This window comes from Micromys minutus, assembly GCF_963924665.1.
Source record: "Micromys minutus genome assembly, chromosome: 1".
Classification (NCBI taxonomy): Eukaryota; Metazoa; Chordata; class Mammalia; order Rodentia; family Muridae; genus Micromys; species Micromys minutus.
This window is the reverse complement of record NC_137969.1, coordinates 28218083-28355046: the sequence shown is the minus strand read 5'-3', so window position 1 is coordinate 28355046 and position 136964 is coordinate 28218083. Positions and strand designations below refer to the sequence as shown.

The 136964-nt window shown below is 46.5% G+C and overlaps 4 protein-coding genes across 6 annotated transcripts; 3 read left to right on the top strand and 1 right to left on the bottom strand.

Annotated features, from left to right (window-relative positions):
* Positions 1–3939: 3939 nt before the first annotated feature.
* Positions 3940–4593, top strand: LOC308438284 (sodium/potassium-transporting ATPase subunit beta-1-interacting protein 1-like). Its single transcript, XM_080939639.1, has one exon. It carries the CDS (start codon positions 4065–4067, stop codon positions 4398–4400), a length of 336 nt encoding a protein of 111 aa, XP_080795765.1. The 5' UTR covers positions 3940–4064; the 3' UTR covers positions 4401–4593.
* A 16842-nt stretch (positions 4594–21435) lies between these two features.
* RNF185 (ring finger protein 185) lies at positions 21436–51835 on the top strand. 2 transcript variants are annotated; one of them, XM_080918585.1, is made up of 7 exons: positions 21436–21550; positions 39668–39886; positions 41390–41408; positions 43702–43814; positions 45131–45185; positions 47822–47939; positions 49778–51835. In XM_080918585.1, the coding sequence occupies exons 2-7, from the start codon at positions 39711–39713 to the stop codon at positions 49873–49875; spliced, it is 579 nt and encodes a 192-aa protein (XP_080774711.1). In that variant the 5' UTR covers positions 21436–21550; positions 39668–39710; the 3' UTR covers positions 49876–51835. The 2 variants fall into 2 exon arrangements, with proteins under 2 accessions (XP_080774711.1, XP_080774712.1); XM_080918586.1 differs by lacking the exons at positions 21436–21550; positions 41390–41408 and having other exon boundaries at positions 39693–39886.
* A 7714-nt stretch (positions 51836–59549) lies between these two features.
* Positions 59550–121629, top strand: LIMK2 (LIM domain kinase 2). 2 transcript variants are annotated; one of them, XM_080920793.1, is made up of 16 exons: positions 59550–59644; positions 73758–73857; positions 104208–104343; positions 105747–105856; positions 106360–106548; positions 108326–108431; positions 108775–108971; positions 111700–111886; positions 112929–113015; positions 114527–114658; positions 114866–114922; positions 116232–116297; positions 117141–117315; positions 117833–117888; positions 118514–118671; positions 120708–121629. In XM_080920793.1, exons 1-16 carry the CDS (start codon positions 59629–59631, stop codon positions 120850–120852), a joined length of 1917 nt encoding a protein of 638 aa, XP_080776919.1. In that variant the 5' UTR covers positions 59550–59628; the 3' UTR covers positions 120853–121629. The 2 variants fall into 2 exon arrangements, with proteins under 2 accessions (XP_080776919.1, XP_080776918.1); XM_080920792.1 differs by lacking the exons at positions 59550–59644; positions 73758–73857 and adding an exon at positions 93006–93363.
* A 1651-nt stretch (positions 121630–123280) lies between these two features.
* PIK3IP1 (phosphoinositide-3-kinase interacting protein 1) lies at positions 123281–133783 on the bottom strand. The gene is made up of 6 exons (XM_080914898.1): positions 133572–133783; positions 132623–132739; positions 132429–132548; positions 131197–131400; positions 131027–131105; positions 123281–124861 (listed from the first exon to the last, which is right to left on the bottom strand). The coding sequence occupies exons 1-6, from the start codon at positions 133639–133641 to the stop codon at positions 124657–124659; spliced, it is 795 nt and encodes a 264-aa protein (XP_080771024.1). The 5' UTR covers positions 133642–133783; the 3' UTR covers positions 123281–124656.
* Positions 133784–136964: the final 3181 nt, after the last annotated feature.

The window sequence follows — 136964 nt, the reverse complement described above, 5'->3', positions numbered from 1 at the left end:
GAGATTTTTATGGAGCTGTTCCTTTGAAGGATTCTCAGAACCTTTTTATGTCTTGATCTGGAGACAGACCTGGCAAACCAGGAAGTCTCCCATGGTTGAGAGCTGCTTAGGTGATCTTTCAAGTTAGCCCCTAGGTCAGATAAGAAATTTTGATATTCAGAAACTGGTTGCTAAAGATGTCTTTTGTGTAACAATAAAAAGAGCTTCAAGGAGGCTGCCCAGGGTTCTGTCCTTCAGAGGCTGATTGCCCTGATGCTGAGAGGCCTAAATTCATCCTGTAGTGGCTCCCTATCCAATCAATTTCCAATCAATCATCTATGTAACCTACCAACACGGACAGGGTTGACTTATCTCTGCCAATGGGAAGCTGAAGAATGCCTCTTTCAGGTTCAAGACATTGAACACCTGTCTCTCTGGACAAATAAAACTCACGGGAGTGTTTGGGTTTGGGACACTCTTATTTACTTACTTCAGATCTTAGACAGCTCTATAACCAGAGGTCCCAGATGTTTTTTCACAGGCAGGAAAAGTGTATTCCAGTGTACCAGTATCTGGCAGGGTACCAGACAAGATGCCTATCTCTCTGAGCCTGTCAATATGAACTGCAATCCTCTTTTTAGCTTCTGGGGTCATTGAGTATTGTTTAATCTAATCAGGAGTAGCTGAACAATTATAGGAACTTGGTGCTGGGCCAGTCCCAGAAAGTTGATTCCTGCCTATACCCCCCAGGAATCTTTATTGTAAATCTGAAAGACAGTCCAACTGTATCTTTTGATTGGGTGCAGGACTTTCAGCTAGAAGATATTCTTCTGACAGAGGGCAAGACACCAAAATTTTTCTGGATGTCTATAAATCTAACTGCATCTCACCATCAGAAAAGATGACACAGCTTTCAGCTTACACAAAAGGTCTCATTTCAATAATGGGTAAGGGCCATCATGCATGTCCAAGAATGAGTGCGTCTCCTTTCCTAGTTCTATGGAATAGGTTAATGGTCTAGGAGTAGTAGGCCATTTTTCCTGTTGCTCCTTAGACAATCATTTCATCAGTCATTTTTTCTAGGGCTTCTTAAGGACTGAATATATTGGCCCCAATGTCTAATAAGAAGTTAATTTCTTCATTCCCAATGTTAAGTTTTGCCCTAGGCTCCTGAAGCCCTGTCAGTTTTCTAACCATGGTACTTGTGGATCCCTTTTTCTGAGTAGGACACTCATTTTCCCAATGTCCTTTCTCCCTGCAGTAGGCACAATGCTCTTTCTCTAATGGTGGCCTGCTTGTCTCCTGGCCTCCTTGCCACCTGCAGTGCTGGATTGGTTTATTATCCGGGTTTTCTCACAGGGCCACTACTATGACTTTTGTGTGTCTCTTATCCTGGCTCTCAATAGGTCTTCTGTTGTCAAACACCTTTCAGCCACCACCCACCACCAACTGGGACCTATTCATACAATCAATACTTCTAAAGTTTGTAAATTCTTTCTAATATCTGGGGCCAATTGAGTGGCGAAGGCAATGTTGAGTACCACCTGTTCTCTGTTGTTTCTGAGTCTATGGGTATATGGGTCTATGGGTATATAAGTACAGGAAGCTTCTGGAAGTCATTCTAAGAACCAGCATAATGGATGTTCTGAGGATCCCTGTATGACCTCACTTGGCTTTGATAAGTTTGTGGGCTTCCATGCTGCTGCTTAGAGACCATGAAGGAAATCCTGAGGTAGGTATAGAGCACTTCCTTTCTTTGACTGGTGTTAGGATCTCAGTGAGGTTATGGATGGAAACATGCCCTCAGTGCTATAAGCATTACCAGCCACCAATTCCCTATCAGGACCCAGGACAGCTTTCTTAGCTTCCAACTGTATTAAGGCTGATGTAAGCAGTAGGTCAGTGCTGTTGACTGGCAATCATTCCAGGTGGGCTGGTGGGTATAGGAAACACTCTCTAGGAGAGAGACATGTGCCTGCAATTTCCCAAAGAAAGGGGGTTTCTGGGATTTCCTGTTGTACGTATACCATAAATAGGCATGGGGGCTTCTCACTTAGATCTTTCAGCTCAAAAGGAGCAAGTCTAGGGGCTTTCCAGAGCAGTTCCAGAAGGTCAGCAACTGCTGGGGTCTGGGTCAAGTTTGGGGAGTCCAGGGAATCAGGAATTGAGATATCTGTTGAATTCTGATAGGAGACATAATTGGAACCCCTGCAGGTGTGCAGGAGACACATAAACTTAGGGGCGAGGTAGGGGTATATTTTAGGAAAGAAAAAGAGAAAAGGATCTCCGGGACTGAGGCCTGAAATGGGGGTCATCTTCATCCAGGAACATTGGGTGGAGATAATTATTCTTCCTCTGTGTCGCTAAATAGAATTTTTGTTGCTTTTTCCCCTTTGGGCTTTGCTACCAGAATCTTGATACCAGCGTTAAAAGAAGTCCTGAGCCATGAAGGAGTGTGTTGAAGGAGACTAGCCAAACATTTATGTAGAGAACTAATCAGGGTGGCCAGGATTTCCTGTGACCCTCATTCATACTGCTTGGGCTACTTTATGTACCTGCACATAGCTAGCTATTCAACCACAAAAGAGGGCCACTATAACTTACAGAAGGTACAGAGACATTCTTTTAAAAGCATACTACTTAGAGTCTGGGGTCATCTCTGATTGCACACTCCTTAGAAGGAAGTTGTCTACACCACCGAGGTCTGAGGCTGCTGACTATGCTGAGACCTGGACATTGGTCAAACTGGAGAGTCGTGAAAGGATCTCAGTAGGACCTTCAAATGTTTAGGTGTAGAATCTTAAAGTCAGAGTTCAGAATTTATGTTAAGCTACCAGTGACTGCCTGGAGAGAAACACTTCTCACAGTACAGCCTCAGATACATTTTACAGGGAGCTTTTAAAGACAATACATAAATAAATAAATAAATAAATAAATAAATAAATAAATAAATAAAACAAAAATAAGAAAACAAAACAAACAAAAAGCCCAAAACAAAACCACACACAGAAAGGGAAAAAAACCACATCCTTGCTGGCAGCTGCAAAGTGGAGTAAAGCAATCCAGCAGTTTAACAGAAGCCAAAATAATGCAGTTAGCTAGGGCATTCTGACCCTGAGCTTCTAATACAGGGTTGGGTATTGTACTAGCCCATTTTGTGTCAACTTAATACAAGCTGAAGTTATCATAGAGAAAGGAGCCTCAGTTGAGGAAATGCCTCCATGAGATCCAGCTGTAAGGCATTTTTCTCAACTAGTGATCAAGGTGAGAGGACCCAGCCCATTGTGGGTAGTGCCATCCCTGGGCTGGTAGCCCTGAGTTCTATAAGAAACAAGCTAAGCAAACCATGGGAAGCAAGCCAGTAAGTAACATCTCTCCATGGCCTCTGCATCAGCTTCTGCTTCCTGACCTGCTTGAGTTCCAATCCTAACTTCCTTTGATAAACAGCGATGTGGAAGTGTAAACTGAATAAATCCTTTCCTCCCCAACTTGCTTCTTGGTCATGATGTTTTGTGCAGGAATAGAAACCCTGACTAAGACAAATTAGTACCAGCATAGTGGGGTGTTCCTGTGGCAACCTGACCATGTTTTGGGGAGGACTGTGGAAGGACTTTGGAACCTTGAACTAGAAGAGCCATTGGGATGTTAAGAGCTCTGTGGGATGTTCTGTAGGAGCTTGGAAGATAATGTTAAGAACAGTGCAAACGATGGAGGCCTGGCTTGTGAAATTTCAGAGGGAAGATTAAAGACTCTTATCAGGGCCACTGTTGTTTTGATTATGAAGATTCTGTGGCTTTAGATAGCTGGGGCTGAAGAATCAGCTGTGATTAACAAGATACCAGAACTACTAAAGCAAAACCTTTGCATTACTGGGACTATTGATGCTGGTCAGCTAGAGCTAAGAAATGAGTGGTGATTAAGAAAAGACCAGCATTGTCATCCTGGGCATCTTTGGTACCGTGCAGTATCGGTCCCGGTATCTCATCTTGTACGCAGCCTGGCTGGTACTCTGGGTTGGCTGGAATGCCTTCATCATCTGCTTCTACCTGGAAGTTGGACAGCTGTCCCAGGACCGGGACTTCATCATGACCTTCAACACATCCCTGCATCGCTCGTGGTGGATGGAGAACGGCCCAGGCTGCCTGGTGACTCCTGTTCTGAACTCCCGCTTGACCCTGGAGGACCACCATGTCATCTCGGTCACTGGCTGCCTGCTTGATTATCCTTACATAGAAGCCCTCAGTAGTGCCCTGCAGATCTTCCTAGCTCTGTTCGGCTTCGTGTTTGCCTGTTATGTGAGCAAAGTGTTCCTGGAAGAGGAGGACAGCTTTGACTTCATCGGTGGCTTTGACTCCTATGGATACCAGGCGCCTCAGAAGACATCGCATTTACAGCTGCAGCCTCTGTACACGTCCGGGTAGCTTTTGTCTCGCACCCACCACGTACCCTGGACCACTGGAGCCCGAAGCAGCGCTGTCCGGAGGCTCGGATCAGGGTGGGCAGGAGCGCCCCCTGGCAGCGGTTAGGCTAACTACAGCTTGTGCAGCCTCCTGGATCTGCAGCCCCTGGAATAAATGCGGACTCAGACTTGAACTTGGACCTGACCCTAGCTCTAGCCGGACTTCAGGGTTGGGGCAGGACGGGACGGGGGAGGGGGAGGGGGAATTGCTGGGTTTGTATTTTTTTTAATCTCAGCTTTGTTATGTGCCGGGGTCTTCCTCTTTCTTCAGCTCTACTCCTTATCTAGTATCTTGCCCTCAGTCCAAACAGCAAGACAGACGGATTCACCCCATCCCCCCTCTCATTCGCCTGCCCTGGGGAAAGATACTGTGAACTAGAAGCAGGAGTCCTGGGTTCCAGCTACAGCACCATCACTGACATTCTGTGTGACATCGGGCAGAGTCTTTGCTCTCTCCGGGGCTTAGTTTCCCCCACTGCAAATAAGTAAAATAATCTCTTAGCAGATGTTGCTTCCAGCCCTCTCGTTTGACGTTAAGTTCCCCGGGCTACGCGGCAGATATGGAAACTAAGGCCCAGAGATGTGTGGTGACTTGCTTGAAGCCACACAGTAAGGTTTTAACAGAGGCAGGCTTTGAATCCTGTATACTCTAGTTGGAGACTCTCCAGTTCAGTATCTGGCCTCTGGGCTGGGTTTACAAGCCCCGCTTCTAGCTTGGGCATTCCCACACACTCGCATATCACCACCCCTACACGCCAGCTCCACTCTTAAAGCAATAGACCAGTTCGTTCTCTTGGGAACCAGACAAACAGAGCCTAAAGCCTTGAGTTCAGCCTGACCCACAGGAAGCCTTTGTAGACTCAGCCCACTCATTTTCAGCAAACTTCTAAACCTCATCCTCCAAGAAAGCAGGACCAGTTCTTCTCTGTCAGGTCCCTAAGCCTGAGTCCCTATCCCATGATCCCCCACCACGCAATCCCAGTAACCCTCGATTCTTCCACACACCCATTGTGGTCTCCGAGGGGAAGAAGATGGCGGTCAGAAGCAAGCCTGGGGATACAAAGGGGCAGAATGAGGATGGGTGACTATGGTCAGGAGACCCAGAACCCCACCTTTCCTGAAGTCGAGCAGAGAGGAGGGCTTTTCTTCATCTTCCTCCGTGGAGGCCCTGAAAACCCTGTGTCCTCAGTAGTGCTTGGTGAGTTATGTGCAGAGAGAACAGACATCAGTGCCTCCGACATGTGAAGCAGAAGTAATAGCAAGGGCAGCTAAGAAGCGAAGGACCTAGCATGGAGCTTGCGCAGTGGAGACACTTGACGTCGCACTGTGGTGAACACGTCGCTCTCCAGGCTTTCCTGAGCTAGCCCGGCAAGCCCCACTTCACTACTCCTTCCAGTGTGCCACACAGAACAGCCAGGCCCAGGATTTGGCCATCCCAGGTCCACGGATGGTGAGCCTAATCAGAGGGGAACACGTTTCTTTTAGACCAGGCTACCTCTCGCCACTAGGCCACCTCCCACCAGCAACACACTTCTCCCATCCCTTCCCACATCTTTCTCCTCAAGGGTTTAGCCACGGATGCTTCAAAGCCTTTTGGTTTTACAAGCTTGGTCTTGCAGCGGGGGTCTGGGTTTGCTTCTCAACGAGATCTTGTGGGCTGAGACCTCCCTGGTATCCATGCAGGTTGGTTGATTAAAAAAGAAAAAAAAAAAAAAAGAAAAGACCAGCATCATTTAGGTGAAATCTCCTGGGAAATGTTTTCTGAGAGCACAAAGAAACTGTGTTCCAGAGATAGCCAAGGTTATACCTCGTGCTGTGCCTGGAGTTGGTACTATGTAAGAGTCACCCAGTTGGCACTCAGTTTGAAGGTATGAAGGGGTCATGAAGAACAGATGAGGCTCAGCACTGTGAGAGGCCATGGAAGGCCAATGGTGAAGGTGCAGCCTCAGTTGCAATTAATGCCCCAGGACTGAAGGGGGCATGCAAAAGAGTTGAGGCTTGGCACCATGAAGAGAGCCTATGAAAGGCTACTGGTAAAGTCTAGTTGCAGCAGAAGACTGCAGTGTTTTAGAGATGCCAGTACCATGAGATGACCACCGAGAACAGCAGCAGCAGTGGAGAATAAGCAGCTGGAGGCTAGAAGACAAGGTGTATGCTACAAAGGGCAGAACTGGAGAAGTGACCCAAGCCCTTGGAGGAGCCCAGTAGTTCATGAGTGGATCCCAAACATTGGATGGTTAGAGTTTGATTTTGCTTTTGATTGTGACTGTTCCCTGATATTTTTCCCTCTTGAAGGAAGAAGTAGAGCCCACAGTTAAGAGACTTTGAATTGAAAAAAGACTTTGAGTTTTAAAAGAGAATGGATATTTTAAAGGGATTGAAATTGTAATATGTATAATTTTGTAAAGATTGTGGGACTCTTAAGGTTATCTAGATCTTGGGGATAAGAAAGTAAGGGTTGAGGCTTAATAGTGATGTGTTTGTGTATCAAGTTGACAAGGGGTCAATTGTACTGGCTGGTTTTGTGTCAACTTGACGCAAACTGGAATTATCACAGAGAAAGAAGCTTCAACTGAAGAAATGCCTTCATGAAATCCAGTTGTAAGGCATTTTCTCAACTAGTGATCAAGGGGGGGAGAACCCAGCCCATTGTGGGTGGTGCCATCCCTGGGCTGGTAGACCTAAGTTCTATAAGAAACAAGCTAAGCAAACCAGAGGAAGCAAGCCAGTAAGTAACATCTCTCCATGGCCTCTGCATCAGCTCCTGCTTCCTGACCTGCTTGAGCTCTAGTCCTGACCTCCTTTGATGATAAACAGCAATGTGGAAGTGTAAACTGAATAAACCCTTTCCTCCTCAACTTGCTTCTTGGTCATGATTTTTTGTGTAGGAATAGAAATCCTGACTTAGACAGATACTTTCCCTTGGAACTTTTCAAGGTGAAAGTAGAAAAAGGAGTTGTGGGTCTGTTTTAGGCTAAACCAAAGATGGCTCCAGTTGAGACAAGATGGAAGAAACTTTTATCCCACCAGTTAATGCCTTAGTGTGATGAAGCAGACATTGATATGCCTGTCCATATAACTGTATCTTAGTGTTATTTTATTTTTAGTGTGTGTGTGTATGAGAGAGAGAGAGAGAGAGAAAAAGAGAGAGAGAGAGAGAGAGAGAGAGAGAGAGAGAGAGGAGCCTTCTGAGTCCAAAAGAGGATATCTGACTCCTTGGAGCTGAAGTTGCAGGTAGTTTTGAGTCACCTGATGTGGGTGCTGGGAATCTTACTCTGATCATCTGCAAGAACAAGATGCACACTTAATCATCAAGTTATCTGTCCAGCACTACCTGATATATTTTTGAAGCTGAAATTATTCCAAATTTTACAGTTCTAATTCCTGGTGAAGTTTTAATAAAAAGAACAAGATTAAATGAACAATACTATTTCCTCGATGTTACGGTTTCAGGAATCTAATTATTGCTTCCCAGGGAAGATCATAAGAACAACCAATTTTCCAACAAAAGGCAAGGCGAATTTTTTTTTCAAGACAAGATCTCTCTAAATAGCCCTGGCTGTTCTAGGACTCATACTATAGACCAGACTGGCCTCCTATTCACAGAGATCTGCTTGCCTCTGACTCCCAAATGCTGACTCCCATTAAAGGCATACACCACTATGCCCAGCAAGAACATGATTTCTTGAGTAAGAGCTTAGTGGTAGGGCGCTTGCTTATCATGTGCTAGACCCTCGGTTCCATCCATAATGTCAAATGTTTTCATATGCATGTGTGCACGCACGTGTGCGCGTGCGCGCGCGCGCGCGCGTGTGCACACACACACACACACACACACACACACACACACACAGTTGAATTTTTTCCTTCAGTCTGCACTACAGAGTAGCAGAGGAGGATAAAACTCAAGCTGATTTGGACTGCAAAAATAGCTCAGTGGCTAAGAGCATTGGCTGCTTTTCCAGAGGACCTATGTTCAATTCCCAGCACCCACATGATGACTCACAACCATCTGTAACTCCAGTTTCATGGAAGAGAGCGATCCACAACAAGTTCCCACTTTAACCACTGCCCACTGCCAAATAAAGCTTCTCTGACTAAGGTTGAAGGCTGTACTGGTGTGGGCATTCACCAGAAAAGACTGCTCAGACATGGGTTTCAAACATAGAAAGTCTTCATTAGCCAGCCAGCTACCACACTGGGTGTTCCAGATCTAGAATCATAAGCACATTCTAGGATCATAAGCATAAAAACTGTGACCTGGGTTGGCATCCTTCAACTAAAAAGAACAGTTAGCCGAAAGCAGAACTATAGACGTCAAAAAGCAAGGTTAGTACACTTAGAGACTTTCCCAGAACTAGATTGGCTTTGACAGACTAGGTCTTTGTTTTCATTTTGGCAGGTGGTGCTGTCTACTTGCTGAGTTTTACAGCCTGAATGGTACTTCTATCATGGAGTCATAGAGTAAGGTCTGGGACCCTGTTACATTCTACACTTAGTCTTAGTGAATGAATCAATTAATGGATTCATTCTGATTTAGTTTAAGATGCAGGGCCTCACTGTTAATCCGATCAGAATGAGAATTAAAGTCCCAGCCAGTGCTGATAGCAGAGTAGTTAAGACAGACCAAGAGAACAGAGACTGGTATATCAGTTATCTGAGTTATAGATTTGTCTCTTTTTATTTTTGAGGTTTTGTTTTTCCTGCCATGGCAAGATTATTTATTTCTATTTACTCCTGATCGATTAGCAATATAAAGAAGAGGTTTTCCCCAAAAGCTACACATAGTTTCCTTAATCTCGTGAGAAGTAAGTGTAAGCATCTCCAGTTTTCTAAAATCATTTCTGCAAAGGAATCTAACTGTTGCTTCAATGCTTCTAGGTCCTGATCAACCTGTTTACTTAGTTTGGAAAGCATAGAAGGGGCCTATTTATGGGCTGGAGAGGTGGCTCAGTGGTTAAGAACACTGAGTGCTCTTCCAGAGATCCTGAGTTCAATTCCCAGCAACCACATGATAGCTCAGAGCCATCTGTAGTGAGATCTGATGCCCTCTTCTGGTGTGTCTGAAGACAGCTGCTACTCACATCAAATAAATAAATCTTTAAAAAGAAGAAGGAGGAGGAGGAGAAGAAGAAGAGGAAAAAGAAAAAGAAGAAGTGGCACATTTAGTCAGACCATTGGTACATGCCCACCAAGAAGTTTCAGTGGCCCAATAATGTTGTTGTCAGATGAATTAACCCATAAAGCAGAACAGCAGATGTCAGAATAAAGAGAAGTACCTATGGCTAAAGGTTTGGGGTTTTTTGTTTGTTTGTTTGGTTGGTTGGTTGGTTTGATTTGATTTTTTGTTGTTGTTTTTTTATTATTATTGAATGGGTTTTAGTGCCTTATAAGCTTTCTAACTTTAGTTTGGGATGCCCACAGTGCAAATAAATGTTGTCAGTCAATGGTTGACAGTGGTTAGTTGCTATCCCTATGTGGTAGTTCGGGGGTCAGATGTCTAAGCATAACCAGCACTGTTTGCTGATTTCTGGCTGGGAATGGTTAAAACTCTCTTCCCAAGATCCCTTCCTGTGGCCTGGAATCTGTTTATCCAGGTTTTTCCTATTTCCCAAAGGCTAAAATCTTTTTAGCTTTTGTTTTGTTTTGTTTTAAGACGGGGTTTCTCTGTGCACCCCAGGCTGTCCTGGAACTCACTCTGTAGATCTAAAGATCATCAGCCTCTGCCTCTCGAGTTGCTGAGATTAAAGGAGTGCATCACCACCACCCAGCAATTAACATCTGAGGAGGGCAGAATCTTTTTTAAAGGAAAATTTCAGGAAACCTCAATTTTTAAAAGAAACCCCCTTGTTTCTGGACCTAGGAGCCCCAGCTGCATGGCATAGAATTGTCAACTCTATATTTTATATCAAAAGATAAATTCCCATATCTTTCTTTTTTCCATACAACCAGACACTGGAAGTGAACATCAGCCAGTACAGGTCAAGATGAAATACGGGTTGCTGGTCTATAGTCCCAGTAGCTAAGACCTTCCCTGTCTCTATCTGCTTCCTCGGTGTGTGTATCTGCTTCCTCGGTATCCAGGACGGATGCTGTGGGGTTGGGCTATGGCTCTGTATTCATACCCATAGTGAAAACACATCTCAGGAGGAGGTGGGGGCAGGGAGTGGAAGGGCATGGAGACCCAGTGAAACCTTCATTCCAACAGGTTCCTAGTCCAGAGACAGTTCATTTGGCAGCAGCGTCGGTGGCTTTTATTTTCTCAGATTGGTGTGGTAGACTCACGGTGGAATGCCGGTTACCTCACCGCTGTAGGAATGGAGAGAATCACGTGTAGGACCCTGTCTAGGTCAGTTTCAGCATCCCTTTGACTAGTCACTTGACACAGATGGACTCGAACAAGGGGAAACTGGCGGTGGTCTCAGAGGTTGGCTGGGTCTCTCAAATAGTTTGGGTAGCCTGTGTGGAGAACTAGATGGCTCTCTTAGTGACTTGAGAAAGAAATGCTTAGAGAGTTCTGCCAACTGTGGTCTCTGAGCCTGAGAAGCACTGGGGGGGTCTTCCAAACAATATTTCATGGTGGGGGGCAGTAAATCCCTCCCTAGATGGAGTGCAGCAGGCTGAGGCAAAGCAAAGGAAGGAGGTCTATCCATCTATTGCTGGTCTCTAATGGTTTGGGTTTTTTGTTGGTGTTGTTTTAAAGACTTAAAGTACACTGTAGCTGTCTTCAGACACACCAGAAGAGGGCATCAGATCTTATTACAGATGGCTGTGAGCCACCAATTGGTTGCTGGGATTTGAACTCAGGACCACTGAGATATCTCTCCAGCCCCATTGTTGTTGTTTTAATGTCCTGTTGTTGTTTTTTAACCTGCCCAGAACTCTTAGTTCCATCTGCACAATGAATTTTTCAATCTATGTTTAAAGTTTTAGCTATTAACTGAGAAGTTTTGGCTACAAAAATGAGGCCTTTGTCTGACCCCAATGCTAGGAGGAGGCCAAATCAGGGGATTAGTTCCCAGAGGAGGCTCTTAGCTGCTATTTGAACAGTTTTAGTCTGGATGGGGAATGCTTCTACTTACCCTAAAAAAAGACATATATATGCATGCTAGTAAGTGCTTTTATCCTTCCCAATGGACGGGATCATAGTAAAGTCAGTTTTTCCAGAGTTTGCCAGGGTGTTGGTCTCTCATTAGGACCCCTTCCAGGGTAAGGAATCTCTATTTTGGATTCATTTGAGCACAACCTGGCATCTGGCTGAGAAATTTCTCCTGCTAGGTTGTCCAGTCTAGGTACAACACGTCTTGTTTTGAACAACTCAAAAGGTTTTGTAGACCACAGCTGAGGAGCCCGGTGAAGATTAGTTACCAGGGACCTGCCGGTTGTTTCTGGGAGAATGATCATTCCTCTGTCTTCCAGCAGCCTGTGAGGTTGAACTGCCCATTTCTGCTTTACCATGGAGTCTCAGGCAGCACTGGGTCACAGTATCAATAGTCTTAGGGCCCTTTGTCAGGTCGCCAGGTCAGCAGCCCCACAGTGAAGAACAGCTATTTGTAGGGGAACCAAATACCCTCCAGAAGGGCCAAGATTTTTTTTTAATGTGCCTTCTCCCAGTGGTGAGAACCCCCCTTTCTCTATAGATCACACCGTGGACATGCCTGGTAGCAAAGAATCCTGGCTGACGATCTGTGTCTGTGGTAGTGGACTTTCCACTTCCCTGTCTGAGAGCCTGGGTCAGGTCAGTCATGTCTGCTCTCTAGGCCGAGGTACCCAGCTTGGTCCCAGATAATTTCCATTAAAGTAACTACTGCAGCTCCCCTGTTTTGTCTTTCACCACCTGACAGTTGTGGGTGAGCATCTGTATCATCAGGCAAGATGCTAGCCTAATTGATACAGCCTAATTGATGTAGACTGTGGGTTTCTTAAACCAGACTCGAGGGTCAGCCAGGATCAGGGAACAGCACAGTCATTAGACAGCCAGCACTTTGGAGAAGGAGGGCCTCAACCATGTTGTAGGTGCTGTGAGTATTGTTTCTCTGTGCAGTCCTGATTGTCCTGTAATTCATTATGTAGACCTGGCTGACCTTGAACTCAGAGATCTGCTTGTCTCTGCCTCCTAAATGCTGAGATTAAAGGTGTGCACCGCCACTGTCTGTTGGGTATAAGATCCTGACCCAGAGTTCGGGGCTAGCCTGGTCTCAAAAAAAAAAAAAAAAAAGAAAAGAAAAAAAAAAGGCAAAACTGGGTTGTTACCAATGGGAGACTGAAAAACACATCTTTTAGGCCCAAGACAGTGAACACCTATTTCTTTAGAAGACTCAGACTCATGAAAATCAGAGGTCCTAGGCAGGAGAGGCATATTCCAGGATGACTGACTACGTGGGCACCAGGGTGCCTATCTCTTTAAATAGGCGACCCGGATTACAATTTCCCCTTCTGCTTCATGGGTCACTGGGTAGTGTTTAATCCGGATGGAGATAGCTGAACTGGTTAGTTGAACAACCAGTTGAACAGTCCTGGGAGGTTGCTTGATTTCTTCTGACAGAGGGCGAGACACCCAACTTTTCCTTGTCTGTAAGTCTGATTTTGTCTCACCATCAGAGAAGACGATGGTGGTTTTCAATCCTTGCAAAGGGCCTTGACTCCATTGGTTCTCTGTTGTTAACACCCTTTGAGCTACCTCCAGCAACTGGCACCTACTTACACTTTTACATTTTTAAACTTTTCTTTTTTCCAAAATTTGGGGCCTGCTGAGTGACATCTTTTTAGCAGTTGTCTTAAATTCTTTTAAAAAGGAACTAGTGAGCCAAGCAGTTGTGGCTCAGGCCTTTAACCCCGGCAACCAGGAGGCAGAGGCAGATAGATCTCTGAGTTCTAGACCAACCTGGTCTGCAGAGAGAGTTCCAGGACAGCCAGGGCTACACAGAGAAACCTTGTCTTGAAAAACCAAAAGAAAAAGAAAAGGAGGGTGGGAGGGAGAAGGACCTATAGAAAATGGTTTAACGTCTCCTTGGTCATTGTTGGACAGAGAAATCCAGTGGCTCAGCAGTTAAGAGCACTGGCTGCTTTTCCAGAGGACCAGAGTTCAATTCTCAGCAACCACATGGTGGCTCACAACCATCTGTAATGGATACAATGCTCTCTTCTGGTGTGTCTGGAGACAGTGTACTTATATACGTTAAATAAATATATTTTTTAAAAAATTTGTTCTATAGAGGCTGTGTTGCTCAGCAGTGATTCCCCTGCCTGGCTCATGTTTGTTTGTTTGTTTTTTCCTTTTCAGAGAATGGTAGGAGTTTTTCATTTTCCAGTTACATACATCACTGACTGATAAGGAGATATAAAGATTTATGAATGGAGTGGAGCTCTCCTTTTTCCTTTGGGCTCAGTCCAGAGGATGGGCTCCCCTTCCTGCTTACCTGGAGGAGTCAGCCCCCTCCCTGTGTGCATTCTGCTTAGATGGCCTTAGATAAGAAGCCTGGCCCCTTCCTTTCTCCACGCAGGAACCAACCCTGACTATGAGCAGGAGTCAAGCAACAGAAAAAGTCAGTCCTCCTGATCCTAGAGTGGAACAGGTAGAGATCTTGGGGGGTATCTCTGGGTGATCTGGCAGAGTCAAAGGATTAGGGTTCCCAACAGGAGGTGGCACAGGTCTTAAGCTGGGTAGAGGGAGGAAAGAAACACAGACACAGATACACACAGACACACACAGACTCACACACACACAGAGACACACACAGACTCACACACACAGAAACACAGACACAGACACACACAGACACACACAGACACAGACACACACAGACTCACACACACAGACACACACACACACAGACACTCACACACACAGACACACACACACACACACACACACACACACACACACACACACACACACACAGGTGGCTACCATACATCCATATACCTGAATAGATTGAGGGATCAGTGACATCTCATATGGGCCCCAACACTGGATCAGCAGCCACATCTAACACCTCCTATGTGTCCAGACAGAAGGCACCTTAACCAGACCAGGTGACTTTCTAATTTGTTTTCTTTTGGGCTGGAGGTGTCAGACCCACCCCCATCTGAAGTGTTAGGCAGCAATTGATCACTTGAGCATTGAGGACCTGGAATATCTCAGGTTGCACACCCCCTAGGAGTCCCTTGACCACCACATTCTTCCTCACTCCATTGGGCTCTGAGACCCCTGGTGGCTTGGGGTCTGGTCTCTGGGATCTTAGTGGGACCTCCATAACTGTTGTGGGGTAGTCACCAAAGAAGGGGGTTAAGCCAATAGAAAGTCTTTATTAGCCAGCCAGCAGCTACACTGAGTGTTTTTGGGATCTAGTGCAGCACCAAGCCTTCCTCATGGTGAGCTTTTAAACACAAAAGCTGTGTCCTGGTTTGACCTACTTCAGTTAACAGGAGCAGAACTGCAGAAGACAAAGAACAAAGTACTTGTGGAGACTTTCACAATGGACTCTGATCGATCAGGTCTTTGTTTTCATTTTTGGCAGGTGGTTCTGTCTATGTGCTGAGTTTTACAGCTTGAATGACACTTCCATCATGAAGTCAGTTGTGCTAATGTCTGGGGCCCTGTTACAGTATGGGCATGAACACACACACACACACACACACACACACACACACACACACACACGGAAGAAAGGGAGGAGAGAGAGAGAGAACAATTTAATTACATATCCATTTAGCAAAACAATAACAGTAGATGATCCCAGAGAGCTTTGGACTTTCCTAGCTAAAGGCTTTCAACCAGTTTCACAGTGCGAGGCATGTGTTCCTGTTGCAAAGCATTCGTATTTAAGAATTTTCCCAGAACTATGGACTTCGATGGTTAGAACCATGGTTCTCAAGCTTCCTAATGCTGAAAGCCCCTTAATGTGGCTCCTTATGTTGTAATGACCCCCACCAATAAAATTATTTCTGTCCTCCCTCTCAGCTGTAATTTTGCTGTTATAGATTGTCATGTAAATGGTGGTGCTTTCCTATAATCTTAGATGACCCCAGTGAAAAGGGTCATTCAACTCTGGGACAGATCGTGACCCACAGGTTGAAAACAACAGGACTTTGCCCGGCTTTGGCAGACGGTGCTGCCTCCATGTTGTGTTTCATGAATGGTACTTCCTGTCGCCGGCGGTGCTAAGGTCAACCTGTGGGTGCCTGGGAATTCCAGGCTAACGTTTTACTTGAGCCTGCATTCGAGTCTATGGCATTTCAGTTTGCGGCATTTTCCATCTACATTTCCCACTCACTCTCCACTGAGGCCCAACCACCAGCAATCCCTTTAGTAAGCACCTGTTGAATGAACTGAAGATGCTATTAGGAAAACTACCCGGGTGCCAAATAAGGCTACAGTCCTGACGTATGCCACGTGAGACAGTGTTTATCATTGTCCATACGTAAATTCTGTTATTATTCCCAGCACCATTCATTAAAGCCATTCTACTGCATTCCTCGGCCCAGGATGCAACCTTGAACTGTGCACATCTTGTGGTCATGATCCTTTAGTCTCTGTTAGTCCCTGGTTTTTCTGCACTTGAATTGTGTACTGGTTGGTTGTGTGTTAACTTGACACAAGCTGGAGTTATCACAGAGAAAGGAGCCTCAGTTGAGGAAATGCCTCCATGAGCTCCAGCTGTAAGACATTTTCTCAACTAGTGATCAAGGGGGGAGGGCCCAGCCCATTGTGGGTGGTGTCATCCCTGGGCTGGTAGACCTGGGTTCTATAAGAAAGCAGGCTGAGCAAGCGATGGGAAGCAAGCCAGTAAGTAACATCCCTCCATGTCCTCTGCATTAGCTCCTGCCTCCTGACCTGCTTGAGTTCCAGTCCTGACTTCCTTTGGTGATGAACAGCAATGTGGAAGTGTAAGCTGAATAAACCCTTTCTTCCCCAACTTGCTTCTTGGTCATGATTTTGTGCAGGAATAGAAACCCTGACCAAGACAGATTTTGCAGTAGTTGATCCAACGCTTTCTCCTGAGATTTTGCCATGCGCTTTGTTTTTAGGGGCGAGGGTGGCACTGGTGATGGTGGTGCTGAGGATGAGACTTGGAACTTCAGGAACGCTAAGCAAAAGCTCTGTCACTTAATGACACAGTAGCCACTCAGATGTAACATGTGCCCTGTTCAGTGTATCTTATTGGGAGGTATGTGATCTCTACTTGACCTATTGAGGAGATGTTGACATTGGTTGCCTTGATTAATGTGTTCTTCTGAACCAAGAAGTTATAACAATACCAGTGTTTGCATTGTGGTGACTAACTGGTGAGAGACACATCTGTGTAAGCATCCTGTTTACTTTCCCCACTCCTGCCCCTCCCAATCCTATTTACTACTTGACATTCTTCTCCTTGTTTATTCTTTTCTTCTTTCTTGCATAAGCTTTTTGTTTTTGTATGTATGAGTATTTTGTCTGCAAGTATGTCTATGTACCAAGTGCATGCATGGTGCCCATAGAGGCCAGAAGAGGGCATCAGATCCCTTGGAACTGGAGTTACACATGGTTGTAAGCTACCATGTGGCTGAGAGTTGAACTGAGGGCCTGCGGAAGAGCTGTCAGTGCTCTCAACCATTGAGCCAGCTTTTGAGGCAGTGTCTGTAGCCCAACTGGCCTTCACCTCATCTTTCTCTTGCTTCAGCCTCCCAAGTCCTGGGATTATAGCCACCATGGGCAGTTTTTACTCCTCTCACTTTTGTTTGTATATGTCTGTGTATGTGTGTGTTTGTGTGTGTGTGTGTGTGTGTGTGTGTGACTGTATGATTGTGTGGGTATTTGTGTGTGTGATTGTGTGTCTGGGTATATGTGTCTGTGTGATTGTGTGTAATTGTGTGTGATTGTATGTGTGTGTGTGATTGTGTGTGTGAGAGATTACTCGTGTGTATGTATATGAACATGTGGGTGTGGTTGCACATGCACTAGCACATACGTTCATACAGGTAGAGGTTAAACTCAGGTTTCTTCAGAGGAGTCATCTACATTATTATTATTAGTAGTAGTAGTTTTTCAAGATTGTTTCTCTGTGTAGCCCTGGCTGTCCTGGAACTTGCTCTGTAGACCTGCTGAGGAGCACAGCATCGAGGAAAGAAGGGAGTATCCTGAAGCAGAAGAGCACTCCTGTTCTCCCAGAATAGAGTTCAATTTCCAACACTCACATGGCAACTCACAACCATGTGTAATCCAGGTCCAGGAGATATGATGCCATCTTCTGGCCTCCACAGGTACTACATGTAAGTGGTACACAGCTAAGTATGCAGGCAAATGCCCATATGTATATAATAATTCTTGTTGTCATTTTGGATTTTTTTCTTTGAAACAAGGTTTCTCTGTGTAGCCCTGGCTGTCCTGGAACTCCATCTGTAGAACAACTAGCCTCGAACTCAGTGATCTGCCTGCCTCTGCCTATATGAGTGATGAGATTAAAGGTGTCCCACAGCTTAGCATAAAATAAAATTTAAGAGGTATCGAGGAGGGAGGGTTGGTTGTAGAGAGGAGGGGGGAGGCAAGAAGAGAGAGAGGAAGAGATAAAGATAGAGAGAGAATGAGAATATGAACTACATTAAGCTAGCAGCATAGTCCTTTGCCAAAACACAGTCAGGAATGTATGTGGGGGTAGGAACAGATTTGTCTCTGCACAAAATAATGGCCACCATTGTTCATATTGTTGTGGGATTAGATCCAACATAACTCAGATACCAAGTCAGTGCAGATAACAAAAATGTATTGCAATCAAGCTGCTACTGACCCATCAGGGCCACAGAACAGACTTGGGAGCTGAACTTCAACCTTGAAGGAAAGTTGTACAGCATAACTAAAGGCTCAAACCATAAAGTGATGGGAAGCAGAGTGGGCTGGAGCATTGTCCAAATCATAGTTTGACATAAGGAGTTGAGCAAGAGAGCTTCCAACAATCAGGATAGGAGTTGGTTCCTGGGCCTGGAAACATGAACTTAGTTTGACCTTGCCAGCAAGATGAAGATCATTTTTTGAGATGGCTGGACTCAGACAACTGTCTCCTAACAGAAGCTGTTCTGCTGTTGGAAAGTCTCCTGGCACCTAGCACCTGGGACCTTGAACTTAGTTTCCCTGTTATTAAATGGAGTCTGAAAACAAAATGGCGGTACTTAGGACAAGTTTCTTTTGCTTGCCCCTAATATTATGTGCTAAGAATCTGGATGGATGGCAACATGCAAGAGAGGCCCAGGGGAGAAAGGCTATAGACAAAGGGACACCTCTCTCTAGGCTGTTACTATGACGTCACACAAGGTGTTTCGTGGAGAAAAAGTGATGTTATGGCGGCAGCTGGGATGACTTGTCCTGACTCCGCCTGGTTAACTGTACAGGGATCAAGGGATCCTACAACAATGTAACAGAAGATAATAATAATAGCAACAACAGAAGAGACATCAAGATTAACATGGAAATGAAGCCAGTTTGTAGAGAAAGACCCAAAGCCCTTCCTTCCTGTGGGCATACACCTGTATGGTGGATACTTTTTAGGTTCTCTGTTCAACTTAATAGCCCACTTACATTCTTGGGAGTGTTTATTTTTCCTTTTCTTAAAAAGGAAGATAAATATTTCATCTTATGTGTGTGGGTGTTTTGCCTAGAAGCATGTATACGCACATGTTCATGCAGCACTCAGGAAGGCCAGAAGAGGACGCCAGATCCCAAGAAACTGGATTAGGGAAGGTTGTGACCCACTATGTGGCTCCTTGGGATCAAACTTGGGTCCTCTGGTCCAGTCTTAACAACTGAGCCATCTCTCCAGCCCGTTTTTCCTATTCTTTTTCTTCCTTCCTTCCTTCCTTCCTACCCCACCTCCTCTCTCTCTCTCTCTCTCTCTCTCTCTCTCTCTCTCTCTCTCTCTCTCTCTCTCTCTCTTTTTGAGACTGGGCTTTTCTGTGTAGCCCTGGCTTGCCTGAACTTGCTCTGTAGACTAGGCTGGCCTCGAACTCACAGAGATCTGCCTGCCTCTACTGCCTGAGTACTGGGATCAAAGGCATAAGTTGCAGCCACTGCCCCCTGGCCTTTTCCATCTCTTGATAAATTGTCCGATTCTATTCCGTGCCCAATTTTAAAGATGTGGCATATTTTCCATCACCTGGTAGCTGTTGAAGTTTTCAACTAGCCTTTATTGCTTTTATCAAACTCTAATAAAGTTATCCTTGAGCTTCCTTTGAGTCCCTTCTAAATTCTTGTATTAATGATACCAAGAACTGCCAAGAGAATCTTAACTTTTTCCAGGAACAGAAGAACGGAGTATTCTGGCATTCCCTCAGGTTTTCCACAGGTGGAGCTAGAGACTGATAAGGTTAAGACTGCTAGGGAGAGGGTGCAGGCTCACCAGCCATATGGTATTTGGACTTTAACACTGGCAAGCAGAAACTGAAAGTCATCCACTACAGGGTACTTCAAGGCTGGTGTGCCAGCCCCACCTCAGCTTGCACACAGGGATGCTTCTATTCCTGCTTGTCCAAGGCCAGGATGGAAGTCCCCTCTTATTCTACAGAATGAGGTGTGCCTACTCTCTGCCAACCCTGTGCAACAGCACAACTACACAGTTTTGTAGGAGTTGCCCAGCAAAGTCATTCACCTGTACTGAACACTGCTGCACTGGACTAACATTGTTTCATATATTGAAAGTTAAGACATCAATTTTTCTTTTTTTTAATTGGATATTTTATGTATTTACATTTCAAATGTTATTCCCTTTTCCCCCTCCCATCCCGACATCAATTTTTCTAATTGATTTTTCTAAATATAATAAATGCACTTGCTGCTGTAAAAAAAAAAACAAAACAAAACAACCCAATCCCTCATTGGTCACAAGTTCATCTAATTAGCTTTAAAATAAATTAACATGTATCTATTACGTGTATCTGTATGCATGTGAAGGTCTGATGACAACTTGCTAGACTCCTTTCCTTCCACCGCTGGGTTTTTGGGGATTGGCTTTTTTCATAGGCTTGGCAGCAAGCATCTTTACCTGCTGAACCATCTCATGGGTCCCAATTACTGTCTTTAATATTTTGATACTGAAAATTCACGGATTTGACTAGTAGAGTCTTTAAGAGAACTCCTGTGTCCTTTTACACATTCCCATTCATCACCACTGTTAGCATTCGTTTTAGGCTCGCCCCACAGTTACCTGGCAACAGCCAGGTATGCCTGGCTTACTATAAAAGGGGCTGTTTGCTTCCTCCTCTCCCTCCTGCCCTTTGCCTCTTCTCTCCCTGACTCTTTTCTCCCCTCCCCCATCTCTTCTCGCGTCCCTGGTCGGCCTCTTCCCCACCTCTACCCACACCATCTCCTCCATTCCCAACTCCACTTCCCATGCCCTAAATAAACTATTCCAAACTACATCCGTAGTATGGCTGGTACCTCAAGGGGAAGGGATGCCTCAGCATGGGCCGGCTGAGGCACCTCTTCCCACCTCACCATACCGCTCCTCAACCAAAACATATACTGGCCGTTTTGGGGTTTTTTTTTTTTTTTTTTTTGATTTTGTTTTGTTTTTAAATAAAACAGAACAACCAATGTCCTTACATTCCAATACAAGGCATCCTAAGCTTAGGTATTTCTAGAACTTTTTTATTTTTTCATCAAGGAAGCCCTTTCCGCCCATAACTTTTGCGACACGGTCTCATGCATCCCAAGCCTGCTTCGAAACTACATTGAAATTCTGATCTAGCACCCGAATGAATGATGTGATTAACTGGAGTGTACACGCACATTTATTCCCACGTCCTCATGCAGGCGAAGCAAGCACAACGACCCACTGAGCTCCCTTTCCTCCTCTTCAAGCACTAGGAAACCCTAGGAAACGGCCGAGAGCCCTCCCCTTCCTGTCCCGGGGCGGAACTTACGAGTCCGGCGCCTGGGCCGGAGCCCAGAGCTGCACACCAGCCTTTTCCGGCTGTAACCGGAAGTTGCTCTAATAGAGGCGGCTCCATGTCAGGTGACCAAGGTCCGGGTAGGAGGGGCCGGAGGTTCAATCTTTCTGACTGACGCGTCTCTAAGAGTGGCTTGTCCACTGTGGGACAGGGGAACGGACTGGTGGCGTCGCTGGCGTTCGCGTACGGGAGCAGGTACGTGACGAGTTGGGGCAGTGGGCTTGGGAGGCGTGGGACCCCCTTCCCGGACTCAGGGACTGAGGCACCTGAAGCCAAGGGCCGGGAGACAGCCAGTCTGGCTCTGTCCAGGTCCCAGAAGAAAGGTCAGACTGGCATCCTCAGTACAGATTGGACAAACTGAGGCCCCAGAAAAGAGAAGGGTGCGCACAAGCTCCTTTCCAGACAGGGGCTCGCCCTGACTCCCTCAGCCTCGGGGGCGGGACTGTCTCACGTGGGTAGTGATTTGGTTGAGTGGAGAGATGAGTGTGGTGAACAGATTTGGGGTGAAGCGTAGGAGACCTGGGCTTGAGTTCGCTGCCTGCAGCTAATTTTGCGTTCTAGGCCAAGTCCTTTACCTCACTGAACCTAAGTTTCCACACTTGCACAACTGGGCACTGCTTCTCAAAGCATGGTTCTTCACAGCACCTGCTCTGAAGTGCTCCTGGATGCTAGCTCTACAGCCCTGGACTTTTCGAATCTTGTTTCGAATCTGGGTTTGGATCCTAGGAAACCTTTTGAACGTTCTCCTTGGCAACCCTTTACCTACTGGTGTTTGAAGCCTGTTCATCTGAAATGCTGTCCCGCTGTAAATGCGGTATTCGATTCGAGGCAGCTGGAGCCAGTTCGATCTTTGAAACATCTAGCTTAGGAAAGAACGCCGGAGGAGAATAACTATCTTTAAAAGCTGGCACGGGGTGGGGGGTTGGATGGGTGGGTTATGGCAAAGAGGGCTCCCGCTTAATCTTTGCAGCTGAATGAGGTACAGTTAGGATTAATAGGTGGGTTCTAGGGGAAGACAACTGTGTACTTAATATTAAGAATTTAACGGAGGAATGACCATTGATGGGATTGACTGTCTCCTTGAGAAAGGAGGTGTATACAGAAGGCGATTCTTTCCAATTTGAAAATCTCTTATTATGAGTATTTATTGTGAATCTACCTTTCCACTGGTAACTGTCTTCCGGGTGTATGTGACACTTCTTTTGTAGTCTGAGACAGGATATCAAGGATCTCAGGCTGTCTGCAAGGTTCTTTTGTAGTTCAAATGGGCCTTGAACTTCTGATCCTCCTGCTTCAGTCTCCGGAGTGCTAGGATCGCTTGTGACTTAGTACCATTATGCCTGTTGAATGTGACATTTGTCTTCCTTTCTTGAGCTCTCCTCCTTGGTCTCTATCTCCTGTCAATGAGGCCAGCACACTTGATCTTATGTAATCTTTTCCTGGTTGTCACATTTGCCTTCCTTCTTCTAAAGGACTTTGGAATGACTCATCTGATAAAAAGTATCTGAAATGTCTGTTGTATTAATAAACAAGGGCCCATTATATTAATAAACAAGGCTCAGTTAGTAAGTTTTTGTTTTGTGTGTTTTTTTTAAATTTATTTAATTTAAGTCAAGGTCTCATTCTGACACTCAGCCCCGGCTGAGAACAATTTAGAAAGTCAGACTCTGTGTCTGTCTTGTCTATGTCTGTCTGTTTCTGTCTCTCTTTCTTCCTCCCTCCCTCCATCTCTCCCTTTTTCAGAGTATCTTTATGTAGCCCAGGGTGACTTTAAACTCATGGTCTTCCTGCCTTAGCTTCCCAGATGCTGGGATTGCTTGTGTTCCCAGGCTCTGCTTGCCACTGGACTCTGATTACAGAATGGAGGGCTGATTGCAGTAGATTGGGTCAGTCTTCTCGCTGTTTGTACACTGAACTTGAATTCTTTCTCTAGCACTGTGTGTGCGCATAGATGTGAGAGAATGTCTGAGGTTTGTAGGCTAGCTATCTCCAGCATATACGGCCAATTCTTTTATGGCCCTGACTTGCACACCTAGAGCTTTCCAATCTAACATTAGGTGTCCTTATTTTGCACTTTATCAAACACTAAGTAGATCACTTTTCCATCTCCTGATAGAGTACTTAAGAATGTTTATGTTGTCTGGAGAAGCAAAGATTCTGTATTATGACCCAATTCTGCTGACACTTCCTCCACAAAACAAAAGGTTGGGGTTGAACCAAAAGTTCCTGCCTGTTTTCCTGTTGTTTATTTTTTTTTCAAAGTTTAAAAAACAAAAATTGTGAAATGGTCATTCAGTTGTTACCTAACATTCAAGATGGTATGGCCTTAGACTCAGTTGTCATCTCAGTGGTGAGGAAAATGCTCTTAATTTGTTGGATTTTTAAAAATGTATTACTTTGGGGTTCCTTTTAAAGGGATACTTGATTGATTTACATGTATTCTACTGGCCTGTGGAAAAAAGATTTGATGGTAAAAATAAGTTCAGGAGAAGCTACTGACCATCATCTGTTCTTAGTGTTTTAATGCAAGAACCACTTTAAAGTCACTGAGAGTTCTCACAGTGAAGCTCGGGCTTTAGAATAGCTGGCATAATAAAATGTTTTGCTTGCCCGGTGTTAACAAACTTATTTGGTATAATCCCCCTACCCCCCTTTTTTTATCCTTAACCCAGGGCCTTCCTTTGTAGTGTCCAGGGTGGCTTCAAACTTTCCGCCTGCCTTCCAAGCACTGGGATTACTAGTGTGTTCCCCCTCACAGGGTTATCTCTGTTTTGTTTTGCTTTGCTTTGGTTTTCTGTGTTTTCCAGACAGTTTCTCTATGCAACAGCCCTGGATGTCCTGGAACTCTCTTTGTAGACCAGGCTGGCTTCAAACCCATAAAGATCTGCTTAGCTCTGCCTTGCCAGCACCAGGATAAAAGGCATGTGTTCTGTATTTTTAATTGAAAAATGAATTGTCAATTTCTGACCTGAAACTTTGGCTTGTAGGCCAAATCTAGCCTTATGGGTTGTTTTTGTTTTTTGTTTTTTGTTTTTTGTTTTTGCATAGCCTCAGAGCTAAGAATGACAGCCCCCCACCCCCTACCCCCGTCCAGGTTGATCTCAAATTTGTGGTGATCCTCTTGTCCAAGTGCTCAGATTACAGGCATATGTCATGCTTGTGTGATTTAAATCTCAAGTGGGAGGCTGTGCGTGTGTGTACAGGCACTTGTTTGCTTTCTGATATATTTACTTATTTCCTTTTTCTTTTTGAGCCAGAGAGTCGCTCATTGAACCTAGCGAGGCTGCTGGCCAGCAAGCTCTCAGAACCTCCCTGTCTCTTCTCCCAGTCCTCAGTACTAAGGACTGCGATGTGTTGCAGTGCCCAGCTTTTATCTGTGTGCTGGGGGATCTGAACCCAACCTAATGCTTATGCAGCAGCACCTACCACTCAGCCATCTTCCCATCCTGGCTTTACATTTCTAAATGGGGAATTAAATCTAAATAATCCCAGCACTTGGGAGGCAAAGTTAGGTGGATTTCTAGAGGCCAGTTTGGTCTTTGAGTTTCAGGGCAGCAAGAACTACATAGTGAAATTCTTTCTAAATCTCAAAACTAATCAAACAAGCAAAGCATATATATATATATTTATACATACATATATGCATGCGTGCATATATCCTCTCATGTTATTAATTTACATTTCCTCATGACTGACATACATTTATTTCATATGTGTTTGTTTTTGTTTGTATGTACATGTGCCAAAATGCATGTGTGGAGGTCTGAAGATAACTTGGAAGAGTCAGTTCTCTCCTGCTGTTTGAGTGTATGGGGATGGAACTCAAGTTGTAAGGCTTGACAGCAAGCACCTTTCACTGCTATGCTGCCTCACAGATCTGTATATCTTATTGTATATCATCTGTATATCTTATTGAGAGAATATCCATTCGGTTCCCTTTCTCATTCTGTAATTGGGTTATTTGTCCACATGTACAATTTGAGATATAAACATTCAGAGTGTTTCTAGGATCCCTGAGATTCCTAGAAGTAACTCAGAATGAGCTGAATGACACAATGGGACACGCCAGTAGCTTCCTTAGCTGAATGGAACTGGACTTAGACATGCTAAAGCACACTTGTCCATTTTAGACTGCTGATCATGCAGAGTTAGCATGAGCCCAACCACTGCCAATGTCAGCAACGATGTTCCTACGAAAGGGGTGCTACTTGTGCCCAGAACACAGTATTATCCAAGATGTGATAAGAGCATGTGGACATCCTTGTGTCTAGGAGAATTCGGTGCTTGTCTGTCACAGGAAGAGAGGAGAGGGGTACATGGCATTGTGGAGTACTTAGGATGAGTGTAGGCTTAGGGCTACAGAACTGCTGGCTCACCATGCTGCTTCTGACTCCCTTTGGCCCTAACCACTCCATCTTGAATATTCTCTCTCTCTCTCTCTCTCTCTCTCTCTCTCTCTCTCTCTCTCTCTCTCTCTCTCTCTCTCTCTTTTGAGACAGGATTTCTTTGTGTAGTCTTGGCTGTCCCTAGAACTAGCTTTGTAGACTAGGCTGTCTGTCCTTGAACTCATAAAGATCTGTCTGCCTCTGCCTCCCAAGTGCTGGGATTAAAGGCATGTTCCACCACTTTCCACTGCACCATTTTGAATACTAAAGCAAATACCCCAGTCATTTAAATTATTAAAGATTACTTTCTTTGGAAAATTTAGAAAAATATCTCTTACCCACCCTGCCATCAATGTATTAACTCAAGAGAACCTTTGTTACAGTTACTTTTAATTCCTTTTTCTTGTCACTTGGTACAGGGCAGGTGTGTGTGTGTCTGTCTGTGAGAAAGTGTGCATGACAAGTATGAGTGTGGAGATCAGAGGACAGCCTTGTGTCAGTTTGTGGGTTTGAAGGGTCAAAGTCAGAAATACAAAAGGTTGATGTCAGTTAAAGACCCGAAGACAGGCAGGTGCTTCCTGAACTTGTGATTGCAAATCCACTTTGCCTGGATGCACCACAATGGGGCAGGTGTACAAGGCTCTAGGCAAGCCCCAAACCCCACCTCCACAGGAGAGAATGACCTAGACTCTAGCCAGACCAGCCACTCTCTAAGTCCCTCTCCTGCACACAGGTAGCATTAGAAAAACAACTATGGCCAATCTCAGAGGCAAACAAATGGGAATCCGGTGGTTCGATCCCGGGCTGTTTAAAAAGAACAGAACAAAGGAGAGAGGTGTGTGAAAATAAAGACACATGTTGAAACCTTCTCCTCGGTCCTGACTCCTTCGTCTTCTGTGAGTGCTCTATTCCAGAGCCTTATCCCAGGCTCTGCACTTTTCTAACAGGCAGGCAGGGGTTTTATGGCCCTGGCCAGCAGGGCTATAATCTGAACACTGGGCTGAGCCTTGGCCTGCCAGAGTTCACAGGCCTGGCAGCACCCCGCTGGGATTGTTCCCACACCTCCCAGCCTGAACTCCGGTGGGCCAGGCAGAGCGCACCAGAAGCAGCCTTCCCTGTGACCTGCAGTGAAGAGCTACCTTCCCCCGGAGGAGCAGAGTGGTCCCCCCAGCCGCAAAGTACAACATCAGTTCTCACCTTAACACCTTGATTGTTTTCCACTTTTTATGTCAGGCCAGGTGGCCCATGAGTTTTCAGAAATCCTCCTGTCTTAGCCTCCCATCTCCTGTAGGAGTGCTAGGATTTGGACACTTTCTTTATAGTGTCTGGTCTTCCCTGGGTTCTAGGGATCCAAACTTGGGTTGTGGTGTTTAACCATATCTCCAACTCACCCTTGGGTACGTTTTTATGGTTGAACCAGTTAGTATACATAGTTCTGAATTTTACTTTTTCCCTTATTTTTTGAGATTGGGTCTTACTGGGTTGTCTAGACTAGTCTCAAACTCTGACTTTAATAAATCTTCCTGCTTCAGTCTCCCAAGTAACTGGGACTACTGGTTCCTGCCATTAGCAGGTAGCCTGTTAACATATTAATGTTGATGTCTTTGCATTCTTGCCAGTTTTTTTTTTTTTGTAAGCATTAGTTGTAATATCTGATGAATTTCCATTTTCTTGACCATTCACTCAAGTTGGTAAACACAGACATACTGGCTATAATAACCACTCAGCATGCAATCAGTAGGGTAGGACTATGGTTTGGGTTGTTTTGAGATAGGGCCTCTTAGCCAAGGATGGCCTTGAACTCCTTATACTTCTGCCTCCGTCTCCCAAGTCCTGGGATTACAGGTGTGCTCCATCACACCTAACAGGTTTCTTTTTAAAAGGTTTCTTTTTATTATTTGTTAACACTAATAAGTGTGTGTGCGTGCATGCACACAGTGCTTCTGGAGCTGGAGTTGCATGTGATTGGTTCAGATCCACCTACCATGGATGCTGGGAACTGAACCTAGATTTTTGCAAGAGTATGCTCTTAACTCCTGAGCCATGTCTCCAATCCTAAGAACAAAACAAAAACTCTTGAATTGTGGTAAAATATATATAAAATGTAACCATTCTACTGGCTTTGAGGTATCTAAGTTATTGTTATTAAATACCTTCATACTATTATGTGACATTTCTAAAGCTTAGACATCTCACATAGAAGCTCTATGCTCACTGAGCAAAGGCAGTGCTCTCCCTCCTACTGTCTTCTAGAATCCTGACTCTCTACTACACTACTAAGAAGCCACATACCTAGCCCCAGCTTTTTTTTTTTAAGTCATACTAAAACACATATGATAAAATTGTCATCTTAGTCATTTTTGGGAACATTGATACTGTAGGAGCATCATCGCCATCTCTCTCCAGGACTTTTCATTTTGCACACAGACCCAGCTTCTGCTTATTCACATCTGGATAAGACATGGACCTGCCTCTCTATTTTGTTGATGCACACACAGTGCTTGAGTGTTGAGCCTTGTCCTCTGGGTGATTCTTGTGGTGGTATCTGTAGCAGCCAACAGGTAGTTCCCACTCCACCAGCTGTTCTTCAGAAGTCTCTGGTGACATGGGTGTAGTGGGCCTGTACAGATAGACAGCTCTTTGAATATGAAAGCAGTCCAAGATGCATTGCAGTGTGAGGAAATCTGTTACTGCTGCATATGTAACAGTGAAGTTCTGACTTGGCCATAGACTCTATGAGGCCAAGAAACAGATCTTGTTTACTTTTTATCTGGCCTAGTTGGCATTTTCTAAATGTTTGATGAATGGTGGTGGTAAACACGGTGTTCAAGGAGCTTTAGTTTCAAACCTGATTTGTAGAAGTTGATATTACACACTTTCCAATTGATACCTGGTTATTTTGTGTATGTGTGTATATATATGCCTATGGTAACAGATATTCATGTACATCTGTGTTTGAAGGCGAAAGAGCACCGTCACGGCCACTCCTCAGCTGCCATTATCTGTTTTCTTTGAGACAGTCTTATTAACCTGTGACTTACCATGTAGACAAAGCTGGGGAGCCAGTGTACCCTGGGATTTGTCTTTCTTGCCTCTACATGACATCATGCCTAGCTTTCTTTTGAGGTGGAGGGATTACGGAGAATATTTCTGGGGATTTAACCTGGATCCTTATGCTCACAAAGAAGGTTTTACCAACTGATCTGTCTCCTCATCTCTGGCTTTATTGTTTTTGATCACAATTCCTCAAGAAGTACTATTGAAATAAAAAGTGAGATCATTATTTTGTCAGGTATTTGCTGTGTAGTATTAAACTCTTAGAAAGTCTTCTCCTTAATAGGTTAATTCTTGTCAACCCTACTCATTCTTTTTTAATAGTTTAGAGTATTTTAGAGGCCTTTAGCTCAACCCAGGGAAAATCTGAATTAGTTCTGCTGACTTGTGTAACATTCCCTTATTTCACAAACTTTTCTTGTACCAAAAGGAGGGCAGGCATAGTCATCACTGTGTGCAGGTAAGGGGCACTAGCTGAGTGAGTGGGGAAGATTGCCTCAGCCCAAGCCCTGGGGGTTAAATGCTGTGTGTGCGTGTGTGTGTTTTACTTGAAAGTGACAGCTCTTAACCTAGGATTTCTCCCAAGTTGAAGAGCTTTCCTCTGGTGCAGCATTGCCCAGCTAAATTTATTTGAGTTAAAATTGCTGAATTCCTATTTTTCATTCACATACATTATTTGATATCCTCTCCCTGTCAGATTTGCTGTTGAACTTGTAAGTTGGATCTTACAGAATACAATAAACTACATAGTCTTGAGTGTGAACACACACACACATATACACATACACTTATCAGTCATAAATCATAAATGCCAACCTGGACTGTTTTCTAGTTGTAGATCTATGAAATTCCTTTTTTCTGTCCCCTGTACCTATCCCTTTTTAGTTCAGAAACTGGACTAAGGCTGGGAGTGTGGCTTAGTGTGAGTACTTGTCTAGTTCCTGGGTTCCATTCCTAGCACCTCTCACCCCTACCAAAACCTTTTAAAGCAGCATTCCTTGAAAAACAAGGAATGAGTCAGCTATATAATTGTTCTAGGTCTCAAAAACAACCACTGCTCTTGTAGAATACAGATTTTTCAAAACTTCAGATTGACTTGTACTAAGTAGTGCAGTTTGTATGCTCTTGGGCATCAGCTTTGACAAGCCATCCATCCACATTTATAAGGTGCTCCTAAGGTGCCAAGCCTTGTTCTGAGTAATGCATCTGGAAGCTATGACAGACGTGAGTAAATACCCAAACACAAGTCACTGAAGTACCATCTGTTATGCACGTGACTTGGGATTGTGAAGCTTTGCCACTGACTGGCTCTGTGACCAGCCGTGTCATGAGCCAGTGACCTAACCACTCAGCCTAATTTAACATCCCAAGAGATGCTAACAGTGTTGTGGTAGTGTTTGCCTGAAGGCAGCCTGGGAAGATTAAATGAAATAATTCATATAGAAAAGATTAGCAGGGTGTTAGCCAACGTTATAATAAGAAATGCAAATGCCCTTGACTTCAACACTTTAGGTAGAAATCTTAATTCTCTGGGCCAAGCTTTCTTCCATACTACATTTCCTGTCAGTGCATAGACAGTTACTCAGGTTGCCTTCAAGGAAGAACGCTCATTCAGAAAGGGAAGTAATAACTCAGTTGCAGTGTAACCACCTGCTGATTTCGTTGCTCTGTGGAGGAGTTTAAACAGTGCTGTTCCTGAATACTTACCTGGATGGAGGAGCCTCCTTACTGTTATCTGTCAGATTGTGACAATTATTTTATATAGAGGTAATGACCATTCTATGAAGAGGAGATAACTCGGGCAAAATTACAGAATAAGTGAACTGAAATTCACACACAGAGTATCAGATATCTCTGTACTATGCTTTTTATAGAAGATTATATTTATGGGCTGGAGAGATGGCTCAGTGGTTAAGAGCACTGATTGCTCTTCCAGAGGTGCCGAATTCAATTCTCAGCAACCACATGGTGGCTCATGACCATCTGTAATGGGATCCAATGTCCTCTTCTGGTGTGTCTGAAGATATCAACAGTGTACTCACATACATAAAATAAATAAGTCTTTTAAAAATTTCTATCCATGCATTTATTTACTTCACAATACTGGGTATTGAACACCTTATTCATGCTGTGAAAGCGCTCTACCATTGAGCTATTCTCCAGCCATTCTTCCCTTTTATTAAAAAAAAATGTCTTAGGGCCCAGAGTGATGGTTCTGCAATTAAGAGCACTTGATCTTACAGAGGACCTGGGCTTGATTCCCAGAACTCACATGGTGGCTCACAGCCATCTGTAACTCTAGACCTAGAGAATCTGACACTCTCTTTTGACCTCTTTGGGTACCAGATACACATGCTACAAGGACATATGTACAGGCAAAACAGTCATATCATTAATTTTAAAAATATGTGTATGGGTATTGTCTTAGTTAGGGTTTCTGTGATAATTACCATGCCAAAAGCAACTTGGGGAGGGAGGGTTTTCAGTTTGTAACTCTGAGGTTATACTCCATCACTGAAGGAAATCGGGGCATGAACTCAAGCAGGGCAGGAACTATGGAGAAGTGCTGCTTACTAACTTGTTCAGTCTGCTTTCTTATACTATCCAGGACCACTTGCCCAGGATTGGCACTGCCCCCAGCAGGCTAGGCCATCATACATCAATCATTAACCAAGTAATGTCCCACAGACTTGCCGTAGGACAGTATGATGCTTAGCCGAGGGAGTGACCCTATTAGAAGGTATGGCCTTGTTGGAGTAGGTTTGTCTCTGTGGGTATGGGCTTAAGACCCTCATCCTACCTGCTTGGAAGCCAGTCTTCTAGCAGCCTTCAGATGAAGCTGTAGAACTCTCAGCTCCTCCTGTACCATGTCTGCCTGGGTGCTGTCATGTTCCTGCCTTGATGATAATGATCTAAACCTCTGAACCTGTAAGCCAGTCCCAATTAAATGTCCTTATAAGAGATTCCCTCTCAAATGATTCTAGCTTGTGTCAAGTTGACAAAACTCTAGCCAGTAATAGGAATTTTGTGCACACATGTGCTATGTGTGTAAAATTTTGCCTGATGTAGTAGCTCATGTCTTTAATCCTAGACAGGCAGATCTCCATGAGAGACTAGATTTAGTCTGGTCCATTTAGTTAGTTCCGGGCCAGCCAGGGGTACATAGACCTGTCTTAAAAATTAAATAACAACAGCAACAATAAAACCTCTAAAATTTCATTCACAATTTCATGTGAATGATTCTTAGTCCACTTGCTTTTTTTTCTGTCCTTTGTTGAAATATGAAGATATAGAACTTTGAACAAGTTTCCTTATTTTTCTGAATATTAATAATAAGTGGGCTGTTGAGATGGATCAGTAGGTAAAGATGCCTGCTGCCAAGTCATGACCTGGATTCAATCCCAGGGTTCCTATGATGAAGAAAACACTGACCTCCACAATGCATACATACGCACACACTTAAGTAAATAAATAGAAACAAAAAGTTCAAATATATTATTTACTGTAGACAAAGTGGAAGGTACGAGTGGGGTGGGGGCACCCTATGGCATCAAGATGGCCACCTGGAAAAGGCATCTGTCATTACTCCTGATGACCTGAGTTCAACACCCCACAACCAAAAGCTGTCTTTCGACTTTCCCCTGCATGTTATGGCATGGACTCCCATACACATGCATAAAATAAGCAAAATGTAATTGTAAAAAGTGCTCACTCTCTGTGGCAATACACATCTTTTATTTTAGCACTTGGGAGGCAAAGGCATATGGAGTTCTATGAATTCAAGGCCAGCCAGAGCTACCATAGTGAGATCCTGTTTCAAAAAAATTTCTTTTGAGTTTTATGTGTCTTAGTGTTTGCCCACATGTATATCTGTGTACTACATGTATGCAATGTCTTCAGAGGTCAGAAGAAAAGCACAGGATCCTCTGAGCCAGCAACCACATGGTGGCTCATAACCATCTGTAATGGGATCCAGTGCTCTCTTCTGGTGTGTCTGAAGACAGCTATAGTGTACTTATATATAATAAATAATTCTTTTTTAAAATTGACCAGAATTCTATTTTTTGAGACCACCATAGGTAATATTTTTGTCATTTTTTTCTTATATGGTTTCACCTTTCTAATAGAGTATGTTCAACTTTGTATACAGGTTCTTTTGGATTTTATTTGAGGCAGGGCCCCATGCAGGGAGGGGTTAGCCTTAAACTTGCTTGGTAGTTGAAGCTTCTTGAAAAAAATGTAATGCTTCTACCTTTTAAGAGCTGTAAGGTTATAGGCATACGCCACCATTCCTGACTTTTATATAGTTTGGCTTTATGACAGAGTTTTATCTAGGCTGGTCTCAAGCTTATGCTCCTGCCTCCTTACTGTTGAGCTCATAGGCTTAAACTTCCATACCAAGTCTTCGTTTCTTTTGTTTTGTTTTAGTCATTTATTTTTACTTCATGTGCATTGGTGTTTTGCCTGTATTTATGTCTGTGTGAGGATTTCAGATTCCCTGTAACTGCAGTGTGGTTCCTGGGAATTGAACCTGGGTTCTCAAGAAGAACAGCCAGTGCTCTTAACTGCTGAGCCATCTCTCCAGCCCCCACACTAGCTCTTTGTAAACAGTTTTATATCTTACTTTTTTACTTACCATTATATCATTTAAGTAAAATCTCATGTAATTAAAATCTCTGTGGAAACATAATTTATGTTTAAAAACTGGAGGGCTAGGAGTTTAGTGGCAAAGCACATTTTTCCATGTGTGAGGCTCTAGGTCAGAGATCCAGGGTAAAGCCCAACATCATATGATAAAATTGTTTGTTTTTAGTGTTCATGGTTGTGTGCATATTCATATGTGTGTTGCTGTGTGTGTATGTGGGGGGGGGTGTATGCTTGCATAACAACCTTGGGTATCTTTCTGAGGAATATCATCCACCGCCTTTTATACAGGGACTCTCATCAATCTGGAGCTCAGCAAGTAGGCTAGACTAACTGGCTAGAAAGCCTCAGGGGTCCTTCTATCGGGACTTCCTCAGTGCAGGATTGCATGTGTATAGTACCTCTAAGCCCAGCGTTTCCCCATAGTTTTTAGGGATCAAACTAATCCTCAAATTTGTGAAGCAAACACTCTGTCAATTGAGGTACTCCCCAGATGCCCCTCACCTTTTAAACTATAGTATGGTGGGCTGGCTCTGGGGGAACATGCTTTCTAGTACTCAAGAGGCAAGGACAGGAGGATCACTGCAAGTTCTAGGCCAGACAGGGTGGCAGCAAGACCCTGTCCCTAACAAAAAAATAAAATATAGTGTAATGGGTAGTGCTACATCACATAGTACAATCTACCATTTGAGTAGATTATAGCTAGAGAGTAGAAGGGAGCTAGATAGGGAGATAATCATTAAAATCATGAGCATTTTGGAAGGTTGGGTGTAGGGTTCAGGTTATGGACTCCAGTTTGGAATATGAGCAAGCAGGCCAAGGGGTAAGGGGTCTGGGGAATCTAAGGTCTTCCTCCTCACTCCTTCCTAGCTCATGGTTCCTTACCATTCCCTAGGCTCCTTCTATACTGAATTTGGCACAGTGACTTGAACACCTGTCTGTTGTGCTGTGTCTGTAACCTCCTTTGCCATCACATGCTCTGCAGACCTATCAATCAATGCCAAACAGACTGGGCTGCCTTGTTTGTTCATTCCTCATTGTCACCCTTAGGCTGAAACTCTTATATCTGTATCCACAATGCCTGCAAATAATGAGATCGTTTTTTATAAACCTGAGAAGGTAGGGCCGGTTGACTACATAGGGAGAGTATAAGAACTCAAGAGCAGGACCAGTACATCCTCTCAGCCTTCTCTATCCTTCTGGACCTAGAAGATCATGTATTTGGGGCCAGGTCTCCTGAAGGCTATTTGGGACTTAAACATCATTTAGACTCTTGGATTTTATAGCTGGTTAGTGTATATCCCAAATTCCACTCAATCTACTTATTTCTTCCCACTGCAGCCTTTCGTGCCTGTGATATAGACATTTTTGGAATATGAGTCTCATCTCTGTTCCCATGTGGTCTGTCAGCAGCCTAAGCATAAGTGTAGACAGGCTCAGACATGCCAAGGCTTCTTGCAGAAAGTTCCTCGTGTGAACAAGTTGTGTCACAGGAACAAGCCCTTTGCTGGAAGTATGACCAGATTTGTAATTTTCATAATGAAGATTAGAACTTTTTGTATCTCTGTACACCCTCATGCCTTCTTCTGTCCTCTGCAGGCACCAGGCAGATAGGCAAAATACATAAATAAAATAAAATTTAAATGTAGAATGGGCTTGGAGAGATGTCTCTGTGGTTAGTAGTACTTGCTGTTCTTCTAGAAGACCCAGGTTTGGTTCCCAGAACCCAATACTGCAGCTCACAACCATCTATAAGAATGTAAAATGTTTCTATTGTGCTGGAAACTCTGAATTAGGCACTGTGTGGTAGCCTGGCTTTAGGCAAGTCCTTTAACCTCCCTGGCTTGATGCTCTTATCTGTAAAACGATAGATTTGAACCTGCAGTATGCTTCAGGTAAAGAATAAAAATGGCTGGGTACAGTAGGACCCAGCACTGAGGAAGCTGAAGTAAAGGATCATTTAAGCCCAGAAGTCCTAGACCTGCCACAATGAAGTTGCCATATTGGTTAGTCAGACTTTATAGGCTCTATAGAGACCAAGATTGATTTTAGCAGCTCAGCAAGGCTCAGGCCCTATTTCCTTTTATTTCCTCTTTATTCTGGATAGAAGTCTAGTGTCCGAGCCAACCAGAACCTGTATTATCTGGCCACTGTCCTATTCCTACAAGTTTCACGAGGCTGTGGCTACATTTTTTGTTCTGTAAGTACTCAGCAGATATCTATAAAGGGATGCTACTCATCTCTTTTTGTACATGAAGTTAGGGAGGAGGTAGAGGAGAGGCTTCATAGATGAGTATGTGGCTTTGGAACCCAGGATTGCAAAGGGCTTGTGAGCCGCCAGCCTGGCAGTTGACCATAACCAGTGACGTGTGCATGTACTCACTCAGCAGCAGTTATCTAAGTTATCTGAGTGCCCAGAGAAGGGAGTCAGAATAAGTGGTGTGGTGTGGTGTGCTCAGAGTTGCCATGTACAAGCCTGTCTCAGTATTTGGGTTGCTGCATGGCTGCTACACCCTGCAGACTTTCAGCTGGTCTGTTATGTCTCCTGACTATTCCTAACACCTATCTTTACCCTAGTTTTTCCAGTATGCCTGTGAGTAGTGGTAGCATGAGCCATGCAAAGCCTTGGGGGATTCAGGCAGGATGGGTTCATCATAAGTGGTGCACATGTGGCAATAGTCCCTCCCAACATTGGTTTGTACTGGATCACTGATCTGGATAGCCCTGTGCTTATTTTCAGGGGACAAAAGAAATTAATTAGTTAGTTTATATAACCTGAGTTGACCTCAGACTAATTTGTAGCCAAGAATGTCCTTGAACTTCAGATCCTCGTGACTCTACCTCCCAAGTTTTGAGATTATATGTGTTATGTCAATATGCCTGATTTTAAATGGTGCTGGAAATCTGGTATTTCACGTATGCTTGGCAGACACTCTGCAAACTGTACTACCTCCCAGTTGCAGAGAAAGTAAATTCAAACCATGGTCAATCAGTATTAGAGTTGGAACTTGAATTTAGAGCTTTTCAGGATTGGGGAAAATGTAGACATTATAGGTACTGCTATACTGGCGTGATTTCAAAAGCAATATATTAAAAATGTGACACATCTGGGCATGGTGATACACACTTGAATCTCAGAACTGAGGACACAGGGGCAAGTGGGTCTGTGAGTTTAAAGTTGGCCTGGTCTACATCATAAATTTCAGGACAACCAGGGATGTACAGTGAGACCCTGTCTAAAACAAATTAATTAAACCTTTTAAAGAAACTTTATATTAATTATATAAATTGACTATTTAACCTGAAGGATTTAGGAAATATGTCATCCCTACCAAGCCCATATGTAGAAACTCAGGTATATGCATGCATATGTTTTTTCATATCTAAAGATTTTCTAGGGGCTGGAGAAATAGCATGGTGGTTAAGAGCACCTGCTGCTCTTTTAGAAGATTTTAGTTCAATTCCCAGTAGCTGGAATGTAGCTCACTATTGTCTTTCATGTCCCAGGGGAATCCATCACCCTCTTATGGCCTCTGCAGGCATTGTATGCATGTAGGTGGGGAGACACACATGCACACGCACACACGCACACGTACACACACACACGCACACGCACACACACGTAAAATACTCATGCATATAAATAAAAATTAAGGTTAAAATTTTTTGAAGATACCTCCTAAAATTTGATTGTAATGAATGTAATATATACACATTTTACAGCTTCCTTTTAAAAAAGTTATTGTAAAAGTAATAACAGGCTTGTTATACAACATTAAAATAAAATAAAAGTTCAAAGTTTTTAGTCCCTTAATACCAGAAGTACTCGATACATTAGTGTTGACTTCTAGACATTTTATGTGTGTATAAATTTTAAAAAGAAGTTTATAAATATATTTTTGGCAACTTTTAAAAATTACTTTCATTATAGAAAGTTTCAAAATATACATAAAAATAGAATATAACATACTCCTAACACATCATTTATTTCTAATGGTCAGTTTGTTCTTGTTTCATCTTTTACTCCTCTGTTTCCTACCAACTGTGTGTGTGTGTGTGTACACCTATGTGTATATTGCGTGTGTGTGGAGGCTAGAGTTGAATGTCTTCCACAATCACTCTCCAGTTTATTTTTTTGAAACAGGGTCTCTTACTGAACCCAGAACTCACAAATTCAACCAGACTAGTCTAGCCAGGGAGCTCTGGGAATCTGGCACACTGGGACACATCACCATACCTGGCTTTTTATTTGGGTGCTAGGAACCCATTCTGGAATATTTAAAAGTAAATCCCAAACTTCCTATTCTTTAACAACAAGTTCTGTGTGTATACGTGTATACGTATGTGTGAGTGTCCTTCCTCTGGAACTATCTACCTTGCTTTTTGATTAAGAGTCTCTTCATTGGTTGGCCCAGAGTTGGCCTGATTAGGCTAAATTGGCCAACAATCCCCAGGGATCCCACTCAGCATTGGGGTTATAAATGTATCCCACTATGCCTGACCTTTTTATTTGGGGTCTACATATCAAACAAAGCTAATGCTTGCATAGCAGCACTTTTCTCACTAAGACATTTCTCCAGCCCAGATGGTAATTTTTAAAAGTTACATAATAAATTCATACCCAACAAAATTAACAGTAAATCTGCCAATGTTAAACAAAATAGATGAGCATTAGTAGTACACATAAAATGAAGTAAATCTCAGAGAGAATTTTTTTTTTCAACAAGGAAATACTGGGGCTTGGGGATGTGCATAGCTCAGTGATGAGAGCTTAGTGCTGAACTAGCATTGTGAGGGCCACATTTACCCACATTTACCTACATTTACCTACATTTACTCCCTTGCACCACACACACCCACAGAGGGGCAGGGGGAGGGAGAGAAGAGGAAAAGGAGGAAGCTCTCCACTTCTCCACCATGAAGAATGTCTTGAATCTGAGGCTAGCAAGACACTGCTACTGTCAGCAACCAGCTGCCCTTCTGGGATTTCATGTAAAATGATGTAACTGAATGAAAAAGTGGCGGAGAGCTGGCCTCTCTCCCTGCTCAAGTCGCTAAGCTGCAGTTGTAGTGAGAGATGCTCATGAGCCCCAAGCTCTAAGTCTGTCCTGTGAAGACACAGAGGAAGGCTTCTTGGTCTGAGAAAACCAGCTTTGGGGATTTGATCTTTTTTAACTTGGAAGGTGAAATCAAGTTGATCTGTACCGCAGTGGTGAGTGCTCATTTTATACATGAGAAAAGAATGGTCAGGAACAGTGTGGTTCCTAGCAGGCTGGAGGCTGGGCAGAGTTGAAGCCTTCTGTTCTCTATGGTAGCCACCCGGTATTTCTGCTTCTAATTCCTGAGCGAATGAGGGTGATGTCAGAATGAGGCTCCTGACAGGTTCTTAATTCACACTCAGAATTCCTTGGGTGTGCCTTGTATGGGTCTCATGTCTTTGCTTGGTTTCTTTGATTTGGTAGTGGTGGCCAACAATAACTTGCCAGTTTTCACTGGCAGTTGCTGACCAGCCTTATCTATAATGATGTGGTGATTTGAATATAAATAGTATACCTTGAGTCCTGGTCTCAAACCCACACTAATCACTTAGCCAGCTAACTCATTGCTGCCCAGAGCATGGGCATGCCAGACGACTTTGGGATGTATGGGATGGACAACTTTTCCTTCACTGGCAAAATTTCTTTTTAAGTGTGTTGATAAATTTAGACAAAATAAGGTAAGTGATATCCATCTGGCAGAAAGTACCAAAGACCATCATCGGGCCACTTCAAGCTTCCTAATCTTTCCCAGTCACAGAAATGTCTTTATATTCTACCATATACCAGTCATAGTCTTAAGTAGGTTCTGTTTCCTAATCAACAAATTGTCCAAAATTAAAAGAAAGCTTGGCGGTTCAATTTAATATTTAATAGAACATATATTTATTATCTGGTGTGGTCAATCAATACAGGAATATAAATATATATGGGAGAGCAACCTTCTAGAGGTTGCTCTGTGCTTTTGGAGTTTGTTTATGAGATGTGTTTATGAAATATGTTTGGGCCATGTCCATGATCAACTCAGGAGAAGTATATAGCCCCACAGCTTCTGTCCCTGTAGCCTTCTGGGAACTCTGTTCCCAGCTCAATCATAGTTAGAGTTTATAGCTGAGAGAAGATGGAGGGATTGGCTTGGAAGTTGAGGGAAGTAGGCTGTAGCAATGGACAATCAAGTGCTTTCTGCCTTCCAGGATTGTTGAAAATCTTCGCTGAAAGCTTTTCTGGCAAGCAGCCATGGCAAGTAAAGGGCCCTCGGCCTCTGCATCCACTGAGAATTCCAGTGCAGGGGGGCCCAGTGGCAGCAGCAATGGCACTGGTGAGAGTGGAGGGCAGGACAGCACCTTCGAATGCAACATATGCCTGGACACAGCCAAGGACGCTGTCATCAGCCTGTGTGGCCACCTCTTCTGGTGAGTTCTCTTTCTGCTATCTCCATGGACCCCCTCCCAAGTTTGAAAGCTCATGGCCCTGGGCAGATGTTTCAGTTTGGACAGAAGATATTTAGTATAGATGTCTCACTCATTTTAACTCCTCACACACTCAGATCCAAGGGACAAGAAGCCTCAGTTTCCATCCCAGCTCTACTGCTGAAGGGAGGTCTTAGTAACCTTAGGCAAATCCTGTTTTCACATCTTCCCATCTCTCCAGGTGTAAGGGCATTTAGTGAGCATGTACTGCCACTTGAGCAAGGTTTGCATGCTGTGCTGAGCCTACGGACAGTATTGCATAGTGGTTTTGACCAAGGACTGTGGAGCAAGACTTCCTCCTCCCAGATCTTGATTCTGCCACTGCCCTAGTGGATGACCTTCGACAGGGTGTGTATGTACATGCACTCTGCCTCATTTTACAGGCTTATTTCTGTTAAATGACCCCAAATAGTGAGTATATTGAAAGAACACACAGCACATGTGTTAGCTATAATTGTAACTGTTCTATATTTTATGTGTATGTTGTGACATGAAGCAGCAAGGTCAGTGTCCTAGTCTCAGTGCTTCCAGAAACCTATGCTGTTACTGAGAACTTAGGTGGATGTTGATCAGTGGTGTAGAGAGGAACCCTTCAATTCAAACCTCGAATGGAGAGGGGAAACAACGGCAAATAAAATTAGGGGCCTATGCCACCCCATAGCAGGTAATATATGCTGTCAGTTCATCTGAGTCCCTGAGGCTATTGTCCCCTCTCAACAAAACCCTGGATGGGATATTAGGAAACAGAATCGTTATGGAGGGGTGGGCCAGATTATCAAACCCAGGGAACATAGACCCGATTATTATTTTTGTGCAGGAATATGGTAAAGAAAGCAATATTTGAGAGAGTTTAAGTTCTCAGCAATATAAAAGGTAAAGTTATTGATGAATTAATAGACTAGAACAGAAGTGTGTTGCAGGACAGTGCTGACTTTTCTTGCAGAGAATACTTGACTTGTATCAGATTCCTTCAGAGCCTATAACATCTGAAAAACTAACTACGGATAAATTGTGCTTGGTTGGTCTGTTTTTGTAAGTGGGGTTCAAGCTGGAGACTGGAGTCATGTCTCTCTACTCTCTTATTTTTTCCTGCGGGTTTAGCTTTTTCTTGTCTGTTTTGTTGTTCTTTCATTTTGTTGTTGTTTTAAGACAGCGTCTTCTATAGCCTAGACTGTAAACTCATTTTCACTGTATAGTTGAGGATGACCTTGAACTCCTGATTCTCTCCTGACCCTGCCTCCCAAGTGCTGGATTACAGATGTATGCCTTCATAGCTTTCCCTATATGTGATGCCAGTAGTTCAAGTGATGCCTCACTGGGTTACTGTACTCCAGTCACCCCCTTCTGATGTCCCTTCCCTGCTCATGGAGTTTCTGCTAACGAAAGCATTTTTCTCCTTCTTCCCGCTTTTCATCCTGATGATTGGCCGCCCTGGGGACTCTGTAGTTGGCCGTGTTTACATCAGGTAAGATGTACTTCATTTTACTTTGTCTTTCATCAGCTAGAGTTGCACAAGACAGCCTTCATCTCAGGGGACTACTGTCAGAAACTGCAATCTCCCTTGCTTCTGGGCTCAGTTGCCCTTTTTATACACCTGCCCGATGACTAGTATTTGATGTAATAAAAAGGCCTTTTCATATCTGAATTAGTCCTGATTCTTCCAATATAGCCATATGGGCTTGGATGGCCACCACTTTTCTGTCTCAGTGACTCATTTGCAGATGGACTGGACTTGATAATGTTGGCTCCCTTTTTGTGTTTTTTGTTTGTTTTAAGACAAGATCTGAATGTATCCCAAGCTATATCCTCAAACTCACTGTGTAGTTGAGGATGACCTTGAAATCCTCCTGCCTCAAAGTGCTGGGGTTATATAGGTGTGCAGCACAATGCCTATTTCATGCAATGCTGGAAACTCAGAATGTCCTGCTTGCTAAGCAGTTGATCTGCTAAGTCACATCCTTAGCTATTAGATCTTTTTGTGCTTCTGAGCTCTTATATTTATAAATGATAACTTCTGGGCTGGAGAGACAGCTCAGTGGTTAGGAATGCTTGCTGCTCTTGCAAAGTGTCCGTTTCAGTTCTTAGCACCTGTAACTCTAGCTCCAGGGGCTCCAACACTTGTGAGTGTGCATGTACACACACACACACACACACACACACACACACACACACACACATCAAGATAAAAATAAATATTGAAGAAATAAAAAGGGGGTTCCTTTCATATCGGTACACCTCTTTCCTAAAAGTTTGTAGATTGTTCAGAAGATGGTCAGCTTTTTTTTTTTTTTTTTTTTTTTTTTTTTTGGTGTGAATAGATAGCTTTTGCAGAGGAGGAAAGCCTTGTTTTAGTTTATTATGAAAACCTTAGTGTTAGTGTTCACTAACTAAGCACTGAGTCTGGCATTGGCAACTGGATGTGAACAGTCACAGCCAGGTAGCCATTTCCATGGGTATCAGGAGTACAACATCACACTCCTGAGTGGCTTAGAGAGTGTTGGGGGAGGGCAGGGACTAGATTGCTCTGTTTCCTCATAGCAAAAGAAGAGGGAACTAAGAATGAGCAGTCTGACTCACATGAACTTGAAAGGATAGATTTGGCAGAACATAAAAGTGTGAGCTTCAGGAGATCATGTGACTTAGGTTTTGGACCTATCGGCAGGTAGGGAATGTAGGATATAAAGTCATGAAATGCTGCTACTTATGAATCTGTTTATTTAATAAACTTTTTATCTTTATATCTGGAGATGCAGTTTACATCCAAAAATAATTTTGAGGGGCTGGACATAATTAATCCCTAGTACTGAAAAGTAAATAAAGGTTGAGAAGATATATATAAGAAACCCTCCAGTACCCAGAAAGAGGTCACAAATTAGGTGTGGTGGCATCCTTCTGTAATCCTTGTACTTAGGAAGCAAAGGATGTGAGGGTTAAGAGTTCAGCATCATCTTCAGATACATGAGTTTCTGCTTCAAAAAGAAAAGAAAAAAAAATACAAGTATAACACTTCAAAAATAAAGTTTAGGGGAGGGGGAGCAAAAAAAAAATAAAGTTTAGATAATGAATGAGCAAACTCTATTTCTTAACACAATATTAAGTGACCCAAAAATAATGTACACATCCAGGTGCTGATGTCAGATTATACCATTTTGGGGGAAGATGCTGTAAAAATGAGAAATTGGGAATGGAGGAACAGCTCAGCAGTTAAGAGCACATACTGCTCTTCCAAAGATGCCCAAGTTTAGTTCCCAGGACCTATATTCACAGCTACCTATAACTCCAGCTCTAGCTTCCTCTTCATGCCTCCAAGGGCACATAGATTTGTTTGTTTGCATATGCTCTCACCCTCTACTGACATATACATAATTCAAAATAAGATGTGTTTTTTAAGAAAACTGGGAAATCACAGAAAGAAAAATGAGATAATGGGTAATTTGATCCTGAAGGTAAGGTTCTGTTCATATCAGGAGCCTGCCAAGAGGCCTCGGGCTTGCAGCTCCTTCTGTACGGTCCCTGGAGAATAACTGAGAAAGAAGCCTGTTTAATTACTGGTATTTAAAGGCAATTTTGATTTTATCCCCAGTAAATATTTTTCAATCCTAGAAACAGAAATTAGATTATTGTTCCTAAATGTTCCCAACTCAGGCTACTCCAGCTGGTTTTTCCCACATTAAGGACTCTGGCTTCACAATCAGATGCTGCACTGGACTAAAGACAGGCAGCTTTGGTTCATTTTTGTGTTTTTCTCTCACTTGTAGTGGTTGGAGACTAGACCTAACAGACAAGTATGTCCAGTGTGCAAAGCTGGAATCAGTCGGGACAAGGTCATCCCACTCTATGGCAGAGGCAGCACTGGACAGCAGGATCCCAGGTAAAGCCTTGCTTCATGTGATACCCATGTTCCCAATTGGATGGGATGTGATTCACATCTACTTAGCACTCCAACCCTACCTGTAGCTTGGTGTTTGTTGATGGCTGCTTGATTTTGAGCCATTTTGATGGAGATGAGAGGCACCTGGAAAGGGTGGGGCCTGAGAGTCGAGGAGCCAGGCTACCACTTGCTGCTGCCTATGTTTGGTAGGTGCTCAGTGTCATCTGCCAGCAAGCAAACAGTTGGCAGTGTTGTGAAAGTACTTCTTGCAGCCTGGGAAGTAGTACCCGAAGGACTGGGTTTGCTGCACCAGTCTGGGAGAGAGGGAATAGGAAATCTGGATGGCTTTGTGGGGCCTGAGATTTCAGAAATGGAGGTATAGGTGGCCCTTTAGACCTGACACCTGGAGCTTTCCTGAAAAATAAAAAAATGTCTGTCTAGCCCTCACCTGACTCCACATCTCCTGTCTACCAGGCATACAGAACTTGTTTTGGAGGGTTTTTTTTGTTCTACCTCACTTGTCTGCCCTGAGAGCAGAAGTTCTCTCCCTGTTCCCACTCAGACGACACCCTGCTTCCTGCAGCCTTTTCTTGATTCCTGCCCTTATTTTATGAAAGCCTTAAAGTTCCCTCCCTGAGGTGATCTTTCTTCTCCATGTGAATTGCTTATTCTATCACACACACTAATCCTCTCACCATATATTGTGACTGCTTATATCTCTCTTAAAATCATCATCTCAAGAGTGGGATGTTTCTGTACATTTATCTTTGTTTTTTAAAATAAAGTGGCTATAAAAAAAAAAAAAGAGTGGGCTCTTTCGCCAGTACCCATATTGATTGCATCTTGCCTTGTGCCTAATGTGAAATAAACTCCCAGTCAAACTGTTAGGAGGGTCTGAGACCTGGTGGCAAAAGTAAAAGATAGCATGTGGTGCTAGCCTAAGAGTAATGGAGGCCAAACTGAAATGAATAGAGATTAGCGGGACCTTGAACCTTAACCCTATCAAACAAATTGGCCTTGGTTTTAGTCTGGCTTAGGATTTCTGGAACACATGAGCTCATCATGCAGGCCTAGGGAAGGCAAAACTGATCATTTTTCATAACCACAGACCAAACACTCTATTGCCAGGCTGTGCAATCTGATGGCTTTCTCAGAACAAGGTGGTTTTCCTGATTAGAGGTAGACTGGGGTTAAAATTTTGTTAAGTCAGCACAGTTTTGAGTGTTGAACCTGAGAGTGACCTAGATACTGTTGGTTAGTCCTCAAGGGGAACACCTAACAACATTTAGTGATGGCCTTACTTTGTTTCTTTTCAGAGAGAAAACTCCTCCTCGTCCTCAGGGCCAGAGGCCAGAGCCAGAAAATAGAGGGGTAAGGAACATTCTTAGGAAGAGCTTCTAGAAGTGTGCCTGTGGCTTTGAAATTTTCCTCTTGACCTTGCAGCTTTTCCCCTTCATCCTAAAAGTAAAGGAAATTTTATAAAGTTCAGAAAGGAGACAAGCAGGGAAAAATCCTAGGACCACTCACTCATCCAGAGATAACCATTAGGAACATTTGGGCCTATCTTCTCATCTTCATTACATATTTATTTTATAGATTTTTAATTTTAATCTTTATTATTATTGTGTGCATATGTGTAGAGGTGAGAGGACACTTTGGGGAGTCAGTTTCTCTTCCAACATAGACCCTTGAGATGGAACTTATGTTAGGCTTCATGTCAAGCCCCTTTAATGCCAGATTGTCTTACTAGCCTTATTTCTTGGATTTTTGAGATAGGGACTCACTGTGTATCCCAAGCTAATCTGGAACTTATGATCTCCCTGCCTCAGTCTCCTACTGCTGGTATTATAGACACAGGCTACCATGCCTAGACAATCCTCCTGCCTCAGACTTCCTAATGCTGGCATTAGGAAGACATAGGCCACCATGCCTGGCTTACTTCAGATTTTTACTTTTTTTACAATATGTGATCCTTGTTTTGTAATTCTTAAATTTTCATCTCTTCTACAGATACTAAGTGCCTTAATTTGCTCTGGTAATTACTGTAGCAGTGGTAATTTACAACCAACCTAGCAAACGGTCTCTGCTTCATGGAATGCACCTATGAGAATTGGAGAATTTCAGCAGTGCAGTTTAAGATGTTGCTGAGGCCCATAGTGATGACATTTAACAGTGGCTGTTCAGTTGTACAGACCTAATATAATAGCATCCACTGCATTATAGGGCACTTACCTACTACCTTTGCTGTCTGAAACACTCAGATGAACTTACAGTTTTGTGCAGAAGCACAATTATTTTATTATGATAACTTCTTAGAATTACTGGCTCAAAATATATACATATTCAAATAAAATACTAGCCTTTTTCAAATAGCAATTTCTAACTGAAATATTGAAGGCTGAGAATTATCTGTAATTCCAGCAGTCAGGAGATAGAGGCAGGAGCATTGCAAATTTGAGGCCAGCCTAAACTTACATAGTGAGATCCTATCAGTGGGGAGAGGGAAAGGAAAGGCTGGATTTATGTCTTGTGTGCAGTCCTTGCACTCAGAAGAGCTGTTTACTAACAGTTACTGTTGGGAAAGACAATGGGTGGGAATATATTTATTTGGGGGAGAAACCAAGGCTGGTATGCAAACTTCTGACAGCAGCTATTTGGAAAGCTTTCTGACTTCCTTTCTGAAGACAAGCTCTTCCTTCCTCCTCCTCCTTTTCCTCCTCCTATCTTCATCTCCCAAGAGCTGGGACCACAGTACCATACCCAGGTTTTACAGTAATTTGAATAAGTTAAATTGTTTCAAATATTCAGAATTTTATGTGACATGAAAAACTTATGTATGTTTTAGTTTATTTTGTGTTTTGTTTCTGTTTTTATTTGGGTTTGTGTTTTGTTTGTTTTAAAAGTCTTGTTGGAAGTCTTGTTATATAGAACAGTTTAGTAGGGAACTAATTATCCAACTACCACCACTTAGTTAAAAATAGTTTTTCAAGACAAGATCCTGTCATGTATCCCAGGCTGGCCTTCAACTCATCATGTAGCTGAGGATGGCCTGGAGCTTCTGATCCTCTTATGTCTACTTTTGTGGTGCTGTGATTATAGGTGTGTGCCACCATGCCTGGGCTATACAGTGCCTTGGACCAAACTCAGAGCTTCATTAATGCTAGGCAAGTGCACAACCAGCTCAGCTACATCTATAGCTCCTGAAGTCTTTAGGAAAAACACTCATATCTTGATAACATATTTATATATTGTCATTGTACAGGAGTTTAAACAGTTTGGCAATCTAAGTCAAAACACGTTTTCTGTCTTGTATAAATGAGCACTAGGTTCCTTAAAGAACATGGTATAAGATTTTGTTTGATTCAGAATCCCAGCTTTTTTGTTATCACAGATAGTGTGTATCCTAGTGTTATCACAGACAGTATGTATCCTAGTGTTATCACAGACAGTATGTATCCTAGTGTTATCACAGACAGTGTGTATCCTAGTGTTATCACAGACAGTATATATCCTAGTGTTATCACAGACAATATATATCCTAGTGTTATCACAGACAGTGTGTATCCTAGTGTTATCACAGACAGTATGTATTCTAGTGTTATTGCAGATAATATGTATCCTATTGTGAAGCTCTTTTGCATTTGTCCATAGGACTGACTGCCAGCTGTGTATAATACATACCCTGTATGAAATGTAACTGTCTAACATGGAACCGGGAATGATCAAACATTGTATAAACCCTCAGAGCAATGCTTTTCACTTTTAGTCAGAGCCGTATCTTTTGGACCATTCATAGCTCACTCCTAAGCTGTAAGCTAAGGGTAGAAGATCAGAGATGCTTCCAGAGTTTCTTTGCTTTGTGGCATGGCTGGGAAGAAGAGCTGAGGCCTTAGTTTATGTCAGAGGGACAAGAAGAAACATGGGTACCGTCTTTGTGCTGTGATGTAAGACACTGAGAGATGTGGATTGAATCTGCTTATTATTTTTAATTGCTTTTCTTCTCACAGGGATTTCAAGGATTTGGATTTGGAGATGGTGGCTTTCAGATGTCTTTTGGAATTGGAGCATTTCCATTTGGGATATTTGCCACAGCATTTAACATAAATGATGGACGGCCTCCTCCAGGTAAGCCCAATTTTCTTAAATCAGGAACATGTCCTGCTGGAAAACTGCTTGAAATTCAGCAGTATAGAAGCTGTAGATCATTATCACCACATGCATATCAGACTTTCTAAAATCCCTTAAGTTCTTTGCAGATTGCCACACTCATCCAATGATTTGAGCACTTACATGCAGTAGGTACGTGAGAGATGTGTTACGTTCTATTACAAACAGGGGCTCATCACCTGCACTGTAGGTAGTGATTCTAAGACATAGCCTATGATCATTAAATTAAAAATTATAAACAATACTTAGCTAATGAAAAGCTTAATCTGGGCTGGAGAGATGGCTCAGTGGTTAAGAGCACTGACTGCTCTTGCAGAGGTCCTGAGTTCAATTCCCAGCAACCACATGGTGGATCACAACCATCTATAATGGGATCGAGTGCCCTCTTCTGGTTTCTGAAGACAGCGACAGTGTATGCACATAAAATAAATAAATAAATCTTGAAAAAAGAAAAGAAAAGCTTAATCCTACACGTGCACACCCCACCACCACCGCCACCACCACACACACACATTGACCATTTTGGATCAGGAAGGAGTGAAATGTTAGGACCTCCTGTTCCCTGACATCTCTCAGAACACAAAATGTCAAATTTCAGACCTTCTGGAACTGTGTTTGTATCTCTGTAACAGCTGTATTCAGGGTACAGTGAGGCAGCAAGGTGTGTGCTTGAACTCCACTACACTCTGACACCTAAGCCCCCACTCATATTATGGAGCCTATAAAAAACAGCAAAATCTCTTGAGCCCTGCTTATAGTTCTGGGCCCTGGGTATGAGGAACAGAAATAGGTCTGGTCAGGAGCTTAGTGATCTGAATATGGTAACCCATTCAGAAGTCATCAGAGCTTCTCTCTGCTTCATCCAAGATTTCCTTGGAAACAGTAGGCAATAAACTTCTTATATGCCTGCCTGCATGGGTTTATCAGAGCAACCAGCTGTAATGGAATAACATGCTACCTACCCCACAATGTATGCAGGCACTACTCCATATCTTCATCTGCAGTTCGCACATTGTTTTCTCTGAGGAAGGGGATCCCAGAGGCCAGTATGTGATTTGCCTTAAAGAAAAGACAGATTCCTGTGGAAGCAGCAGGAACCTTTAACTAGCTTTCTGCCCTGGTCCAGATTTCAGACTGGGTCTCCTCCAGCTCATTCTGCAGCCAGGCTGGACTCTTGATCAGTTCTCCTTTGTCATGTTTGGTACAATTTGTACAGCCTAGAAGTGGATTCAATCCCCTTCCTGACTCTACAACACTCTAACTAGCAGCTCTTCTAAAAGTAGAGGTTCTCAGTCACTCAGTTCTCCCTCTAACTTGCGATGTGATTTCTAGGCCCTGGTTCTAGGAAGAGCAGGCATACAAGATAGATGTAGATACATTCAGAGCAGTGTGCACAGAGGCAGGAGAGTGCCAGTACTTATGTAAAAGCCCTTATGGTCTCAGAGGACCCATACTCTGCTTCTGATGCTGCCTTTTAAAAATGAGACTCACCAAGGAGTACCATGCACAAGGCACAGCATAGGGAAAACAGGTGAGAAGGGCTCTGTTCCCTGTGGGTGTTTCCTAATAGTCCACTGGCTCATTTGCATATGTAGGACAGATCTTTTGGAGATAAAAGCCTCATTGTAGTATTTTGCTTATATTTCGTTCCTTTTATTTGAAGTTTGGGGATCTTTTTATTGGGCAGAATTCTGTTTGTATAAAGAAATGAATATTCATCCTCTCCAGTTCTGGCCCCAGTGGCAGTGTGCACAGATACAGCCTTCTGACAAAGTCTCTTCCTCCTGTTTCTCTAGCTGTCCCTGGGACACCCCAGTATGTGGATGAGCAGTTCCTGTCACGCCTCTTCCTGTTTGTAGCCCTGGTGATCATGTTCTGGCTCCTGATCGCCTAATACAGGACCCTGTTTACATCTACAGCAACACCTCTGAACTGGTTATATACCGCACCCACTCCTGTGTTTGATTTGTTTAATCCTGATCCCTGGAATCAAGGGTCAGAAACACATTAAGGAGTCTTGCTTCTCCATTAGAGCTTTGGAACTCAAAACCAGTTGGCAAGGAGCCCTACTTTCACCACCGCTGTAAACACTCTTCTATAACCTCAGGTCTTGTGTTGAATCACCTCTCATGGGTGGTGATGTGAAGTCCTGTTCCAGCCTTCTCAGCAGGTCACAGCTCTACACAGGGAAAAGATGGGAAGAAAGAAACAGTTTCTTTCTCCAGAACTTTACATTACAAAAGTGAAGGGATGAACCAGATGGTATTTACAGAAACTTACTTTCATCTTTTTACATACTCCTGGGTAAGTGGCCTCCACTCCCTATCCTGAGAGACTCCCTTCCACATCCCAGTACTGCTCTTCCAGCCTTCCCCTTCCTCAGCAAAGACAAAGAATTACTGCCCAAGAAGGTCATGATTGTAGCAGCAGAAGATGCACATGACCTTCCCAGAGACTCTGGTCTTTGATTGGCTCTGGGCCTTCTTCAGTGTCTTGGCCCTAGAAAATAGCTTGAATGACCTGCTGGCTTCCTGGTATAGATTATCCCTGATGTCACTTGGCTCAGATTTCCCATCAGCCTTCTCTAGACTGCTGCTGAATTGAGACCGACTATTCTGCTTCAGGGCTGATGTAGGAACAGCAGGACTGGTAGCCCCTGCCTCTAGGCTATAGAAGCCTGAGTCACCTTCCCCCAGAACTTGCCCAGAGAAACTGGAGGCTTTTTTTCAGGTCAGCTCAGCTGCATGTAGACACTACCACACTCAGAAGTCATTGTCCTTTTTTTAAAGAGGCTGGGACCCTGATTCCATCTAATGTTAGTTTGACTTCATGGATTTACCTGAAAACTCCTTGAATATGTGCCCAACCCAGGGACATATGAGGCTCCTGAGCAAGCAGCCCCTGGTGACATGTAACGCACGGACTGCAGAGATACGGTGTGGTCATCATTCCTTATTCTTCCTCACATTGATTTGTTCTTGAACTTACAAGCTGTTTCCTCTGAGTCTGATTATGGGATTGAGACGGTTCTTGTTCTGCCTGTCAGGCCTCATCTTAGAAATGTCACCTCTTCCTAGAGACCTCAGCAGGACAGCAAGATGAGCTTCTACTGAACCCTTTTGTTCACTTCTCCTGCACCCTCTGCCCCAGCAATAACAGAAACTGGGATAAAGCCTTGCCTGGTGATTTTTCTAGATGTAACTGTATAATCTATGGAACCCTAGACCTTGAGGGTGGTGAAAGCCTTCCTCCTCACTGCACAATCCTCACCTGCCAATGCCAGTGTTAGTGTTGAAAGGAATACAGTATGAAGTATTGTGTAGGAGGGTGGTTTGGCAACTCTAGCTGGTAAGAATAAGCTACCAACTTCATGGTGTGCCTGACAGAGTTTAAATATTCCTTGTCACTTGGAAATCCCTAGTCACAGGGGCCCCTGGAGTTCTGTTCTAGAGAGAGTTGGTGGGATCCCTCAATGTGGTACGGCCCTAAGTTATAGAGGGAAACTTAAGCCAACATACACAGAGGGATGAGAGATGAGTTGTAGTAGTGAGTAAACCATTTGCAGTCTGGTGAAATGGATGACCCAGATGTGCCCCCACAGTCATCCAAGGGAATGCAGTAGCACAGCTCGGTTCATGTGCCCATGTGACCAATTCAGGGCTATACATATGCCAGTAGCTGAGACAAGAGAGCCAACTTGGGCGTTATGGGCTATTCCTTTACAGGCTCACCACTCATCTCATGGCCAAGGCAGCTTTCCCTTCTGTGTTTTCTGTCCTCAGCCTCCACCATTCTGCCACCCCTAAGGACAAGGACATTCAGAAAATGGGAACATGTAAGGCAGCATACCTTGACCAGCCACTGATTTTCACTGTTGTGAAAGTGATTTGATTTAGAATTAAATGGTTTTACATTGCTGTGAGTATGGAGCTTGTGTCATGGGATATTAGTTGGCTGGGGAGTGGGCACACTGGCTTGGCCCCTGAAAAGTACCTGTCTAGTAATGTTTATTTCTTTAAACACCCATTGAGAGGTCTAGCTGCCTGTGACAGGCAGCTCTGGCATTTGCCTGGAATTTCTACTTCATCGAGCACCAAACTGCCATGATGAAGCTTAGCTTGTCTTGCCTTGACTATGCCGTGAGAGAAGTCACAGATTACTCAGTGTTAAAATGTCTTCTTCCTGTGTTCAGGTATAGAGCAGGAGGGCCCACAGGCCAATCCTTCCTGGTACAGAGAGTGCCCTCCTTGAGGTTTCTTGGTAGTATGTGACATGGATGAAGGAAGTTGATGAGGTTATGCATATGTCCCAGCTTTAGGCTCCAAAACACCAAAGCTATAGATAGGTTGAGCCCTCTGAAAGAAGTGCATTTCTTCCTCTTAGGTTTTGACCTAACAAGGGTCAAGTTGAACAGTGCCAGGATACAGCAGGTGAATGGGGGGGGGGGGGGTAAGGGAGGTTCAGAATAGGTCTGTTGGCACAAGCCTATAATCTCAGCTACTCAAGAGATTAAGGCAGGGGGATAAAAAGTCCAATGATGTTGTACTTAATCAGTCTGGGAGGATAGGTTCCCGCTCTCTGCTCCTCCGGGGGAAGGTAGCTCCTCACACTGCAGGTCCCAGGGAAGGCTGCTTCTGGTGCCCTCTGCCTGGCCCAGAAGAGTTCAGGCTGGAAGGCGTGGGAACAAATTTCAGTGGAGTGCCACCAGGCCTGTGAACTCTGGCGGGGCCAAGACCCAGTGTTCAGATTACAGCCCTGCTGGCCAGGGCCATAAACCCTGCCTGCCTGTTAGAAAAGTGCAGAGCCTGCGATAAGGCTCTGGGATAAAGCGTTCATGGAAGACGAAGGAGTCAGGACCACAGAGGAGCCAGAGCCGAGGAGAAGGTTTCAACGTGTGTCTTTATTTTCGAGAGCCTCTCTCCCTTTGTTCTGTTCTCTTTTAAACAGCCCGGGATCCAACCACCAGATTCCCATACGTTTGCCTCTAAAATTGGCTATCGTGGTTTTGTGTGTGTGTGTGTGTGTGTGTGTGTGTGTGTGTGCGCGTGTGTGTGTGTGTGTGTGTGTGCACGCGCCGGAGAGGGATTTAGGGAGTGGCTGATTTGACTAGAGTCTATGTCACTCTCTCCTGTGGAGGTGGAGTTTGGGGCTAGAGCCTTGTATATCTACCCCATTGTGGTGCATCCAGGCAAAGTGGATTTGCAATTGGGAGTTCAGGAAACACCTGCTGGTTGACAGTCACCTGTCCTCGGGGCTTCAACCGAACTCGACCTTTCACATTTCCAACTTTAGCCATTCAGTCCCACACACTGAGGCTTTGGGCTGCTGAAATGTGTTAGCCTAGTAAAGGCACATGCCACCAAGCCTTACAACTTGAGCTTGACCTCTAGGACCTACAGGGTGGGTGAAAAGAGAATTTTTCCTAGAAATTGTGCTCTGACCTCCACTCTTGGACCAGAGCATGCACATTACCCAACTACCCTGCCACATCATACAAAATAATACATTTAAAATGTAGGGACTGGAGAGAGGGGTCAGTGCTTAAGAGAAGGGATGGCTGCTTGTGCAGAGGACCTGTTTTCAGTGACCAGCACAGTGGCTCACAACTATCTGGTTCCAGGGAATTCAACACCATTCTGACATGGATACATGCCAGCAAAATATTCACACACATAAAGTGAAAATCTTAAACTTTAATTTTTTAAAGCAAAAACAAGACTGAAGCTATCATTTAGTGATAGAGCACTTTATATCAGTGATACACTAGTTCAGTCCTAAATATCGAAAGAAAAATCAAGGAGCTTGTGGAACTCATAAGCCAATGATATCAGAATTTTTGTTTTTTTTAATGAGGAACAAAATGTATAGAACAGGAGCTAGAGAAATGATTAGTAGGTATGAGAAGCAAACATGGGAGTTTGGATCCCAGCACCCACATAAAACTTGATGTGCAGGTCTGTAATCCTACTGCCAGGGAAGCAGGGACAGGAGGATTCTTGAAGCTCACCAAAGGTTAGTACAATAATAAAAGATCTCCTCCTCTTACATAGACCTGTAGTATACACATGCACATGTCTACAAATGCAGACATACATGTGCATGTACGACACACAAACCCATACAGAGCAGAATAGGACAAGAAAGCCCTTCATCGTGTATTATCCCAACCAGCCAACCCCAGCAACCTTCAACTCGGGTCCAGCCCTGTTGGCTCCACCTCACCTTAATATGCTCCTTTCTCTCCTACTCAGACTACCTGAGCCAAACCCCAGTCAGGTCACCTATTATCTCAATATGCATCCCAAACTGTGGGCTTTAGTTTTTACTTTATATGTGTGAGTGCTCTGCCTGCATGTATATAAGAGTACTGTGAATGTGCCTGGTGCCTACAGAGGCCAGGAGGCTCTGGACCTGAAACTGGAGGTCCAGGTGGTTGTGAGTCACTCTGTGGGTTCTGGGAATCAAACATGGGTTCTCTGGAAGAGCAGCCAGAACTCTTAACTATTTAGCCATCTCTCCAGCCCCACATTTAAATTATTTTTGTGAAGCAGGGTATCATTTAGCTCAGGCTAAATTTTTAAGAATTATTTTTTATTTTATGTGCCTTAAGTTACTTTCTTACTGCTATAAAGAGACACCATAAATAAGGTAGTTTATAAAAGAAAGCATTTAGCTTGAGTTTTCATGATTCCAGAGGATTAGAGTCCATGACCATCATTGCATCAGGCAGGCATGGCACTGGAGCAGTAGCTGTGAGCTTGCTTACATCTAATCTACAAGCATGAGGCAGGAAAAGAGACAACTGGGAATCCCAATGGGCTTTTGATGCCTCAGAGCCAGCCCCCATGACACACCTCTTTCAACAAGGGCACACCTTCTAATCCTTCCCAAACAGTTCCACCAACTGGAAACCAAGCATTCTAATTTATGAGCCTATAGGGGACCATTCTCATTCATACCAACACAGTGTGTATGGGTATTTTGTCTACGTGCATGTCTATGTACCACATGCATGCCTGGTACCCACAAAGGTTCAAAGAGAATGTTAGATACCCCTGGAACTGAAGTTAGCAAATGCCATTTTCTTAATTTTTTTAACACCTTTATGTATTTTGGGGGGCGGGAGCGGCACTATGGTATATGCCTATACTCTCACACTAAGAAATGAGGATCAAGTTTGAGGCTAACATAGACAGCAAAGAGGTGTTATTAAAAATAAAAAAAAAAAACATATATGTAGGCCGAGTGTGGTGGCACAAACCTTAACCCCAGGCCTCTGGAGGAAGAGGCAGAAGAATTTCTCTTTGAGGCAGTCAGGTGTATATATATATATATATATATATATATATATATATATATATATATATATATATATATATATATATAGTGATTTCCAGGTTAGTCAGGAATATATAAGATAGATCCTATTCTAAAAACCAAAGTGTGTGTGTGTGTGTGTGTGTGTGTGCATAGTGGTCCAAATCAGTTTAAGTTGCTGGGGCACAGGACACAGGGTTGAGACCCCTGCTGGTCTTGTACTATACTACATCTGTCCTTTAAAGAAACCCTATCATGCTGGTCCCATGTCTAGGAAAGGAACTGAATCACTCCTGTTGAGGTTAAGTTTCATAAGTGCAGCAATTGTTAAGTTTTTTACCAGATTCAATCTTGAGACACACACATGTGGGAAAGCATGTATAGAAATAAAACTTTCTACAGTGCCAGAAATGCTGCATATTGACAGTGTGCAACACAGGAGCCACTAGCCATATGTGGCTATAAAACACAGGTAATGTCACCAGTGGACAGAGCAACTGAATTTTTCCAGTCCTAGTCCATAATTCCATTTTATTTTCACATTTTTCCATCTTTATTTTTTATTTTTTTATATGTGTGTATGTGTGTGTACTGATGCCTAAGGAGGCCAGAAGAGGCATCAGATTCTCTGGAACTGGACGTACAAGGTAGTTGTGAGCCACCTGACATGAGTGCTGGTAACCGAACTCTGGGCTTCTGGAAAAACGGTATCGTCTTCTAACCCGTGAGCCATTTCTCCAGCCACACCTCCCAATCTTAGTTTAAACAGACACATCTGGCTATCATATATCCCAGTACAGATTTAGATGAACACATAAGGGTTGTAAAACGATATGATGTAATGTTTTTAGGACTGAGAAGACTCGGGCATAAAATTACAGACTATGGAAAGATGCTGATTTTAGGACTAACGTGGTCTACAAGGACAATCTATGAGAGAGTCCCAGGTTGAGGGGAGCAGGAGACAACTCCAGAGTGAACTGTGTGAGGGTTGGGTTTTATTTTGGCAATGGGGAGCTGGTCAAGCTTTTTAGCAGGGAAGGAAAGAGTCTGGAAGCCAAAGACTGGCTCAACTTGAAGCCAGCACAAGTGACAATAACAAAATCCAGGTGGGCACAAACAAGTGTCATCAGATGGCAGAGCGAGTGCTACTTTGTTTATTGGTTTTGGGACATGGCCCGAGGCAGAGTTAGAGGGACACAGATAGGTAGGGAAATCTAAGGCAGGCTCCCTAAAATGGTAGCTGCTGCTGCTTCCCAGAAGACTCTTCAGGGAGAAACTGTGGGAAGGCACTGGGCTGGCTCGGTATCTGGGCAGGACCAGTAGGGAAAGGGAAGGACCGAGAGTGTCTGTGAAATACCCACGCAAGCATATCAGCTTCACTCTGCAGCCGAGTGTTCTGTCTTCCTCAGTCACTGAGTTCTTTGTTTTTGACAGGGAGAAAACCAAGCAGTCCCATGTACAGCCACTGTCACCCCCTTTGTATTTCCTCCTTATTCCTCAGCCTAGCCCTGAACTACTATTAGGCTCAATGTCTTCCTGCCTCAGCTTCCCAAGTGTCTGGGTATACAGATTTGAGCTGCTAAGACCAATTTGAGTTAGTTGTAAGGTTCAAGTCTTCAAGAGCCTAAGACTAGATTGTGATTCAGCCAGTCTTGGGTACTAAGTCTGATAGCTAAGTAAACTGGCGAGGTGGGTACTTTCTAGAAACCTAGCAGATGTGCCCTTGCCCAGCCCCTTCCTTCTCTCTAATCGTTCCTCGTTACTCTTCCAGTGTGGGGGAGGTTCTGGATGCACTTTGGAATGCTGCTTTGAGTTTTGTCATTCCTCAGAGAGCTGTTTCCTTCCTTTTTTTTTTTTTTTTCATTTTTTTCCTCTTTACAGAAACTGGACTGAGAGAGAGAGAGAGAGAGAGAGAGAGAGAGAGAGAGAGAGAGAGAGAGAGAGAGAGAGAGAGAGAGAGAAGGTAGAAAGAAAGGGCAATCAGCAAAAAGTGGGAGATGTGTGTGCTCAGTTGTGGAGGGGAGGGACAAAGAAGCAAGATGTTCCCATTCCTCTGTGCCTGGGAAAATACAGCAGGGCCTCACTCTGCTAATCACGAAGTAGCTTGTTGGAAGAGCCCCAGGAATTCTTTCATTTTAATTCAGTATTCACTCTAGTGTTCCCTATACATCACATATTTCCTCAGGGAAACCAGCAGCTCAAGTGGGTTCCCAGGATGGAAGTCAGACACAGACCCTCCTCCCTAGCACTTTGTGCACCCTAAGTCATACGGAGGCGCCACAGAAGAAACATTTAACTAGCAGCCACTTTTGTTAAAAGGCCACAGCAGGAAGACAGAATTGTGTTGTTTTGTTTACCTAAGTGGTGGAGCCAGAGGCAGCTGGTGGGAGAGTTGGAGGCAGGATTGGCTTCCTTGGGCTCCATTCCTACACATTTCCTGATCCTCTGGCCACATGTACATAAATCTGATTGAAGGAAGTAGCAATTGTCTAAAACTAGTGTCATAGTTAAGGTTCTATTGCTAGGAAGAGACATCACGACCACAGCAACTCTTATAAAGGACAACGCTTAGTACGAGCTGGCTTACAGTTTCAGAAGTTTAGTCCAGTTATTGTCATGACCAGAAGCATGGCAGCGTGCAGGCAGATGTAGAACTGGAGAAGGAGCTTCGAATTCTACATCCTAATCTAAAGGCAGCCAGAAGAGTCGGTCAGATCCTCTGGAACTGGAGTTATGATGGTTATGAGCTACCATGTAGATTCTGGGAGTCAAACCTGGGTTGTCTGAAAGAGTAACCAGCGGGTCACCCTTCCTGCTCCTTATCAATATTCAAAGCAGTTTAATAAAATGGCTAGATCTTGTGCTCGTTTTGAATTTGGAGGCTGGGGGATGCAGGCCTGCACTTCAGCAGTAGGCTGCCCCAGTACTTCCAATGGGGCATCTGAACTCTGCAGTGTGTTGTACCATAACTCTATTGATGGATTCAGTGGGTCCAGAACTATTAGAGAAATGTGACACATGCCTGTAACTCTAGCACTTTCAAAACAGAGGCAGGAGCACCAAGAATTCAGAGCCATCTCTGACGACACAAGTTTGAGGCCAGCTGGAGCTATGTGGGACAAAGAACCACTCCCAGCTAATATTTTTGTTTTATGTGTATGAGTGTTTTGCTTGCATGTACATATGTGAACCACATGTGAGCCTGGTACCTATGGAGGTATTGGATTCCCTGGAACTTGAGCTGCCCTGTGGGTACTGAGAACTGAGTCCAGATCCTCTTTTGAGAGCAACCCATGCTCTTAACCACTAAGCTATCTATCCTCCCCCCCCCCTTCCCATAAGGTCTTTTGTTTCCTGTGAACTCTGGTCTTCCCACCTCATACTGGCATCCCAAGCTGAATCCCTTATGGTGCTCAGAATCAAACCCAGGCGTTTTCTAGGACAGTCTACCAACTGAGCGGTAGACCGAGTGCCCAAACCTTTCTTCCTTGGTGTTAGTCACAGAAGAAGGTAACTGTTAGAACATCTAGATTGTCTTGGGCTTTATAAGCAACCTAAAGATGATTTAAAGCAAGAATATCTCAGCACTCAAGAAGCTGAGGCAAGAGGCTGGTAAGTTCAGTATCAGTCTGGCTTCATATCAAGACCCCGTGGCAAAGCAAAAGAAAAAGAATATGAGGATTATGCATGAATTATAGACAAAGTTTATGCCATTTTCTATGAGACTTGAACAATCAGGTATTTTATATGGGGAGTGGGAGTCCTGGACTCAATATTCCAGATACCCAAAGTAGACTGTATTTATCTAGCCTCCAAAATCTGCCCCAGGAAGCCTCATTTCCATATTACCTTTGACACACAAAAGTGGCTTCTCTTAGCTGGGAGCTTCTTCGTTTTCACTTTACCGACTACAAACTGGGAGTCAGAAGACCTGGGATACCAACCCATGCTCTGCACCTGAAGAGCAGAGCCATTTTCAAGTAGTGTAGAAGGGAAACTGGGCTATCCTAAGCGCTCCTGTGTTGCGACCTCCGCCTATACTCAAACACCCTGGTCAATCCGAAGGCCTCTAGAGGTCGCCACTCGCTAGGGGGCGCCAGGGACTGGGCGGAGTTCGTGGGGCGGGGCGTCCGGGCGGAACCCTAAATGGGCGGTGCTTCGGGGCGGGTACCGGTGCCAGGTGCGGTTTGGTCCTCCACGGGCGCCGTAGGCGGTGCATCCTTCCCGCTGCAGAGGTAGAGACGATCTCCTCTCTAGACCGCAAGCGGGCGCGGACTTGAGGTGCTGCTGCCGGGTGGTCCTTCCTGTGTTGTCCGCGCCCTGGACCATGGCGGCGCTGGCGGGTAAGAAGGGGCCACTCCGTCCTACCCGCAGCTCGCGGGTTTCTGGCTGTCTTGGTTTCTCTTGGGTCGGGGATCCTCAGGGAGGGCCTGGCAGGGTGGGGATGATCGAACATTGTGGTCCCCGGGAACTTGGAGGTCTTGGAACTCTAGAAGTAGGAACGGGTAGCGGCTGGCGCGTGTGGCGACTTCCCGCGAGGTGGGTCCCCGGGTCTGTAGACGGTCTCCTGGTTAAGGAAGCCAAGGCACCTGAGATTCTCTGTGGTCGGAGATTCTGGAATATGGGAAGTACGGAGTCTTCTCCCAGAGTTTAGGACTTGAGATTCCGAGTTATCCTAGGTTCTGGGTTTTCTATAGATTCAAAGTTTCCGAAGGTGTCTTTAGACCCTGGGATTTGGGGAAGTGGTTCCTAGAAAATAGAATATGAGTGTGGATTTTATGATGTGGATAAAGAGAGGTCCGATCGTTCTTCCTGAGGATGAAAGACCTCTGCCTCGTGTGGAGAACAGTTTCGAGTCTCCCTAGAGACTGGTTGAGTCCTCGCTTGGTCTCTGATACCAGCGGGATAATAATTCGGCCCCTTGAGGAGAAAAGTTGAATGAAGTTGAATTTCAGAATTGGCTTAGCTGGGCCTGTAAGCTCCTCCTTCACGTATCATCTTGCAGCTTCCTGCCCCGCGGCACCACGAACCTTCTGCCGCCTGATGCCCAGCCACCTGTGTGAGTGGTTCAGTTTCTGGGTCTACCAGGGTCGACTTCCAAAAGCTTTCTAGAGGCTAAGGGAGAATTTTAGGGGTGAGTTGGGGGAGGGACTGAATATGTGCCTCCATTTCCTGGCTTTGGGCCGGTGGACAGTCACTTCCTCCATCCTGAATTCAAGGACTGGGCCTCCAGTGGGTCACTTCCGCACGGGATTTTTGTCCTCATTGGTGAGAATATGTTCTGGAGAAAGAAAGCACCGGGAGGAAATGCCTCTGTCTCTTCCCTTAATGTTTTCCTGGCTGGTAGTGGTGATGCATACCTGTAACCCCAGACTAGATAAGAGTCAGGAGAATTGGTCGGGCTTCGTGGGGAATGCTAACTAGGTCAACCTGGACTACAGAATAACACCCCGACTCTAAGTAAATTATTTTCTGAAAATTGAGTTGGGGAATGGAATGTAGTTCAGTTGGTAGAAGGCTTGCCCAGGCTGCACAAAGCAAGGGGTTTCATCCCCAGCACCGCCTATACCTGTTGCCTGCCTACAATCCCAGTTCAAAGGAGAGTCAGAATTCAAGGTCATCCTTTGCCACGGATGAATTTGAGGCCAGCCTGGGTTACTTGAGAGATACAGTCTTTTTTTTTTTTTTTTCTTTTTTTCAAAGAGACTGGTGAGGTGATTCAGAGTTCAGGCTCTTGCAGAGGCCTCTTCTGGTCCCTCACACACAACTGCTTCTGTTTCCTATTCTTCCCGCTCCAAAGGCTCGCTTCTTCTGCTCTCTCACAGGTTTTTGCACTGAGGTACCCATGCACACAGATAAACACACACAAATAAAATCTGTTTTTAAAGATTCAGGATGTGGCTCTTAGAATTCTTCTATCAACCATTTTCCAGTGATGTTTTTCTTTTTCTTATTTGTTTGTTTGTTTGTTTTTGAGACAGGGTTTCTCTGTCCTGGATCTGCCAGCCTCTGCCTCCTCTGTGATGGGATCAAAGGTGTGCATTTCTACATGGCTTGGTGGGGTTTTTTTTAGCCAGAGATTTGTACGGGATTTAGTTGTTTTTGATTTGTGTGTGTGGTGCTAAGGATCAGTCCGGAGCTGCATGCTAGCTAGATGAGCGCTCTACCACTGAGCTACATCCTCGGAACCTTTTAATCTTCCTTTAATTTTAACTCATTTTCTTAAGATTAGAAAACCATTTTCACATGTATCTCTGCGTGTACACACACACACACACACACACCACATGCATGCCTGGTGGGTACAGAGGCCAGAAGATCCTCTTGAACTGGGGTTACTGATGGGTATAAGCCACCATCTGGTGCTGGTTATTGAACTCTGGTCCTCTACAAGAGAAGCACAAGCTATTATTATGATGATATCATTATCATTTATTGGGACAGCACCCCATTGTTAGTTGCTTAGGCTAATCTTATACTTCTGGATTCAAGTACTTCCTCAATCTCCTGTATAGACCTGTGTACTGCACCTGGCTAAAATGGCAGGGTTTTGTTTGTTTTTTGATGGGCAAGGATGGAAGGAACCTGAGGCCTTGCACATGCCAGAAATTACTACTGAGTTAAATCCTCAGCCCTAGAAGTATGACTTTGTGGGGAGGGGGGCTTGAGGAGATTTAGGACCTGAAGTAACTTGTTCACAGGTTTATGGCTGAACCCATGGGGCTCAGACGTCATATTTTCCAGCCTTGCCCTTCCCAGGTCACACACAACAGAATAAGGTCGTTTGGCGAGTGAGAGAAGGAAGTGTGAGACTTGGAATTTACTTGTTCTGTTCAGACACGGTCCTCGGACACCTCGGATTCCTGTGTAACAGGAGAATCAGCAACAAAGAAATCAAATATTTACCAAGTGCCTGTGATGTCTCTGGAGCTGGGCTAGGCCAAGTTTTACCTCTTACAAGTTTTAAGAGATGCCGGAGCCAGGAAAGATGTTTGAGATTATCTGTAGTCTCTTTTTTCTTTTACATTTGAAGAAACTAAGACTCCAGGAGGAAAACAGGCTCGTCCAGGGTTAGAGCCAGGACTAATGTAGGAGTCGGGGGGTTTGGAGGCATGTGCGGAGGCAGGGGGTTGGAGGCGTCTGCGGCTAGAACATACAAAGCCTTAGAAAATACCTGTGGAGTGGCTGAGGTGACAGCTTGGTTGGTGAAAAACTGGAGGCACCAGGAGCTTAATCCCCAGCCCAATATAGACAGCCAGATGTGTGGTTCACACCTGTAAGCCTTATGCTAGGGAGGTGGATCTCTGGGTTTGTTGGCTAGCCAGCCTAGCTGAGCTAGTTAGCCCCAGAATGCAGGACTGCTGAGATGGCTGCTGAGCCTGAAGACCGGAGTTTGACCACCATAACCCAAACTAACTTGTGCTGTGAAGGTCTCCTCTGACACATCCTTCCCCCAATAAACAAACAAATAAGTGGAAACAAAACAAAACCCAAAATGAATGGTTCCAGAGTCATGACCCCCAAGGTTGACCCCACCTGCACTCATGCAAACACATAATGCACCCCAGCGTATGAACATGCACCGGTGCACACACGCTAATGTAGCCATGAATGTGAATAATCCAGGGTTTGTGCTTTTGAGAAACTTGCTGTCGAATTAGGGTAATTAAGAAACAAAGATGAAGCCCTGTGTGATGGTGCACAGCAGAGGCAGGTGGATCTCTACAGAGAGAGAGAGAGGGAGGTAGGGAGAGAGAGAGAGAGAGAGATCCAGGACAGTCAAGGCTACACAAGAAACCCCATCTGGAAAAACAACACAAAAAGATGAAGATCAAGATAAATTGTTGCAACACCTATGTGCAACAACGGAATATCAGATTGTTCACATGTGTAGCCCTGAGTAATAAAGCAGGAGACAAAAAAAAAAAACCAGGATAAACCCCTTCCTTCCTGGAATGTGTTTCGATGGGGAGAGACATCGGGACAGATGCTTTGAGGAGAAAGTTAGATAAGGGGCCAGGAGCTACAGTGGGTGGTCAGCAGATGTATTCAGGACAGTTGGAAGTTTATATATCAGTGTATTGAGTGACTACCAGCCTTGGTCATGGGGGAGGGAGGGAGAGAGTTGGGAACCGATCACATTCCCATTGAGGTGTTCTTTTAGCACCAGAGAATACTTCCTGCAGGAGGCAAACTTTGAGAAATTATAGACAGTCTTTACTTTTAGATCTTTTTAGTGTGAGAAGAATGAGAGAAGCATCCACCTATAGAGTAGGATGCACAGTCAGTGAGCCTCAATCTCCAGCAGGAGTGCTACATTACTGTGTATGGTAGAGCAAGGAGTGGATGATGGGGAGACCTTGAAGCAGAGGGTTGGGGTTGGTAAACTGGAGAGCAGTGGTTCTCATTTTTCCTAATGCTATGACCCTTTAGTACAGTTCCTCGTGCTGTGGTGAGAACTGCTGCTGTAGAGTGTGTAGTGCCAAGCTGAAGACACTCTAGATTTAGAATCATAGATGTCAAGATACGGGGCACCAGGTTCCCAATCGGCAGGAAGGTCCAGTGGGCCCTGACATAAGGCATTAGTAGCAATGGGAAGGCAGCCCTGAGGTGCCTTATGATGGAGGCTGAGCAGGTGCCTTATGATGGGTGGCCTTAGATATGGGGCAAAGGCACCTGGAGTAGGATCGAAGACCACAGGATCTCTAAGTTCACTAAGAAACCATTGTGCTTAGGGTACTGTATTTGGCCCTCTGCATTCCTGGTGGGTTTTCTGCATCTCTGGTGATTCTCATGCCAGGGCTGGCTCTGGGTCAGTGAGACCTGGGAGAGGGCTGGTGTTTGTGGGGTAGAGTAGGGAAGGATAGGGACTGCCTATGCATCATATCATTGAGCTTTTCACTGGGGACTGTAGCAGTGGGAACCAGAGCCTTTATCAGTTTACATCCGCTACCAGCTAGAACATGAGACCATCACCTCCTTCTCTAGAACATTCCATGAACTTCATCCAGAGAGTCTATTTGATGAGGTCTTTCTTCCTCTAATCCACTGGATGAGGAAAAATAAAAGCCAGGCATAGTGGCACAAGCCTTTAATTTCAGCACTCTGGAGGCAGAGATGGGTCGATCTCTGTGAGTTTGAGGGCAGCCTGGGTCTACAGAGTGAGTCCTAGAACAGCCAGGGCTACATACAAAGAAAAAAAAGAGAAGTTTTGGAGTCCAGCAGTGCTGATCTGACCTCTTTGTAGTTGGTCAGGTCCATCTGAATAGTGCTTAGGACACTGTGTGACACCTAGTGAGGACTCAGTAATTTCTGTCATTGACAGTGGGTAGAGAGCTGCTGAATGAGAAGTCAGGAGTTGAGTAGCTACAGTTTCTGATAGCACATCCATTGCAGGCCGTCCCAGATAAGAAACCGCAGACACAGGAAATGACATAGGAGCCCTACAGCCACAGAAACCTTGTCCTTCTTGTCTGTCTACCTTGTGGCCTGTTACTGTGTGTAGCTCCCCATGGCTCCAGAGCCTGACTTGTCTCTGTCTTATGTTCTACATGTCCTATCTTTCACCCAGTGAGTACTCACCAACACCCTACTTGCTTTCAGCCTGGGCTGCCCTCACACTCTGGGCACATAGGCCAAGTTTGCAGGATTTGTTTTGAAACTATTTTGGGGGGGGGGGTCTTTGAACGCAAGTCTTCTCAGCTCAACTTTTTCCCTGGCTAACCTCCTAGATGTGCTTATAGGAAGGAACACAAGCAGGTTCAGCTTAGGGCCAGGCACCCAGGAGGTCTTCACAGCTATTATGTTTTAATCTTCTGGTTAATCCTGTAAAGTGGTAACTTTAGCCTCTTTGAAAATGAGCGAAGGGGCGGGGGCTGATATGGAAGGAGCACACCTTCAATCCCGGTGCTGGGGAGGCAGAGGTGGGATCAGCCTCTTCTACATAGTTCCAGGGCAGTCAGGGCTACATAGTGAAAAACCAAAACAAATGAACAGATCAGGCTGGAAGGCTCAGTGGTTAAGAGCACTTGCTGCTCTAACAAGAGGCCAAGGGTTCTGTTCAAAGCACCCACATGGCAGCTCACAACCATTTGTAACTCCAGTTCCAAGGTCTCCAACACCCACTTTTAGCTTCTGCTTACGCTGTGCACACGTTTACGTACATTTAGGCAAATACTCTTACGTAGACAGTTAAAAATACCGGTTTTGTTTGTTTCTTTTTAAATGAAGAGGGAAGTTAATACACTGGCATACATCTCTAATCCTAGCATCTGGGAGCTACAGCAGGAAGATCAGTTGTTCAAGACCAATCCTGGCCGTATAGCCTGGGCTTTAAACAAAAACCAGCCAGCCAACCAAATAAATAAAGACTAGGAGACAGGCTCAGAGAGGGTGAATAATTTGTTCAAGGACATGGGGGCAGTAATAGAGCCAGGGTTTTAAAAATCCAGCTTTTTATTTAGTTTGAATTGCGCGTGTGTGTGTGTGTGTGTGTGTGCGCGCGCGCGCACGCGCATGTGTATGCACACATGTGCGTCACTTGCAGCAGCCAGAAGGGGGCATCAGATCCCTTGGCACTAGAATTACAGGAAGTTGTGAGTCACCAGGATGCTTGGAATCAAACCCAGTACTTTTAACTGCTGAGCCATCTCTCTAGCCCTATTTAAACTACATTAGTTTTTAGTGTTTTTTTATTGGGGTGGTGGTGGCCATGGCTCATGTGCCATGTCACTGGTGTCAGAGGACAGCTTGTGAGAGTTAGGTCTGTCTCTGAGCATGTAGATTGCAGGGCTCAAACGCAGGTGCTCAGGCCTGGCCGCAAGCATCTTTTCTAGCTTTGCCATCCTGCTGGCTCTTTTTTCCCTTTTAATTTAAATGGAACTGGAGAGGTGGCTTAGTGATTAAGAGCACTGTTGTTCTTTCAGAGGACCCAGGTTCAATTATTAGCAGCTATGTGATGGTTTACAATCGTCAGTAACTACAGCACCAGGAGATCCAGTACCCTCCCTCCATGCCCCCTTTTGCTTCCAGATTCTATGCCCTCTTTAGCCCATAATAGCTCCCGAATAAAAGACAGAGTGAGCTGGTGGTTTTATTAATAAGCTGCTGGCACTTGCTGGGCGGGTTCTGAGCTATTCTAACCCTCTAAGCTGTTAATACCCAGATAAATACCCTGTTACGTGCCATCTGCATTCTGCTGTGGCTCCTTCTGCTCCGTGCGTGTCCTCATGGCTGCTCCGTCATCATGAGCTCATGATGAATCCTGGTCTTTTCACGAGGTCCCCCTCCCCTCTCTACCTGGGACCCTGTTTCCCACCTCAGCTGTCCTCTCCTGTCCAGTTGTATGTTGATCAATCAACTCTTTATTAACCAATCAGAGGTGATGGAACACGGTTTTTACAAAACATTGAGACCAGAGATGCTTGACCATGCCATCTTTAACCAGATAGGATGTCTGGGCACAAAAATCTGAGACTTCCTGGAAGTCTGGGCATCTGAATATACAGTACACAAGACCATGATGACCATGGGCATCAGTGACTCATACATGGTGCACATACGTGCATGCAGACAAAAACTCATATACATAAAATAAATCTTTTTAAAAATCCATGTGTATGTGTATACCTGGGGGGTGCTGAGAACCACACCCAAGTCCTCTGGAAGAGCTGCAAGTGCTTTGAACCACTGAGCAGCCTCTCCCTCGGTTCTTATCCCTGACCCTTTCAAATAGACTAAAAAGAGAAAGAAAAGGACCACAGCAAGAATGACACGTAGCCTGGAGGTGAGAGGCCAAGTTTGGCTTCACTGGCTCTTTGGGCTGGAAGGAGTTGTCTGAACCTTGCTTGTACAGAAAGGAGCCTAAGGTCTAGAAAGAAGAGGGGCTTGGGGTGCAGGAAAAGTATCCGAGGATGTCGGTAGTTAAGGTTGTTATTACAATGTTATCTTTTGCCTTTGGTTGTCCCCCACCGCTGTTGCCCTGCCCTTTGGCTTCCTGCTTTGGGTCAAACAAGTGGGATTTATACACCTGATCTGTCTGTCCCCACAGAGTCCAGCAGCTGCCATACTTGTTTCAAGCTGCGCTGAGGTGGCTGCACTTTGTTCCTGGTTCTCATTGTCAGGTGGAACATGAGCCGATTCAAAGGTTTTTTTGTTTTGTTTTGTTTTTAGTTCTCCCTCACCCTCCTGCAATTTTTCTGTTTTTTTTTTTTTTTTTTCAAACAAAAGGCTGGGCTGGGCTTTGTGCATGTGGGTTCAGACATCAGGGGCTCCTGAGGTCCTTTTGCTTGTGGATTTCTCACTACTCTAAAGCCTGAGATCCCGTCTGAAGAGATCCAGCTTAGACCAAATATGAGCCAAGGTCAAGCAGCGGCTTTGGACCAGGGCTCCCCACCCTACCGAGCTTTCCACTGACCTGCTGTGTGGTCTGAGAAAGCCTCAGATGGTCTGAAGCTTTGTAGGATAATAAAAATGCAATGGGTGGTCTTGGGTTCAGGTTCCTGTGGGACCAACTTTGGGGAGCTAGAGATGGCTCAGCAGTTAAGAGCACTGACTGCTCTTTCAGAGGTCCTGGGTTCAGTTCCCAGCAACCACATGGTGGCTCACAACCATCTGTAGTGAGATCTGATGCTCATTATGTGTCTTCTGGTGTGTCTGGAGACAGTGACAGTGTACTTATATACATAAGATAAATCTTTAAGAAAAACAATCCAATAAAAGTTGTAGTTATGGTTATATTTATTGCACCCTAATAAAGGCCCTTTGTTTGAGGCACCTGTAGATGTTTACTTAGCCAGGCTCCTTTCTAGACTCTGACCACTAACTGCTGCTGATACAAGCAGAAGTGAGCAATAGCTACTGTAGCGAGGGTGACCAGCCTGCAGAGCAGTAGAACTTCCTATGTAGACCAGCCTGGAGATTGCTCTCCCACTGGGTTTCACAGGACTCCCCCAAACTTGACACTCAGACATTTCTCTTATATTTCCTGAATTAAAGGTTTCGGGAGGATCAGGATTGTTGGTTTGCAGGATTTTAAGGTAGCAAAAAAAGGCCAAAAGAGTTGTGTGCTTTGAGGACCCTGGAAGGAAGGACGGAGGAAGGGAGATAGGCAGGCTTGCTGGGTGTATATATCTATTCAAATACTAGCTGATGAGAAAGTTTTATCTGTATTTGTTCTCTTTTACTTTATGCATGCACGTGTGCGTGCATGTGTCCGGGTGAGTGTGCAAGTGTGTGTATGTGTGTGTGTGTGTGTGTGTGTGTGTGTGTGTGTGTGTGTGCTCTTGAATACCTCAGTGCAGAGTGTGGGATAAGTGTTGTTCTGAGGCAGGGTCTGTGGCTGAGATGCACACGCTGCCTGTCTCACCAGAGGAGTCCTGGTTTTTGTTTTTGTTTTGTTTTATCTGCTGAGCCATCCCTATCCCCCAGTGGTGAGACTGTGTGACGGAGAAACAGAAGTCAGGTTCATGCACAGGAGACTTTTCAATAGGCAGCTGTCCTGTGAGCTGGAATACTGCTCCGGTACAGTCGTCCCGCTGACCTTTGAAGTTACACTTGGTAATTTTGCCGGTGGCAGTTACATCCAACCTTCCAGCTGGATTTGCTGCCAAAATATTGTCTGTTCTGTGCCAAACCTATATGCTGGACCCTGGAAGGAAGAGGATTAAGATTCGAGCTCAAAGCAGCAGGACTGTACAGTTGTATAATTAAGGAACAATCATATCAGATGAATGTAGACAAAGTGAAACCAGCCAGGCCTTTGGGGGCATCAAGAAAGACATTTTCTCCTTCCTCAAACATCTTCTCTGTTTTGGGACTTGAGCTCAATATTCTAGGTTGGGTCCCAAGTCCCTGGGTAGTTAAGAATGACATGAACTTCTGACCCTGTTGCCTCCATTCAAAATTACAGGCCACAACATTCCAAGCACACACACACACATCTAGTTTTTTTTGGGGGGGGGGGGTGCTTGGCAAGCAATCTGTCAACTGAACAACACCCCTAGGCTCCCCTTCACTCTTTATATAAATGCTTAGCAAAGGAGTGTATAATCCAACACCTAGGCCTTGGTTGACTGTCTAGTCCTTTAAAGTCAACAGTAGTCGACATGATTATGATTTTAATCGTGTGTAAGTTTTTGTGTTTCCCATCTCTAATGCCGACCCTTTCTTTCTGTCCCCACCCCCTCCCCCAAGGTAAAAAAAAGCTTTTTCCTAGGAGAGCTTTAATGATGAGACACTCTGAATCCCTGCCCCATGCTCATAGACGTTTTCCCTCGGAGCTCAGTTTGGAAATTACTTCTTCAAGGAATCCTCTTTTGCCCTGCTCCTATTTTCCCAGTTCTCAACGCACCCCGCCTCCACGCCACTGCCCCAGTTATAAACACAATCACACTGTTTGAAGGCTGGAGGCGGAGCTGGCATGGGATAAATATGTGCTCAAATAATGGCCTGAGCAGTATCTATTGAATTTAACAATGCACGGTCACTTGGTGAGGCAGTTTCAGAGAAATGATGGGTGGAAGGTGGATTGCAGCGGAGTGTGAAGCAGCCGGGAAATGAGAAGCTAAGTGCAGTGTGGGGTGGCCGCTTCCTCTGTAGAGGCAGCTGTGAGAGGGAGAAGCAGGAATGGCTGCGGGTGTTGGAAGGAGAGACCCGCTTATTTAAATGGTGGTAGAAAGGCCTCAGTGCCATGGGGTCAGAGCAGGGTAGTAATGGAAACAATGTATTTTCAAAGAAGCGGGACAGAGATTCAGAGGCAGGGCCATGACCGAGAGGCAGGCTTTTATCTTGCACACACTAGGAAGTCTAACCCAGTAGACTGCACACAGGGTAAAGCCAGGGAAGGAGCAGGACACAGAACAGAGCCTGTGTCTGACAAAGGGCGGTGTTAGGGGGTCGAGCTTCAACACTGAGCAGGTGCTAACCTCAGTGTTCACATGGAGAAAATGGAGGAAGCTCATGGTGCTCTGAGTTCTGGAAACAGCCAGATGTCATTGATTCAGAGCCAAGGTGTTGAATTGTCAGTAAGTGGGTGGTCAGGTTAAACCCTCTTTCTCTTGGGTTATAAAGCAAAAACAAGAAAGATGGTGTGAGCTGTGGGAGGCAGGAGAATCAGGAGTTCAAGGTCATCCTCCGTTACATAGTATATTAGAGGCTAGCCTAAACTATGAATCCTTATTTAAAAAAAAAAGACAAGGTGTGGCTTCAAAATAATGAGATATTTTAGATGGAAGTGGAGGTGAACATTTCTTGTAGGTTTATTTGGGGGCAGGGCAAGACGACAGAGGAGGGTGTTGGAGCCCCTGGACAGAGGTGGTTGTGAGGAGCCTGATATGGGTGTTGGAAAGCAGGTGTTTAACTAAGAAGATTCATTTGGCTCTGGCTCATCCCATATCCTCTCATTTTGATCTCTGGAACCCATAGTGGAAGGACAGAACTACTCCCAAATGTTGTCCTCTGATTTCCATAGACACACTTAGCACACGCATATCACCCCCTGCCATTCGTACACATGCAAGTGTACACACAGCAACATACAATCAATATGGTATATGTATTTTAAGTCCCTCTCATTAAGTAGGTGTGTAGCTTAGTTATTGAACACTTCCCTAGCATTCATGGGACCCTGGGTTTGATCCTCACCGTACCACAGAAAACACACACACACACACACACACACACACACACACGTTCTCTCTCCTCTCACTCACTGGTTCATCATCTTGCTCAGTGTGTCTAAGTTGGCCTGGGCCTAATAAAAGTATTTTAGTGTACTCCTTTAGTGTACTCAGGAGGCAGATGGAGGAAGAGCTCTGAACTTTAGCGCATCTTGGTCTACATTTCAAGTTCCAGGCCAGCCACTGCTACATATAGAGATCCTATCTCAGACAAGACAAAACCTATTTTAAAAGAAGAGGTAGGGGAAGACCTTCAGATTCAGGAAGACTGGTTGGAAAACCAACCTGGCGGCTCGGCCCTTACGCCTGGCTCCCGGTGAGTCAGAGATGAGGGTAGATGGGCAAGTTCAAGGCTCGTGGTACACAGTGAGTTGGAGACCATTTTGGATGATAAGTAAGACTCTGTCTAAAAAGAGAAGGGCTAGAGTGCTTCCTCATTGTGCTCAAGGCCTTGGATTCAACCCAGAACCACAAGAAAAGAAGGGAAAACGGCTGCTGGGCATTCCCATGTCCCGACCCTGAAGAAACAGTGGAGAGGAACCAACTTGAAGTTCTGACAGCTCATTTAACTTCCTCTGGGGTACAAAGAAGATAACCCCTACACTGGCTGGCCCAGAGTACTGAGCAATCTTCAAGTCCCCTGAGCTGTGCTTTGTCTATTCATGGCCCCTGTGCCCGTGGCAGTCTAGAGTTACCCAGAGAGAACAAAGCTGCGTACAGAGTGTACAAGGCAGTCTTGTACCAACCTAGCCCCTGTTTGTAGGGTAGAGTTAGGTACCACGGCTTGATTCCAGCTGCCTATTTTACTTGAAGAAGTTGGCGTTTGAGCCACACCAAGAGTACTGCATTGTTTGGGTTTCCTGTTTTAGAGGCTCATAAGTTAGTCTGTACTGGTCTTAACCCACAGCCCCGGAACATGTCTCTCCACCTTTGCAAATTTTCTCCAGCTTTTGAGGCTCAAAGCTATGCTTCTCCATGGAAACTTTTCTGCCCTTATCAAAAGGAACAGTATTAGCACAGAGGAGGAGAGAGTAGAGGCTAGACCTCTGTTTAATCAGTTTGCCACTCACATACACACGTGCACACAAGCATGCACACACACAGTGTACACACACAGCCCTTTAATCCTTCCATTCATTAAAAGACTGCAAGATTATTTGAGACTAAAACTTGTTGGATCTGTGAAAGCAGTAACAGTTCTTGGATGGGAGACAGAAAACATTCATTAAATGCCTTCTCTCTGTCACCAAATTAAGATAGTACTGCCCCTGAAGCAAAAAGTTGGGACAGTGCTTCTTTTCCAGTGGCTTGCTCTTTAAACATCAGTGATGATGTAACCATCAACCTCCATCCTGTGGCTTTGTGTGGAGAGGACCGGTTGTGTTGGTTGAATAAATGAGCTCCTGCGCCAGGTTATGGGAAATGTGAGACAGAGTATGAGCCAGAATGGAGGGCTCTGGGTACTTCCTGGGGACAGTCATGGGAAGGAGGGAAGCCCTTTCACTCTGCTGATAAGGGCACAGGCTGAAAGCTCTGAAAAAAGTGGTGGATTTTGTAGTTTGTTAGTAGATTTAGGTTTGGACCTTTTTGTTTATTTTGTTTTTCACATTTGTGTATGTGGCGGGGGGCGGGGGGGGGATGACGTACCATGGTACACTGGTTGGAGCATGAAGGCCAGAGGACAAGTTAAGGAAGTCACCTTTCTCCTTCCACCATGTAGGTCACAGGGATCAAGCTCAGGTTATCAATGTGGTGGCCAGGTCCTTTACCCACTGAACCCTCTTGCTAGTCCTAGGTGAGACATAATTTTCCTGTGTAGCCCAGGCTGGCCCCATAGACTCACCTAACGGCTAGTTTTGTATTAGCCAAAAAGAGGAACAAGGATCAAGTGTGGTGGCAGGCCTTTGGTCCCAGCTCTCAGAAGGCTGAGATCTACCTACTGAGTTCCAGGTCAGCCAAGGCTACAGAGAAACCTGGTCTTGAAGGAGAGGGGAAGAGGATAGAGGGTCAGGGAGAGAGAGGGGGAGAACAATCAGTTATTTTTATTTATTGTACACTTTTAGAATGTTTTCAGGATCTTAGGAGAGAACCCCCCCCCCCATGACAGCAAAGGTGCCCTGTCCACATGGGAAAGACGGGCCGCTCACTTTTATTCTAACACAAGTGGTCACAGTGTCTTTCCCGCTGGCTGGGGACCGACTAGTTTTAGATAATGGCAGCAATGGACAGCCAAAGCGGAGTTGGCCACTGAAGTCACTTAAGCTCTAAGAACACAGCATGGTTGAAGTATAAACCAGAGTTTTACCGGATTAGGGGATTAAAACATTTGCATAAAGTTTTACAAGGTGGGGCAGATAAAATATTTGAATTCCTAGTCATAAAAGTTTTACAGTGTTTGCTAGAAAAAACTAATGTTTAATGTCTTACACACTGTGGCCTGTGTGTGACAGAGGGTGGAGCAAGTTCTCCCTCCACCATGTGGGTCCCAGGGACCCGACTTGGGACAGCAGGCTTGAGGCTGATGCTTTTACCAGCTGAGCCATCCCACTGGCCCCATCAGGGACATTTTTGTTTTAAATTGAGATGACTTTTGAAGAAGGAGTTCCCTTCCTAGAGACATGAGGCTTGCCAAGTGTTTGCCAGAGGGTTTTGTGGACAGGAAACTGAGCATGGGCAGGGTGTGACCCTTCAGTGGGAGCTTCTGCTAGTCCACATGACTCAAATTCTGTTCCTTGCGTCCTGCTACCTAGGGACTCTGACCACCTTGGTTTTGTTTCAGGTGAAGAGGCCTGGAGGTGTCGGGGCTGTGGTAACTATGTTCCCCTGAGCCAGAGGCTCTACAGGACTGCCAATGAAGCCTGGCACAGCTCCTGCTTCCGGTGAGTGTCTCTCCTTTCTTTCCCATCGTGCTGTGGCCCCTGCACTACTTTCCTGTTCTGAGAAATGGAAAAAAAAAAAAAAAACAAACAAAAAAACCAAGCTTCTAGCTAGAGAATTTTAATCTTGGTAGCGCGTTAGGGGCAGGGAAGGAATGCGCAAGGAGGAACAGCCCCAACGGCAGATTACAGTCTGGGAACCACAGGTGGGTCGGGTGTCCTGGAAGAGCCGGGCCAGGGGAGGAGCTACTCTAGAGTTTCTCCAACGCCCTTGCTCCACAGCACGGAAACAGGCCAGAAAGAGCGCCTTTCTTTCCCCACAACCACACCACTGCTTAGGAAGGTGCCTTGTGGCAGCTAGGGTGGCTGGCAGTGTCATCCTGTCATCTCTTCCCCACAGGAGTCCCAACCCTGTGGCCCTTCTTTTTGTGACTGACTTTATTATGGCTTCCATATTATCATTGAGAAGCGGGCTCCATTTCTTTTGTCCGTGGCTTTTTGAGACTGAGACTGAGTGTAGCCCTAGTGGGATTCACTATGAGGACCGGGCTAGCTTCCTCGTCTGCCTCCCCAAGGTTGGGGGTAAAGGCTTGAGCCACCACCACCCGGCCGAGAGGCCACTCAATTTTTTAATAATCACTGTTTCTGGGGTAGGGGTGGGGGTGTGAAAAGGCACTTGCTGTCAGGCCTGGCCATCCGAGTTCCATCCTTGTGCCCTCATGGTAGGAGAAAACCAACTCCCGCAAGTTGTCCAATTGACGTGCGTATGCACACCATGGAGTATGCACCTGCACAGAGACTCATACACACCAAACAAATAGATGGGGGTGTTTGTTTTACAGGCTCTAAAGCCACATTGGATTTTACTTTCTGAGACTCAGTTATACGGAACCTGAGGTGTTCCTAGAGACCTCAGTACAGAGTGTGCGGCAGGCACCCACTGAGCACTGTCTCCTTTCAAGGGTAGGAGTTTGCCATTGCGTACAACAGTTCCAGCCCACAGCCATTCCAAATGAGGTGCGTCTCCTGTAGAGGTGGGGTGGGCATGTGTTACCCCATCCAACGTCTCTGCTCTTGTCTGACATTTGCTAACAGAGACTGTGCTGTGGACCCTGGCGCTCACACACAGCTCTCCCTGCAGACCTGCCGTCAAGCAGCTGAGCTTTATGCACTTACCTGTCTCCACCCTCCAGGTTCAGGGTGGAGGTTGGCCTGGAGAAATTTGGCCTCTGGAAGCTGAAGAGGCGCCTTTTCTGTCCTTTTAGCTTCAACCCAGACTTCTTGCTTTTTCTGTGCTTCTGATGGCCTTAGATTCTCCTCTCTCGGCTCCTGGGGAAGTGGATTCTGCCTCTCCTATCCTTCCTATAGAAGCGGTGGCTGTCAGAGCCCTGCAGGTAAAGTCTTAGGCTATTCCTTTCACTTCGCGGTGGAGGTCAGCCTTGCTTTGGCATTGACCCACACGATCTAATGCGTTCCTGCCATATTCCTAATCATATCATATTCCCTGTTCAGAACTTCGAGGCAGAGTAGAAAAGCTGCCCTGGTGGGGTGTTTTTGTTGGGTTTTGTTTTTTCTTTTCTCTGGTGGGAGGTGTGGGGTTTCAAGACAGGGTTTCTCTGTGTAGCCCTGTATGTCCTAGAACTTGCTCTGTAGGCCAGGGTTATGTGCTCCTACTCCTGGCTAGTTCTTGTTACTTCTGATGACTAGGAGAGACTTCCTGTCACATCTATAACCCTTCACACTGAGAAGACTGCTCAGGGTCACTCAGGCTGTGGATGCCAAGAGCTGGCCTTTAAACTGAAGGCCTGAACCCTTTGCAGTTCTAATCAGATGTTTGCTTTTGAGGGCGTGAAGAGAAATGTATGGGTGGGGTGGCATACCTGTCATTCCAGCTCTCAAAAAACTGAGGTGGAAGATTCTGAGTTTGAGATCAGCCTAAGCAACACAGCAATTCCCTACCTTTAAAAGAAAAAAGTGTGAAGGTTGGTGTGGTGGTGGTAGTGGCACACAACTTTAGTCCCAACACTTGGGAGGCAGAGGCAGTCGGCTCTCGGAGGCCAGCCCAGTCTTCAGAGCAGAGTTCCAAGACAGCCAGGGCTACACAGAGAAACCCTGTCTCAAAAAAATAAAATAAAATAAATCATGTTAGCATGTGGGTGCAAGCTATAGAGTGAGGTCAAGTTTTCAGGCAGAGCCTTTCAAGTTATTAAGTGACCTTAGGTGACTTCTCTACCCTTTTTAAATGAAGAATATGACCTCACAGGCATGTTGGGAGTAATATCTTAAATGTGATACTCCAAAGTACTCAGCTGATAATTTGCCCATGAAAAACACCTTACTACCAATAGCTGTCGCTTTCTGTTGTGTGGAGAGTGTGCCTCTACACACCCACAGGCACACACTCACACCTCTGGTTGGGCTTCTGTTGTAGAGTTCCTGGGTGGCATCTTTGAACTACTGCGGTGCGGTTAAATCAAAGATTGAACCCATGGGGATGGGGTGGGGTGGGGGTGGAGTGCGGGTTCCTGCCGATTGCTGCTTTGCCTAGATAGTTCTGTGATAGATCTCCTGAAGAAAGTTCTGTGAACTTTCTCCTGGTAGAAATGGGATGCCATGGTGACCTTCCACAGAGCATGCTCATTTTCCCTGAGGAGGGTTTCCGTCTTTCAGATCCAGTTTTTCCCAAGTCAGGGAGAGCTCTTCAGGGCTGGAAAGGGCTATTTGTTTGACCCCAGGAGCAACCTGGGCTAAGGGGGGTGTTGGGGCTAAGGAGCCGGAATATTTTACGATCTTTTCACCCAGCTCTCCTGCAGTTCTGGGAAGTTTAGAGTATCTGGTACAGGCCAGCTGGAGGAAGGATCTTCCCTCCCTCTGTGCTGAGAGAAGTTCATTCTTCATGACTTCCGTCCAGCCCTGTTCTTCCCAGCTGGGCCACAGTTGAAGAAAAGGAAGCAGATGTCTCCCCTCAACACCTTTGTTCTCCCTGGGTAAGGCTAGATTTTGAATGAACGGATTGTTGGGATTTGGTCCAACCTCTACACTTCCCCTCCATAACTGTGTTCCGTGGTGCTCTGGAATGACGTCTATAGTCCTGCATATGAGAGCCTTTCCTGGATTCTCCAGTGCCCAGGACGTCTAAAGACTGGGACCTGGGTCTGTTGGGTAAAGTCCAGCTCACAGGCCTCCTGGAGGTAGCTCAGGGCATGGACACTTGGCCAGGATTCTTCTGATCTACCAGATGCATGGCTGACCAGCCCTTGTTCCTATTCCTCTCCTTCCCATGGGTTCCATTTAAACTGCCTCTGGCCTGCTTTTTTCTTTTGTGCTTATTCTTCCTTTCTTTTTCTTTTTTCTCTCAAGACAGAATTTCTCAGTGTAACCAGCCCTGACTGTCTGGACTCACTCTGTAGATCAAACTGGCCTCAAACTCACAGAGATCTGACTGCCTCTGCTTCACAAGTGCTAGGATTAAAGGCATGTGCCACCATGCCTGGCTTTGGCCTGCTTTTCTTTGGCCTGGGCCCTTCTTGGGGCCAAGAACAGAAGCAGCTGAAGTTAGCCTGCGGAGCTATGAGTGGTGGGTAACCTGGCTGTCCCACCTGGATGTCCTGTTCCCCTCCCCCTCTTTTTAATAGTGTCTCATATCCCAGGCTGGCTTTGGACTTGGGCATGTAGCTGAGGTTGAGGTTGAACTTCTGATCCCCTTTCTGAGTGCTGGGACTACAGGTGTGTGCCACCATATGCTGTGTTGAGTCAGAGTTTGCTGCAGGGCATGCAATCATTCTACCAACTGAGCTATACCCCAGTCCTCTTTAAATTTTGAGGTAGAGTTTTGCAATGTAACTCAGGCTAGCTTCAAAATCCTTCCTCTCTCGGTGTTCCTTAGCTTTGGGATTACAGGTGTTCATACCCTATCCACCTAGCCTCTCAGTGATTTGCTGTTTGTGTTGTTGGGGAATGGATCCATGGCTTCACGTCCCGGGAAAGATGTTCATTCTACCACTGAGCTGCTACTCTGGTCCTTATAGAATTTTATCTGGAGACCAAGTTGTCCAGGCTATCATATTCTCAGGCTAGCCTCAAGTTTGAGACCATCCCGTCTAAGTCCTCTGGAGTAGCTGATTGTCAGAATGTATCACCACAACCCTGCTAAGCTGCCCCTGTCTGTCTTCCACAGCCCTGAACTTAACTGCTATTCTTGGATCTGGCCCCTCGCTCCTTTAATAAAGGATACACCACCCCAAGAGCACTGCTGATTTTCTGGCCTCCTTTTTCAGGGTGACAAGCACAGACTGAACTGTGTCTTGTAAGAAGCATTTGACAGTGCCTGTCCTCTGGGGAAGGGCTATTGCCAGTGGAAGCCTGGCTCATCCCATCAGACACACTGTGAGTCCAGAAGGGTGTAGCATAAAGAGAATCAGAAACTGTAGGGTAACAATAGATTGGCAACAGGTTCTTCTGAAGTGCCAAGCCATATTAATTGTCTCTATCTAGGTGTGGTATCCTAGTTACAGCTCTGGGAACCACAAATTAGCACGCCATGCCAGATACTGTCCTTGCCCTTTTAACAAGTACTTGCTTATTTACCCCTGAAGATAACTCAGTAAATGAATTACTTGTTTTACATACCTCAAAAATAAACAGCCAGGATTGTTCATATGCACCTATAATTCTAATGCTTGAGAGGCTGCCTCAGGGGGACTGTGAGCTTGAGGCCAGCCTAGGCTATACAGTAAGACCTTGTCTCAAAAGCACATGCCAGAACCAGTATGGTGCTGCCTGTAGTTTGAGCACCAAGGTACTTGGATCATGAATCTGTGGCTGCCAAGTGAGAGACCCTGCTTCAAAATAAACAAACACACAGATGTAAAGAATAAGGCTAGCAATAGAGAAGGGAGAGTTACCTACGAACATTTCTGAGCCAGCTAGACACCTGCCTGGAATCTGAACTCAGGCTCCTGCTTGTCTTGGCATGTGCTCCTGAATTATGGGCATGTCATTTAACCCCATTTCAGCTTCTGTAATGTGAGCCATGCACTGCCAGTATCAGATAACCTTGAAGTCTTCTTGCCTTCCCCAATGCAAGAGTGCAGTCAACTCTGCCTTAGGCTCCTGGTGGCAGGCCGTGGAGCCACTCCGCCCTCTACTGGTCACTGCTGATGTTGACCTAGGTTTTGACTCTGCCTGTGACGTCTCAAGAAAGATTGTTTATCCAGTTTATCTCTGAGGAAACCACAAGCAGGCAGGGCACTGAAGCTGGCTGTTGGATGCTGACTGGGGCCTGCCTGACAGGAAGGAAGGAAGGAAAGACACCTGGGCCTTCCTCCTCCCTCTGGAAACTCTGGGATGTGACCTCAGTGTGCCTTAATCTTATCTTGCCCTTCGCTTTGTGAAATGAGAAGCCTTGTAGCCTTCAGGTAGGCAAAAGCAAAGAGCTGGAGAGGGATAGGGCAGCCCTCTGTGGGCATTGTACTAAGAGTTTTGCTCACCTGGCTGATCTAAAATCCACTGTGTGTAGACTAGGCTATCTTTGAAGTCATAGATTGGTCTTCCTCTGCCACTAGAGTGCTGGGATTAAAGGTGTGAGGTACCAGGCCCAGCATTCTTGAAACTTTCTAGGTAGTTAAGGAAGGCTAAATGTCTGATCTTCCTGCGCCCCCTCCCCTTTACAGGTGTGAACTGCCCTTTCCAGGCCATAGCTGGCCTTTGAATTTAGTTCTCTCTGGTTCCCAAAGGACCCTTTTCTCACTGGGACTCCCAGGAGTTAGCTGAACCAGGCTGTGTGTAGCTACGGCTTAGTTCCTTAACCCCTATGAGCCTTCTTTCTTTCTTTATCTCTTTCTTTTTTAAAGATTTATTTATTTATTTATTATGTGAGTACACTGTAACTGTCTCCAGACATGCCAGAAGAGGGCATCAGATCTTATTATAGATGGTTGTGAGCCACCATGTGGCTGCTGGGATTTGAACTCAGGACCTCTGGAAGAGCAGTCAGTGCACTTAACCACTGACCCATCTCCCCAGCCTTCTTTCTTTCTTTCTTTTGAAGATAATTTTGTAATTGTATTTATGTGCAGAAAACTTAGGACATTTAACCCAGTTTAGTGGTGAGTTCTTTAGCCTTTGCCTTTTCCAGCTTGGCAATGCGAGCCACAGACTTAGGACCCAGAACGTTGCCTCCCCAGTGGTGGCGGATCTCATCATATCTGTCATTATAATTGGTCCTAGTAGCTTCCACCAGCTTAGCCAGAGCACCCTTGTCTTCTGAGTTAACCTGTGTGAAGGCAACAGTGGTGCATGTCTTCCTGTGGACCAGGCGCCCCAGCCTGGCCTTTCCCTTGATGGTGCAGTAGAGCACCCACATCTTTTGTCACAGGGCAGGCAGGTAAAACACCAGCTCAATGGGGTCTACATCATGGGCAATCAGCAGCAGCTGAGCCGCCTTGTTCTCCACCAAGGTGGTGACTGTATTGACTCGAAGCATAGATCGTCTTTTAGTTGGGACGTCCCCTTTGCCAGCAGCTTTCTTCTCAACACGGACCAGTAGCCTTTGCTTCTTCTCTTGCTTTGTCTCTGGCCTGTTCTTGTGGACAAGCTTAAGCAGCTGAGTAGCTGTTTGCCTATTGAGGGCCTTCGTGAACTGGTTAATGGCAGGAGGTACTTTGAGCCGCTTATAGAGGATGGCCTTTTGCCACTGCAGTCTGATGTAGCAGGGCCATTTGATGAAGCCTGTGAGATCTCTTTTGGGCTGGATGGATGTTCTGCCCAATGCCGAAGTTCTTGGGTGGGCCTTTTTTCAAACAAAGGATTGACCACCTTTTTGGCCTCCTGTTTCTTGACAACGGTGGGGACCAGAGTCACCTTGGCCTTCATTCATTTGGGCATCTTGCTCAGCTGGAGGAGAGAGAAAGAAGAGGGGATCATGGGTGATAAGTAAGTGAGCCTTGTTTCTTATCTGTGAATTCCCAGGAAGTACCTTGCCACAGGAACAGGGCACAGACCTTAATAAAACCCAGCACTCAGAAGGCAGACGCAAGGGGGAGTTTGAGAGTGAGGCCAGTCTGGGTTACAGTAAAAGGAAATTAAAAGTGACCACTGTCCAGAGTGATTGTGAAAATGAAGAGAGTCATGGAGTAAGAAAGCACCCTAAGTTTGGGGGGCAGGGCTGCATCATGGGGGTGGCTTGTACCTTTAACCCTGGCATTCAGGAGGCAGAAGCCAGCCTGATCTACATACATACAGTCTAACCAGGGCTATGTAGTGAGACCCATTTCCAAAAATAAAAATAATAAAAAGCATTCTGAAAATTCCAGAATGGGTCTAATGTTGAGGTGAGCAGTACTTGCTTCTCATATTCAGTGTCAACTTCTAATTCCATACATCTTCTGCTGTTTAAGACACTGAGATTAAGCACTACTGGGAATGTAGAACTACCATTCTAGCCCAGTGCCATAACTGACCCAGGAGAAGGTGTTGGGTCCCTTGGAGTTAGAGTTAAAGGTGCTTGTAAGACACCTGATGAGGGGCTGAACCTGAACTTGGGTCCTCTGGAAAAGCTGGGAAAGCTCTCGGCTTCTGACTGGTCTCTAGCCTGAACCTCTCGGTTTTATCTCTGGCTTCTATTACTTAAGAATGTGTTCATTATTTCCATTTCTTCGTCTCCCTGCCTGTTTCTGTCATCAGCTCCCACCTGCAAGGCTGTCAGTCTGTCTCCCCTTCACTCTCCTGCCTTCTCAGCCACACATTCTCTCAAGCAGTTGGGGTGTGTGAGGTACAAAACAGCCAAGGGGGAAAGACACCTTAGTAGTCAAGACTACTCTTCCAGAGTACCTGAGTTCAGTTTCTAGCACCAATGTCAAAGAGTTCCCAACTGCCTGCAACCAAGTCCCAGCGCCTCTGACATCTGTGCCCCCCTCAGACACCTTATTCACATGTACATACCCACACACATAATTAAACGAAAGTACCCAGGCTGGCCAAACTCAGGAGGCAGAGGCAGGCAGATCACTGTGAGTTTGAGGCTACCCTGGTCTATAAAACAAGTTCCAGGACAGCCAGGGATATGCAGAAAAATCCTGTCTTGAAAAACCAAGAAAAATAAAGTAAATAAATCTTTTAAAAACTCTGGGAACTGGAGAAATAGCTGAGAGCTTAAGAATCCTTGAGAGGACCTGAGTTCAGTTCCCAGCACCCACAGGGCAACTGACAGCTGTCTGTGACTCCAGTTCTAGGGGATCCGACACCCTCCTCTGGCCCTCTCTGGCACTGCACACTTGTGGTAAATATACATTTATTCAGGCACAACTGTCATAAACACATAAAAAGTAAATTTTAAAATTATGGGACTGGGGATGCAGTTCAGTGGTTGTTTACCTAGCATGCGTGAGGCTCCAGGAAAATCCCCATTGCTGAAAACAAAAAAAGCCAATGTGCACATAACCATACGCCATTACCCCCACAGAGGCATGTGCCCAGAGCCTCTTGCTCTCCTCCTGAGTCTCACTACTCTTCTTCCCTGCTGACAAGGCTCGTATTGTTCTGCACCCTGGGCCTGGAATGCCAACTCCTCTTCTTTTTGCCTACTTAGCCTCTGCACATAGCTCAGATGGTTCCCTGAACAGCTCAGAGATGTTGGTATCCCTCGCTCTTGAAGCTCCTGTTGTAGTTTTACTTGTGCAGTTATCTCTGTTCTGACTCCTCACGGTAAAGGCCTTCAGGGACTTTCAGTGGGCGTGTCCCTCATTCTGGCAGCAGCCGGCACATCCTCGCCATAGGAAGCAGAGATGGTTGAAAGGATTGCCCCAGCTGTGATGCAAGCGTGGCCTTTCCTGCACTTCCGCTTTCCGAATCGCATCCTTCCCTGAACAGCTGCAGTTCTCAGAGATGGCAGGGAGGAACTGGTTTAAGACACTGGGTTTTGGAAAATTGTCTGTAAGGTCAGGTAAGAAGATAAACCTTTGTCTTCTGCTTTCAAAGGAACTGTCCTACAGTGGGGAGAAGTGAAGGGGCCCAGGTACCTGATCCCCAGCAGCCTCAAGCTGCATGTCTCTGTAGGTGTAGCCCAGTCAGGAGCAAGCCCTGGGTGCCCAGAGACCTGGAAAGAAAAGCGAGGGAGGAGGAATGGGTTCAGCTTCCCTAGCCCACACTAATTCTCAGTTGTAATAAACATGACCAAAAGCAACTTGGGTGGGAAAGGGTTTATTTCATCTTAAACTCTCACACTAGTCAGGAGGGAGTTAGGGCAGGAACCTGGATGCAGGAACTGAAGCAGAGAGTCCAGGGGAGTGCTGCTCACTGGATTGCTCTCCATGGCTTGCTTGCTCAGCCTGCTTTCTTATAGAACCAGAACCACCTGCCTAGAGTTGGCCCCACCCACAGTGGATTGGGCCTTCTCACATCAGTCACTAGTCAAGAAGATGCTCCCACAGACTTATCTACAAGCCAATCTGACGAAAATTTTATCAGTAGAGGCTCCATCTTCCCAGATGCCACCTGCTTGTATTAAGTTGATAGAAAGTAATAAAGTAAGCGGACTAACCATCAGGCGAGACAGCCTCAGCTACACAATGAGTTTGGCCAGCCTGGGGACTGCCACAACTTGTAGCCTAGAACCCTAGTAATAGACGCATGTACAGAAAAGCTGGGGTCTAGTAAGCTCAGGATGCTTATTATGTAGAGTTGGACACAGCAGAGGTATTATATACAGCTGAACAAGGTAGTGGATTTTTGCGAATAGCTAAGCAGGGAGGCAGGGTTATTACACATAGATGAGCAAGGAGGCGGGTTTAGCTGATGTCAGTAGGAGCAGACTCTGTAGGAGAGCAGTCTCCAGACCACAAACACTCTGGAGAGCAATTGAAGGCGAACATTTTGCTCTCACACTGTCAACATTTAGACTCAGAACAGGATGGCTTTGCCGTCACTTGAGCCTCACTGAGGGGACAGGGGACAGTGAGCAACACATACCCACTCAGGTTTCCTTCACTACCCACACTGGGGTTCATGAGGCTTTGTCATAAACAAACAAACAAAACAGAAGTAAAGGCCAGCAGATATGTGGCCAGCAGGGAAACACAAGTGATGGCCTTGAAGCAGGAGCGTCACTGTGCTGGGTCAGGTTGCTGAGTGTAGCCTGGCTGCAGCAGCCAAGCTGGGTTCTGTGTTATAGGCAGGGCTCATTCAGCCAAAGTAAAGATCTCTGTGGCGGTTCTTCTTCTGATGCCCAAGTCAGCCCCTGGTGGAGGGCATCTGCTGCTGCTCCTTCCCTTTTTTAATCTTGAGTCTCACTGTGTGGCCCAGGCTAGTTTTAAACTCTTGGCCCTGAGTCAGTTGATCTTCCTGCCTCAGCATCCCAATTGGGTGGGCTCTGAGTGTGAGCACTGCGCTGCCCAGTGTAGGTATCAGTCCTACCTGTGCAGGGATTTGGCCTCGCTGATTTCAGTTGTCAGCCTGTAGGTAGACAGTGAAGTTGATAAACCATCAAAGCATGTCTGCACCTCTCTGAGTGTGTTTCTAGACCTAAGGTCCAAACCCAGGCCCAGATTAGGTTGATTCACCAAGATACCAGCCATAAACAGGTCTGTGGGTGACTAGCCAGCCCACCTACTTCTGAACACCATTGCTTATTTTAGCATTGGCCTAACGGGTGTGGAATTGTTTTCTTAATCCTTTTATCAGGGAAGAAACCGAAGCATAGAGAGATTTAAAGGCTTGACTGAAATCACACAGTAAGCTATTGTCAACCAGGGAAAGATCTCAGGTCTTCAAATGGCTCTGCAGGCATCGCCTCAGAGATGTGTTGGTGGTATGGCAAAAGGATTTTGTCTTGGTCAGGGTTTCTATTCCTGCACAAATATCATGATCAAGAAGCTAGTTGGGGAGGAAAGGGTTTATTCAGCTTACACTTCCACATTGCTGTTCATCACCAAAGGAAGTCAGGACTGGAACTCCAGCAGGTCAGGAAGCAGGAGCTGATGCAGAGGCCATGGAGGGATGTCACTTACTGGCTTGTTTCCCCTGCCTTGCTCAGCTGCTTTCTTATAGAACCCAGGTCTACCAGCCCAGGGACGGCACCACCCACAATGGGCTGCCCACCCCCACCCCCATCACCAGTTGAGAAAATGCCTTACAGTTGGATCTCATGGAGGCATTTCCTCAAGGGAGGGTCCTTTTTCTGTGATTAACTCTATCTAGCTTGTTTCAAGTTGACACAAAACCAGCCAGTACAGATTTCTTCCTCTCAGTACAGTCAGAAAACGTTGGGAATGAAGGTTCTGATACTGAATGGCAAACGTTGTCATTTTGTGAGGTTTTTAAGTAGGGGCTGGAGTGATGGCTCTGTGGTTAAGGTCACTCATGGCTCCTGTAGAAGATCTGGGTTTGGTTCAGTTCCCAACAGCTACAACTGTCTGTCAGTCCAGTTCTGCAGGCTACAGCTAAGTAATATGCATGGGTGTATGTCTGCATCGTGTGCACGCCTGCTGCCTGCAGAGACCAGAAAAGGCACAGATCTCCTGGAACAAGAGTTACAGTTGGATTTTGTGCTGGGATTCAAACCCAGATGCTCTGCAAGAGCCACAGGTGATCTTAGCTACCGAGTCATCTCTCCCGCCCTGTTCTTGTGCCGGTTTTGTTTTCTGTACAGCGGATCTCCCCAAGACCTCATGGGGGTGCTAGGCAAACATTCCACCACTAAACCACACCTGGCCCCTTGAATGTCTAGCATTAGCATTACAAAACAACAGTTCTCGATAATCTACAGGAACTACCATCTGATTCTTAATAAATTTAGCGGTTAAAATGAGCAGGTCCGTAGAGACGTGGCCTCAGGACAAAGGCCACCCATTCTACAGGTGGTGAACAGTGGTTGGCAAACAGACTTGGTGTGAATGTAACACAGCTAGCTGTAGACTTGAGCTAAGCCAGCACCTGAGAATGTATTGTCCTTGGTGTCTCCGACTTTACTTCCTAGCCATTGAGAGCCCCTGCTTGCTTCAGTACTTCTGATAAATAGCCCTCCGTTGCCTGTGTCTTTAATTGCTCAATTGTCCTAGCATGGTATACAGTGGTCTAGCACTCCTCATCATCCCTGCTTCCTCTGTGGTCACTGCTTACATGTGGGCTACAGTGAAACTGATGGATATGCTCAGGGTTATGTTGTTCCTTCAAGCTCGGAGCCTCTTGTCAGCCTGGCAATCAGCCTCCTTGGTCAGCTGATACAAGGTCGCCTCTGGAAGAGCCCCATCCCTCCCCCCATCCCCACCAATCAGAGGAGAGTTTTTTCTGCCCTCCTTGTTATCTTCCTCATACTTGAGCTATATCCCTGTCGGTATTTGTTTGCACACCCAGCTGCAGTCTTCAAGTATAGTTTTCCAAGGATGGGACGATATCTAATCCACCTCTGTGCCCACAGTGTAGCGGACGGCCTAGAAGGGAGCCGTCAGGGTGAATGGTGCCTTTGTGGAATGACGTCTTAGAGAACTTGAATAAAGTCCTTCCCATGTGCACCCTCATCATCTCTGCTGTGCAGCATTCCCCCGGGCAAGAACTTTTCCTCTGAATGGACAATAGAATAAGACCTTTGTCTATAACCAGCTGCTGCTGGTGGTACTGTCTTAAAATCCCAGAACTCAGGAGGCAGAGGCAGGTAGAGCTCCAAATTTGTTCAACAGAGTAAGTTCAAGGCCAACTAGAGTTATACAGAGAGACCCTGTCTTAAAATAACAACGAAAAGGAGATAATAATATAAAGTTCTGATTTTTTCCCTCACCCTCAGAAACGCTGGTGCTGTGTGGCTGGGAGGTGCCAGGGATATCTTGGTTTTCCCAGTGGAATCCAGGATAGCTTTTCCTCAACCACACCTTGAAAGATCCCAACGGTGACTAAGTGGCAAATATACAACAGCTGTTGGAGGCAGTCAGATTACTGAGTTCAAGGCCAGCCTGGTCTACAGAGTGAGTTCCTGGACAGCCAGGGCTACACAGAGAAACCCTGCATTCAAACAAACAAACAAAAGGATGCCACAGCCCTTTAAGTGATAAATTTAATGAGAATGTGTGCATGCATGCCGAGCTTACCTCTGTGTCTGTCTCGTGGACTCCGTGTTCTCTAGTCTGAAGACTAAAGCCCACAACTTCTAGAGCACTCGTCTTTTGGGGAAAGGTAATGGAGCTCGGTTATACTGCCCAGGCTGAGTGAGCCTGGCTTCAGCCCTGACTAAGACACCATGCCAATCAGCTGTCACGGGAAGAAAAGAGAGTGTGGCTTGGCTTCTGGTTAGAATGTCCGTTGAAATTAGGAATGGCAAGCCCCAAAATGTTCAATAGCGCCACCCCGTTATATGCGGTGTCCCGATTATTAGTACGAGAAAATCATTCTCATACCCTGGAAGGGAGCGACAGTGATGCAGCCACTGTTGTGGCTCTAGAGAACCTGGAGAATGGCAGTGACACCCAAGGTCTAATGACTTTCCTTCCATGTCTGTCTGTACCCTCTTGTAGTTTGATATGGCAGTGGACAGGCATGGACACAGAACCTTGCATGTATGTGATGGGCTTGGGAACATGTCAAGGAAGCCCTTCATAGAAGAGAATGAGCTCCGTTATAATTGGGCGAGAGAAAAGAGAAGACATAGGCGTGGTGACAGATGAAGGCATAGGAGGCTCGAGAGGAGCGAATAGCAGAGGTTTGGAGCAACTGAGGGAAGCCAGATGTGGTCAGGGCAGGATATGGTCAAAGCAGCCTATCCGGTGGGATAATTAAAGCAACAGCCTCAGGTCCCATGCTTTTGTGGGATGGCAACACTGGGGTATGCGTGTGTGCATGTGTGTGTGAGTGCATTCGCACACGTACACGTGCATGCACTCGTGGGAAGGGAGTGCTAAGGGATTCTGAGAAGGTGAAGCACTGTGTTAAGGGATGAAAGCACATGCTGCCTTGTCCCTGCCTCTTAAAGCACAATTCTAAACGGGAAGCAGATAAGCAAGCAGGGAGTCCTCTGGCGTCCTAGTTAGGGTTTCTACTGCTGTGATGACACCCTGACCAAAGATTAAGTTGGAAAGAAAGGGGTTTATTTGATTTACACTCCCACATCATAGTCCATCACTGAAGGAAGCCAGAACAGAAAACTGGAGGGGTGTTACTTACTGGTTTGCTCCCCATGGCTTGCTTGCTTAGCTTGTTTTTCTTATAGAACCCAGGACCACCAGCCCAGGAAGGGTCCCACCCACAGTGGGCTGGGCCCTCCCCCATTAATAACCAGTTAAGATAATGCCCTACAGGCTTACCTATAGCCTGATCCTATGGATGCATCTTCTTTATTTTCTCTTTTCTTTTTAATTTAATTTAATTTTGTTTCTTAGCTTGTTTTTGTTTTTTGAGACAGGGTTTCTCTGTGTAGCCTTGGCTGTCCTTGACCTCACTTTATAAACCAGGCTGACCTTGAATTCAGAGGCTCACTTGCCTCCTGAGTGCTGGGATTAAAGTCATGTGCTAACCACACCTGCTTATGGAGGAATCTTTTTAATTGAGGCTCCCTCCTCTGATAACTTTAGCCTGAATCAAGTTGACATAAAACTGTCCTGTAATCCTTAAGTGTTCTAGGCACTTCCAAAATCTAGAAAGTGACCTGGCGAGAGGAGGAGCAAAGGCCAGAGAGGTAGTCTATTGAAGGAATGGCTGTGCTAAGCAGCAAGGAGTCAGAGGCAGGTCCCCATACAGCTGTGATAGTACGCACCTGTAGTTGTATTTATCTAGAAGGCTGAGGCAGGAGGATCACAAGTTCAAGGCCAGCCTGCCTATGTAAGCTCCTGTTTCAAAATTTAAATTTTTCATTAAAAGAGAGATACAGATAGACAACCCAGCGGTGGAGTGTTTGCCCAGCATGCTCAAGTTCCCAGTGTCGTCTTTAGACAGCAAACTGCACCCTTTCCCTGTGTGGAGTCCTCCTCACCAACAGAGGGCCTCGTGCAGCAAACACAGGTCCCTGTGCTTCCGATCTTTTGTCCAGGCTGAGGATAGGGTGATTCATTCACTCAGCAGGGCTCTCAAGGATGATCACTTGGGGCTCTCATCTCTGAATGCTGTTCTCCAACCTGTCCCAAATGCAGGCACCCTGGAGTGTTGCCCGGTTCTGACTGTTTCCAGCTTTCGAAGTGTACCAGAGATTAGTGCCATCTTGCTAATTCATCCTAGCTATAATTGCCAGCCCCAGGGTCCCTGCAGTGGCCTTGGGGCGTGTGGCTGTTGGACCTGTCTGAGCGGCTCTCTTTCCTGGGGCAGAAGGGAAAAATCTACCCACAGTGTGACTTTTCACCTCCAGGTTCTGAGCGTTTGGACCCTTTGAAGTTGGCTTGAAGGAATAGCACAGGGTAACGTTCCCTACATATGGTGATCAATCTTTAAAGGCGCCTCCTGAAAGCCAGACTTATGAGGGTCAGATAGATCCCACCTGGGAGGGGCTTGCACTTCAGCTCAGAACGTGGAGAGATGACTGCATTGCTTCCAGGGGGAGGCACTCACATGGCACTGAAATCCTCTTATTAGTCCCCCACTGGTCCACCCACCAAATCCCTTGTAAGAAGAGTGGGAAGGGAAAGCCTGCAGCCTCCTGCCTGCATTCCTAGACACCGACTCACTGCTGCCCGAAGCCACTGGAGCAGCAGAGCTGTGTGAAATGTCAAAAGGAGTTATGCTCAGGGGCTCCCGGGCTCTGTTCTGTGCTTCCATCTACACTCCGTTCATCAGATGGAAATCAAAGGACGCAATTAGATGCTAGTTCCAGATTTAAACAGGGGCTCCCTCCTTGCCTGATCGAATTACAGGGGAGCATAAGTACTTCTGGGCTCTATCCTGGGAGAGCTTGCAGCCAGCCAGGCTGTGGCCATCCCCTCGGTGTTTTCTGTTACCTCCCTTCCTCTGTGGCTCTTGCATGGCCCCCAGCCAAGATCCTGATTCCTTCAAGGCTGGCTCAAGAGATTCAAGCTCAGCTTGAGACCCAAGGAAAACCGGGAGCCCACCGGCACCTCATAGGAATGAAAAATGTTGACGCTGGAAGCTGTTTAGAGACCTAACCCAAAGCCCAGACAGGCAGGAGTTTTCTAAGGGCTGCATAGCTAGCACAGAAGTTGAACAGTAGTCTTAATGATATTAACAGCTAACATTTATCAACTCTTAATGTGTTCCAGACTCAGTGCCAAGGGCTTAAGGGTAGTGCATTGTTGCATTCAAACCCAGACAGTCTGGCTCTAGGCCCAGGCCGCACTCCCCAGAACAGCATGGTAGAACACAGCTTATGCTGTCTAACTTAAAAGCCAGGTTCAAATCCTGGCTTCCCATCTTGTTTGTTCAGTGAGATGACTTCAGGTAACCTCTCTGAACCTCAGTTCCTTCCTCTGCAAAGAAAAGGGTCTGAGGGGGCTACAGCACTGTGGGGGTTAAATGTCATTCACACACAGTGTTGTAGCAGTTGAGGTGCAGGCTAAGTGCCACCCAGCACTCACTCCTGTGCCTCTGGAGCTGGATGCAGTGGACAGACCTGAATTTAGCATTCAGTACAGAATATACTGTGCAGCCTGGCTGGCCTGGAACTGGATCCATCCGTTTGCTTTCAGACTAACAGAAACTAACAGAGATGGACCTGTCTCTGCCAGGAAAGCACACCCAGCACTTACAGCCACTTTGAAACCAAGTTTCTGTACGGCCTTTGATTTTTTTTTTTTTTTTACATTTTTAAAAAGATTTATTTATTTATGTATATGGGTATTTTGCCTGTATGTACATTTGCACACCAGAAGAGGTCATCAGATCTCATTACAAATGGTTGTGAGTCACCATGTGGATGCTGGGAATTAAACTCAGGACCTTTGGAAAAACAGTCAGTGCTCTGTTTTTGTTGACCATTGAGCCATCTGTCCAGCCCCGATTTTTACATTTTTAAATGGTTGATGGGATAAACAAATAAAAAGGCCAAAAACAATTTCATGACTCATGAGAATTATATCAGTGTCCACAAAGTTTTATTGAAACATAGCCAGATCTATTTGTTTATTTTACTGAGGATGCTGTGGTGGTTGAGATATTGCGTAGCTGTGACAGGGTCTATATGAACCTAAGGTATTTGTCCCCTGAACCTTTACAGAAACAGTTCGGACCGCTGCTATGGAGGCATTCTTACCGAGGTAGAAATCCATCTTCCCATCTTCAGTGTTGACCAGATGTCTCTCGCTAAGCTGTCAACAACCCCCTCGGACCTTGGTTTTGACATCTGTTCAGTGGGTACAACATGTATGCTGAACAAAGGCAGTTTTAAAATGCTAGCAGATCGGTGGTGAGCAGTTGAGGGTCTGGGACACACCACACACTCATCACACTCATGGTCTCTGTGCCCAGCTGAAGAAGAGAGAATATTCCTTTGTAACCCATGAGTCACTCTTGCTGTGGACTTTCTGTCACACTTTACAGTGACAGCAACTGATGGATGACTTCAGCTTTTTCTAGTGGGGAGGTGTGTAGTATACCTGGTGGGAAACAGCCTGTGTCACAACCCCCTGTCCATCAAGGTCAGGGAGGGGGGCGGGTCCCTCATCTCTTCCAGTATAACCCTGTGGACTGGGAGTTTGGTCAGCCCACCCCTAGGGCCCTGCGGGTATGCTCCATTCCACATATCTGGGCCTGGACTCTCCTAGGCCTAGGTCATTATCTCCTCCACCTGCTGGGTTCTCAGGACACACGGTTACCATCAGACACTCTCGTAGTTTCCTCTCTGTTGCTGTAATAAACACCATGACCAAAAGCAACTCGGGAAGGATTTATTTCAGCTTACACTCGCAGGTAAGAGACCATCACTGAGAGAGTCAGGGAAGGAGCCCAAAGAGCCTGGAGCTGAAGCCATGCAGGAAGGCTGGTTACTACTTGCTCTAGCTCATTTTCTGCTAGCTTTTCTTTTCCTGTTAAAGAAAAAGACAGGTCTTGCTGGGGGGTGGGGTGTGCACCTTTAATCCTGGCACTTGTGGGAGCAGAAACAGGTGAATCTCCTGAATTCCTGGACATCTAGCGCTACTTAGAGGAAAAAAAAGAGAGAGAGAGAGATGAAGGAAGACAGGATCTTGCTATATAGCCCTCACTGACATTCAATTCAGAGACTTGCCTGCCATGATCTCCCATCTACTGGGATTAAAAGTGTTGGCCACCACACCTGGCCACCAGCTTTCTTATATAGCCCAGCCCCACCTGCTGGACCCTCCCTCATCAACCACCGGCCCAGACAGTTCCTCACAGACTGCCACAGAACAGTCTGACAGGTCATTCAGTTGAGGGTTCCCTTTCTCAGGAGGCTCTGAGGTTGGGTCAAGCTAGCAATAAACTCTAGCCCTCTAGCTAGTACTGAGGGAGAAAGGGCACTGCTTTCTGGGAGGAGTGGATGGCTTATGGGAACCAGTAAAAGGACACATGATGCCGGCTGCCCCAGCCTTGCCACTTTGGTCATCAGTGAGTCACTTAATCTCTTGGCACTTCACTTTCCTAGAATATAAAGTGGGCATAATTCCACCTTAGAGGAATTAGTTTACTTATCATTTGAGTCACACAAAGATAAATACTCTGGGCCCCGTTTCCTCAGCAGCAGCACAGCACTGCCCCAGACTGGAAGTAGCCAGTCTCTTGAGGCTGTCCCCCAGACCAGGCAGAGGGAGTGGATGAATAGGAGTCCCAACACCAGAAGCGAACAGAGATGGATGTTTCTAGGGAGCAGCCTCCTCTGCTGGAGGGTCCCCCTTCCTGTAGGTGTATCTCTGCCAAAGCGGTCATCTTGTGCTTCTCACCTCTCGGCAGAGTTAGCGGCTTGTAGGCAGCTCTTCGGGCTGGTGACATTTGGACTCTGATGTGTTGGCCCCCCTGCGCTGCCTGCCCGGAGCTGTGCGGTGGACGCACAGCAAGCTCCAGTTATTGTCTGTGGCGCTTGCCTGCAGCCTCGCTCCCGCTCCGGCTCCACCCCTTGCTGCGAGGTCTGTTTCCTAACAGCTGCTCCAACCACACACCTCGATTCGGCCCGAGCTCCTCCTCTTCCTCCCTCCCTCATTCAGGGTGGGTGGGACTGAAGGACGGGACTAACTTGACAGCAGCATCTCATTTTTAGCTAGTCACCGGCCCCTTCCCCAGAATGCCCGTGTGTCTCTAGCCTCTGAAGAGAGGCACTTCTCCCGGAGTCCCTGGGGGCCACGGAGCTCCGGAGAACCGGGAAGGAGACACACCAGTCATGTGCCCCTGCGGGAATCTGCCAAGGAGCCAGGGGCCTGGAATCCTCCCTCTCCTGCTGCTTCGGAGGCAGAGGTGAGCACCGGGCGGCCGGCTCTAACCAAAGGTGCCGGGAACCCGCCTGTCATGGTGGCGGTCTGCAGCCAGCCTGAGGCACTCCCAGACGGGTTTGCAGCTGAGCCTGTTTATCTGGTGTGGGAAGAAGATGGGGAGTTACTTGTCTGTCCCGGCTTACTTCACCTCCAGAGACTCTTTTAGGTGAGTTGGTCTCCCAGACCTCCCCTTCATCCCCACTCATAGTCCCTGAGGGGAAGGCCAAAGTCTTCCTTGTTCTCCTCTGACCTCGCTTAGTCCTCGTTTTACCAGAAGAGCTTATTTAGAAGCAGCTTGGAAAAGGGCACTCGGGTGTCATGAAAACGGTGAGGTGAAGGACCCAGGCTCCCCTTCCTAACAAAACACACCTTGGTGTTACTGTGTGTGGAGAAAGCACAAATGGGGTGCCATTCTGTGACGCTCACGTGTCTTACCTACAGGCCTTGCTGCCTGCCCAGGAATTTGTCCCAACAAGCAGGATGGGCAGGTTTTGCCAAACTAAAAGCTGGCAAGGCCTGGGTGTGGGTAGCCTGGTACACAGTAGGCACTGTATACATGTCCTCTTAATGGCTTATTTGCCGCGGCTTTGACGGGTTCCTCAGCTCCCAGATGAGTGAAGTTTCTGGGTCAGCCCCCAGATATGTGCATCTATAGGGGCTCTCTGTGAGGCCTTTCATGGGGAGGCGTGGAAACTTTCTTTCCCTGACCTGTCTGTCTTTGCTCTCGGCCCCACCCCACCTTCAAGAGAAACTCCCCAGGGGGTTTCTGGCCCTCTGGGTCCCTTCTGAATGGAGCCATTCCTGCCTGGGGTGGGGCTTGTTTTGATTCTTTGGGAGAAACCTGTTTTTCTGAGGACTGCCTCCCCTTCACCAGTAGTTCTGCTTGACTTTTTCTTCCCCACCCCAGCTTTGTGGCCGAACCTCACTATTAGGATAGTAATCTGTGGCTGTCCCTGGGCAGAGGTTTCAGTGAGTGGCTGGGCCCTTTGGAGACTCAGATGGGACTGGGCCTAGATACTGACTACAGTAGCCCTCCTGCCTAGCGCTTTTCATCCATCAAACCTAAAGATATTATGTAACCCCGTCTTACTGATGAAGCGACCAGACTCAACAGCGGCAACATGCGGTCCCCTTAGCTGGCTTGTTTGGGTCCTGGAGTCTCTTATCCTTCATGGGGCTGCAGCTCCCTGTGTACACATCTCCCATACCTCTTCTCAGCTTTGCTTTCTTTCTGCCCTGTCAGAGCAAGAAAAGGATAGTTTGCCAGATATAGTGAAGATCATTTTTATTTTTTGTTTTCTGGGTTGAGAAAAGTCGGTCTTGAGTTCATGAGGTCGATTTTACCATGCAGGATCCAGATGCCAAGTGTTACGACAGTGACTTATTCAGGTCCCCCTTGTTCCTCTAAACCCTGGGAAGGCATCTGGGGGGAAGGGCTGTTCCTTTAGTGAGCAGGAACAGTCTGCGCCTTTTAATTTGTGTGTCCATGACACTTCTCTGGAGCTAGGGCAGGTAATGAACTTTTGAGAGCCAGGTCCCCAGGGCCTCCCGGGACCAACAGTCCTTTGTCTTGTTATACGCCAACCTCTCTGGGAAACCTGATGACCTCACCTCCATTCTCCAGGCCCTGTTTGCCCAGCTGGGATCAAAGGGCATTGACTTGCAGTGGCCCCTCTGCCCTCTCCTACATGAGAGGCTCCATTCCTGAAGCTACAGCTGAAGCACACAGGACTCTGTGCCCCGGGGGAGGGGCTGCCTGAACTCTCCTTCTCAAGCTTCCAGGCTAAACCACTACCTGGTCATAAAGCTGCCTCCCATCAGCCCCCTCCTTCATCATGTGCTCCTCTGTAACAGGGATTAGGGTTTGTGGGCTCCTGAACCAGAGCCCTTCCTGGACTCTGTCAAACAAGCTAAGTCCTTGACCCGCGGGCCTCTGGAGGAGTAAAGTCCGTAAGTTCTAGGGATGTGGTTGCAAGAAAGGTGACGCAACCAGATTCCGTGGGACATGATCAGGCGTGACCATGTGATGGGGAGAGGAGGAGACAGGAATGAAGGATGTCATTTCTGCGCCCTGTACGCCCCTCTGCCTAGCAAGCCCCACTCTAGCAGAGGGTACATTGTCCTGTCTGCCTGTCACGGGTGTGAGCGGCACGGTGCAATCTCAGGTACTGCCAAATAAGGAAACATCTCAAATTGAAGTTTACTACGGAGAGGTAAATGAGGGAGTGGGCTTTCCGGTGCTGGTGAAGCCATAGCTTTACACATTTATCAGCAGGGACTCTTGTCACTGAGTCATGTTCCCAGAGAGTGACGTGTGTTCTTCATCTTTAAAGGAACTCGTTTTATACAATCTCCCTCCGTGTCCAACTAGAGTTAGATGAGATTGGTTTGGATGTTATCTCTTGAGAAAAGACAAGCACAACTTTGCATTATAAAGCAGTCCGTGTTTGAAAAGAAAACTGTTCGTCTTAGCAAATAGCCTCTCTAACTCTTGCAGCTTCCTTCCAGCCCTGTGAGAGGCTAGATCAGGTGAATGGTTTCCAGCATTAGCTTGCTTGGCTACTCTGAGGCATACACACTTTGGTTCCTTCCCCTCTTAGACAGAGGAAGCCCCCTGTGAGCTCTGCAGATTACATGAACTGTCAGCCAGCCCCGCCCCCACTGGCCCTCCACCAGAGCTGCATGTGTCCTCTCTATCACTAAGCTTGTTACAGGTCTGGTTAGTTTTGTAAGAACAGCATAATAACATACTCCACAAGAATTACAGTTTGGCAGACTACTTCAATCCATAGAGTCGGTAGGAAGACGCAGTAGAGGGGTGTGTGGTCGTAATGTGAGTTTCTAGCCCCTATCGTGCCTACTCTTGTGATCTATGGAGGACGATTGGAACCCCTACTTCGTGGAACTCTAAGGCCACGTAGCTTCTTTCTCTCCTTCTCAGCCTACTCCAGACTCAGAAAGAGGCCAACAGTAGTAGCCACAGCTGCTTAGATTTAAGTAAGGGGAGCATCCAACCCAGTCTTTGCCAGAACATAGGAGAGCTGTGCTTTGGTGTGCATGACTCTCATTCAGAGGGTAGAGCTCTTACCGGTGAACACTGGTCTGAGGAATTAGGAGGTGTGTGGAGGTGGAGCCTCTATCACTCGGCTTCTCTCAGCACTTCATCTTGCCTTTGGTTCTTACATGTTGTAGAGCACAGTAAAGGTCCCGACTGCTAAGGCTCTGTGGAAAATTCACTTTAGGGCCTTCCTTTTCTCTTGAGAGGCCTGCTTCCTAGTTCTAGGTATGAAGCAGACCCATATTCCCCTGGGCATGGGAAGGAAGAGGGTCAGTCTGCATTTGCTCTTGCTGTTCCCAGATTGGAGGAAAAGGAAATGAACACTCCTGGTTACCTGCTGTGGGCCTCGCACGGGGCTTTTCACCTGCTGTCATTTCCACAGCTCCCTTCAGCTCAGCTGTTTGTTGATACGCTGTCTGCAGACTCAGGAACCGTCTTTGCCCAGGTCACTGCAGTGTATCAGGAGAACTGGTCAAACGCTGTCCTGAGGTACAGCTTGTGTATGTGGCCTCTTGTGTGTCTCTCCTGTCCGAAGACAAAGGACCACACTGAGCCCTGGTTTCTGACCCACCACTACTACCTCCTAGCTGGGTGCTTTGGGGACTGCAGCTATTTGAGGACTTTCATTTGAAGCTTCCAAAAATGAAAAGCCAGAGGAAAATAAAGTGCCATGGCTTCTGAGAATCTGAGGAAGGACATTTTTGAATGGTACCTCACTTCCACAGTAGATTTAGATATTTAAGATTTTTTTTAAAATTGGATATTCTCTGTATTTACATTTCAGAAGTTATCCCCTTTTTCTAATCCCATCCACCCTCCCTCTCCCATTGCCTCCATGAAGGTGCTCCCTCTCCCAACCACCCTCTCCCACCTCAACACCTTGGCGTTCCCCTAACACTGGGAAAACAAGCCTTTGTTGGACCAAAGGCCTCTCTCTCTCCTCCCATTGATGTTAGAAAATGCTGTCCTCTGCTGCATATGCACCTGGAGCCATGGGTCTTCCATGTAAACTCATTGGTTGGTGTTTTATTCCCTGGGAGCTGTGGAGGTTTTGGTTAGTTGATCATTTTGTTCTTCCCATGGGGTTGCAGACCCTTTCAGCTCCTTCAGTCCTTTCTCTAGCTTCTTTGTTGGAGTCCCTGTATTCAGTCAAATGGTTAGCTGCAAGCATCCTCCTCTGTATCAGTATGGTTCTGGGAGAGCCTCTGAGGAGGCATCCATATCAGGTTCCTGCCAGTAAGCACTACTTGGCATCAGTAATAGTGCTTGGGTTTGGTGGCTGCATATGGGATGGATCCCCAGGGATTTAGATTCTTTAACACACACCACTACTGGAGAACACTGGGTAAATGGACGAAGAGCTACTGGTGCTGGTTACATTAACCATTTGAGCTGAAGGAGAAGCATCGTGAAGGGTTAACACTCAAATATGAACTGTCATGGTTCCAGTCTCTCCATTATCGGAGACAAGCATCCTGTAGCCTGACAGTTAAGACACGCTGTGCCACTGAGGTCTGCTGCTACAGAGATGGCTAATGCCTGAGTTAGCACTTTAAATTCTCCAGTGGCCTGAGAGGCCTGTTGTGTTTATTGGCAAAAACAGCTTAAGGGACCGTCAGCTGGTTCTGTCAGCTGCTCACTGGGCTGTACTCAGAGGTACCTGTGGCAGGGGATACACAGGCGTTCCATACACATGGTGTGAGCAGTGATACCACCAGCCAGGTGTGCGTCCCAGCAGGCTGGTGTGACTATCTCCTGCAAGCCTACACTTGTCTCTCTGCCCGTTCCCTTGCCTGGCGAAAGCTACTTGCAATGAACAAAAGCAGGATATTGGCAGTAGAAAGGAGGGTGTGTTCTGGTGCTTCCATGGCCTGAGGTGGCACACATACCATTGTGAGGGTGTAAGAGAACCCAGGCCTGCAGCTGGGCACGGATATGCCTGCACCTCATGACAGAGAATCCTTGTTCTCCCACCTGGGCTTATGGTTCTCAACACTTGTGCCCCATTTTCAGTTTAAAAGCATCCAATGAAGGCCTTCCCTGCCAGCCCTAGGCTTGGATGCTCAGTGTACCAAGAGGAAACAGGATCCTGCCTCTACTTTCGAGGACTTCACAATCTGAGGGAAGAGAAGGAAACTTATCCAAGAGCATTAAGTCAGCAGGTAGGAGGCAAGAAGGAAGCCTCACTCTGAGTGCCACCTACCCAAAATTAGTCCCACAGTCACTCAGAACCAGCATGGCCACCCCGAGAGTTTGTGACCACGTTACCAGTTCACAAATGAAAAACAAAGATCAGGCGCGGGGTGGGGGTGGGGCAAACGGTGGTACTGAGGTTGAAACCTCAGATCTTCTGGAGAGAATGTGCCCATCATTTCATAAAGAAACTGAGCCCACAGAAGGATGTAGAGCATGTAGCATTAGGCGCTTGAATGTAGCTCTCTCCTAAATTAGAGCTCATCACACTCTAGGCCCATCCTATCCACATACAGTGTACCACACCCAGCTCCCAAGAGCCTGCTGTGGCATAAGATGGTGACAGCACCCATAAATAATCAGAAAGGCCACAGACTCGAAACAGCACCCACGGCAGTTGGGTGTTCCATGTTCCGGGGCTTCTCTAGCCCTAGCATGGCAGCTTTCCACAGCTGCCTCAGCCCACCCCTAACTCCCACGTAAGCATTACACTCAGGAATAGCAGCACCGAGTGGCCTCTCACCTTACATGATTCGGCTTGGTTTAGATCTTCTAGAAGCTGATGTAGGGCACCTTGTATCTGTCTCACATCTCTGTATTGCCTAACAAGTTAATACAACGCCGGCCTTCATTGGGAAATGTTTTTGTGTACGTACATTAACTTACTTGGTTCTCATTCTAGCTGGATCTTTTTGGGGTTTTCTTGTTAATTGATTTATGGTTGTATGTATATATTCATAGTTTCTTAGACAGGGTATTTTTGTGTAGCCCTGGCTGTCCTAGAACCTGCTTCATAGACCAGGCTGGCCTCAAACTCACAGAGATCTGCCTGCTTTTGCCTCCTTAGAGCTAGGATTAAAAGGATGCCTGGTATTTTTTTAAGACAGGGATGCATGCTCTCTCTCTCTCTCTCTCTCTCTCTCTCTCTCTCTCTCTCTCTCTCTCTCTCTCTTCCCCCCTCTCTCTCTAACCTTGGCTGTCCTGGACTACATTTAATTTTTTTTTGAAATTATAATATAACTACATCATTTTTTCCTTTCTTCTAACCCCTTCCATATTCCACCTTCTTCTTTCAAATTCATGGCCTCTTTTTCTTTTAATTATTGTTACTTTTTTTTTTCATAACATAAAAATAGAACCTGCTCAGTCAGTATAATGTTACAGTGTTACTTGTAATCTATAGGTTTGCAGAGCTGGTCATTTGATATTCCATAGCCAGCTAGGGAGACTTTCTCCCACTTTTAGTATTCCATAGTTGCCTTTGTCTAGGGATGAAGCCCTGTGTGAGCTTTCTTCTTTCTATATTGGTGTGGTTCTTATTTAGGCAGCCATGTTGGTGAGACTTTGTGGGAATAGCTTCTCTGACATTTCTAGGAGACACAATTTCACATCAAGTTTCCTGTGTTCCTCTGGATCCTCTAGTCTTTCTGTCTGAGGTTGGGCTGTGACCCCTGAGCCTGAGCTGCAGGAGTCAGGTTGTAGATGCATTAGCTACGACTGGGCTTGGGAACCCTGCATTTTAACCAGTTGTGGTTTCATGCAATAATCTCTGCCCTGCTGGACCCTGGAGCAGGACCCCATCATTGGCTGTTTATAGTGGGATGCTGTTTTTACATCTGGTTTACCAGGCTTCTGAGAAAGCCAGGCATGGTAGTGAATGCCCTTAATACCATATCTCTTGAGTTACTGGCCAGCCAGGGCTCTAGTTAGACCTTGCCTTAAAAAAGTCCCTAAGAGAACTTGTCCAAGCTGGGTCTAGTGGGAAGTTGAGGCAAGAGGATTGCTGTGAGCTCGGGGACTAGCCTGTGCTACAGAGTGAACATTGATCTCAAAATTAACAAGCAAACAATAACAAGGCCTGGCATGGCGGCATACACCTTTAGTCCCAGCACTAGGAAGCAGAGGCAGGAGAATCTCTTGAGTTGGACGGCAGCCTGGTCTACAGAGGCAGTTACAGGACAGCCAGAGATACACAGAAAGACTGACCAATAAAAATAAAGATAAACATAAGTTGTTGAAAGCTACCTAATTAGTGCAGTGTCTATCCAATGACACATGAGCCATCACCTTTAATTGCAGTGAATATCATGTTCCAGCTGTAATGAGCCTTTTACATAAGCTGTCTGTACGTCTATACATAGTATCTTATTAAATTGCATAGCAATCTGTCTAGAGATGATGAATTGATCAGAGAAGTAAAATATAATACCTTACCCAGGCATAATTATTAAGTGACAGGGCTAGGAGCTCTACAGAGGGGCTACCCGTGTGACCTCTGAGAAGCAAGAATGTAGCTGGTGTTGGTCAGAAATCCTTTGCCAATTACAATAGGCAGTCTACTTGCATAGGTGTAGAGACCTACAGTCCTGCTGCTTGAGAGGTGACGCAGAAAGATCTCTTGATCCTGGACCTGTTAGAGGAAGAATGAAGAGAGTGGGGGGCATATGGCCCATGGAGGTGTGGCGAGGCCTGGGGGCAAGGGAGATGCCTCTGGGGGGTCCATGTTGGGAATCCCTTTCCCCTGGGTGGAGGTGGGGGAGGGAAGGGGAAGAAGAGGGATAGGGTTAGGAGAGCAAGAGAGCTAGAAGGCAAGAGAGGCCAAGAGAGAGGAGGGGGCAAGCAGCCCCTTTTATAGTATCAGGTCACTGGGGCGGAGCATACATGGCTACTGCTGGGTAATTGAGGGGTGGGGTTTACAGAATCCCAACAGGACCCAGCCTGGACAACATAGTAAGACCTAACTCAATTTAAAAAAAAAAAAAAAAAAAAAAAAAGAGTCTGACTAAAAGGAATGAGGTTCATTGGCTAGGTGGTCAAGGAGCTGGATCTTAGCTGTGTGTGCTGGTAGGCTCAGCACAGCTGGTAGGAGATAGTGGCCACCTGTTCCGGTGCAGGTTGACAGTACAACTCAACTGACTGAAAAGTGGAAATCTCCAACAAGGTGACAACTTTTACTCTTAAGGCTAAGAGAAGTAACAAATTTTACCAGGCATAGACACCTTTAATCCAATACTTGAGAGGCAGAAGCAAGCCAATTTATAAGGCCAGCCTGGTCTACCAAGCCAGGATAGCCAAGGCTACATAGAGAAACCTTGTCTTAAAAAAACAAAAAAACAAAACTCGAGGGGTGGGACTAACAAATTTCATAATCAAATTGTAATATAAATTGAAATTTGACCAATTGTTACCACAATTGTTGCTCATAGCAATTTCTATTTTCAGTCTAAAGTTGAATCCAGGGTTGGGATATTTATTGGTTTACTGTGTCTTTCTAGGCTTTCTCCAGCCCCACCCACTTTCCCCCTGATATTTGCAATCTCGGCAAAAAAATGTATCGATTATTATGAATGTTATCCTTTGCAGCTCACACATCAGTAGAAATCATGCTAAAAGGTTTTGGGTTGGTTTGTTTTGTTTTGTTTTTTTTAAAGCTCTTTGTCTCTGTCAGGGCTGGAGTGATGGCTCAGCAGTTCTGAGCACTCACAGGTCTTGTTGAGGAACTGGTTTCTGTTCCCAGTACCACCTGACTGCTCAGCACTGTCTGTCTCCCTCCAGGAGATCCTATACCTTCACCCCCATGGGCTCCAGGCACACATGAAATAGTCTTTAGAATAAAAAAGGTATTTATACTGTGGTGCTGACTTAAATGAAAACAGTTATAATAAACTATAGAAAAAGCTTTAAATTGTCAGCAAGAGAGAGAACAACTCTAATTACACAAAATTAAAAATTGTGTGTGTGTATTCTACTTTGGTATTTATAACTCCAATTAAATAGGTGTTTTCTAATTCTGCCTAGTAGTTTGAGGCCAGTTTGACCAACATAGTGAAGAATTATAGAGGGATCTCAGCAAAGGAGAGAGAAAAACTATGAACAATGGTCGAGCTGTGGAGGCCAAACTTATCACAATGTAGAGGCAGGAGGATCGAGAGTTGGAGTCTGCCCTGGGGCTACAAGTGTTTTTGAGGCCTACTTTATTCAGCCCACTGTCTTAATAGTGTTCTATTGCTGAGAAGAAATACCACCTTCTCATAAAAGAAAACATTTAACTGGGGGGTTGCTTAAAATTTCAGAGACTTTGTCCATTATTATCATCATGGTGGAGAGCATGTTGGCGCTCATGACACACACACCGTATATATGAACCCAATAGTAAATAACTTTTAAGCTCTCTGTGTCTGGAGCAGTGTGGCTGAGAGCTACATCCTGGTCCCCAGGTGGAAGAGAGACACTGGACCTGGCTTAAGCTTTTGAAATCTCAAAGTCCACCTCCAGTGACACATTTTCTCCAACAAGGACACACCTCCTAATCCTTCTAATCCTTTCAAAGAGCTCCAGTCTGGTGACTAAGTCTTCAAACACATGAGCCTATGGGGCCCATTCTTATTCAAACCACCACACCCACATGCTGAATTTACCGGAACATTTTAAAAAATAAAAACAACTTTTTAAAAAGATTTTGTTTTCTTGGGGTTGGAGAAATTGCTCAGTGGTTAAAAAAACACTTGTTGCTCTTGTAGAGGACCTGAGTTCAGTTCCCAGCACCACGTGGCAGCACACACCCGTCCCAGGGAATCTGATGCCCTCACATAGACATTCATGCAGGCAAAACACCAATAAACATAAAAGTAATAAATCTTAAACAATTTAATGTATATATGTCAGGTCCAAAAGAAACTGAGAACAAATGGCTAACTGTGGTCCCTGTTAGACTACCAGAGTGCACACCGGCCTCCAGGCTCACTTAGTATCACAACCATCTTTGGTTCTCAGCTCTTCTCAACCCACCCCTACCCTAACCCACTCCAGCTTATGGGCTTTCTACCCCTGGCTTCTCATTCCGTTATAACCCTGCCAGTTCAGCTCTTTCCTCATGCACGAGTATAGGACTCGTGCTCTGCGAGGGAAGCGCATGTTCTCAATGCCGAGCCTGACAACTTCTCTATATGTAGCTTTTTTGTTTGGTTGGTTTTCATTTTTCCTCAAGAACACCTTCACAGTGCTGTGGTGACTGGATTTTGAGGTGGGGTGATTGAGATTTTTTTTTAAACATATTTATTTGGGGCTGGAGAGATGGCTCAGCTGTTAAGAGCACTGACTGCTCTTCCAGAGGTCCTGAGTTCAAATCTCAGCAACCACATGGTGGCTCACAACCATCTGTAGTGGGATATGATGCCCTCTTCTGGTGTGTCTGTATTATATATAATAAATAAATAAATCTTTAAAAAAAACATTTATTTTATGTATAAATACACTATATCTGTCTTCAGACACACCAGAAGAGGGCATCATATCCCACTACAGATGGTTGAGAGCCACATGTGGTTGCTGAGATTTGAACTCAGGACCTCTGGAAGAGCAGTCAGTGCTCTTAACCACTGAGTCATCTCTTCAGCCTGAGGTTTCAGTTTTTTGTTTGTTTTTGATCCATGAAACATGTACTTGAGGGATGTATGCACACCCCACACGTAAGTTATATGTGCATTTTTCTAGGGGAGGTTTCTTGGGTCGTAGAAGCTTCTTGGTGGGCTCCAGGTCCCAAATCCCCTGCTCCCAGAGGCAGGCAACAGCACAGCTGGTTTCTGCAGTTCTGTTTGTTCAGAAGCAGTTTTCCTTGGGAGGCCACTATGCTGTGGCTTTGCTCCATCCTGTCTTTGGAAGAAGAGAGGCCTGCCCATTTTGTCATTAAACTGGGAGCCAAGGACCACCTGTGCGGCCTCTTCTGGCGATCCAATAATATTCCTTTTCTGGCCTTGCAGGTGTTCAGAATGCCAAGAATCCCTCACCAACTGGTACTATGAGAAGGATGGGAAGCTGTACTGTCACAAGGACTACTGGGCCAAATTTGGAGAATTCTGCCATGGGTGCTCCCTGCTGATGACAGGACCGGCCATGGTGAGCCTGCCCCTCTGCCCCTCTGTCCACTGGTAATCCTTCCAGTTCCCCATGGGCAGTCATCATCATCATCTTCTCATCAGAAAGATGATGTCGTCATTCAACCATAGGAGTCTACTGAGCCATTGCTAAAGACAGGTCTAGCCGTCCTTCTGGTCCAGAGGCCTCTCTGTGGGAGCTGTGACTTTGGTTCCCAGCGAGTGAGTTTATTACGTGTGTGACAAGCAAAAGTAGATGCAGGAGTGTGTAGCAGCTGGTGGGCTGCAGCAGACCCTGACAAACACCATCGTGTCAGGCATCCTGCGTTCTAGCAGACACCCAGGCGGCCTCGTCAGATCAGAGGCTCACAAACAATCCAGCAGAGCAACTGCAGTACCCCAGTGAGGAAGCCCGCTGCCGTCCCTGATAGAGAGAGTCCTAGAGAAGTAGAGCATCCCCTTCCGTGATGCCTCTAAGTAAAAGAAAGGAGCATCTAACCAGGTGCTCACAGCATCCAGCAGAAGCTGACAGAAAGTTGACAGTCTGACTGAGCCTTCTTTCCATGGATGACTATCAGTGGCTGAATTTCCAACCTCTATAAAACCCCTACTGTGGGCATTTTTATATCGTGACATAAACAATGGTGACCTCTGCGGAGTGATTTCCCCTCCCGTTCTCAAGGACACAGTTTTTCCTGGTTGGCTATGTTACCAATATCCCTTCCCCCCCCCCACTGTGTCAAAACCAGGAGATCAAGCCCACCCCCAGGCAAAGGGCTCTTGGAAAACACTTTGAGACAAACAAGCTTAGGTCTAAAGTGGGAGCGGGCAGCCCCGCTTCCAGAGCCAGCTTCTCCAGGGAGTTCATACGACAGATCGGCAGTAGTGTCTGTTACACCCTCAAGGACTTTAGTACACTATTGCGTGTGGGTGGGTGGATGGCAGAGAACAGCACAGTGAGATGAAACCTGAAGGACACTGTGACAGGTTGAAAGGAGGATGTACCTAGGTCCTGACCAGAGAATCGGGTGGCAGGAGCCAGAATGGGCTGGCAGAGACAGGTTCTGCTGCCTGTGTATATAATGAGACTCAAGCATGAACAACTAGCCAGCCCTGTGCTGGAGGGACGGTGAGCCTCTGTGGTAGGAGCCACTACTTTGGGGACATGTCCTTATGTCTGAGACCAACAGCTTTCTGTGTTGTTAGAAATGGCAGGAGACATCCCCCTGTCACATCCATGGACGCTCTACAACTGGGACTGAAAGGCTGGAATTTGGCCAGACCTACAGCTCTGTTCTTGGAAAGAGTGGATTTTGGTGGATGGTGTCAGCACATCCATGATGGGCGTCACACCCGCCATTAATCCTGTCCACTCTAACAAAAGTGGTAACTCCTTCCCTCCGTGGTGTTTCTCTATGCTCACAGGTGGCTGGGGAGTTTAAGTACCACCCAGAGTGCTTTGCCTGCATGAGTTGCAAGGTGATTATTGAGGATGGGGATGCATACGCCCTGGTGCAGCATGCTACGCTCTACTGGTAAGATGTGCCCTGCGTGTCCTTCGCAGTAATAGCGGCTAGGAAAGTGGGACATGAGCAGTGTGAGTGGGGCGAAGGCAACTGGGGTGGTGTGCTAGGAGAGCTGCTAGACAGCGTCACTCTGCCCCGTAGTCCTCTCAGAAGGAGGAAATGGCTGCGAGGTGCCCTCTTAGGAAAGACATCCCCCTACCCAGCTAACAAAAGAAGGCAGCTGAGGCCCAGAGGCCGGGACAAGGTTCTTACCGTGAGTCAGGCAGAGCAAGAAAGCGCGGTCCATCTCACCTCCAGGCCAGGGTTCTTCCCAGTATTTTCTCTGCTGCTGCCCCAGCTTGTCACCCAAGTCCTAGACTCCTCCCTTTGGACAGCCCATCAAGACTTGTAGCAAAGACAGTTGTGGCGAGACTGGGGCTGCTGCTTCAAGCCACATGATAGATACAGTGGTTGCTGGAGGACTCCCGGGCAGACCTGCAGGATCTCAGCTCCCTTTGTGCCCCTCTCCTCAGCGGAAAGTGCCACAACGAGGTGGTGCTGGCGCCCATGTTTGAAAGACTGTCTACGGAGTCTGTCCAGGACCAGCTGCCCTACTCTGTCACGCTTATCTCCATGCCTGCCACCACCGAGTGCAGACGTGGCTTCTCCGTGTCTGTGGAAAGGGCCTCTTCTAACTATGCCACCACCGTGCAAGTGAAAGAGTAAGTGTTGTTAGAACCTTGCAGCAGAGGCTCATGGTCAGAGCCCACAGGGAATCCTCACAGGGCTCAGGTCATAGAACTTCTCTGTCCTCACCACCACCTTTCTCCTGACTCTGGCTCTTCGTGTTTCTTCTGCCCAAGTTGCTTCCCTCTTAAGGCTGCCTTCCCAACTTTTCAGACATCAGGTTTCATGTCTGCTCCTAGAACTTATCTGGGCTGATTAATGTGTATTAGCTTGACTATCATCTGCCCTCCCCACCTGAGGTGGTTTGAATAAGATTGACCCCAGAGGCTTATATATTTGAATACATATTGAATGTATTTAAAGCTTAGGGAGTGGCATTAGGAGGCATGGCCCTATAGGAGGAAGAATGTCACTGGGGGTGGACTTTGACGTTTCAGGCTCAAGGTTACTCTCCCTACTGACTTCAGATCTAGATGTAGAACTCTCAGCTACCCCTCTCTAGTGCCATGTCTGCCAGTGTATTGCCATGCTTCCTGTCTTAACAATAATGAACTAAACCTGAACTATAAACCATCCCCACTTAAAATTTTTTTTAATAAGAATCAGTGTGGTCATGGGTCTCCTCCGAGCATTAGAAATCCTTTTTTTTAAAGATTTATTTATTTGTTATATATAAGTATCCTGTGGCTGTCTTCAGACACACCAGAAGAAGGCATCTGATCCCATTACAGATGGTTGTGAGCCACCATGTGGTTGCTAGGAATTGAACTCAGAACCTCTGGAAGAGCAGTCGTGCTCTTAACCAGTGAGCCACCTCTCCAGTCCCACAATAGAAATCCTAAGACTCCAACATGAACTCCAGAAGGGCCTCCTTTGTCTTGTTCTGTACTGTATACAAGGGTCTGCCATTAATAGGAAGTTAGTTATTGTTTTATCGGTTGCATTTATGAATGGAGAATGAAGACAATAGGCACCAGAGAGAGTAAGATCTTACTTTTGGTCTCATTCAAAGATTAGAGGTGAGACTACATCCATAAAATACTAGGCTTCATTTTTTTTCCTTGGGCACAGCATCATGTTGAGGCACAGCATCATGACAGGGAGCATGTGACAAAGCTGCTCACTTTGTGGTGGCTGAAGAGAGAGAGAGAGCCCTCCCTGTAAATACTGTGAGGCTGGATCTTACAGTGCGGGTGAGAGGTCATTAGGATTAAGAATTCAGGAGGAGGTGAGATCTGTTCTATAGCTTCATTAAATAAGGAGAGGAAATTGTGCAGAAGGAGACCAGATACCTCTAGAGGTGAGTGTCTGATCGTTTGGTGTACATTCAGAGAGTAGCCTGAGCGGCTGTTAATATGGAGGACCTGACTGTGAAAGTCCAGGAGGTCTGTTAAGCATCAAGATAATATAACCAGAAGGACCACTGGGGTGGAGGTTAGATAGGAGAGAGGAAAGGTCAGAGATATAGACCTGTTAGAAGGCTCCTGGGCGATCCAGGAGAGAGATGTTGGTAACTATGGTGATGGAGAGAAGGCAGGATTCTCAGAGGTGGGTGGGGGTTGAGGGGAGAAGGGAGGGACTTGAGGGAACTCCAAATGGGGACAATGTCCAGGTTTCTGGCTTAGGCCAATAGGTCAGTGATAGTGCCCTTCCCTGAGAGGAAGCATCCTGGGGTGGGTACTACATTTTAGTGTAGGTGGCCTCCAGCATGTGGCCACTGGGGACTGGGTACCTGGTGAGCTGTCCCTGTACAAGAGGCCAGCTGGGTTTTTAGAATGCTTTCGTCCTGCCTTAACTCTTGTCCATCTCTAGGGTCAACCGGATGCACATTAGTCCCAACAACCGAAATGCCATCCATCCTGGGGACCGTATCTTGGAGATCAATGGGACCCCTGTCCGCACTCTCCGAGTAGAAGAGGTACAGTGTGTGTCTAGTCTGTCTGTGGGCCTGGTGCATAGAGCAGGTCCCCTGAAAGATCTGGCTGGCTATTTACCCATACCAACCAATCTTAACACTGAGCCTGTGACAGCCAGTGGCTTTCTCGGTCAACCTAACAGATTTCCAGGGCAGAAGAGATGGGTTGCCAGGTGGGAAGGTAGCAAGGTGCCAGACAGAAGCATTGAATGACCTCTGGCAGCCAGAGGCTACCTCTAGGCAAGTTAAATGTTGGCTACACTGTGCTTAGACTGTTTGGGTGGGCAATAGGCAGCTTCAGGTAGGACGGCTTGTGGAAACTGACCTTACCTTGCTGTTGGCACAGGTGGAGGATGCGATTAACCAGACAAGCCAGACACTTCAGCTGCTGATTGAACATGACCCTGTCCCCCAGCGCCTGGACCAGTTACGGCTAGATACCCGGCTATCTCCCCACATGCAGAGCACTGGACACACTCTCATGCTCAGCACCTTGGACACTAAGGAGAACCAGGAGGGAACACTGAGGAGACGTTCTCTGAGGTGCTGCTCTGTCCCATCTCTGTCTTGTCCCTTGTATATCCCTCAGAGGCTGTATTGGTTTTTGGAGGCCAGCAGCCTTAGGGAACCAGGTCAGGGTCAGCATACGAGACTTGAGCTGACCCAGCTACCCTGTGGGACTCACAGTTCACAGGTAGAGTTTCTGTATAGACATGGAAACAGGTGTCTACCAGGTTTCCTTAGAAACTACAGGGTCAGAATCTTGGTGTGGTAGCGCATTTCTGTAATCCCAGCATGTGCAAGGCTAAGGAGCATCATGAGTTTGAGCTAGCTACAGTTACATAGTGAGACTCTATCTCAAAAAAAAAAAAAAAAAAAAAAAGCATTTAAAAGCATTGCTCTTATCCACAATCTCAATACTCAGGAGACTGAAGCAGGAAAATTGCCATGAGTTCAAGGCCAGACTGGACAATAAAATGATCCTCAGAGAGATTCAGACTGGGGATGTAGTCAGACTACTTGCTAAGCAAACAGGATAACTCGGGTGCCTAGTACCCATGCCAGAGCCAGCCAGGCATAGTTTTACACGTTCCTGTAACCCAGCACTGAGGGGAGTGGAGGCAGGAGGATTAATGGTACTTGCTGGCTGCCAGCCTAGCTTCAACTTCAGGAAGAGATCTCTACAGGAATAAGGCAGAAAGTGGGAGAGAACACCTGATCTCCTCCACTGGCCTCTGCATGTATACACAAGTGCACATGCACACATCTGTACACACACTCACACACACACACACACACACACACACTCACACACACATTCTCTCTCCCTCTCTAACAATGTGCACAGGTGCACACAAACTAACACATACCAAAACAGAAGACTGGGCTCTGTCCATTAAACTTGAGCTAGACAGGAAACTGTAACACCGACAATCTTTAAACTCCATCATAGAGGAAATGTGGGGCTGGAAATGGTGAAGAATGTGATGGACCAACCTTTAATCTCCACACTTAAGGGCAGAGGCTAGCCTGGTCTGCACAGTGAGTTCCAGGACAGCCAGCACTACACAGAGAAGGGGTGGGGGGAAGAGTATGAGCATTCAGGGAAGTGTGGCATTTTGGGGGGGGGGTTGTTGTTTTGTTTTGTGACAAGATCTTACTTTGTACCCCTGGCTGTCCTGGGGCTATAGAAAAGGTATCTTTGAGTTTCCGATGCTGTGAGCAGACACCATGACCAGGGTAACTCTTATAAAGGACAACATTTAACTGGGGCTGGCTGACAGGTTTAGAGGTTCAGTCCATTATCATCAAGGTGGGAGCATGGCAATGTCCAGGCAGACATAGTGCAGGAGGAGCCCAGAGTTCTACATCTTGTTCCAAAAGCAAACAGGAAAACACTGCTGTCTTCCAGCCAGCTAGGATGAGGGTCTGGAAGCCCACCCCACAGTGACACACCTACTCCAACAAGACCACACCTCCTAATAGTCCCACTCCCGAGGCCAGGCATATTCAAACCACCATACCAGGCTAGCCTCAAGCTCACAGAGATCTGCCTGCCCTCTGCCACGCTGTTGTACTGGGTTAGAGGCACTATTGTGCACAGTCAAGCATAGGTGTTTTAAGACTTGGGGGACAAATGTTCCCATTCACAAAGCCTCTGGAGGGCAACTTTGTGTGTGAGCCTCAAGTAGGCTACTTATAGGACTGGAGACAGGTCCCTGTGTTCTCAGGCAGAACTATCCATGACATTCACTTCCTCTCATACTTTGTACCCTGTTTCTGCATCTGTGATGTGGGGTTCTGTAAGAGTTAAATGTAACAAAGGACACAAGGTTGTACAGTGCCAGGTTCAGCACTCCTTAATGTCAAGGTTAGAACTAGGAACCGGGTATTTCTCCACCCCTGGCTCCAGTTGGCTGAATCAGTCAGGCTCCTGTTGGAAACACAGCCTCCCCACAGATCATTCCTCACCGCCTCTGGGCCTCGGCCAGCTTGACGGAGGCGAGGTACCAGAAGGCAGACGGGCTGGAAAAGGGAAGAGTGGGTGGTCAGAGAGCTGCTCACACAACTTGAAGAGCCTCTATTTGGAAAGGTAGCTCACTTGGCGTGTGCTGTGGGCAGCAAGGTGGCAGCACGGGAGGGACAGAGGGTCATTTTATTCTTCAGTAAGTCAGAATAACAGTCACTGGCTGCTTTTGCATATGTAAATGCAGCGGCTTTATTGCCATAAAAGTCATGCATGTTTATTATCTCCAAATGTAATCAGTGTAGGCCAGTACAGATTTATTCAAAACTGGATCCAAGCTGCCATTTACCCCTTTTGTGGACGGAGTCATCTGTCACTGTATGATACCTTGAATCAAGCAGCCATGGGGCTGGAAGCACAGTCTGAGGTAGTGGAGCTGTCTGTAGTGCTGTTATGTCTGGAGCATCATGAACTAGTAGACTGTCATCCTGTATATGAAGTCCTCAGTCCGTCCACCCCCAGCCTGCTTCCTGCACTTCTCAGTGCAGGATGGAATCCGTGGTGGCCCACATGCTGGGCAGATGCTTCCCCACTGAGATTCATCTCTAGTCTCCTGATTTCCCATTTTTTAATGCGTTTTTTACTATGATTAATACTGTCTACAGCCCCCAAATAGCACATCTGTCTGATTAAGAACCCCCTTCTCCCAGAGATACCATCCAAATTTCAACCGCTGGATGACCAGGTGCCCCCGAGCCTCCTGTTGTGTTTTGTTGCCTGGTTTCACCCTTCCCTCATCCTCAGGCGCAGTAACAGCATCTCCAAGTCTCCTGGCCCCAGCTCCCCCAAGGAGCCCCTGCTCCTCAGCCGAGACATCAGCCGCTCAGAATCCCTGCGCTGCTCCAGCAGCTACTCACAGCAGATCTTCCGGCCCTGTGACCTGATCCATGGGGAGGTCCTAGGGAAGGGCTTCTTTGGGCAGGCCATCAAGGTGAGCACAGGAAGAGGCCTCAGTCTTTGCTGCCACCACCTTTCTTTACCTTTCCTTTCAAAGCATTATTGTGTGTGTGATGTTTGTGTGGGGGCCAGAGGACAGCTCTGAGGCGTCTGCTCTCTCCTACCTTTCCATGGGTCTGGGATCCGACTCTGATCATCAGGCTTGAGTGACAAGTTTGCCTGTTGAGCCATCCCCAGTGCTCTTACACTGCATCCTGTAGGACACCGGCCTCCTTCCTGGCTGTGAGTGATGGTGTCTGAGGTGCCCTTTCTGTCCCTACAGCCACCTACAAGCAGCATGGCTGCTGTAGGGAGTGGCTCTGGAAGCTCAAGCTAGGCTTCACATCCCTGGCCCTCATTGCCACCAGTCAGTGAGGGTGTGCTAGGTGCTCACAAGCTGCAGGTTGCAGGGCATGCTACAAGGTGAAGGCTCCTGCTACTCTGGTGAGCCCAGGAACTAATTTTTGTCTCTTTCTCTCCTCCTCCTCTACTGAGAGCTGGGAGGGGGGGTCAGGTAAGCCTTGTGTATCAGCTTTCCAGGCAGCAGGGTGGAAGGCTCACCTCTGACCCACCCAGCTCCCTGGTGCATGTCTGTGGCGCTGACACCCTGCCCCCAGACTCTGTCTACCGAGGGGATTCACTCCTGTGCCAGATGAGCAAAGCCCCTGCTTGGCTTGGCCGCATCCCCTCCCTTCCTTTCCGGTCTCCTTTTCTAGAGTCCTGGCTTTCCCTTATGCATGCCCCGCATTCTAGGGGAGGAGATACACTTCCTTCCCAAGTCCCCTCTGTCCTGTGCTGTGTTCTACACATCTCTGGCTACTCTGTCCTCCAAGGAATGGGAGGACACTGCAAAGTTTTTTTTTTCCTTTGCCTTTTCTTATTTTCTTTTCCCCGGTGCTGGAGGTCAGACCCAAGACCTTGAGCATGCCATCCGAGGTCTCTGTCACTGAGCTTCTCCCTCAGCCCACAGACTGTCACAAACAGAATGCTAAGATCGTCTCTGGCCTCTGTGCTGTTAACACTTGCCCTTCCTGTAGGTGACTCACAAAGCCACAGGCAAAGTGATGGTCATGAAGGAGTTAATTCGCTGTGATGAGGAAACCCAGAAGACTTTCCTGACTGAGGTAAGAGGCTGGACTTTCCAACCTGAGGGGCTGAAACAAGCAGATCATGTGACCCCAAGAGTGAACCCAGGCCGGATATGGCAACACAGTGAGACCCTGTTCAGAAAAGAAAGTGAAATAGGGGTGTTTCTTCAAAAGAAAAAGGTGGCCCAGGCCTGTCACTCCAGCTACTCCAGAGGCTAAGGCAGAAGGACTCCTGCTAAAGGCTAGCCTAGGCAACATAATGAGGCTGTCTCCAAATAGAAAATAAAACAGGGGAGAGGCTAGATGAATGGCTCAGCAGGCAAGAGCACATACTGCTCAGGCAGAGGACCTGGGTTCTGTCCTCAGCACCTCCATAGTGGCTCACAACCATCCAGTTCTGATACTCACACTGACCTGATACCAGCACCAGGCACACGTGTGGTACACAGACATGCATATGTGGAGCTGAACACACACACATGAAATAAATTATGGATAAATAAATAAGAGTTGAGCTAGGGAATAACCCAGTGCTGGAATGTGTGCCAGCACAGTCTGCACTGTACTGGGTTCAATCAAGAGACAGAAGAGAGGGGAGGGAGAAAGAACAGGAATTGGGGGTGGAAGAGTCTGGGAAAGAAAAGGTGACGAGATGGAGAAATTTCACTTCAGCCGCTATTTTATTTTATTATTAAGAAAAAAAAAACCTCAAAGTTTATTTCATCTCAGTCTCTTAGGTTTCATCATCATTATTTATTATTATTATTATTATTATTATTATTATTATTATTGACTTTTTAAGTGTGTGGGTGTTTTATCTGTATGTATATCTGCATACCAGAAGAGGCCATGAGACTAGAGTTATAGGTAGTTATGAGTAGTCATGTGGGTGCTGGTGATTAAACCCAGGTCCTCTGGAAGAGCAGCCAGTGCCCTGAAACTTTGAGCCATCTCCCCAGTCCTTTATCTCAAAACCTTGGGAGAGATTCTGGTGTGGTAATACACACCTTTTATCTCAGCACCCTCAGAGGCAAGTGGATCTCTGAGTTCCGGGCCAGCCTTAGCTACATAGTGAGCTCCAAGCCAGCCAAGGATATTAGAAAGACCTGTCTTTAAAAATAAGAAAGGGGGGAGGAGAAGAAAAAGAGAAAATGTCCAAGAGGAAAGACTCAAATTACAGTGCATCTGTTAAGTGCACACTTAAAGACACTACAGGCCAGTCTCAGGCGAGATTCGAGTTTTTAGGGGATGGTATGAACATACCAGTTTGATATATGTCATTATGGTCGCCACCAAATATCCTGAAGTTGGACTCAGGGGACAGATATGCCATCCTGTGAACATCTCTTTTGTGCTGCCTCTTGCTTCTTAGGTAGCTGCAGCTGGGGCAGCTGCAGTGGGGAGGTGGCTTCCTACTTAGCACCCTCGCCACGGCCCTTCTCTCACTCTTGGGCCTGCCCACCTGGGTCTCTAGAGCACATCTAGAAAAGCAGGGCCCAGTGTGCAGAACCTGTGAGGCTGTCCTCACTTGTCCTCCCCTCCCCCAGGTGAAAGTGATGCGAAGCCTAGACCACCCTAATGTGCTCAAGTTCATCGGTGTTCTGTACAAGGACAAGAAGCTGAATCTGCTGACAGAGTACATTGAGGGGGGCACGCTGAAAGACTTTCTGCGGAATGTGGTGAGCCCGTGACCCCACTGTCATGAAGAGCCTTAGTGGGTTGTCAGAGGGACACCTGTGCTCCTTACTCTGGAGCCTTACGGGTTAGAGGGACCTTGTTTGCCCTCAAAGGCATCCACTGGGAGGGATTGGAAGGCTTCTATGGCACGGTGGAGTCTAGACCAAAAGCTGGGAAGGACTCCTTATGTACATTCTCCTACCCTGCAGGACCCGTTTCCTTGGCAACAGAAGGTCAGGTTTGCCAAAGGCATCTCCTCTGGAATGGTGAGTCCTATCAACAGCCGTGTGCATAATTAGAATGAGGTGCAGGGGTTACAGGCTGCTCTGGAAGGCAGATACCCATCATGGGGCTGGAACATTCAGCAGCTGCCTATTGAGTTTCTTTCAATGCCAAGGAATTGTTGGCTAGCTACTCTCTTTCAGTCAACAGTTCTCAAAGGATTCCAAACAAGGCAAATCATAGCTCAGGGTACCCTGACCTTGCTGTCAAAGAGGTGCTCAGGTGCTGCTGGACCTTGGAGCCTTACTGCCTACAGAATACGAGGGGGAGGGGGACAACACGAATTCTAGATGAACTCTGAAGAAGCAGCCAGTGGTGCCTTCACGTGTCTATTGAATGCATTGTGGGAATGAGTCTAGCCATCCTCAGAACTGACAGACAGGTGCTAATGAAGTGGCTGTTCCACACAGCAGGCACTGTGGAGGGAGGGGCTGCATCCAGGAATGTGCTCCTTCCTCCAGTAACCTTTGTTTACAGCGAAGAAGTGAGATAGAACAGGAACAGCTGGGCCCCGGGTTTGTCAGGAGGTCACTGGTGGCCACCTCCAAGCTACAAGTCCAGCTCTGTAAGAGAAGGGACGAGCTGGAGCTGCGGGCAGACAGTGGCCAGCACCAAGAGGGTGGCTTTGCAGAGGGTTGGCCCTGTGGAGGCTGGAAGAGAAACCACAACACACAGGGGTCTCAGGAAAAAGGGGTACATTGGGAAGGTATAGTCAGCTTTTGAGGAGGGGGTTGGCAGGCAGCCAGGCCATGTGTTACAGCGATAGGAAAAGTAGTGCAGGGGGACTAGGAAGGGGGCAGTGTCACCCTCCACGTCTACAGGGAAAGGAAAGACTAAGAAAGTAGCTCCTAGGAGTGACACAGGAATGTCTAGTAAAAATAGTTTAGAAATGGCTGGACAGGAAGAGGGAGGGGCTGAAGTACAGACAGAGGAGGAGGGTGTCTCAGGGGAGGTGAGTCAGGAGGTCGTTTCTTCCCCACCACAGGCAGGAAAATCCAAAGTGTCTGAAGCCTGACCCTGGAGGAGGGAAGAACAGTGAGGGCGCTTACTTTAGATTGCCTCCACCTGAGTAAAGGATGGGGGACTCAGACCAGTGGAGTTGGAAACCGTTGGGAAAACCTGGGCAGGAGTTGGCAGTTTTCGGTTGGTGTTAGGACACAAGCTTTGGGGTGGGGATGAGAAGCCAAACACAGGCTGGGCCTAGAAGACAGGAGTAGCTGGGCATTGGGGGAGGGGACGCTGGATGGGCGTGGCCTGGGGGAACAGGCTCCATGGCTCCCACTTCTGTTGCAGGCCTATTTACACTCCATGTGCATCATCCACCGAGATCTGAACTCGCACAACTGTCTCATCAAATTGGTAAGTTCCACTGTGCTTGTCTGAGCTGCCTGGGGCTATCCCTCCGGCTTCAGACCAGACACCACCTACGGGCTTCTATTTGGGCTTTCTGCTACCTCAGATGCCTTTGCCATCCCTGTCTTATGGAAGCTCTCAGGCACACACATGCAGGGACAACTTCACCTCCCTCCCCAGGAGCAGCCCTTGAAGTGATTATTATTAGAAGGGATTAGCTTGCCTGTCTGGCCAGCAGAAGGCCCTAGGCTCAATCCCCTACACTGATTTAGTGTGACAGGAGTCTGGTTGTGGTTGGGGGCTGATTCCACTTTGCAGCGTGGGCAGGCTGCAGGGTCTTTGATCCACATAGCCAACATGAGGCCAGCGTTCCTCACACATCCCTTAGTTACAGTTGTTCCAGTGTGTGTCTCCTGCCTACTTCCTTCTGTACCAACTTGAAATAATTGTAACGTCTCTCCATGCTACCACCCCATAGTTCTCCCCTGGCCCTTACGGCCTTTGCCCGACCTTTTCTCTTAACCTATTCTGACAACTACAAGTGCTTGTCAAGAACAAGACAAAGGGCTGAAGAGAGACAAGAAACCCTCACCCACCTGAGCTGCACTCTGCAGGTCACTTCCCCGAGGCTCCGCCCCCTTCAGCTTGGAATCTGCTGTGGGCAGTTACCAGACTGACCAGAAAACCCCACAAAGGCCCAGCCACAATGGTGTAACTACTTTCTGGTGTGACTATCCTGCTGTGTAACTTTACTCCCCTTGAAGGTGGTCTCTCTTGCCTATGCCCACTCCCCAGAGACAAATTAGAGAAACCCACACCCAGGTCCTAACCTGGCCCTTGCCCTACCAGGACAAGACGGTGGTGGTAGCAGACTTTGGGCTGTCACGTCTTATAGTAGAAGAGAGGAAAAAGCCTCCAGTAGAGAAGGCCACCACCAAGAAACGCACCTTACGCAAGAGTGACCGCAAGAAGCGCTATACTGTGGTGGGAAACCCCTACTGGATGGCCCCTGAGATGCTGAATGGTAAGTTCTAAATCCCTGGAGGGAAAAGATCCAGAGAAAAGACAGGAACCATGTCTTAAATTGAGTGCTGTAAGCTGGGGAAGCCTGTGATAGGGACAGACCTGGGAGGGGGGTTGTCTTTCAGGCTTGGCCAAGAAAGGTCTCAAACTTCTTTCCCAAACACAGCTGGGGACAGCAGCATGCCATCCTAGGTGGCAGGTGAGCTCTAAGGATCTTTTGTCTCTTAAGTGGCCCAGGCTGTTGAGAGCTTAGCCTCCCCTCTCTCCAGATCAAGAACTGAAGTATGGTGCCCCCTGGTGGATGTTGGCTAGTATTGTTGAAAAGCAATGGGTTGCCTGGCTAACCCTGGCTTATGGTCAGAGTCTAGAGGAGCCTGAATCTGGCTGCAGTTCTTGATGACATGCAGTCGATGGTCACCCTGAGCACCTTTAGGGCTGTTGTAGCCCTAGTTCTGGCCTGGCTTGACCCAAGACCCAAAGAGGCTTAACCTAACAGCCATTCTCCCCTCTTCCCCAAGGCAAGAGCTACGATGAGACTGTGGATGTCTTCTCTTTCGGGATCGTTCTCTGCGAGGTAAGCTCTGGCTCAGACACCCGAGGAGCCCCGCCTCCCTGAGATCTGGGTTTCTCTCCTACAAGAGAATAGTTTGCCACAAAGTCAGTGGTTAGGCTGCAGCGTAGCCCAGTATCTCTCAAAGCCCTGAATCGAGTTAGACACATTGAAAACCTTTTCTCACTCCTACAAAACTGAGGGAGAGACTTACAGTGGTTAGAATAATTAAAGAATTTACAGAGTTGCTTTCTTCAGTAGATTGCAATGGAGTATTTGTCATCTACTGAAAATTCAGGTGATGCCAGCCAGAGGGTTTCAGACATCAGTCAAACCCAGTTCCTCACCTTGTAGAGCCTTGAGCTGGTAGAGGACATAGCTTCAAAGGGGCATGGGCAGGGCAGGGTCAGTGGAAGCTTCTAGCTTTCAGAGGTGCCAGTTACAAACATTGCTTCTGCTGCAGGGAGGCCTCTTCTAAGCCCTCAGTATCCAGACATTCAGTGTCAAGAGAGGTCTAGATTAGCATGGTAAGGAGAGGTGGGTCACAGGGCCGCCTTCTAACCCTGGGCATCTGTCTGCAAGAGCATCCCTTTCTCCTCTATCTGTGGCCTCTGTAGACCTTCCTGACCAAGCATCTTCTTGCCTGCAGATCATTGGGCAGGTATATGCCGACCCTGACTGCCTGCCCCGCACACTGGACTTTGGCCTCAATGTAAAGCTTTTCTGGGAGAAGTTTGTCCCAACAGACTGTCCCCCGGCCTTCTTCCCCCTGGCTGCTATCTGCTGCAAACTAGAGCCTGAGAGCAGGTTGGTGTCTCCTCCCTTCTCCCACCTCACAGCCCTCAGGTCCTGAGACGTTTGCTTCAGATCATCCCATGCCCTTCCCTGGACAAGCAGTGTAGAATCCTAGAGCTCGAGTCATCGGCTAAACCGTGGAAGCTCCTGACAGCTCTGACGTGCCACATTAGGGAAAAGAGGTGGCACAGAAGCAAGGGAGCTGTCAAGATGGAATCACAGACATTAAAAGCAGTGGGGGGTGTTTTGTTTTTTAAGAAAATCTGGGTGAGGCATATGAATCCATGATAAAATGTGGAATGAATGGAGCTACGGGTTCAGTTCTCAGCTCTGGGGGTGGCCAACAAAAGACAATTACAGGGACTGGTGGTGTGTCTCAGGAATAGAGAGAACTTGCCTGGCATATGCCAGGTCCTGGGTTGCACCTTTAGCAAGCATACATGAGCAGATGCTCCATTCACCCACACACCCTCACAAAACACAAAGTGATTGATTTTTTTTATAAAGAGTTATTTATTTATTATATAAGTACACTTTAGCTGTCTTCAGACACACCAGAAGAGGGCATCAGATCCCATCACAGATGGTCGTGAGCCACCGTGTGGTTGCTGGGATTTGAACTCAGGACCCTGGGAAGAGCACTTGGTGCTCTTAACTGCTGAGCCATCTCTCTCTCCAGCCCGTGATTGATTTTTATATCATGTGCCTTTTATCTTTTAAAAAATGCTTATAACTCTTAAAATAGGGTCTAGGGATGTACTTGGCTAGAATGCATGAAGCCTTCGGTTTGATCCCTGCCATTGTGTAAAAGCTGGGTGGGAGGGTAAATGCCTCTGAAGTCAGGATTTGGGGGTTCTTAAGAGGAGGGTCAGAAGTTCAAGACCAGCAGGTGTGATGGCATATACCTTTAGCCCCAGGACTTGGGAGGCAGGTGGATCTCTATGAGTTCAAGACTAGCTTGGTCCATAGAAAGTTCTAGGATATCCAGGACTACATCACGAGACCCTGTCTAAAAGAGGAGTTGGAGCAGGAATATCACTCAGTGATACAGCACTTGCCTGGAATGTTCAAGGCCCTGGGTTCTATCCTCAGTACCACAGAGGCTGCTTCATACCCCTGTCTCACCACACACGTGAAGGGTGCTACTGAGGGAATGACCGTGGGCTGGTAGATAAATCATCTAACTTTGGATAATAAAAATAGACTTAGAAGCTGCCTTAGTTACTTTTCTATTGCCATGACAAAACACCATGAGCAAGACAATTTATAAAAGAAAGCATTTAATTTGGAGGTTGCTTACAGTTTCAAATGTTGAGTCCATCCTCTTCATGGTAGGGAAGCATGGCAGCAGGCAGGCGGGGACTAGAACATTATCTAATCCTCAGGTAGGGTCTGCCATGGCCTTTTGAATCCTCAAAGCCTATACCTACCCCCAACAAAACAGGATGTCCTAATCCTTCCCAAACAGTTCCATCCCACAAGCCTATGGGGACCTCAAGCCACCACAGGAGCTAAGCTAATATAGGACAGGGTCTGGGGGCAGGTTTCACAATTTTTCTGTTGTTTGTGGTTTTGTTTGTTTTGAGATGTCCCCCAAGCTGGTTCAAACTAGACATATACTTGAAGATGACCTTGAACTTCCAACCCTCTTGCCTCTACCTCCTAAGTGCTAGGATGACAGGTATACTCCCACATGGCCACCACTATGCTGAGAACTGAACCCAGGTCTTTGTGGATGGTAGGCAGGCATTGTACTGACTGGGCCATATCCCCAGCACCCAAATTTTATTTTTAGTAAGTATAGAAACCCAGTCCTAACCTTTGCTTGTTGCGTTCACATCAAGACATGAGAGGCTCTAATCTCTTTGGATGTTTTTACCTTAAGCCACCATCTCTAGCCTGGCCAGACTTGTCAGTGTTACCTTGCATAATTATATCAAGAAAGTAGAGGGTTTGCCTGACGTGGTGAACCTTGGAAATGGGGGACACAGCTTCATACCCATCCCTCCCATGCTCATTTTATGCCTGTTCATCCCTCTTCTTTGTAGACCGGCGTTCTCAAAGCTGGAGGACTCATTCGAGGCACTCTCCCTGTTTTTGGGAGAGCTGGCCATCCCACTGCCTGCAGAGCTGGAAGAACTGGACCACACTGTGAGCATGGAGTATGGCCTTACCCGGGACTCTCCGCCCTAGCGCTGGTTCATCCCCCTGCAGGGGGACATTCCACAGTCAGCATTGCCCCCTCTGCGCCCTGTCCTTGCTCTGAGCAGGACTGCCCAGGCTTCCTGTGGATTAATGGCTTGCTTAGAAGCAGAACAAGCCACCCCTACTACCTCCCCAGGAGGCACTTGGGTGTAGGGAAACAGTTCTCCACAGGTTTGGGGGCCTAGTTTCTGTCTGTAAATCCAACACTCACCTGAAAGCTGTGAAGAGGATAAAAGAGCCTGGATTCTAGACCAAGAGTCTGTTACTCGGGACTCCCCGGGACCTCTGTGGATTGAGATTCTGGGAGGCTGTAGCTTTACACTAATCAACATAACCTGGGCCTGATGGGCAAAATGGCGGAGTGAACTGGCCTGAGGGCTCTGGAGCCTCTGGTTCAGCAAGGTGCAGGACTTCAAGCAATAGTATGAGTAACAGAAACAGGGAGCCTTCAAAGTGTGGGAAATGACAGTAGCGAGTTCTCCTTCCATCCTGGGCCATGCCCTTTGGAGCAGGTTTTGAAGAGTCTTAGTATGTGGTGAAATCTACAGGATCCAAAAAAAGGACTGGTTTCTGCTCACCAGCCCAGGGACCACATCAGTGTGTGGGGAGTTTCCACTTCAGCATCCTGTCTCAACAAAAACACCAAAGAAGCTGGGGCTGGAAAGAAAATGGCCTTGCCCTCTAAAGAGCCCCATATCCAGGCTGGTGGGCTGAGTCAGAAACTCGAAATATTGCCTAACAATAGATGGGCTCTGGATGCCAGTGTGGTTTGTCTCAGACTTTGGTCTAAGCAGGGAGAAGGGGGTCCCATCAATTTCTTTGCACCCTGTGGCAGCTACTGCACATCCTCTAGAATGTCTGGTCCAGGCAGCAACCTGGGACAGGCATTGGTGGCCGCTGAGTCCCCAAAGAGAACTCCCTGAGCTGGGCCTTGTAGATTCTACCTCTTCTGTTGCTGGTCCAGCTTACTTCCTGAGCCACACTCGAGAGCCATGGGCACGGGGAAGTCTAAGGGCACATTCCACCCCTGACTGCCAGATGTCCCGGGACTCTGTAGCTCACCAAGGTTGCCGTCTCCTAAGCGGGAGCTCACACCATATTTAACAAATGGGGAATGGGTTTGGTTATAAATACGTGTGATGGGTTGTACTGGTGGGGGGATCTGGGAAGAGTGGTTGCTGTTATTAGCTTTTATCTATGGGGTGATATGTGAAATATTTTGTACATAGACAAGATGAATTATGGGATGGGAAGTCTTTGGCCACTTGAATTGCTATGTAGATTGTACTTGTGTGTGGAGTTCCGAATCTGCTGCAGAGGGACTCCTGAACTCCCAGTAGCAGCTTGGTTCGGCATCCTGTGATCAATTATGCTTGCGCTGTCCCGCAAGTGTGGGAGTGGTGGGCCTGCGCTGGGCCATGAAACAGATTAAATAAATTAAGCAGTTAACATAGCGATGACAGAGCGTGCAAAAGTGACTTAGGAGCCGACTGAAGCATGCAGAGAGCAGGACAGCTACTGTGGCAGAGGACCAGGGCACCTCCAGTTTCAGGGGTACTCTACCTCATCTCACTCTGGGCTCCTGCACACACGGTACGCGTACATGCCCTTGGGCACATACATTCACACTTTTTTTTTTAAAGATCTGTATTTATGTATGTGAGTACACTGTTGCTATCTTAAGACACACCAGAAGAGGTAGGGTATAGGGTCCCATTACAGATGGTCGTGAGCCACCATGTGGTTGCTGGGAATTGAATTCAGGACCTTTGGAAGAGCAGTCAGTGCTCTTAACCGCTGAGCCATTTCTCCAGCCCACATAAACATTTTTAAATGTTTTAAAGAAACATAGTCTGCTGGCCACTTTTATATAACTTATCAGGGAATTCTCAGTCTCAAGTCTAGTCCCCTCTTCTAGACAACAAACCTTCAGAGATCATACACATCCACTAGAGGTAGCCCTTCTGAGTAGCAGGTATTTTAGGTCTGCAAAGCTATTAGGCCTGGCTCTCAGCGGCTGACCCGGTCCTTGGGGGACCTTCTGCTTCTAAAGCTGTTGTGCCTGACCACTGGGTCAAATAATGCCAATATTTGGTAAGGTCCTCCTAGGCACCAAAAAAAAAAAAAAAAAAAGCCAAAAAGCCACAGCCTCTGCCAAATTTGGTAGTATGTGTTTATGGTACTCGTGAGATACAAGGGCTGGGGAATCAGTATAAATTCAAGGCCAGCTTAGTCTACCTAGTGAATTTCAGGCCAGCTCTGGTTACAGCACTGAGAGCCAGGCCTAATAGCTTTGTGGGCCTAAAGTGAGGTCAGTTTGGCTGGGTGTAAGAAGGCAAAGTTATGGACAAGGCATTTGGGAAGCATTCCCAGCAACAAAACATGTGCAAAGTAAAGTAATGGTTTGTGTTTATTTAAGTCAAATGCAGAGCAATTTGCCATAGTTCATACACAGGTGTCAGAATGAGGTATATAAAACAGAAATACTTTCATAGGAAAGTAGGAAGTAGTACTGTTCTCTTTCCCACAGTCAACACCACCATGGGAACCCTGAGATCCAGGCCCCCTCAACAAATGGCTGTAGGGAGCAAGCTTTGCTCTCAATGTCAGGAGCAGAGGGGCTCCTGGGTGGGGCCGCTGCCAAGGCCAGGAGGCTGGGCACTCTTGGTAAGACACTCAGAAACTGCTTTGATCTTGGGCAAGACACTTTTCCCTCTCTGGAAAACCCTTCAGGTCCTTCCCAGTGATTCAGTGATTGTTTTGTACCGGCTACAGTCTTAACCCTATGGAAGGAACTGTCCTGGGGGCCAGAGGGCTGCCTGCAAGCCAGGCTGGACTACAAAGCAAGCCTTACCACGCCTTTACCATAAGCTCTGGTTTAGTCTCCAGGCTCACCTTTCAGATGCAGGTCGCCAGACCCTGAAGGGTATAATTCCCATGGGTTGGCTGGCTATTTTCTTATCAGCACAAAATGAAGAGGTTCTTCTATCCATCCTCAAAAAGACAGTCTAGATATTCAGATCTACTGTTTGAGGCTGAAGGCAGAAGTGGGTCCTTCACCTCGGTGGGAGGTTTAGTGCAATTCTTTCCTTTCCTTACCAAACAGGAAGAGACGCTTGGGCCCAGGCCTAGCCCACAGTTGTCAAGGCACATCACTGCCAGCAAGTTGGGGCATACCCAGCAGTCTCTATCTAGAACCCATTTACAGCCCGAAATTCTAGCTTTTATACAAATTCATTTCTGGTTCTTAGAAGTTGGAAGCGACTTCCATCATTCATATATAGAGGTGTGTGTGTGTGTGTGTGTGTGTGTGTGTGTGTGTGTGTGTGTATACACATTTTTTTTTAATGCTTGACCTTAACTATGATTAACAGTATACGCCACTCAAGTTCCTGGATGAGAAATGGAAAGGCAGAGACTGAGGCCACCGTCAGTATACAGCATGGACGAGCTTTAGCAAGCTCCCCATCTTTTGCCTCGCCCAGGCAACATGAAAGCCCTTATTTTTGCCACAGCACCACTGTGGCTACTGTGCCAGTCTTTCTCTGCAGGCAAATCCTGCTTTAAGGGACAGAAAGGGAACATTGATTGGACCCTACCCAGCCTCCTCATCCTCACCCATAATGCTACCTGCTGCTTCCTGTGTCGTGAGGAGTCACATCTGCCCCCCCACCCCCGAAAGAAAAATGGGATAAAGTTTTAACCACAACACAAAAGGTCGGTCCTCCCAACTGCAGGAGGGTGGCCTGTCCTGTACCAGTGTCTACATGGGCACCTGCCCGCTGCAGGGGCTCAGGCCCCAGGGGTGCCAGCCGGGCCTGTGAGGAGGGTGCTGCCCTCCTGCACGTCAGCAGGAGTCTGGTTGCTGTGCACGATGATGGTCTTTTCGTCCACGATCTCACAGGTGGGATTGGTGAAGGCGGACAGGGGCAAGGTGATTCGCTGCATCTCCCTCTCACACACTTTCTGCTCATGTTGCTCTTTCAAGTCCTTCCCCCTGTCAGGGAAAGAAAACATTCAGGTTGTGCTTCCAGCGAGGCTTTGCTGTTAGCCTTCCTGAAGCCTGAGCAGGTGCTCACCCGGGTCACAGCGATCACCTGACCAAGCCAGGACCGGCCGTCCTACCAGGCCGCCTTAGGCTCAGCACTGCCCACTCTTCTCTGCTGGCTGCTCTGTCTTGGTGGCTGCTCAGTGGGGATGATGTACAAGAGGGAAACTAAGAAAGGGCTTTGCTTGCAGCCCAGGGGTCCCAAAGACCCAAAGAATGATCCCAGCTTCTTCATCCTTACCAATGCAAATGAGCAAAAGAAAAAAAAAAAAAAGGACCAGCCTAGCCTATTTAACACTTGACTAAACAGCTCTGTGTGCCTCAGTTTCTTCACCTGTCTCAAAGATATTGTGAAATCATTTTGAAGCTGCTTGCCCAAACTAGTGCAACTGCCGTGTGAACTCCTAGGGTATGACTTGCCCTGGAGCGGTCCTGACTCACAAAGCTGTGTTCCCCTGCTTTCCCCTAAAGACCTCTCTTATCCAGCCAGGGCAAGAATTATTCATCTTTCTTAGTGATAACCTCCTCTCTCTAGGCCTTAACTTCACCATCTTAAAATAAGGAGTTGCGCACGATAGTCTGTCTCTAGAGCCCTGGACCCTCTGTAAGGTTCCCCCATGTGACATGAGATCTGATCTCCTAATCCTCACTGTAAGTTCACAGGAGGCTGATAAACTCATCCCTCTGTGGCACCCAGGGACTGGAACAACCAAGTTTCTGCACATGCAAGCCCAGGCCTGGCCTATGCTTCCTGTTTAGCATCTTTGCTGGATATCAACTCCCACCTGGCGCACTATTCACGGAGGGTCTTCTGGAATAAGCACTCCCTCAGGTATTATCAGTCATCTGTCAGCTATGGCTGACTGCCGTACAGAAGGAGACACCTCTCTGTATGATATAAAGCCATGTTCTTCCAGGCGGCTCATGTAGGCAAAAATTTGGAAGGTCTGGGTTTAATTTGAGTAAGGGATCCTCCTCCCCAAGCTAATCTGTGATTCACAAAAACACAGTGCATTCAAGCCAGGTGGTGGAGGTACAGGCCTTAAATCCCAATACTCAGTGGGCAGAGGCAGGAGGATCTCTGTGAATTCGAAGCAGCCTGATCTAGAATGAGTTCCAGAAAGCCAAGACTACACATAGAAACCCTGTGTGAGAAGGGGCATCTTTTACCAGAGGCTGAAATCTTCAAGAAGGCTGGAGGAAGAAAACAAGCCAGGAACCCACTACTTCCAGAATACCTACCAAGAAACCAGGAAGAGAAGCAGTGTTTAACTGCATGTTTGATGGATGCCACACACTACATACACATGCCCTGCCTTCACTTCTCATGTTCTACAGGCAGAAGGCTGGCTTTCTCCACTCCCTCCCCTATGCAGCATGTGTCTGTATCCTGCTGAGCAGCTGCTAAGGCGGGCTTCACCACACACATCTATAGGGGTCAAATCAGTTTGCATTAATAGCAGGCTAGAAGAGCAACCAAGGGTAAAGGAAGCAGCCACTGTGACCGGTCTGCACAGGCTTCATCCATTTAGGAGCCTGGAAGCATGCCTGACCCGGCGTGCCTGCTCCAAGTCTTGCCTAGGAATCCTGAAGATGCAATGGCTGAGGCTGCCAGGCTGAAATGACCATTAGGCAGCCTAGCACCCTCCCACTGCTGTGGGGGCAGGGGACAGTCTGGCTGTTGTCTGGCAGCCAAGACAGAACAAAGGCTTACTCACTGACTCAGCTTCTCTCCCAAGGGGGGTGGAATGGTGTGGCCTTACTGTTTTCCCTCCCTTTTTATCAGACTAAGAGCTCCCTGCAGAGCTAAAACAGCACTCAGCAGGAACAGGGAGCAGCCCCAGCCTAAATTACTAGGACAAAGGCCCAGCCAGATTGAGTTCCCTTCCACCCCCACCTTTAGTTCTTCTTTCCAGGAGGAAGCCATGGTGCCTGCCCACCCTTCCCACCTCTGGGAAGCTCCCTCCATCAGCCAAGCCCTGGAGCATTACAGAGTTCAAAACTTGCAGGAATTACTGATTGCTCTGGGGGTCTACACATTGGGCTGGGCTGGGCTGGGCTGGCCAGAGAGTAGAGAGGTGAAGTACCAGAGCTGCTACCTGCCTCCAGCTTCCTATACCACACTAGGGTATGGGAACAACACTGCTGCTCTGGGCAAGTTTTCCAAGGAGGCTACTATAGAGTCGCACAAGTGTATACCCAGGTGTGTGCACATTGACTCTATCCTCACAAGATACCTATGTGCCATTTATTATTATCTCAGACCTGAGAAGGTGGGGGTGGGGGGGAGAAGGGGAAAGAAGGGAGAAGGGGGAGAAGAAGAGGAAGGGAAGGGGGGAAAGAAATGAGGAAGGGAGGAGGGGGGAAGAAAAGGAAGGAAGGGAAAGGAAAGGAGAAAAAAGGAAAGAGGAAGGGAGGGAGGGAAGGAGGGAAAAAGGGGTGGTGTTAAACCACCTGTCCAAGCAAGAGCAGAGTTAGGATTTAAACCAAGCAAAATAGTGTCCTCTAAAGAAATGTCAGTGCTGGATTACCACAGCTCACTCCCAACCTCATGAGTAAACAGGGGCCCAGAAAAGGTAAGTAATGTGCCTGATGTGTGGTGTCAACAATTGGAGGGAATTCTGGAGTAAGAGCTTGGGTTGTTTGTTTTTTAAGTTTCTAAACAAAGTCATTCTTTGAAAAGTTTCTCTCTTTTCTACTGCCCAAACTAGTTTAAACGTAGATGAGGCTACCGGGGTTCTGTCAGGTGCTCTAGAGATAACTGACAGTGTTTAGATATATCTTCCTCTCCAGCCAGCCAGGCCGGCTCTTGGCTCATGCCAGTAAATCCCAGCATTCCGGGAGTTGAGGAATAAAGACAAGAATTCCTGACCATGGCTCACGAGATGGCTCAGCCGTTAAGAGCACTTGCTGCTCTTTTAGAGGACCCAGGTTTGATTGCCAACAACCCCACAGCAGCTGACAACCCTCTGAATATGCCTACAGTGTAGACATACATGCAATTAGAACATTCATACAAACAAAGTAATGTTTAAAGAGGCTGAAGAAACGGTTCCGTAGTCTAAGAACACTAGCTGCTCCTTCAGAGGAACCAGAATGGCTCCCCAGCACCCACGTGGTGGTTCACAACCATCTGTAACTCCAGTTCCAGACAGTCCAATGCCTTCTCTGGCTTTTGGGGACAGGGTGCACAGACATATTACAGGCAAAGTCCACACATAAATAAATAAACAAATAAACAAAGGGCCAGCCTGGGTTAAAGAGTAAGAATCTATCAAAACAAAACAAACACACACACAAGTACATATGGTCTAGACTGGGTACCAAGGACATGATATATTTTATCTCTTCTAGGTCTCAGCTCCTCATTGGGAAGAGAGCTTCCAGGGGGAGGTGATGAGGTAAAAATCATCTGAGGAAGGCACACAGCAGGGCCTGACTTACCAAGAAAGCATGGCACCAACAATGACCACTGTGGCCAGCAGCTGATTCCTGCCCTACTGCTTCAGTACAGTGTTTGTGCAGGGGAAGCATCCACATTGAACAGACAGGACAGCTACCAGGCAGGGGTGGCCTAAAATGACATTCAGCTTACAGCTCTTGCCCTGACATCTGTCCCCTCTGGGTGGGGAGAGGGAGGCTCCGGGCTTGTTTCTAACCCACATGCGGTTTCCTGTTGTACAGCTTGTTCTCAGAGCCTGTTTGCTAAGGAAAGGGGTGGTCCGGAGGTTAGTGTCAGGGAGTCTGGTGACTTAGTGCCTTCCCCCTATGGGTACAGGAAGGTTCACTCAAGGTCATGTGGCAGCCCCACGACAGCCTAAAAGAGTAGAACGAAAAGAGAAAGACCTGGCTTCTGCACCTGGCACCAGCTGAGCTTGGAATCAAGGGCGGTTCCTTCAAGCTGAAGGTCTGGAAACTGTCCTAAGATGGAAGGCAGCCAGATGCTGTCCAGAGGAACATGGGGAAATGAGGGCCAGCAGACTGTACGGGGCAGCACAACCGCGCTGCTTTCCTCAGTTTCGCTTTTATGTATTTATGTATTTATTTTAAGTACACTGTTGCTGTCTTCAGACACTCCAGAAGAGGGCATCAGATCTCATTACAGGTGGTTGTGAGCCACCATGTGGTTGGTGGGATTTGAACTCAGGACTTCTGGAAGAGCAGTCAGTGCTCTTAACCACTGAGCCATCTCTCCAGCCCTTTTTCAGAGTTTCTAAATGAACAAGTAGGTTTCCCCAGACCTGCAAGTCAACAGTGCTTCTAAGGACCACAGCCTCAGTCTGGGAGTCAGGATGCTCTCCCAGGTCAATCCCTTGGAACCTCCCTACTCTCTGAGTCACAGAAAATCATCCATAAAGTCACCAGTTCATGCGAATGATAGGGCCGAGTTGTAAGTATCCTCCTTAACTCCCCACCTGATAAATAAACTGAGGCACAGAAAAGGTCAGTAGTCAAGTCCTTACAGCCTATAGACAGGCACATCAGCTACTGTTCATGTCACTCACTGTGTGCTGTGCACCAAAGCTAAGCAGCCACACACCCTTCCCCCACAGGAATGCTTCGGACCAGTACCGAGAAACAACCTGCCCCGCCTCGCAGACGGCAGCTTGCTCCACCATATCCAGAACGAGTAACCACCGACAGAGCACCTATTCTCTCTTGCCTCAAGCTTCCTCATCTGAGAACTGGAAGGAACACCGTTTATCTTCTAAGAATGACTGTGAGTGTAATCTCAGCCCTCAGGAGGGAGAAGCAGGATTTAAACTTTGAGAAGCCAGGCTTGGTGATTTAACACTTTAATCCTAGCAACCAGGAGGCAGAGGCAGGCATGGAGCGATCCATGACAGCCAGAGCTAAGAGTGACTGAGACCCAGTCTCCAACAAATCAAAACAAAAAAACACCAACATCAAACCACAACAATGAAGAGGTCAGGCCATGTTTTTACTGTATGATGACTCTAAGGCCAGCCTGAACTATGAGAGACCCTGTCTCAAAACAGAAAGTGGAGCCGGGGCACGCTAAGCGTCGGGAGGCAGCACAGCAGCGGGCGAGAACACGCTATTGCTGTAGCAATGCCTCCCTGCCCTTTTCCATCTGCCCTGTGGCTGGGCCAACTCCAATACCCCTGAGACCGTCTCGGGTTTAGAAAACAATGGCTGGTAGACAATCCCCCGTGTTTCAGACATGGCTTCCAATGCTGGACAACCCAGCCCCTGTGTTCCCTTACAGGAAGGCTTCTCCAGTCAGAGAGATAGCTGGTCCTTGGGGCTGGAACTCACACCCGGATTTTGTCCAAGACCACTCAGTGCTATAACAATGGTTTTGATTCTTAGAACCTTTGGCACCGATTATGACAGACTTGTCCCATGCGGCTGCAAGTCTGTCCCTGCTTTCCAAGCCATCTCTTGTACTTTCATAGCTGGTAAGGAGCGCAAACGGATTGTCTCCTGTAATCATTTTTCTTCTCCCTAACCTAGAGGACACTCCACTGATAACATTTAAGCCCCAATGTGAGACTTCAAAACCAGGAGCTAGGAACCTTTTCCAACAGTGGAATGTTTTGACTCATGGTCTCCCTCTGTCTTACAAATGGAGGGAACTTACCTCCTGCCTGCTGAGATTAAAGATCATGTCTTGCTTTATTACTTTTTTTTTTTTTTTTGGTCCTTTTGAAACAGAGCCTCAGTTTTCAAACTTGTAAACCTCCTGCCTCACTCTCCTGAGTCCTGGGATTAGAGTATGTATGAAGCAGGGCACCTATCTTAGTAAATTTGAAAACTCAACAAAATGAATCTCTTTTTCTTCAGAGCATGATGACAAGGGCTCAGAAATCCCATTCCTCAAGAGGCCGAGGCAGGAAGATTATGAGTTAGAGACTACTCCTTCAAGGCCAGTCAGGGCTACAGTCTAGGGGTGGGAGGTGGGGGAATCAGTATCTAAGTCATTGCCCTGAGGGCCCAAGATTACCAGGCCGCGGTGACTAAATCAAATCTCTACTCTTGAACTGGTTTTTCGACCTTCAATACCTTACTTCCTTTTGAAAGATGCCAAGAAGTTGACCTGATATTGTCCTTAGCCCTGTTCCAAGGGAGTTAGGAAGAGAAACTACCCACCTCTTGTAAGTGTAGCCCAAGATGATGCCAACTCCAATAGCAATGATGATCACCATCATGGTCACGCCCAGAACATAGCCTACAAAAGACAGGACACAGGTTCCATTAGCCACACCCTGGACAATCAGCAAATGACGTCATCTGACGAATCCCAACCCACGCAGCCATACCCAGAGTTCCCAGGTCTTTTTTTTCCTTGGCGTTCATCCTCACACGCTGACTGATCCCGATCACTGGCTGCACCTCTGCTGCCTCACTCCTGGCTGGCAGGGCATTAGCAGGAGGGAACACCTGTGCCTCGTTGTCACCTGGTGCACCAAACCTCTCTTCCAGCTCCGTGGTAGAGGATGGTGGTGGTGCTTGGGAAGTGGTCTCTGGAGGTGAGGTGAGAAACAGCTGTCATCAAGGACTGCCCTAAGTGCATTCTACAGCCAAACCTGACCTGTCTGTTGGGGATGTTACAGCAAGGGCTCCCCCCCCAAAAAAAAAAATCTCCCTTAAACTGATAACAAATTCTGCCCCAGGCTAGGAGTGGTGGTGAACACCTGAATTAATGAATTTAGGAGAGGCTCCGCAAATCCCCTACAGCCAAGCAAGCCAGGGCTACAAAGTGAGATCCTATCACAAAAACAAAGGGGGGGGGGGGAGAACAAACAACTCCCTTGCCTCAGGGGCAAACTCAGGTCTGAAAGGGATGCACCCTCGCTAAGGAGCAACGAGGCAAAAGAGAGGGAAAAGGTCTCAAGAAATAGCCTCTCTCCTGCCTCCCACTAGTCTCTTCAAGTCCTTGCAATCTTTCAGCACTCAGCTGGGCTTGCCAGGGGGTTTCTCTAGAGACGCGCGCGGGTCTTCACAGCAGGAAGACAATCCACAGAGGGCAAGATTCCTGCCAGTGTTAGGGGTTAACTTTGACCATCTCTCATTTTTAAACCTAGAGAACTATCTTAGTTTTCTGAAGTCTAATAGCTTTGAATTCAAATCAGAACACACCCATTGCCTTTGGCAGGGGGTCAAACTTTTGGGTGACTCAGATCCCTCACACGGCTTCTTCCCTGGAACTGTGAGCATGCTGCCTGGCTCGCGGCAGACGCTTACACACACACACACACACACACACACACACACACATGTATAAAGGCTAGCGGGGCGCTTTGCGGAACAAGCAAGCTGCCTCCCACCGTTGTTTACAAGGGCTCGCCGAGGATGAGCTCACTCCGAATGCCGCGGCGGCCAATGGGCGTTGGGCTCCGCGGCCTGGAGATAGCTCTGACCAATCGGACGGCGCGGGGGTGGAACGGGGCGGGACAGGCGTCGAGCAGCCGCACGTGCGCGGGTGTAACCGTCGCTCCGCTGCTCGGCGCACGGGGCTGCGGTCCCCTACCCGGGGTCCCAGGGCGGCTACCTGGGCAACGCACATCCTCGCAGCGCCGCTTTTCAGGGATGCGGGTCTCGCTGCTGATGTAGCACCAGGGTCCGCGCGGGTCCTGGTCCGGGTTCCGGCAGTAGTTGTGGTTGCCCGGGCCTGAGGTGGGGGAGAAGAAGCGTCAAGGGCCGCGGCCAGCGCCCACCAACCCGTCCTCCCCGGCGGACACTCACTGGGCACGGCGAGCGACTCGAGGCTGCCTTGCGCGGCCAACCAGTTGAGGCAGCGGAGACCCGGCGCGGGCGAGGGCTGGTCCTCCCGGTACAGGTGGCCGTTGTCCCAGAAGCAGCCTGTGAGGAAGAGGAACCCGCCCGGGACCCTGAGTGCGGCTCCCTGGCCCCGCGGGCGAAAACCCTGCGGAGAGCGCGTGTCATGCCCCTAGCGGCGTCTGGTCCACAGACAACAACACTTAGACTTAGCTTTAAAAAAAAAAAAAAAAAAGGTTTGAGATCGCTGCGCAAATGCAAAGGGTTGTTGCTCTTGGACTTGGGACCACTTTGAAGGTGCAGGAAGGCTGGCTAAAGTCTTTCTGTGGAGATGATGAGTGGTTCTGTGCAGTCAGACATGGAAGTCATCCCAGTGCTGAAGTCAATGTTACATAAACTGATGTTCCCTTCTCCACGAATACAGCCACCTTCTGCTACTTTTAACAGACACCACCAGCTCTCAAGAGAATTCCACAAAAGCCTTTGAGTCAGTGAAGCAAAAGATTCAATAAAGACTCCAGCTGAGGGACTGCCTCTTCTCTTCAGCTCCCACTCCCCTCAGCGGCGAGCTACAGGAAGCTGGAGAAGGGAGGTTTGTGCGCCTGCCACGCTAATAAGCAAAGGGACTTTAAAAGGGTAGGACTCTGGGGAGTAGAAGAGATGAATTCCCAAGCTCCATCTACTCGTGTAAAAGGCAAGGGAAAGAGAAAGTGACTACTTGTCTTTGTTCTTAATGGCAAAGATGGAGCTGCAAGCCTCTGGCAAGGAAGGAGAGAAGAATGCTTTCGTGGGACAACAAGAAAAGCAGCCAAAATCTTCCTTCCCTGTCAACCTGGCCACATTTGGGAAATCTGGGGGCTTTAGCCGTTCTGCTTCATTAAGTTGCTGCAGAAAGGGGGGGGGGATGTAAGCTTACCTCCAGATCCATAGGCTTCTGCTAGAAGCATGTTGCTGAGAAGAAATGTGTGCACCCAAGCCAACAGCATCCTCGCCTCTTCCGGCTTGCAGGTGACTGAACAGCCAGTGTCCAAATGGGGTCTCCTTGGCAGCAGTTTTGTCTCCTAGTTCCCAGCCTTGCAGTCAGAGCGGCCCTTGTTATGCTCTTCTGGTAAACAGCCTCTCTTTAGAACTGGGAGCTTCCCAGCTAGCTTGCTGCAGCCGAGGTGTTTTTCAGCTGAAAGGCGCCCCCTGGGTCCTAAGCCGCCTAGACCGTACCAGATCACTAACCCCGAGCCAAAAGAGGAACTCAGCCAAGTGGAGAGTGGCAGAGAGATTTTGCTTAGCAGCAGATCCGTGTGAGACCTGCACGGCTACATCCCCAGAGCTTTTCTTCCTTTTCCATCAGTGTGAGTACAGAGCCATTGTGTCAGAAGGCATGGTGGAGTGGGGTGGATTAGGAGCACCTAAAGCACTGCACAGTTGTAAGAGGATGCTGATTGCAGAAGCAGGAAGAATTTAAGACCACATAGGCAGTACAAACAAGAATTATCTGTCTGGAAGCAATATATTTAAAGTATACTCTGTCAGAGCCAGTTCAGTCATGTTCCTTTACTAACATTTGAGGTTTGGGGTATCCATATAATAGTAGGAATACTGAAAGGGTATCTTTAGCTGAAAATACATGTTACACAAACATTACATTCGCTTGGCCATATTGTAAACTCCACCCTTTCTTCCAGCTCAGAAGTAAAATGTCTTCCAACCCCTCTCATCCAGTACATAGGAAATCTAGTTGCAGTAATTTGTATCTATTGTTAAACCACATCCACAAAACATGGGGCCTTTGGAGTTAGGAAAAAGGCTCTCTTTCCATTTGTCTGGCAGTTGGAGTTTCTGAGCAGCCTCAGTAAACTGACAGATAGAGCAGATTAGTTTGCCAAGACTACCTTGTGACGGGCAAATCCAAGAATAGAAATGGGAGACTCTGTTTTATCTTGCCACAGTGTAGGGAGGGAAAATAACACCACTATAGACTGTATCGTAGTGGAAAGCTAATGTGATCCTAACTGTGAGAAGTGATTGAACCCTGATGGGTCTTTTAAAAGAGAAAGATTTGTTTATGTGTGTGTGCTTACCTGTGTCGGTACTGAAGCCACAGGAACACTTCAGGGCCTCCAGCTGGGCCATGGGAGGTGGCTGATGTGGGCAATAGTAACTCAGGTCAGCTCTTTTGGAAGAGCAGCAAGTACTCCTAACCTCTGAACCATCTTCCCAACTCACCTGACAAGCTTTTAAAAACATCATGTCCAGAATGGATAGACGGCCCAGTGGTTAAGAGCACTTGTTCTTAGAGTACCTAAGTGGAGTTGCCAGTCCCTGTCTCAAGGACATGTCTGTCCAGTTCCAGGATATACAGCTATACAGCTCCCTCTTGACACTCACATGGGGCACATGCAAAACACCAGCGTGTGTGTGTGTGTGTGTGTGTGTGTTTGTAGGGTAGGGTAGGGTAGTATCACATGGTGTGTGGTATATGCCCTAGTGTGTAGATGAGGAAGTCAGAATAGGATGCCCAATGTCTTACTGCCTTGAAACGGGTTTCTTACTGCAGCAGAAGTGTGACCTTCAATCGAGGCTGGCAACACTCTCCAGTTCTGAGATCCTCCTGTCTGCTCTCCAGTGCTGGGTTATAGGTTCACATAACCATGTCTGGCTTTTAATGTGTGTGCTGAGGATTTGAGCTCAGATCTCACAGGTGCAGAGCCATGGCCTTTTAAAACACCTCAGCTGATAGTGTGTTTACCTAACCGTCCAGAAACCTTGTGTTTGATCCCTAACACAACACACTGAGTAGGGGAGTACAAGTCTGTAATCCCAGCTCTGGAAGTGGAGGCAAGAGGATCAGAAGTTCAAGGTCATCTTTGGGTATGTGCATAGGAAGTTTGAAGCCAACATGGGCTACATGAGACCCTGCTTTAAAAGTTTTTAATGTCTGATAAACATTTTTGTTAATTTTACAAATACTAACTTTTGAAAACCTACTGCATATTAGCTAGTACTTTTAGATACTGGGACGTTGTTGTGTGGACAAAATGTTTGAATTTGTACCCTCATGATGTCTAAATTCTAGCTGGGAGAGACATGATATTTAAAACATCAGTATTAATGTTTTAAATAATATAAAACAGGAAAGAAGTGATACAAGGCAAGACAGACAAATGTCTTTTTTTCCAAGTGCTGACTTGTCTAAATGCCAGACATTGGGAAAAGGAATTTCTTTTCTTATAGATAATTTTAAAAATTATTTATTTTTAAATTTTATTAAATTAATTAATTTATTACATATACAGTGTTCTACATGTATGCCTGTGGGTCAGAAGAGGGCACCAGATCTCATTACAGATGGTTGTGAGCCACCATGTGGTTACTGGGAATTGAACTTAGGACCTCTGGAAGAACAGCCAGTGCTCTTAACGGCTGAGCCATCTCTCCAGCTCCAGGGAAAAGGGAGTTTCTTGGAACCAGACAAAAATATTTTTGTTCTCCCTTTACAGTCCTGGTATTTCACTATATTCCTTTTTTTGAGACAAGGGGTTACTTTGTATGTCTGACTGACCGTAGATTTCTAGATCTACCCTACAATGAATCTAGGCCCTCAAACATGCTTAGCAAGTACACTACACTGAGCCGTCACACAGCCCTCTGCCATCTTTCCTCTTTCTGCTAACCTGAGTGCTGTGTTCCATGTAAGGACAGCTTTTGTCTTTATCATCCAATTTTCTGGTGTCTCTTTACCTCTGCTATGTTATATAAACCACCCTTATTGCAACTTCCTTCTCCACACTGACTTCATTTCCTCTCTTCCTGAGAGATGTCTTTTAAAGAGTTTGTATGCATGGAAGAACTGATAAAGGTCATATACCTTCATATATGCTTTTTTTTTTTTTTAAAGATGAATTTCGGATTGGAGAGATGGCTCAGTGGTTGAGAGCACTGACTGCTCTTCCAGAAGTCCTGAGTTCAATTCCCAGCAACCATATGGTGGCTCACAACCATCTGTAATGTGATCCGACATCCTCTTCCTGTGTGTCTGAAAACAACTACAGTGTATTGTACTTATATATAATAAATAAATAAAGGTGAATTTATTTATTATATATAAGTAGTCTATGGGGGCCATTCCTATTCAAACCACCACAGAGTGGTAGATGTAGACACCCAATGTCCTCCTCTGGCCATTGTATACACACATGGGCGTGCAATCTGCACACTTCATGCATGCAGCATACACATGTAGCTACAAAAAAAATCATAGTCTGATTGTGGAAGGAAAAGAAAAGAGAAATATATCTCTTAAGCTGAAGCTCTA

Coding starts and splice junctions, on each gene's coding strand:
- LOC308438284 (XM_080939639.1), top strand. CDS start 4,065: ATGACCTTCAACACATCCCTGCATCGCTCGTGGTGGATGGAGAACGGC.
- RNF185 (XM_080918585.1), top strand. CDS start 39,711: ATGGCAAGTAAAGGGCCCTCGGCCTCTGCATCCACTGAGAATTCCAGT. Junction 45,186..47,821: donor CAGAGCCAGAAAATAGAGGG/GTAAGGAACATT, acceptor TTCTTCTCACAG/GGATTTCAAGGATTTGGATT. Junction 47,940..49,777: donor TGATGGACGGCCTCCTCCAG/GTAAGCCCAATT, acceptor CTGTTTCTCTAG/CTGTCCCTGGGACACCCCAG.
- LIMK2 (XM_080920793.1), top strand. Junction 113,016..114,526: donor AGAAGACTTTCCTGACTGAG/GTAAGAGGCTGG, acceptor CCCCTCCCCCAG/GTGAAAGTGATGCGAAGCCT. Junction 118,672..120,707: donor AAACTAGAGCCTGAGAGCAG/GTTGGTGTCTCC, acceptor TCTTCTTTGTAG/ACCGGCGTTCTCAAAGCTGG.
- PIK3IP1 (XM_080914898.1), bottom strand. CDS start 133,641: ATGCTGTTGGCTTGGGTGCACACATTTCTTCTCAGCAACATGCTTCTA. Junction 132,740..133,571: donor AGAAGCCTATGGATCTGGAG/GTAAGCTTACAT, acceptor TCTTCCTCACAG/GCTGCTTCTGGGACAACGGC. Junction 124,862..131,026: donor TTGGGCTACACTTACAAGAG/GTGGGTAGTTTC, acceptor TTTCCCTGACAG/GGGGAAGGACTTGAAAGAGC.